The sequence below is a fragment of the Phragmites australis genome, chromosome 4, assembly GCF_958298935.1.
Source record: "Phragmites australis chromosome 4, lpPhrAust1.1, whole genome shotgun sequence".
NCBI lineage: Eukaryota > Viridiplantae > Streptophyta > Magnoliopsida > Poales > Poaceae > Phragmites > Phragmites australis.
The window spans coordinates 47887683-48006219 of record NC_084924.1 but is presented as its reverse complement, the minus strand read 5'-3'; the positions used below and the strand labels follow the sequence as shown (position 1 = coordinate 48006219).

Below are 118537 nucleotides of genomic sequence, written 5' to 3'. Positions count from 1 at the left end.
CTAAAAAATAGTCTTTATATGGCCTGTAATGCCCGACTTCTCTGTTGCAGTGATATACTGATGTCCAGGCACGGAACCGCTAGGTCATGTAGTATTTATAAGTTTATATTGAGTGTGTGATTGGTATAGTGTGGCAAGAATGAGTTCGTCGTCATCATCCTCCGACAGCGATGATGAATCTAAGAGAAAACGATGACTCATTTTGGCTAGAGAGGGAACTACAAGGGAGTAGATTTGGTGAACGGTAACTAACGGACTGGTCGGGTATATATAGAGTTAGAAAAAAAGTAGCCGTTGGATAAAAGAGTAGCTGTTGAGAAAAAAAGTAGCTGTTGGAAAAAATAACTGTTAGAAAAAATTATTAGAAATATAGCTATTATAATTAATTTGGTACTTATAATATAGTAGTAAAATATGGGTAAGTGAAATATAGGAGATTAAATTTAAGGGGCTAGTTGAAGTGCACAGAAAAATAGAAGATCAATTTAGATAAAAAGAACCCTATATAAAGATATAAGAGATTAAATATAAGAGATTGATTGGAGATACTCTTAGAATCATTATTCATCGTGATCAAAATAAGGTTCGGATGCATGCACATCTGCTGATCACCTCCAGGAAAGTCGGCTTCAAACAAGATTCATGCAGCTTACAGAATAGCAAAACCGATTTTTTTTTCTCTTCGAGAACCATAGGAGGTTCGCGTTTCGTTATAGTTATTACGAAGGGAAAAACAGATGAATTAACTGAACACAAAAAATTCATGCACTAGCTTGTGATGTGGTTCGGTACACGTCGTTATCCTCTAACAGAGGATAATATCTGCCCTCTCTGATGTGCTTAATTCTTTACCTGGGTTTTGTGCTAAAGGCGTGCTTTTTCCGGTGGATCGTAATCATTCGCGCGGCCAGCATGCATGCTTTAGGTACTGTCTTTTCACAAAAGGAACGTGCGCGCCTGAAACTCTGAGCTCTCGTCGTTTGCATTGCAATGGCGAGGGCAAATGACCTGCATCTCCAACTGGTGAAGTGTGCGAAGAACATGAAAGTTCCAGCAGACATGCGGACACCTGGTTTATTGGATCTTCCATTTGTGTTAAAATATGTATTAAAAGGGTTTATAAAAATATATAAAATACATGAAAAAAAATCAATAAATAAATAAGTATCAGATAAGATGGATAGAGAATTTAGATACTCATGCATGCATAAAGGCATGAGGAGTTACATTTTCCTACGTGCGAGTATGAATGTCTCTTCATGACGATCCATATGTTGAAAAAATAATACTTTTAAATTTAATTTAATTCAAATTTTAACATAACATGAATAAAAACAGATACAAATAACCAATATCAACTAGATTTCAACTAGCTCCGATGAGCCCCGACTAGATTTGGACTAGCTTTCAAGTAGGGTTCCAATAAGCCTTGACTAGATTAGACTAGATTTTGAAAAGGGTTCTGACGAGTCTCGACTAGATTCGACTAGCTTTCAAGTAAACTTTGACAAGCTCCGACGAGCCTTGATTAGATTCAACTAGCTTTCAAGTAGGGTTCGACAATCTACCTAATATAGATTTCAATGTACGTACCTGTTGACAGTATGTGGTGCGGAGGACCCTGTGATGTCCATGATGACAAAGATGCAGTGGACGAAGCAGATTGCGATGATGTAGAGCGAGCAGATCGTAAAGTCACGTCGAGCGTTTTCTAAAAATCTTATCCGTCCTCTCTCGATACAAGATCCTAAGAGCAATAGGTTTTGAAAACATGCTTTCTAGTTCATTGGTGCACGTAGGCGTAGTGTGGTGGAGTAGACTACGTTCAACAATACAACAGACAGAAAAATAGGCAAAACTCTAATTGCATGTATATTCTTTGTGTCGACGACTGGTAGATATATAGAGAAATGAGACGTTGTAGCGAAAATGATACTATTATGTTATAATTGTGATTTTGATAATTAATGATAACATAGTCATTGAGACTATTATTTTGATCAATAATATATGTTATTAGGTCTTGTGGATGTAATATATAAAGAAGCCACTACAGTTAGGACAAAGTTTAGTTGAATTAAAGAAGTTCTAGGAAAAATGACTACATCGGAAGGTCTAGCGCAAAGGACTTGTGAACCCTAGAGTATTTTCTTGTTGGGTGTTTTTACACGTCGGATGATCCGACAATATGGGGATATGAAAACCGGAGCATTTTTTTAGTTGAAGATCAAGGATGGTACACGCCGGAAGGTTCGACAATTGAAGTGTGCACGCCGAAGTATATGCTAGAGCATTTGTTGCAAAGAAGATGTCAAAGTCCGATTTGGTGTAATTTAACACACTAGATGATCCAGTGATGAAGCAAAGAAACACCGAAGTATTTGGCACGGAGGAAGGCGCGTGATGGCTCATTTGAACATGCAAGAAGGTCCGGCGATGGAGTTGGTAAACATACCGGAACATCCGGAGTTCACAAAAGCTTTGAGTGGAGTTCCAACGACTAATTTTGGAAGATGTACACGCCGAATGGTCCGATGAATATTATACTATTTACACCAGATCATCTGATGCATATAGTGAATTTGGGTCATTAGGATAACGACTAATCCGGGGTTAAGACTATAAATACTCATCCACTCAGTCATTTGAAGGTGCTGTCTTGAGAAGCCCTTACACACTTGAGAAGACATCCAAGCTATTAAAGTGCTAAACATGATCATCCAAGGTAATTAGCATATTATTAGAGAGTGATTAGTACTTATAGACCTAGAGATAAGTGTTGCTAGGTGCTGTAACCTAGTGATCCCGATTTTGGTTGGGCCATTGTCTATTCTTGTATTGAATGTATTTCTTTTTCCATTATTAAGCTTCAAATCACAATATTTGCTAAATCTTGCATTCAATTTGTAATCCGTTTGAACTATTGTATTCTTTGCAATTAAATCTATAAATCAAGACCTATGCTAACTATATTTTGATACTAAAACAAATTAGTTATATGTATGTCTCACATGACAGGCTAACAACTTTAAGAAAAGTTAGCATGTGTGCAATTCAAACACCCTTTTCTACACTTAATTTTAGCACTACTCTAACATTGGTTTAATCACGAACCAACTTTATTTTTTTACCTGATTTTATTACGACCTCAACTTTAACCATGACCAACATTTAATGTGGCTTCCTTGTATCACAAACCAAACATGCTCAAAAGCACCCAAGAGAGAAGCTTTAGAAAGGGCTGCATCTAGAAGCATTTCAAGCAAGCTCTGTGGGTCTTGGAAGCTTTGGAGGTTGCAGCCATCTACTCCAAGGGAGACGTCTTTTTTTGCCGTATTTCTGTTTGCCGTACATTTGCCGCTCGCCTGCTCTCGAATTAAGCTCCAACAGAGACGGCAAGTTTGCTTTTTGACGTCTACAGGGAAGCGGGCACCGGTGGGATTTCGGTAAATTTGCTGGAGAAAACAGGCTCCCGAATTATTGTTGCTTGAGTATGCATGTGGGTTCGAGCGAAGGAGGAGAGTAATAGAAGGTAGAAAATAGGGTAACTGTTGGAGATGAAAAAAAATTGAAAATACTCTAATAGTGTTATGGGATGTTTCTGTTGGATACGGCCTAAAGCCACGCCACACATATTTATTCGTTCAAGCCGGCGTCTGTTCAAGCGAAAGGATTGGAAGATGAAATTTGCTGAGAGATGTGAATCAGATCGTCCATTTCTTTTTTAGGAGAGTCGATCAGACCGTCCTAGAGAGTAGGTAGTGACGCATAGCACATAGATAGCTACACCGGTCATTCCTGGACGCACGGCCGGACGCACGCGCGCACGGCCGGCGGCTTACCGCGACAGCGAAAAACGGAACGGAGCCCCATACAAAACCACCTGTTCCTCTTTCTCGTCTCCCCTTACTCGCCTACCCGGCAGTCGGCAAGCAGCAAGGAACCCAACCCCACAAGACACGGGCGCGCGGGCGCGTAATCTTGTGGAGTCTGATGGGCTGCTTTGGCTCGTCGCTGCGGGCGGGGACGCACCCGGGGAAGAAGCCGCCCGGGAGGGCGGCGGGGGCGCCGCCGCACCGCCCCTCCTTATCGCTGAACCAGAATCAGGCGCCGGCGCCGGCGGCCTCCTCGGCGCGTACGGGCGCCGGCGGGTGGGAGGCGCCGGCGTTCGCGGAGTTCTCGCTGGCGGAGCTGCGCGCGGCCACGGGCGGGTTCGCGGTGGCGAACATCGTGTCCGAGAGCGGCGAGAAGGCACCGAATTTCGTGTACAGGGGCCGCCTCGAGACCAGCCGCCGCGCGATCGCCGTCAAGAAGTTCGCCAAGATGGCGTGGCCCGATCCCAAGCAGTTCGCGGTACGCCTGGGGGCGGGTCGGGAATAGGATTATCATGCGCGCCCTGATTCGGGATGGAATTCGCTGCAATAAAGCCCTTGCTTTGTTCGCAGGAGGAGGCGAAGGGGGTCGGGAAGCTGCGGCACCGGCGTCTGGCGAACCTGATCGGTTACTGCTGCGATGGGGATGAGCGGCTGCTCGTCGCCGAGTTCATGCCCAACGACACGCTCGCCAAGCATCTTTTCCACTGTGAGTTTGCTGCACCGTTCCTTTAGCCATTGGTCCATTCCTGATAAGTTACTTTCTGGATTTCTGGTTCGTTGGGAATATTTCGCTGGCCATTTTCGGTAAATACACGCTGCAAAGATTTAGTTTGGTGTGTTCTGGTCCGTGATTAGTGTGGAAGTTGACAAAAAAGAAGAAGACAAATTGGTATGCTTGAGCAACTGCTAGCGCATAGCAGCCCTTCTTGCATTTGGTGTACCGAACGAATGTTTGGGCTAGGTTTTGTGCTCTTCCTAATTTCCTATCCGGTTGTTGTTGGCATGGTTGTTGTGTGAATCCATTGGAACCGATTAAGGCACAGGCTGCATTAAACACGTGATGTAATTTTATTGCGTCACTGTTCTGTGTTCAGAAGTTCTTTTCATTGTTTTGGACGGGTGGATGTCTAGAATCGGTCCAAGGGATTTCAATGTGGACGTATGTTCCCCTAAAAAAAAATTGTGGACGTATCTTGTCACAGTGAAACTTTGGAATTATGGATGCAATTTATGTGTACTCCACTGTTGTCCTGACCAATCCTCTTTCTAAGTTTCTATATGTGCTCTGGAATGACTATTTGAAATTAATCAGTTGATGCATGAACATTAAGGCCTGCGATTACTTCCTTTATTGATCTTGATTGCATTCACCTTTTATACGAAGATGATTTTTGGACAAGTTAATTGTACATGATACCGCTTTTACTCTTTTTCAGGGGAGAACCAGACAATTGAATGGGCTATGCGTCTACGAGTTGCATACTACATCGCTGAAGCATTGGAGTATTGCAGCACCGAAGGAAGGCATTTATATCATGACCTAAATGCATATAGGGTTCTCTTTGATGAGGTAAGCAGCCAATTCTTTCTGTCTTTTTTTTTCCTACAGCCTTAGAATTATGTGGAGAACCACCAATAGTATCATGAAGCTGAGGAAATGAGGATAATATTGTTTTTATTACAAACATATGGCCCTTAGTGATTCCATTGAGATTTTACCCTCAGCATGGATGCTTCCTCAGTTGAGTTGGGTTGGACTTGTCTGTTGTCTGGTTATGCTTTTTGGCGTGGACGCTGTTCTGTTCGAGCTGAGGTCGTATTGTCATCTTGAGGTTGTCTGCTGGTTTTTTCAACCAACCAGTTGTTAAGGTTTTTGGGTCCAGTTTCCCTCATAAACGGGGCCATATCTCTTCTTCTTAAATAACATCGGCATTTTTGGTGCCATCCTTTCAAAAAAAAAAAAAAATGGAAGCGGAGGGGCCTGTTGCCACCTATAGTGGTTGGAAGGATGTATGTATCAAATTAGAAATGCCAGCTCTTTTTCATGAAGTGTTCTCTAAAAATGGTATATTCAACCCTTAAATACAGTCCTCTTAGGTGGTAAAGTCGTGTCAGTAAAGTTTACACATTCTTTGATTTGAAAAATGATTAGGAACCTTATCAGGAATGCTCTTTTGGATGATGTCAGGAGCATATTATAGCACTTTACATGGTTCTTTAACTGTACTTATCCTCTTGAGCTGAACAACTAATGCGATTTCATTTTGCAGAATGGTGATCCTCGTCTTTCATGCTTTGGTCTTATGAAAAACAGTAGGGACGGGAAAAGTTATAGCACAAACCTTGCATATACACCTCCAGAATATTTGAGAAATGGTAATATGATTTTATTTGTATTTATGACCAAATTTTCCTTCTTTCGTTTGCTTAGTTAAGGCATTTAGAAATGATATACATAATTGTACATGTAAACTACTGGTAACTGAATGGCTAAAACGTTCATACTGATGGGACTAACGGTACAAATAAGACAAAATAGTGCAAAAACTGAATTCAGACTTTGCCCCTCAAGATCAAATAGTCCATCTTGTTGACTCACTGAATGCTTTATGTGAGCACTTATAAGCTGATTATGAAGTTCATAGATATTCGACTGAAGACATGTTGGGTGATTGTGATTAAGGACTAAAGCTCACAAAATGTAGTCTTGAAATAGCAAATATGAAATGAAATAATCCAAAAGGTATATTTGTAACATTGTTTCGTGGTAACCTGCGCTTTTCCAGGAAGAGTAACATCGGAAAGTGTCATATTCAGCTTTGGCACTATTCTCCTGGACCTTCTAAGTGGAAAGCGTATACCTCCTTCCCGTGTAAGTTTTCCTTGCTAATAACTATTTTTTTCACCGAACTTGCTAATAACTATCGATTTCCTTGTTGCACTTTATCCTGGTTCCCATTTGATACAGAACCCCTTTCTGAAAATATCTCCGTATTTAATACTATTCCGTGCATATCTCCTTTGCACATCTTCCACAGTTCCACCAAGTGTGTGGCACTGAATATCTGTGAGAGAACATATTTTGCTTCTGAATGTAACTTGGTAGGAAAATTGTTTGGTGAAACTACTTCAATTATTGACAATTAGCTTTATTTCACTCAGGCTCTTGATATGATAAAAGGCAACAATATCCAAGTACTGATGGATTCACATTTGGAGGGAAACTACTCAACAGAAGAAGCGACCACACTGGTAGATCTTGCCTCTCAGTGTTTACAGTATGAACCTAGGGATCGCGCCAACACAAAAAAGCTGGTTTCCGTACTCGAGCCCTTGCAAATAAAATCAGAGGTACCATTATGTTTTCATCCTTCTCAAAACTGTTTTCTAAACCAAGCAGATTTTGTGCTCTAGCATTGGTTATTTGGATATCGTGATGTGATTCATGGCTTCCACACAGCCGTGATATCTTTTTTGTAACAAGCCAGTTTTCTGCTGTTCTTATGGCTGCTACATTTCCATGTATAAAATACAAACAGGTACCATCCTATGAGATGCTTGGCATTCCAAAGCATGAAGAAGAAGTGCCTCCACCTCCTCCACCTCCACCTCCTGCTCCACAACCACAACACCCTCTATCTCCCATGGGTGAAGCCTGTTCTAGGATGGACTTGACGGCGATCCATCAGATTTTAGTGAATATGCACTACAGAGATGATGAAGGGACTAACGAGGTAAACATCAGAGCGTTTTTGTTAATGTCTTTCCTTTCTGCTTGGTATCTAAGAAAATGCTACCTTTATTGCAGCTATCTTTTCAGGAATGGACACAACAGATGAGGGACATGTTGGACGCTAGGAAACGTGGAGACTTCGGTTTTCGTGATAAAGATTTCAAGGCAGCCATAGAATGCTATACACAGGTGGCACATTTTATACCAGGAACACCTTTTATGTTCTAGGAAATTGCTAGGATGTAGCTAATTATTCACTTCGTTACCTCTCTCCGTATTGCAGTTTGTTGATGTGGGGACGATGGTATCACCAACAGTGTATGCTAGACGGAGCTTGTGCCACCTCATGTGTGACCAGCCTGATGCTGCCCTCCGTGATGCGATGCAAGCGCAATGCGTGTACCCTGATTGGCCAACAGCATTCTACATGCAAGCTGTTGCGCTTTCAAAGCTAAATATGCAGAGTGATGCTATGGACATGTTGAATGAGGCTTCGCAGCTAGAAGAGAAGCGGCAGAAGAACACAAAAGTTCCTTGAAAGACCCATCAGTTCAGTCCCTTTTGCGGCTCGAAAGGTTTATGTTGAGGCGTGCTACTCATTCCTTGCTAAAAATTGTGGTTACTTCCTGGTCCTGGGGTTGGGAATTTAATGGGGGAAGATTTGCTTTAGAGTCCTGTGATTGTAACTATCTGGTTTGGCATTTCTGTGATGCATTTTTTTGGGCCCCTGTATATGTAACATTAAAAAAATTTGAAACAGTCCGAATGCAAGGGAATTTGTTTCTGGTTGTCAAAACTAGAGCTTGCTTGTTGTTCAGTAAGCTCCAGAGTTGGTCCCGTCCAGCTAACGGACTTTTTGTGTACTTGTGCTGCTTGTAAGGCATGGAAAAGTATCTTCGACAAGCAACCAAGTACAGATGTGACTAGACCTGTAGCAATTTTCAGTGATGGTAGATCTTTTGGAGAATATGTTTCATCTGAATGACTGCCGATACAACGCCCAGTGCTGTTGCCCATGTCTTTTTTTTCTTTCCAAATCGGACATTTTAAATCCGAATTGGATTTCGAAATCTACCGTATTGAATTCTAAGTTGTATTTCATGTATTTAAATTGTTTTTTTTTTGTCAAATTAGATATTCGAATTCGAGCTGGATTTCAACTCCGGTGTTCTTTCCAAGCAACAGCGGTTATTATAAGAGTTGAGGGTGGTTCCTGTACTGCTGTTTTGTTCTAAGGCAATCAATGCAACAGCTTAGGAGGGTCCGATCTTGTGGATCTCTCGGCTGCCTGTCGTTGACCACGGGTGGCCATCAGGCGTACGATTCCAAGCAGCATTGCCGGTCTGCCAGTTAAGCAGAAGATGACCAGATCATAACCATGTTAACAAGTACAGGCAAGGCAGGCAGGGCATTCGGCTTCCGGATGACGCCCAAGTTGCTGAAGCCGTCGTGTGCCACGCCGTGACGGCCGACCGGCGACTCTTCCCTCGGACCAACGACACCATCGACGGCATACGGCAGTGGCCTACTGAGCTAGATACCTGGAGCTGTGGCCCAAGTTTGTCCATCCAATTTAGATCCAAGGCTACCTGGCCAATCGGACATATGCAACGTGGTATTTCTTTCTGAGGCTCTCCTTGGCCCACCACAAATCTCTGACAGGCTCCAATGTTCAGAATTACTTCAGAATCCTCAGAAAGAAAGAAAGAAAAAAATTTGACGAGCCTTGAGAAGAAAATAAGACCTCGAGTCTTGTCGCTTTGGCAGTGTCCCCAAATGCTGGATTATTTTAGGGTAATTGTAAATTTGTCACTGTTTTGAACCGCTATTGCAAACTTACTATTAAAAAATTACAAAAATACCATTAAAACTGTCATTCAAATGATATTCTTGTAAAAAACAAAAAATCAGTGACAAATTTGCAAATGCCCAACTATTTTCCAGTGCCAGCTGGTACTGGGGAGCCGGCATCCTTATTGTCTCGGAGCCAGAGGAGGCGAGACAATGGCAGCAATGCTTGAAACACGGCATCCATTGCAGCAGCCAAAAGGGCAAAATATCTGCATCAATCAGGGCATATTTAGTTTGTACCTAATTTTATCATATCTAAGTTTAGTTACACTATAAACTTTTAGACAGCTATTTGTTTAACTGTCATAGTTACGACAAACCATACTTTATTAGTCTGCTAATCCACATATCTTACATTCAGTTTTTTCAACTAACTCTACTATACTTATAACTAAAAATTTATTCACTATGATTTTTATAATAAATCACACTTAATTAAGATTAGTCGTGACAAAATTAGAGACGAACCAAACCTACCCTTAATGTAACGAGCCCTAGCCGCGCGCTGATGGCCAAATGGACGACTTCACAACGTGTTGACCTCGAGTCAACGGAGCTCAGGCCCCATGCATACGTGCCGTGGCCTGACCGTAATCTTAATTACCAGGTTACCATCGCTAGTACGATTATACGTATGCATATGCTGCGTTGGAAACTACCGAGGGTGAGTGGTAATCAGATGGTGACCGGACCATCTAAGCCACGCAACCAGCCCACGCTCGCTCGATCGGCCTATAAAAGCCATACCCCAATGGAAGTGGCTCTCCGCCGTTCCGCATCATTGCGAGCAGAAGAACCATGAGGAAGGTTTTCGCACTGCTCGCCTTCGCCGGCGCCGCGCTGCTCGCCGCGGCCGGCGGCGTCAGCGGGCAGCAGGGCGTGTCGACCATCATCACGCAGTCGATGTTCGGGACCATGCTCAGGCACCGCAGCGAGGGCAACTGCGAGGGCGCGTTCTACACCTACGACGCGTTCATCAAGGCCGCGAACAACTACCCCGACTTCGGCACCACCGGCGACGACCAGACCCGCAGGCGGGAGCTCGCCGCCTTCTTTGGCCAAACCTCCCACGAAACCACCGGTACGGTACTGGGTACTCTTCAACTGATCTTTGCGTAGTTTAACACTTGGTTAATTACAGTGTCATGCTATCTGCGATCGACCGTGTGCATGCAGGTGGATGGGCAACTGCTCCGGGTGGACAGTATGCCTGGGGATACTGCCGGGTGAAAGAACAGACCCCAACGGACGCACCTTATTACGGACGAGGACCTATACAACTCACTCAGTAAGATCGACGCACATTTTATATACACTCTATAAAATACACAAATTATAACAAATCAAAACGAACTCCATCATTCGTCCGTGCAAGTTGATCACGGTCATCGTGCAAAATTATATTTGGTTTCTCCTTCCAAAAATAATTTCAATCTACCCACCCACAAATCAAGAGATTAACTGCACCGTTACTCATAGGATTAATTTCATTATTTGACTTCCATATCTTCACAGTCGTTTGTCTTGAATAAGAAATACGTGTGCAGTTGTAAGTATAGTCTCATGGACGAGTTGTATAACTAGTTGATTCTCTTCAGCAACAAATTTTGAAATCATTCCTCTGTTACCCTGGCATGTTCGCAGTAAATACAACTATCAGCTAGCTGGGCAGGCGTTGAAGCTAGACCTGGTGAACAACCCGGACCTGGTGTCGAGCGACCCCGTGGTCGCCTTCAAGACGGCCATCTGGTTCTGGATGACGCCGCAGTCTCCGAAGCCGTCGTGCCACGCCGTGATGACCAACGGCTGGACGCCCTCCGGCGACGACCGCAGCGCGGGGAGGCTCCCTGGGTACGGCATGACCACCAACATCATCAACGGCGGGGAGGAGTGCGGCCAAGGCCAGCCAACCGACCGCACCAGGGATCGAGAGGGGTACTACAACAGGTACTGCCAAATGCTCGGAGTGGCACAAGGGGACAACGTGTCCTGCAATAACCAGAAGCCTTACAGAGATCCGGGGGCTAATAATTAATGAACGGGAGTAATGAACCAGCAGCTGATCGTGGTTGCTACATGACTACGCGTGCTAGCGTACGTATATACTACTATATTTGCCTTTGACGATGTATGCGTGACGCAATAACTAGTAAGAATAAAGCTAGCAAACAGGGCAACCTTCGAGTGTATGAGATAATATTTGGCCACATCATCTCTGGATCTGGATACGCAATAACTAGTGTGTGTCTCGATCGGCCTATAAAAGCCATACCCCATTGGCAGTGGCTCTCCGCCATTCCGCATCCTTGCAAGCAGCAGAACCATGAAGAAGGTTTTCGCACTGCTCGCCGCGGCCGGCGGCGTCAGCGGGCAGCAGGGCGTGTCGACCATCATCACGCAGTCGATGTTCGAGACCATGTGCAGCCACCGCAGCGAGGGCAGCTGCGAGGGCGCGTTCTACACCTACGACGCGTTCATAAACGCCGCGAACAACTTCCCCGTCTTCGGCACCACCGGCGACGAGCAGACCCGCAGGCGGGAGCTCGCCGCTTTCTTTGGCCAAATCCGTATCGCAGTTTGTTGATGTGGGGACGATGGTATCACCGACAGTATATGCTAGACGGAGCTTGTGCCACCTCATGTGTGACCAGCCTGATGCTGCCCTCCGTGATGCGATGCAAGCGCAATGCGTGTACCCTGATTGGCCAACAGCATTCTACATGCAAGCTGTTGCACTTTCAAAGCTAAATATGCAGAGTGATGCTATGGACCTGTTGAATTAGGCTTCGCAGCTAGAACAGAAGCCGCAGAACTATATATATATATATATATATATATATATATATATATATATATATATATATATATATATATATATATAGCGCGGGTGTTGGCTGTGTCCGCGCCATTGTCCATGGCGCGGATGTTAAACGCACAATTTGAGCAGGCGGGTTGGATCGGGTCATTCGGGTCGGGTCGGATGCGTGAGTTGAGTCCGGCTATAGAATAGGATATTCTATAGCTAGTTATATATAAATACATATATATATATATATATGCACCTATGCGTATTGTAATTTCTTGTTGCGCCACTTCTAATTACCACATGTCAGTTATTACTAATATATATGATTGTAACTCGGTACCTTATCCGGTCGTAATTATGTATTTTTTATGTGATTGTAACTTGTTCATCTTGCGCATACCCCAGTTACGATTTCAAAAGCAGTATAGTTACGATCCACAAGATAGATCAGTTAATATAAATATATATGGTCGTAACTCAGTGCATTCTCTAATCTTAATTATGTACTTTTTATCATGTGATTATAACTTGTTGTCGTAACTGACTATTTTTTCTTAGTCGTAACTTGAGGGTGGCGTAAAGGTAATGCAATTGCGGCTAGGCATAAGTTGTAACTGCAGTATAGCTTAAATTGTAATTGGGATGTCTACAATGTTGTAACTGGATCAAAAAAGGGGAAAAAGGGCTCCCCGCTGCTCACATCAAGACATCAACCCAAATAACGCTACACAGAGCGCACATACGACCACGTACCGCTCACTCCCGTGTGTACGTCTTAGCTCCAGCTCCAAGACGAAGAGCAACAGATCAGCCAGCGACGCCTCCCTCGTCGTTCTGCTCATCACGGCGCTGGTGGCCACCCGCGACGTCTTCAGAGGGGCAGACCGCGTTGCCGCATGCAACTGCGTCAAGGCCGCCACCGGGGGCTTCCCGGCCATCGACTTCGCCCGCGTGGCTGCAGTATCGCAGTGAATAGACTTGTCGTGTGTGTGTGTATATATAATGTGCCTAGGCACAACTGCAGTTCACGTTGCGCGTAGCCACTCAACGAGCTAGTTGTTTTCTCCTTGTGTGCGCCAGGTCAAGCCAACCTCCCTCCCGCGCGCTCCCCGACCGAGCCTTCCTCCCTCCCGCGCGCCCTCTACCGAGCCTTCCTCTCTCTCGCGTGCTCTCGACCAATCCAGGAGTTACATCCATGTAAGTCACCTAGTTACGCTTTGTGCTATACTGTAGTTATGACCTGGGTTGTAGTGTGATTCAGAAACAACCGAGTTACAACATACTCAACAACATAGTTACAACATGATAGACACCCCCAGTTACGATTCTAAAAGTAGTATAGTTACGATCCACAAGATACGTCAGTTACTACAAGGAGTTACATCCATGTAAGTCACCAGTTGCGCTTTGTGCTATACTGCAGTTACTAGTAACTGGTACATTGTGTTTGTAGTAACTGGTATACTGTGTTGGTAGTAACTGATATACTGTGTTTGTAGTAACTGGTATAGTGTGTTGGTAGTAACTACACTGCCTTGCATATTGCAACTGCCTTGCCTTTCGATGTGTGCAACTGTCCTGCCTAAATGTGTTCAAAATCCCGAATGTTTTGATCGTAATCAGTGTACTATCTCAGTAGTAACTGGTCTCACTCTGCATAGTGCAGGATCGGTGGGGCGCGATCAGGGATGACGCGAGGGATCAGTGCGGCGCGAGGGGAGGCATGCGGATGGAAGCTGCGTCAGTCGGATGGAGGAGGCGCGCAGACCGAGCCTCGGTCAAGTGTCGGGGCGCAGCGGCAGTCTAATCTGCGCCTAGGAGCAGATTAGACTTGCCGTGTCATATATATATATATATATATATATAAGTGCTATTGTACACCTATGGTCTATGGTGTATCATAATATTCTACACCACCGAGCCTAACACAGCCTAGTCCAACTCGTAGGCCTCGAGCACCTGTGCGATCGCGCTCGCAGCGCGTGCCCACGTGCTGCCACCTGTCCTCGTGCCCCGCATGCGTCCACGTGCCGCCACGTGTCCCCACGGCCGCGCGCTAAGCCCACGCACTGCACCACGTGTCCCCACGCTCGAGCCTGCGCGCCAGCGCGCACCATGCATCCATGCGCCCCACCCATCCAATAGTTTAGTAGTCTAGTAGCATTAAGTAGTTTAGTAGCAGCCTTGTAGGGCTAAGGAGTGTTCAATAGTTTAGTAGTCCAGCAGTACTCGGTTGTTTAGTAGTCCAGTAGTTCTCATTAGTGAATTTTTACTATGATTTGTATGCTTCAGTAGTTGTTAGTAGTCTTGTTCAATAGTTATGTTAGTAACTGTTCAGTAGTGTCAATAGTTCAATACTTAGTAGTTCGAAGTCATACTAAAATTGTTCAGTAGTTTGTGTTAGTAGTTTTAGTAGTTGTCAGTACAATACTATCAGTTGTTTGTTTAGTGGTGTCAGTACTGTGGACTTGGAACTACTAAACACTAAATTACTAGGCGTACTGGAATGACTATTCTACTCCTAGGGGTGCAGAATAGCTTTCTAGTGTTCAATAGTGTTCAATAGTTTAGTAGTCCAGTAGTATCAGTAGTGCTCAGTAGTGTTTAATAGTTTATTCAGTAGTGTCAGTGGTACTAAAAACTACCGACACCTACTGGGTGGGCACGTGGCACGGGAGCAAGAGCGTCACGTGGCACGCACTGGTTGGCTATCGCAGGGGCGTGCGCGGGCGAGCGCAGCTGGCACGCCACATGGCACGCACGCGGGCGGGCGCAACTAGCGCGCCACGTGGTGCGCACAGCTATCGCGGGGGTGTACGAGCGGGCTGGCGCGGTGTGGCAGGTTAGACTAGCGGCCTCCTATGGCGGGGTGGGCTGGGCCGGCGTTGACGTTCTTGTTGCCACTTGTGTTGTGCCTCCTACCTTAGCCGTACTTCCTCCATCCTAATCTCGTACTCACGTTTTGTTTCAGCTTCTCTGATGTAGCCTTCACAGTATGGAGGCCTGACAAGGTCGATCTATTTCTTGAAACGACAAGGCTTATGATAACAAACTCAGAGTTAGAAGTGATGTACTGAATTTATAATTAGGTGGTGTGGAGAAAGGCAAAGAGAGAGATGCACCATGAAAAATCGTCGTCAAGATCTGAACACATAAAGAACCGTCTACCAAAAGTCTGGACCTTGAATGACGTCAACATTCGAGCTCGATCACCACACCTGCACATTGGACACTTGTGCCATTGTGGCAATCCCATAGGGTGGTTCCTCCAGGAGTCCTTGATGACATGTTTCAAGACAGCAAGAAAATACAATTATTATCACAGTCTAAAAAGGCTATGTCTGAAAATAGAGTACATATTTTATTATCATGGTTGCATGTGTGCGGGTAACACAAATATTACATCGCGGTAAAAGGATGTATGCTGCTTCAAGCATCTATAAAAGGCTCATGTCTCTAGAAATTGAAGCAACATCGATCAATGGAGAGTAGGGGCGAGAGGGGGCGAGGAAGAAGGGGGCGTGCGGGCCAGCGATGAGATGAGAGGGTTTGTTTGATCCAACTGAGTATGAGGAGTCTCTGTACAACTTCCCTTTGCAGGATATAAGTGATTTTTGTCCTCCAAGTCACATAAGAATTTACGAGCACCTGAATAAGCCATGGCCCAAGTGCTCCCTTAGCTACGATTGTGTCGCTCAAATATATGATAGGAGCTTTCATGGGGGCGTCAATTCTTCTGATGTCATCTTGGTAAGGTGAGAACTATATCACCATGATCGTCCGTGTTATTTTTTGAAAAACATTATACATATTTACCTTCACATTTCTGTAGGCCTCCATCGACGATCTCGACAACTGCCAGTAAACAAGATGGGTCGATCCTCCTATTCTGCAGCATATCTAATATTATGTGGACCATATGTGAGACCAAATCTTCGACTTGCAGAGGGAGGTTGATAATATGCCAAGTCCTTGAATGTACTAGATGTCGCTTAGAGGGGGGGGGGGGTGAATAGGCGATTTCTGAAAAATAAAACTCGCAGCGGATTAACAGAATCCGGATACTCCGGGTCAATCCGGAACTTCCGGGGTCCGAAGGTTCCAAGCTCAACCCGGATAGTCCGGTTGGAACTCGAAATTGAAATCTAAGTAACCCTAAGCAAGTCTAGTTGATTCTAAGGGTTGCCACAGGTTCCATAGGTTGTCTAAAGACTTCTCCACCAACTACCTACAGTCACAAACTCTCAAACACAAAGATTGGACAAATTTCCCTAAAGATCAACTAGAACAATAATAGAAGCAAGAACACAAATGAGACAAGGATTTATTTCCTGAAGTTCAGATCCAACGATCCTATGTTTTCGTTGAGGCGCTCACAAAAAGCCGGGTCTCTTTCAATTCTTATCCTCACCAAGCGACCACGAAGATCAAGCTTGAGCTTACTCAAAGCTTCCTCTTCCCTTTGCGGAGGCGATGATGACCTTCACAAACTTTCCGGAGCACTCCATAAGCTTGGGTTCTCTTCGGGTGACACCTAGCCATCTAGGAGCTCCAAGCTCCAAGAGTACGGAACGCGAATCGACGATTTGATGACAAAATCAAGTGCTCAAATGATGGAGTTAAGCTCACTAACACTCAATCTCACTTTCCCAACCCAACTCTCAAAAACTTTGCAAGATTTGACGCACTAGAGGAGTGGGAGGGGCTATTGAATGGCTATGAATGTTCTTGTCTCGTGTTGGTTCAGTAGCAGCAACCTATGAATGGATGAGATGAGGGGATATTTACACCTTTCTCAAAAAAAACTAGCCGTTACAGTATTTTTTTTACTGACTCGGAGTATCCGTGTTCAACCCAGAGACTCCGGGTTGGCACTTTAACACGTAACCGAGAACTCCTAGCCGGAACTCAACTCGGAGGGTCTGGATGAAATACCAGAACCCGGAACATCCAGGTCAACCCAGAACCTCTGGGTAAAATATTTAAACATTAACCGAGCACCCCTACTCGGAGCAAAGTCCGGAGACTCCAGCAACTTGGAACATCTGGGTCAACCTAGAGCATCCAGGTTGGCTTAAAAACCAAAACCGAGCACCCCTGCCAGAGCTGAACTCGGAGACTCCGGCAATCCGGAGTATCCAGGTCAGCCCGGAACATCCGGGTACAGACAAAGACTTAGAACTTCCCTGTGTTCGTGGCTGCTTGTGTCTCTCATCTTTGGTCTAAATGAGTACTTTGAGCACTAAGATATCTTCAAATTAATCTAAACACATCCCTCTTAATAGTACAGCACACCTAAACTCAAATTCAAAAATAAAAAGAATTTAAATCTATTGAGTAACTACATGCCGCTTCTCTTTTCGTGTTGAGGGACACCAATGCCTTTTAACATCTTCTATGAGACTAATACCTATTCATAATCTTATTAAACTCATTAGTCCCTTAATTGTTTGTCATCAATTATCTAAACTCATATAGGGGGCCTAGATGCACTTTCAGTTCTCTTGTAATACACCTGGAGGCCACTTTTGTATGCATCGATTCGTGGTGCACCTGCTCGTGCCACAATAGGGATGGTCCTCCTCCACCTTGTGCTCCTACTCCTCCTCCGTCGACGCAATATAGTACTAGAGATTATTGGGACTCATGTGCCTCCTCACATTTCATGCTAAGTCAGTACAACTAGAAGCATTGTTAGGACGCCGTTGTAATTTGTGCATCGTCCCATCAATGTTTGGGTTTCTTACATTCTGTAAGGCATGTTAGGTGAAACTTTGGTACACCATTAGGGTATCGTATATGCCATTGTACGTTCGGTCGACGTGTTTATTTTGGTTGTTACAGAATGATCGTGGTACGAGTGTATGGTCCGAATAGAATGACAAAACAAAAAATGGTACATTAAAGATATTATAACAGTAACAATAACATAGTAGCATGAATAAAATAGCATTACACTGGTACTATCATAGTACCATAACACCAATAATAACATAAGATCATGAAACTAACAATAACCTAGTAGCCTATAGATTACATCCTCTCTTGGGGATGACCCCCTGGTCGCATCATCCCTCAGGACCCTGCGCCTCTGCGCTCTCACCTGATCAGCTGAGTATGTCAGTGGGTCCCGGGGAACGATCGTTCACGTAGGCCGTGCAGCAGGCGATGGAGTGCCATAGCTGTCCTGGGAGGGTTTGTCCCCGTAAATGGCGTGCTAGGCAGCTACAACGCACCGAGCTTGTAATTGTCTCCGAAGGTGTACGAATACCCAGGGACCTGAGTACCCTCGCTAGTGAGCAACTCTATGTAGCTATCTTGTGCCTCTATGTCTCGTACATGAAGGAAAATGTTACTTAGGTAACAATTGATTATGCATGAAGGAAATATTGTACCCGAGCCGAGCACGCGAGAAGTCGAAGGATCCGGGTCCCCGTCGGAAGGCTGCGTGGACCCATTACCGGCGTAGAAGTGGTCACCGACACCAGTGAAGGCTAGCCTGGTAGGCGCTATGGTCCACAATGAGCTTGCCGATGGCGATGCGCTCGTAGGATCACATTTGAAGCAGCATGGGACACCCAGTGAGAATGACATTAGCGTCCATCTTCGTGACTGCATCGCACATGCCGCAGAAGCCGAGCTGTACCGCAGGACCTCCCACGGGTCGGCGTTCACCTCCTCTCTAGCGTACGGAATCATGCTCCTCGAGACCGTGTTGCCATGGGTCTTGGTGAACATGACCCACCCGAACAATCATAGGAGGTACGCCTCCAAGTGGCGGGATACATCCTCATCGCCTACTAGTGGGTGGATGTTGTCCGCCTATCAAAAAAGGAACAATTACAAATATCTTCATTCATTAGTAACATACAGGAGATGACAAAATAATACAAGACATACGTACCTGCCGCACAGGAGGTGAAATGTGTGCGTCTCGGGACGCCACCTGTCGACAAGGGCCACGACCAGGGCCCAGTCATAGCTGAACCGTGTGGTGACCTTCGAGCCCCCAACCAACATGTCCACTTCCACCAGGCGACACAGCAGAAGTAGCCCAGTAGCACACAACCTGCAAAAACATCAAAGTTAGCAACAAATATGGAAAATAAGTCATGTACAACGTTATATTGAAATTGTACAAACATTGGGATCCAACATGTGTAAAGCCTCATGAGCTCCTCCGACACACGGGGTCATAGTACCGGGAGCTCCTCAGCCTGCACCACGATATGGTATGAACGGTGCTTAAGGTCAAGTTGAGGGTCAAATAGCTCTAGCTGCGCCATACTTGCTTACTGGACAAGTTATTTACAGTTTTGTAAGGAACCAAAAATAGAGTAAGAAGTAAGCGTCTAAGATATAATATAACATAATTAATTGTTCAACGCGTACACAAATATGTTAACGAATACCAACTTAACATGTTACAACCTCAAACATACTAGAAATCTTAGTTCTACAACAATAAAGTACAATGTTGTGCACATGAATATCCATCACAACACAAATTATAACATATAACTCGACGAAGCCGATGATTGATGACCGTGAGGACGTCTCCCATATGCAGCTGAGTTGGAAGGACCTGCTTCTGCGGGGTTGACACTTGGGACACCAACACTGCATTTACTGTAAGTGTGCCCAGTTTCGTTGCATTTGCTGCACCATTTCACGCGACGCCTGGCTCTTGCTTTGTCCATGTCATTACGAAGCCTCGTAGTCCTGCGCCGTCCTTTCTTCTGCTTCATCTTGTCAGGATTAGGGATGAAAACACAATCGGGCCTAGGTGCCTTCATGAAAGATCCATGAATCTCGAAAACATAGACCTCGTAGTTCCAAGTATTGAATAGAGCTTCCTTCTTGAATTAGTTAGAGACGTACATCCGAGTTCTCATCCCCGTTACAAAACACGTGGCAATCACATATGAGCATGGCTGCACTAGCATTGGCTTGTACATCGAAGATGGTGCACTCTTGAATAACTCCCTCACGCTTTTCCCTCCACCTTCCTTTGTCCCTGCATAGAACTTCATATCTGTGCTGTGCAGTTCCTATGACCTTCACCGGTGTATATTTGCCTTCTCTGTCTTGTCTGCCATGTACTTAGTCATCTTCGTCCCATAAATCAGATGAGTGTCATTTAACGCCGAGTGCGCTATTGCATAGCAATCTCTGAAATACTTGCAAGTCCCTTGAAGTATGAACTCTACAATCCCCACCAGCGGCAACCCCTCATACATTTCATCACAAAGTTGTAAACCTCTACTAAATTTGTAGTCATAATTTTGTACCTAACCCCGTTTGTATCATAGAGAAGAGCTCACTTCTCCTTCGACTCATTCTCAATCCACTCGCTAAATGACTTGGTAGATGAACCATTCCTCAGCGTGATACCACCTTCATTGTCCGTTGGCACGGACTCAAGATGTATTGGTTCATTCTCCTGTCCCCTCACGAGCCTCCTTGATCACAAGGTTGTTAAAGTTGGGATTATTCCAGTCTGCGGAAACAGGAGCATCGTCGTCATCATCTGAGATGCCATACTAAGGAGATTCATCAGCTTCAAAATCATCCTGATCCAACTGTTCAATTAGAGAAGGGATTCGTTCCCGCTCGTTTACGGTTGGTTCAGTCGGATATTTTGATGAATGTGCACCATCCGGATTTACATCCTCATCACCCTCCTCCTCTGCGTACCCCCCACCCTACATCTCCCTAACTGTTTCTTTATTCTTCCAGTGCACAAGTAGCATAGGAGGCCAACCTCTGTGCACAACATCCTGCAGGTACCTCTTCCATACTTCATCTTCCCTAAGCAAGTAACCTCCCAGTACACACCATCTCTCAAACGGTTGCCCACAATGCTAATGGTCATCTCTTGAACCTCGAGGTCTATTTTGAAATCACGCATCAACCATGCGTACAAGCGTTCGACACTTTTGTGCATAAATCTGGAGATACCTTTGTACATTAACTGAAATAAGGACAGTGCTACCCATTCCAAACTATATAATATTTCATTGTCCCCATAAAAAAAATCATAAACTGCCACTGGTCAGACATACCTAGCAACCATTAACAAAAATCCTAACATTATTGCGACAGAACATAAAAATTTATGTAAAACAACATCTATAATAATGCAAAATCCATTACATACATGGCCAAATATGTAATCTATACTGCAACAAAATATTCTCGGTTCGCTACATCAAACATTTCTAAATTCTATAGCTACTACATCAGTTATTCCTACACTATGTCTAAATCCTACATCTAATACCTAATGTATGTCTAAATACTACATCTAATTGCTAAAATATGTGTACAAACATGATCTAGTTGCTAAACTATGTGTAACATTAATTCTAAATCTAGATCTACATTCTAACCTATGTCTAGTGGCTATCCTACCGAGTTTGTAAAAAAAAAATCATAGATTTAACATCTAACCTATGTCAAAATCTAGCATTAGTGGCTATCCTGCCGTGCTTATACATCTTTACTTCGGCAGGGATTCATCGCAAATTTTCTACTTCTCTCCCCTCCCCTCCCCCGCCCCTCCTCTCCTCTCCTCTCCTCCATCTCTCAGCTGAGTTCGAAGCAAATAGGGTGCTAATGTCGGCAGGCGGCACCGGTCGACCACTGTTCGAGCGAGACCTTTTGGTGGGCCCACGAACGTTGCAGCAATGAAGAACTCGCCCGTTCGGTAGGCGAGACCTCGGAGAAAAACATTTAATATGTTCTAACCGCCGAGTCCCATAAGGTCACTCGTTCAGCAGACGATAAACGTACGACGGTAGCCTATTTATGTTATTTTCTTGAAACAGGCGTGTAGTGTTGCATATATATATATATATATATATATATATATATATATATATATATATATATATATATATATATATATATATATATATATATATTCCTTGCCTCTCTTGTGTAGTAGCATCAGGTCTTGGTCCCTGACAAAAAAAAAACACATTGTTTTCAACCTGCATGGTCGAGATACTGTAAAGCCCGCGATTTTTATCAGGCTAACATAACCAATGCCACCGAGTATACTGTACCAATACTGTTCTCGTGTGACAAATACAAATACTCGGCGTATAGCAATGGTCCAACCATCCAAATTCTAAGTTACAAGAAGTTAGTATTATGTTTGCCCTAAGAGTCTAACAATTACCATATTAATCGCTATGCAAGTATAGCAACAAATTCCGCTACTTGGGCTGAATTTTCGTGGTTGATTTGGGAATTAAGTTTGAAAGGACTGTGGGACTATATACAGAGATGTTCGACAATTTGGGAATTACTATTTTGATTTCTGATGGATCGTGATTGCAGAACATACCAAACATAATTCCTACATATTTAAGTTACTTTATTGCGGCTTCGCGATCATGTCAGACATTACATACCGAAAGGCACCAAAAAAAAATTCAAAAAAAATATCGCATCTACCCGTACTACTCAGCATGTACAAGAGTCTAACACGGCTAGTTTGGACTGCCAACCTTCCTGCACTTCTGTCCCCTCAAAAGAGCGGATACGCGAGGGGGGACAAGAAAAGCTTGTCCTGCCATGGGCTGCGCATCTGGAACGGGTCCTGCATCCAGTCCAAGACTCCATGGTTCGTTGGGACCTGCAGTCTGGGCAGCTCCAGGTCTCCGTGGCTCACCACCGGGAGCTGCTTGCTGGGCATGTTCGCCGCCTGCGTCAGAAACGTCGACGCCACCGTGACCGTGGCCTCTAATTCCTTCTTGGCTTCCTTGGGCGCGTTGTCTCTGTCGCCCGATGGCGCCGACGACGAAGAGGAGGGGAGCAGGAAACTGTCGTGGACGTCGTCCGACGACAGATAGTCGTCTCCGGCGAAGGCGCCGGCCCGGACCAGGGATGCTCTGGATGTGTAGACTGTGTAGTCTACGTTGCTGCGTCTCTGCATCTCTTCCATTGCAGAGGCTCTCTGTTCCAGCTCTTTCAGTGGAGTGGCTTTCCGGTATATCTTGCACAGCACCATGTCCTCCTGCGGCAGAAACAAAAGGGTGAGATATTTGCCAGTTTCTCTTATGATCCTCAATTACTTCATCTTGATCATTTTGCTGTCAGTTCTAGGGTGCCAAAAGTCCTAAACAAATCATGTGCACTTATGCACAACAATCCCCAACTCTGCAAGCACCGATCGTTACCTTGGGTGGCGCCGGTGCAGCGCGGCTGGTGCCGTTCTCGGGGAGGCGGTACTCGTTCATGACCCAGTCCGTCTTGGTGCCGCGCGGGGCGCGGCCCTGGTAGAAGACGAGCGTCTTCTTGAGCCCAATCACCCGCTTCGTGTCGGCCGAGCTCCGGATGGCCCTGTCCGACCCCGTCGCCTTCCAGAACCCGCGCTCCGTCGTCCGGTTCGGCCGCCCGCCGCTGCCGGCCTTCCGGTCCCGCGGCACGAAGAAGTACCACTCCCTCTCCCCGATCTTCGCCATCCCTGCGAGGCACGTCAGACACAGACGTCTCATCAGTCATCACCCGACTCGAGAAACCGCGTCCGTTCTTGTTCGTGGGCGCGAGAACGTACCGGGAAGGTCCCAGGGGTCGTGGCGGTAGATGTTGAGCGTGCCGATGATATCGAAGTGGAGCTTCTTGCCGTGGACGACGTGGGAAAGGTAGAAGCCGAGGAGCTCTTCCTCGGTGGGGTGGAACCGGAAGCCCGGCAGATCCTGATCGACTTCCATGGACGCAACCATTGCCATCGGTGTTCAGCTAGCTCTCGTGCTATGATCGCCTCTGCGCTTCTCTGACTTCTCTGCTTGCCTTGCCTTGCCTTGTACTGGACTACGATGGATGGATGAGGGTGTGGTGTATGAAGGGGTCGATTAAATAGGGAGGTGGTGTCGGGTTCGGTGAAGTCACGCGGCTTCCTGGAGACCGGTCGTCGAGTTTCTTGACACCTCTGATAAGGACCAGTGCTTGCTCAGTGAGAATGAAATGGGCGGCTCAAAATTTAACCAGCTGTATTTTGCAGAACTTCTTTTTTCTTTGGAGGTGTATTTGGACTCTGGAGACTTGTTAAGTCACACAATTTGACCATTTTCCTCATCTAAGAAAATAAACTTCTGGTTGTTTTTTAATATTAGCAGTGACTCTCCAATTTGGAATACCTACCGGTAGAAGGTTCTGCTACTCGTGTAAGTGTTGTAGCACGATTTTAATTTGCACTTAACAGTTGAGAGCTTCTTTTGAAAAAAAATTAATATAGTTTATAGCTAAAAAACCAATATAGCGTGAAAGTGTTTTGAAATATGAATCTAGTTGCATAATTTTTATATACTAAATGTACTTATAATTTAACTAATTATTGATCAAAATTTATAAAGTTTGACTTTTTCAAAACAAAATACGTATTGGAGAGAGGAATAGTTAGGAGCTACTTTTTTAATAATAGAATAGTCATAACATAGCCTGTGCATCTAGAAAATTCCTTCCTCATCAAGCAGTCTTCTTGGCCCTCAAAATGACAAGACTTACATACAACAAAAATCGAGAAGTACCATCTACAAGCTCGTCTAAATGAGGATTAGAAGATGTGACAACTCACATAACAGCTATACCTACGAATTTTGCTAAAGATCGGTTGTTAGTGTGTATACTTTTGGTTCATTAGGAGATAAGTCAGGGATTATTTAGATAAACATTTCCTGAAATCTATATCGAGATTTTCATCCTATGTAACCCTAATATATGACTATTTATATAAAACTGGAGGCCGTCACAATTTGTGCGTTATGTTTCCCCTGAAATCTCTCTCTTTTTCTCATCCTGGATGGATTTTTTAAGTTATCCTAAAAATAGACGGACCCATAAAGATAACACCATATCAAATGCACTCATACGATCAACTTTTTTATTTAGGCATGAAATCAGCATGAAACCACACTTCAAAATTTTAACTACACTCGAAATGGGCTAGAATAATTAAGAAAGGGATAAGTTTGATGTTAGCACTGGATTGTAACACTCACCATTTTTTTTTCTTTTTTATCATCTGTCATGCTATATATGGATCAGGTTGGGTAAGGGTTCAAGGACCAGGATAAAGGCGGTAGATCGCACCCATCACGTGCCACTCTTAACACATAATGAATATGAATGTGAAATTATATACATAAAACTTAGCTAGAACGAATTGAGGTATACATTTTTCCATCAAAAAGAAAAAACGTAAAAAAATTCTAGATTCTCTGTTAATTTGCACAATAACTTCTAAACCCAAAGCAGTTGCACCATTGCAAAAGCGTTATTGTGTTTGATCTCTCTCCTGTAAACACACGCCTGTACACTTTTTATGGTTTGGTTAAGCAATGAATTCCACATTGTTCAGCATCTCGAAACATATGACTGGACTTTACAACATATCCGAAGTCCACATCAGCGGAATATTGGACTTGGTATAAGCTCGTTGGATCGAGATGGCGACTATTTTCAATACTAAGTTGTCAATGTCATATACATGGCACTTTGAATAAGAAAAGGTGTTATGTGCATGGATGCTTCTTATTTTTCTCTTTTTTAGCCAGCCGCACTGCCCATACTCCGTACTAGCATAGCAAGTCTATATGAAACATTCTCTTATATAGTTTTGGAAAGGCAGCTAGATATGCGGATTTTTTTTTGTGCTTCGTTTAATTTGCTTACTAAAAGGTGGGCATTGGATGAGTTTTTGGAATCTTGGCGATTCATTTCTTGAGAAAAACAGCTTGAATCGTCCTATTGTTTTAGATTCGAAAGTGATTTTGTGTGAATTGATCTCGGGTGGGCCTTAGTTTACCATGAGTAGGAGTTTGAATGGTGTAGTTACCACTAAATTACATTCACCATACATTCTGATTCTAGTACTGGTCTAACTATTTCTGGGTATCAGTCGCAGTCTATGTAAACATACGATTTTGACGTCTAGAATACTTTTCGTTGCAATGACCCGAAACGACCACTGTGATTATCTGCTGATCAGGCAACCCCAATTTGAATTGAACTAAGGAATTGTGAACAGTACGTCTGGTTCTTGGGTTTACCAACGACCGCATAGTCTTCCGACGTCCTCTGGTGCCTATTTAGAACGTGGGAATTTTGCGAAAAAAATCATAGGGACTATACTGTTTCCTTTAAACTTCTTGCATGATTATGTGAAATCACCGGTTCCTAACCTGTACTAGACAGGGCAAACACTCTCTTCATACTCCTGCTTTAGTGTTTTAATTGCACCTTTCTTACTCGGACAGTATGAAGTGAAGTCAGAAGAGCAAATGACTTCAGTCTGGATCAAAGAGAAGAGAGTTATTACCATTCATGCAGTCATTTACGGTCTACAAACTGCCGTAAACAGTAAAGTTCTGAAGCTTAATCAAAGCTCTCAACTCTCATAAGCTGGTTGCTTGAAAATCCATAGCTACTACTACCATCCAGTAGACATGCACAAAATTTCCAAAGTCCCAGTTCTTACTAGCTACCAGCCTACCAGTGTGGCTGCCTTCTGCCTTTTGGTCATCTTGACCGACTTTGGACGCGGACTGCCTTTCATCAACTTGAAAAGGACCGGTCTGACGAACCGAGCGAATTCTAGGATTTCCATCTTATCATCGTGCATCGATGGACCAAATCTCGCCCGGCCCGGCATAATGTGAACGCTAGCTTGGAGATGGACGACGTCCCATCAAGCGCACTGTCAAATTTTTGTGTGTTTATACACTGCAGCAGCAGCAGCAGCAACCTGTAAGCGAGTCACGCGTCCGAAGGAATACGATAGAGCTCTGCATGGCAGAAATTGCTCGTGCCTGTTTGAATTTTGCTGCAGTTCCGTGGCTGAACGTGCAGATTGTATGGTCACAAATTATTTATGAGACCAAATGCAAGCAAAATACTGCATGTTGATTTGTTCTGAAGTCATCGAGAAAGCGGCTTGCGTTTTCTGCAGTTTGGCGAAGAAAATTGTAAGACCTCAACCTGGAAATCTTCCATACCTCATGTAAAACGCTTTACGAAGTTTGGCCAAGAAAATTGTAAGACCTCAAACCCAAAATCTTCCATACCTTATGTATTAATCACTAGATTAAATAGTTGATACATATAGTATGACAGTTACAATATCATCGTCAAACTTCATACATAAGTATTAAGTTTCATAACACAGAAAATTACAAACTATATTATATATTACAAATTTGATGTAACGGCTAACAAAAGCATAACGGAAGACCATGACCCAAAGCCATAATCAGCTAGGTGCGAACACGACTTCTAAATCTACTCTTCATCCTCGCCTTCTCCTCCAGCGAAGTCGGCTTCAGTTTCCTCATCTGAATGACAGCAAAAGTGAGTAAAGAAGTTACTCAATAAACTATATACTACTTCAATTATTTGATAGATGCATAAAAGATAATTCAAGGATAAATTTTTACGGCTCAGTTTTAAACGCAAAATAGTTTATGCTAGATTTAATTGTATTATCTATTGTTAATTTTAAAATAGTTTAAAATAGTTTGAAACCAGGTAACAAATTATATATGGGGGTTTTTGATCCTCGGGGTGATACATCTCTCTTTGTAATTCCTATCATCACATTAGGTGTATCTTTAGTACCACATAAATCCTTACGGATTGAATAAGCAACCTCATCACATAGATATCTAGTCTATACACTCACTTATCAAGACACACGCAATAAGAGTCTAATCAAGCATGACCATGCATTCGCATGTTCATAACTGTGGATATGACTATTTAAATAGTTTTATATTCTACAAAGGTTGTACATTATACCCACATGATATGCTCAGTCTCTAATCATTACAAACGAAGAACTGAATCATACTGAGACACTTCAATCATCTTTACTGTAGGACTTCTCTACGAGATTTACCCTCAAGTACTAAAGGTCTTGTAATGAATGCCATATTATATTTTCAAGCACTTGTCAATCTCTACACATTCAAACAGAGGATCAGATAGTCACTTGACTGCTTATTGCTCTCAGCCTCCTAGTATGATGCCTAACTCAGTCCGGTGAAAGAAAAGACAAGTTCTGCCCATACAGGATATATGGTTACACGAGGGTGGCTCAATATGACGGCGCAAGATTTGGTGCTTAAAGAGCCAAGGTAGATATATTTTGGCAATAAATACAACAAAAATAACTTGAGCCCTCAAGAGCATCCTCGACCGGAGGACTACTCTACTTGCCTCTGCTAAAATAATTTTCACCAATTTTTACACATCTTCTGTCATATCCCACACAACATCAAGGATTTCACAACCATCACGGAATTCACAACTATAAAGGATCCATGGTATATGAGTTAATTTGATAAATAGTGAATCGATATCTCCGAAGAGATGCATTTTAAGGCGACATCTCCGAATAGATGTATCCAATCCTAAGCATGCTAGATATCAAGGTGTCACATTAATAGAGATAACGACAAGTAATTCCTAGTGTTATATATATTCTGGATTATAATATTTTATGCAATTGTTTGATAGGATTATCTACTGCAAGCGGTTTGGAAAAGCGCAATACATAGAACATGCGATAATAAGTCCGGTTTTTAATTGATCATATAGATTATTTGAAATCATAAGTTCAATATGACCTAGAAAATAGAACTTTCCTTCTCCAATTTTCTCTTCTAAACCTTGCTCGAAATCTGGATACTCCTTGCTCCTAATGCTTCCCACGCAGCACTCACAAAACTTTGCTAGTTCTGCAAACGCGACTATCATCAATAATGAACTATACTAGAGAAGAACAAATAACACCAAACATAAAGTCAAATGAGCACTACTGAATATCACACTATGATAGATAGATATATATCAATTTTAGATGAATTTTAACGAAAGAATCACCGAAATTGAAGTTAGAACGGAGAAGTTATGACTCGCAGAAGACTTAATCTAAAGTTAATTCAGAAAAATATAAAATAACACTATTCATAGGTGGAGCAGTGATGGTGAGATCGCCTGAATCGTGCTCCCGCCAAGGGTTCATGAAGCCAAAAGGTCATCGAGCTTCTGCACACGATGGCTTACTTGGTTGGGGGCTTATCGACGGCAGGCCGTGCACAGAGGGGCGTCAGACGACGGTCGAAGTGGAGCTGGGTGGCGGAGCACAGCTGGGGCAGTGGCTAAGCACTAATCGTGCACGATTAACACCCACGACATACATCTATGGCTGCTACATAGCAACACAGCATGGAGGCTGGCTAAGGAGGGGGATAGGAGGTCACCGGCGGCGAGCTCCACACGACGAAGGGAAAAACCTCACAGTTGCACAACACTAGGTGAAGAGAGGGCACTAGGACGACAACAAGCTAGCTAGGAGGATGCGCGATGGGACAAGGATGCTCATTGAGCTCGAAAACGGTGATGTGCAAGGCGGCTGCCAACGATACATCGATGTGGCGGCGGTGGAGTTACTCAGTCTCCGGCGTAGGCACGCTCCCATCGGGCTCTTGGGCAATGGGGAGTGGCATAGGGATGACAGCGACCTCCTTGTACTCCTTGGCAGTACGTCGATGACGACAAGGTCACGGTGGATAGCAATGGCACGGCGGTGGTGTTGCGATGGCGGCGAAGTAGGGAAACAGATAAGGGAGGCCGAGCTGCTCTATTTATATAGGGAGAGAAGGCATAGTGAGGCGGTGGGAGCATGACAACGAGAAGGTGTGGCGCAACTTCTCTGCGGCGGTGGCAGGGCTGCGCTGGCAATGCGCGTGCGCGAGTGCGAAAGTCAAGCGACATCAGACGGCTCGGATGGCGCACGTAAGAGAGAAGAGAGAGGAGAGAGAATGAGAGTGCGAGCAAGTTATCGGCACATTGAATTTGCCGATCGTCACGGTGGCGCGGGTGGATAGTGTGGCGACATCACGCTGGCGGAGGGAGACGGCGGCGAGAGGGTGAGAGCGAATGGGCGGATGGGCGGATGGCCGACACATGGATGGCTACGCGCGCATGAGTGCGCATGGGGGCGCATCGGTCGGGCCGCGCAGGCGTGTGGGGAGTGGGCTGAGCGGGGCGTCGCAGCTCAAGTGCACTGCCGGGGAGCGGAGGAGAGAAAAGGAAGCCGGGCCGACTGCGCGTGGGCCGGAACCGAGAGTGGGAGAGAGATTTGGCCCTAGGAGAAAAGAAAAGGTTTTAATTCAAATGGATGCATTTGAATTTGGTTTTGAAATTAGATTTGGGTTTGACAAACATTCAAATTGGAATATTTGAATTGTGCTTTGGATTTGAATCTTCATATTCGGAAGTGGATTTGAATTTAATACGATTTGAGTTGAAGGAAAACTAAGAGTAAAATTGAATTTGAGAGACATTCTAATTCAAATCTCCACACAAAGAACCATAACAACAATAAACCAATGTATATGAATCAATTCAATGCAAGGATTAATTTAGAAATAATTTTAGTGCACTTTAGAATACTTAGCCAAACTAATACATTTGAATATGTATATTTATTTTATTTTAATTGATTTAATTAATTATAAATTTTAATTTGGAGTTAATTTTTATAATTAATTAATATATTAAAACTCATTATGTTAAAAAATATGGTGCTTACTTTGGCGTCACATCACTTAGCCTTTTTCCTTTCCCGGTTGAATTTTTTTTAAGTAGTACAACCATCATTCAGTCCATCACAGTGATATACAGACAGCTCTGTTTCTTTTTGAAGACTTGTTCAACTGTACCGTACGCCTGTACAAACGAACAAAACAGAGTCTGAATTTCCATCCACGAAAACACAAAAACCAAATAGCTTTCATTCGGTGTGTACCAGCCGGGTATTCAGGCCTAATGTTCATATCACAAGTAATATTTGTCGGGAAGATCTCCATTGCCTTCCAGGTCCGCCTTACTTGCGCATCTCATCACTTTAAACGTTTACTCAACGGCTCCTTCAGTAGTTGTTCCAGGAAACAAGAATATCGATCCATCGTCATTGAAGCAGTACCCTTGAAGAGAGGCTGCCACAGCCTTACTGCCAGTACGATATGCCGCCATACTTGCCTTATATCTTTCGATTAGGATCTCTGAAAAATTAAACCGTTACCATGTTTCCAAATCACCCACATTACTACAACAGTCATACCATTCATAACCTCGTGCTTTTTCTCAGAAATCCAAAACCTGGCAATAGATTTCATAATTAGCGCCTAACTCACATCGATTGCACATTAATAATTGCCCTAGAGTCGGTAATCCCCATAGCTGTTTTTTCTCTACAGCCTCAACGCTAAAATACAAACTATAGTATATGAATGTACGACATACGCACACTCAAATATCTTAAAATGTACTAAACTTATAACATATATACGCACGTCTACTGAAGAGGTTCACAAAGCCTCATAATTCACAAGTGACGTACTTACACGTCACGCTTACATTATAATCACAAACGTTCGAGATTATTATTAGAAAATCAAATTAGTGAGGTAAGCCCCAGTTAAACACTAGCGTCCGGCCAATGCTCAAACACTTGTGGGTAAAGAATATCCACGTTGCTACCACTGGGCTATCAACCCATTCTCTCCCCATGGCTGTTCAGTTCTACAGCTGCTTGCATATGTACAGGGAACCTAGCTTCAGTTCTCCGGTTGCTTGCTGAAAACACCGTAGACCATACAATCTTATCCTCCAACCAAATACGCATCTACTGCACTTTTCTCTATTTTTTCCGCTCTTGGTAGATAAAGATCGGATGGTGACACGACGTCACCGGAGACCTCGGGGTGGACTAGGGAAACCGACAATGGCCATAGACTTCCGGTCAAGTCAATTGAAGACTCCCAAGTTGTCCACCAAGACCTCCTCCCTGATTGAAAGTCTTCCTGACCAAGTACGTGCAGCGTACTAAAATAGCGCCAAACTCGGTTGCAATGTGCAGCGAAACCAGAAAAGTTTCCTCCAACAGCTCGACAGCAGGTTCGGTAGGTGTCCGTTATCAAGCAGCGCATGGTCCATCGAAAATTCGAAATGACATTTGGGTACTACTGGTGCAGCGATGTCTCGCGCAGGTTCCTCGTAGTTACGCACGTACAACCAAACTATATTCGACGCTCGTCACCTTTTGAACTTTCTCCAGTTGCAAGGACGCGATAGTCTGTGTTGAATAATATACTTTGGAAATACTTCTACTCCAAGCCAGTGCTACTACCAGCGAATGAGCTGTTTTTATGGTGATAGTCTTTGTTGAATAATATACTTTGGAAATACTTCACTCCAAGCCAGTGCTACTACCAGCGAATGAGCTGTTTTTATGGTGGAACTTGCTCATTCAGGTTTGAGCACTAAATTTAATATGGGTGATTATATTTTTTTAGATCTTGAGAAAATTTATATATATATATATATATATATATATATATATATGTACAGTGATCAAAACATACATAGAGCGTATCCGACTTGTACTAAAAAAAGCCAGCGCTACTCTAGTAATGTAGTACTTCAGCAACACGAAGCCCTGCCCATGGAATCCAAACGATGCCGCGCGTCCTGCAGAGAGATGCATGTGGAGAGTAAATTCAGTGGAAACTTTCAAAAGCGTGCTCGATCCCGGTGCAGTGTCCTGGAAATTGCGCACGTCGTAGCGCATCCTGCTGCGTCGCTCGTACGATCCTCCGAAAGAGATGCCGCATCGCATATGGGCTTATCCGCGTGGGCTCAGTGCTGCACGTACCCAGTTCGATGGATCTGCTAGAAAGGGAATTTTTTATTTATATATTTTTATTTTTAATATTTACAAAAATATACAACTATTTCAAAATATTACATATCTAAGATCTTATAGGGCCTATATTCAAAAATTAAATATTCTAATTGACGTGGTACCTACATCAACACATCACCCAACTAACGAGTAACACCTCTACTGATCTACTGGAAAAGATAACATATTTTCATATAGGGCTACTATTTTAGTCCAAATGAATGCATGCATACACGGCCGCAATCATGCATTCAAAAGCGCGGGTGGCTAGCTTTTTTTAGCATACACAACCGCGTGCATGCAGCCACACGATAGCACCGTGAAAAGGTAACACCCGTCAAATAGGCGACACCTTTTTTCAGTTGGCTTAGCAAAGGTGTCACCAGTTGGTTGGGTGACACGTTGACAGAGACGTCGCGTTGATAAAAATATTTAATTTCTAATCCATTACGTCGTGGGCCCCACAAGGTTAGATGGGCGACCATGTCATCTTGCTGTTGCTCTTCCATCGGGCGGTGGCAGACTAGATATATAATATTTTAAAATAATAGCGTATTTTTGCAAATTATTAAAAAATAAAATACATAAATAAATAAACTCTTGAAATGGGAATTGGAGGTGCTCACGGCCCCGGCACAGATTAACCGGCGGAATTGGAGAGGTGCGGCAGGGCCGATGTGTCCACGCGCGGTGCCGCGACTCCGAGAGCATTTCACGCAGACACCTGCCGCTTGTATCGCCGGCGGGCAGCCGAGCAGGGGGTCGTGAAGTACTTGGTGATGCGTCCAGGTTCCATCAGATCTCCAACAGCTCATGCGAAAGTGCCCCGGGCGAGCCGGCTGTGGTCGGACCACGTACGCTCAAGTCGCAGTTCACTCGCTCGACCAGGTTCACCGCGGCGCTTGTTGCTGAAGTTCCTAAGGATCGGAGCACACGGTGTTGCTAACATCCTCATGCAGTGCCAGAGAGAAATAAGGTTTTTCTAGGTCGAGAGAAATAAGGTTGTGCTACTGATGGATGGTGTAGTGTGTTAAATAAAAATGCAGAAAGATGGGTTCGATCGCGGTGTCTAGATCAGAGTCACCACCGTCTTATTCGTTCGTTTTGATTCCCGGTTGAGAAGAGCAAATTATATTAAAAGCGCTGAATTTGGCATGAATGCACAAGGAATTCAGCTCCTACAACTAGAATGTGTGGATCACACGGAGCTGCACCAGCAGAGTACTTATACGATCGAAACCGGTTCAATCACGCAGCCCGGCCCGGTGGCGCGGCACACCACGACACGTCACATGCGACCCACTTCAGTATGCGTACATGGTTACAGAGAGAGCACTGGTTTTTTTTGGGTGGGTGGGGTAGAGAGCACTTGTTAGATGAACCTATATGTACGTAGGAGTGTCTATATATATAACATAAAACAAGACACGTGATATAAATATGTTTGGATCTTTGGTTGAAATAATATCTTACATCTTGTGTTAATGTTGTTGTATATTAGTATCTCAAGTATAAGCAATGTGACTAAATCTATTACAATCAAGCAAATTGGATCGAGACTAATTTAGAATTAGAGTCACCGAGTCTCTCAATTACTAGGGTCTTAGTGTCGTTTGCCTCAAGATGCGTTGGATTATGTTTTTTCTAATATAGGGATTTGAGTCCCCGCCTTATATAAGGTCGAGATGCTATTTTGATTTCAACCGTAGTTGATAGAGAGTCATTCAACTTATTGATCAAGGTAAAACAGATGATTTTGACTTAGATACTAGTCGTACTCGAGAAAGGCAACCGTTCGAGACTTTCCTAGTACATGCCTTCTAGATGTCCGAGTGTATCATGATCCACAAATTCGGTTCTGCAATATTTTGAGTAGCTGAATACGGGTATAGTGTACCATGTCATTACGATATACTCCTTATGTGTACATACCTTATAGGTACATATTCGACAATATATATATATATATATATATATATATATATATATATATATATATATATATATATATATATATATATATATATATATATATACACACACACGAACATGGCAAGCCTATTTTGCGTGACGCAGAACAGACTTACGTTGTGCCACTACCTAGTCTGTTGTCCATGCTCCGGTGGTCGTCGGACCTCGGCCTGCCCAGCTCGCTGCCCTACTCCTCTCGTCGTACGTGTCTTGCCTCTGCGGGTGGTGGCAGCAATAGCTGGGGGCTGCAGTGCGGCGGTGGCCCGAGCTCGTCCCGGACGTCCTGCTCCTCCTGGACGCCGCACTCTAGGGCGTCGTTACCGCCGTCGAGTCCATCACGCTCGTCTCCGTGATGCGCTGCTTCTTCCTCTTCTATAGATGCACCCTATGAAGTTGGCTGCTACACTAATACTGTCAGTATGTATGAACTTCGTGTGATTTGTTTGTGTCGGAGGGTGAACTCCTCAAGCGGGGATCCGGCGGGACCCCATTTGAGATTCGGCCGGGGGGATGATTCTGAATCCGTCTTGGATGAGTATACATGGGAACCGGTCGGGCCGATGGACATGGAAGAAGACTGACATTTATACAGGTTTGGGCCGCGCGGAGGCGTAATACCCTACTCCTGTGTGTATGATATTGTATTATGAGGGCTCTTAGAATGCCCTTTTTTGATCTCCAACTCTCTAGAGCTGGTATGTATTACAATGGTATTTCTATCTATCTATCTGGAGCTCGGGTCTTCAAGTGCCAGACTCCCTGAGCTTGGTGAGGTACTCCTTCTGCTTGTTTCCGGGAGAGAGTCTGAGCCTTCCTCGTCGGGGCCGGCCTTGCCTTCCAGACCTCGATCCATTCGAGAGCCCTAGCCTTTACTCTTCAGCCAAGACCCCGAGAGACCCCTTTTCTGAAAAGTGCTCCCCCTCTTATACAACGGGAGGAGGCTTGCATGCCTAGCCGGGGGCACAAGTTCCCGTAAACATAAATGGAGAGCAACTATCATGGCGCTATAGTTTGATGTTACAGGGGTTGACAACACGCCCCCTGAGCTGTCCCGTCGGCCTTCACGTCCCAGCTTTTAGCAGGCGCAGGGGAGGGGGTCCGCCGGGCAGCCTCTGAGCCGTCCCGCACGCCGCTGGGTCAGAGGGAGTCTGACACAGCAGGGGAGCAGGCGATAAGCCTCGTTGCATTGAATGCCCCCACGCCTCCCTGTCAGACGGTGGCAGGGTCTGACGATAAAGCGTGGGAGGAGTGGTCGGAAGTGACAGGCCATGCTCCTGTTGAAAGCGGCATCGGGCCTCCCACTAATTGACACCTCACCGCTGAGCCCTTGTGGGGTCCAGCGGTAAGGGGCTTTTAACGTCGTCGGGGAACTGTGGGTGCCCGGGGGTCACGCCCCGAGCACCCCCTCCCGGTACTGTTCATCTTGGGTCGTCAGGGGACTCGGGTGCTCGGGGGCCACTGATCCTGGCCCTGAGCACTCTCTCCCGATACTGTTGGCTTCGTGTCCTCGGGGAGCTCGGGTACCCGGTGGCCACGTGTCCGTAGCCCTAAGCACGCCGCCGCCCGGAACTGTCTTCGTCAGGCCCTTGAGGAACCGAGTGCTCGGGGGGCCACTGTTCCCAGCCCCAAGCACTCTCTCTCAGATATGCCTTTCCTTGGTCCTCGGGGAACCGAGTGCTCCGAGGCCACTGTTCACGGCTCCGAGCACTCTCTCCCGGTACTGTATGATTGGGTCCTCGGGGAGCCGAGTACTCGGGGGCCACTGCTCCTGGCCCCGAGCACTCTTTCCCGGTACTGTTCATGTCGGGTCTTCAAGGGACTCCGAGCGCTCGGGGGCCACTGATCCGGGCCCCGAGCACTTCTTCCCGGAACTTGACTTCTCTTGTCATCGGGGAACCTGGGTGCTCGGGGGCCACCCTCTCCCGAAGCTTGTCTTCCTTGGACCCTCGGGGACCTCCCGGAGAGGCGATCCCTAAGGCATGGCGCCACGTGGCACTGCTGCTGACGTGGCCTCAGAAGTCGGGGACCCCCCGATCCCATTTCACCGACAGTTTTGTTTCCCTGCATACTTGGTAAATTAGCTATGCTAGCTAAGTTGTTGTCTTAGTAGTGGTAACTATGGCGCTTTGTGATAATTCTTAATCACCGAGTCAATGGATGAATTATGTACCAGTATAAGAGTGAGTATTCTACAACTAGAGGTATTGTATTGTATGCTTGTTAGTTTGTAATTAGTGTCATAACTGATATATCTTATGGATCATAACATACTGTTTTTAGAATCGTAACTGAGAGTGTGCGCAGAGGTGAATAAGTTCGATCATGTCAAAAAATTATATAATTAGGATTAAAGAAGGTACCAAATTACAACCAGAAAATGTACAAGTTACGACCATATATATTTATAGTAACTGACTTATCTTGCGAATCATAACTATACTACTTTTAGGATCGTAATTGGGGGTGTGCGTAGAGGTGAACAAGTTACGATCACATTATAAAAGGTACATAATTACGACTAGAGAAGGTTACCGAGTTGCTACCATATATATTTACAATAATTGACATATATTATAGATCGCAACTATACTGCTTTTGAGATCGTAACTGGGGTATACGTAGAGGTAAACAAATTACGATCATATGAAAAAAATACATATAATTACGACTAGAGAAAGTTACCAAATTACGACAATATATATTTGATCGTCTAACATCTGACACACTAGTCTCGTATGATTGTAACTGGGGTGTGTAGAGCTGAACCAATTACGATCATATGATAAAAAACAATATAATTACAACCATATATATTTGCAGTAACTGACATATATTATGGATCATAACTATACTATTTTTAAGATCGTAACAGGGAACTACCGTTTAACTATATAATTATATATATATATATATCACACAAACATATATATAGATATATATATCGACGATCGAGTTCAAGCTAGCGTAGAGCCGATCCATATTTTCCCCCCCGGCTATATCCGCATTTCAGAACAGCCGCACTCGAGTACTCGACATCGTGACGTCCACCACAAGCCACGTCCCTCGACCTCCGAGGCACCGGCCTATCCCGGTGTCCCCATCGCGCTGCCACGCGGCCATCAAACCTTTGCTCCACGCGCGTCCCAGCCGCAACACGTGTACCCCCGCTGGAATAAACGAGATCTCACGCGACACTGCTCGCGGTCCCGATCATCGACCAGGGTCCAGGGACCTATTTAAGCAATCCCACTCGAAGCACTACCGATTCTGTAGCAGCTACTAGCACAAGGAGAAATGGAGAAGTCTGTGCCGAACACGAAGAAGGCAATGCAGGGCAAGGAGGAGAAGCCCGAGGTGCCGGCGAGCGACCCGGACCCGAGCGAGCTCGTGGCGGGGCAGCAGTCGCAGCTGCAGCGCGAGCACCAGCCGGCCAACATCTCGGAGATGAAGCCGCTCACGCGGGAGGCGTACGGCGGCGGGATGTACGCGAACGAGGGGCTGGGGCAGCGGAGGGACCCCACCAAGCCGCCGGCCAGCGCCACGCAGAGCGCCGACGGACCCGAGGAGCCCGCGGGGAGGCCCAGGCACCCTCCACCGCCGTCCACCGGCGACCGCGACCTCGACATCACCGGCCAGTCTTACATCCAGTAGCCTGCCTTGTGTCGTGCACGACTGTTGGTTGTGTACGCTAGCTGTGTTTTGCTTCTGTCCGAGACAAGCTGTACGTGCGTGATGCGTCGCGATACGATGTACGCTTCTCTAACTACTAGCGAACGAATACAACTTCTCGTAAAGCTTCCGTGCACTAATCAGGCCCATGAAATGGTATGGGCTTGGTCCTTGGCAAATACTACTTCTCGTTTCGTGATGGTTGTGCCCCGAGCTTCAAAAAAGCCCAAAAGGAACAATTGAAGCAATGAGTTCTGCTCTGCCGTCGTCAGAGCCGGCATATTATATAGGCCCAATATTAAGTCCTCGAACGTGGGAATTTGACAGGGAAAACGTTCCAACGATTCTTTCGTGTGAATCAAAATTATTTCTGAAAATTATTTGGCTAGTAGATGAATTTTGACATGGAAAAGTCTACATATTAAGGATAAAAATAACTGCAAATCACCATTTTAGGCGATTCTCGAGCCCAGGCGTTCAAAACGCCGAATAATTCGGATCCGATTCTCAACCGAGTCATCGACAGATCGGCGTGCTTAGTACAAATTCAGCGAATTTGGCTGAGAATCCGATCGGATTATCCCATCCAAACGCCCCCTTAATTTTCGCGGCATGGTAAAGTTTTCTCTGCATGCCCAAACATGGTCTCAGTACTCTACCCCTTTTCTCCTCTCTTTCCAGTACCCTGAAGTGACAAGACCAGAGCGAATGCCAAAAGCCAAAATGGAGCTGAACTCTGCCCGTGGTGGCAGGAACGAAAACGATGGCCAGACCGAGCAATCCATGGCATGCGCAAATCCAATCCATTTTCTCTCGGATGATTCCAGAGTTTTGCACGATAACAACAGATGCTCCCCGGACACACCACAGCCAAGCGCAGGTATGTCCGGAACATCTCGTCTGAACTCTGAAACATGTCACGACACAGTCAATACTTATCCACTGCCGAGCCTATGAGAAAGGGAAACATGCTGCACGGCCGCCGTGTCTCTTCTCCAGGTGCAGCTGGCTAGTATCCGTTGGCGGCAAAGGGCCAAAAGCCAGCGTGTCCCGGCTCTCGTCGAAGCTGAGCCACGAGTTACCTGAACACCTGGGCGCGTGTGTCTGCCACGTGTGAGGCGCGCCGTGTTCTGCTGGACGTGGAGCGCTGCTGGCCGCTAGAGGTGGCGCTTTCCCACGGAACTGTGCCTGGGCCTGATCCTGATCGGGTTTCCAGGGCAGCAGCCGCTCGGTTGGCCGCCACATCGGTCAAGTACGGTTTGTCCACATGTTCTGCCTCCGCGTGGAACCACGTCAGATGTGACACCGCACAATTGCGTACCAGAAAAATACAATGTACACTGGAAGAAATACATAGGACAAATGGGCCAAAATTTGATATTTGGTTGAGAAACAAGTATTGACTTGGATGATGAGGGGTGGAGGTGATTAGGGATCAAATTTTAGATTTATTTTTTTGTCTTATTAAAATGGATTTTTTAGATAGCCGACTTCTATCGACAACGAGTATATGATGATTTTAGTAAGCTTGAAACTTCACGTCCCTAATTTTTTATACGATGACATCAGTGTATACATATATCTATGAGTTATATTGTATCTGAAGGAAGGAAAAAAAAAGTTTGGTGTTCAGTTGGGGTTGGTAGATCGGAGCCGGAATCCATTTGCAACTTGCGAACGTGGTGTTCTCGAAAGAAAACTTCTTGTGTGCGTCGGTGCGTGAGACACAGGCACCGTAAGACAAGGGGCGAGGTTTTTCTAGCAGGCGTGCTAACTGTCATCAAGTTGATTTGCATGCCTTCCTCGGTTTCCTTTCTCGGCCACGTTACTCCTACGAAGATCCATTAACCCCTCCCGAGTAGCATATTTTCTCATTTGGTCCTACGTAACTCTTTCTTTCATTCACACCCTCACAAGTTTTTATGCCGTTTTGCTATTATTTATTTCAGTTTATTATTTTTGGACAAAGCACCGGTTCTTAAGTAGATAGAAAAAAATCATTATTTCCTTCGTACCACCGAGTACAAAAAATGCAGTATACCACCGGGCGTCTCAATAACCTATGAGATCAATCCATCTCAATAACATAGCCCAATAATATTTTGGACCAGGGCTGGCAACCCATAATGTAGTCAATTATAATTAGGTATTTTTCCCGTGTTAAATAAGAGGCAGTAAGGCCATGGATAACGCGTAGACATGTACTACCTTTATTTTGAAATAAATTTCATCTTATAATATGTGTAATCAAACTTAGATATTTTGATCAATAATATATACAAAACTATTAGAATTTGATACATAAAAATAATAGTAATAAATTTATTATGAAAAATATTTTAACATTATCTAATTTTATCAAAAGATAGTTATCAAAAATAATAATCAAACATATTTATATTAATAAAATAGAACAGAGATAGCAAGACGCTGGGAGACAATTTCATCGATTTTCTTGCCACTGTGGAGGTCAGCAGGAGCGCTTGCGTAGGAGTCACTGCATGACAAAGCGTCTGACGCCTGACGCTACCCACACTCACGGAAGGAGTCCTCGAGGAACCGTAATTAGCTTAATCAATTAACTAGCAAAACAAAATCTTTGGATCCTATTTAGGATGAGACTCTTGTGCGGATGCTTCGCAATTCTCTCTTTAAGCGTTTGTGTAAACATTCTTTCCTTGCGTTGTACTACCTTCGTTTTTATTTACTTATCACTAACTTTTTAGTGTAATAATTTTGACCTTACGTTTTTTTCTAAAAATTTTTATAAATAACTAAAACTTTCGTATTCCTAGATTTATCGTGAAATATACTTTATTAGTATTAGGTATTTTTAAGTATTTGTAAATTTTTTGGAAAAAAAGTGGAAGGTCAAAATTATTATAGTAAAAAATTGATGGCAAATAAACGAAAACAGAGGTAGTACTGCTACATGCTGTCAGTCATTTACCAGAGTGTCATCCCTGACACATCGCATCCTTACCAGAGTGTCAGCTCTCCTGACACCTGTCGATCTGAATCTCCCACCGACAAGTGGGACCGACCACTCTCCACCCTCCTTCTCCGGCTGGCGGCTGCTCTGCCCCCCGCCTCATTCCCGGCTCTGCTCTGCGTCTCCCTCCTTCCCAGCCCCATGCTTCCTCCTTCCCACTCTCCATCCAACCAATCTGCAAAGATCCAATAAAACCCTCACAAACTTGGCCCATTTCTCTCTCATCGTCGCCGCGAGCGCATCCGCATCAATCGCTCTCGCTGGTTCGGAGCAGAGATGCGCCCCGTCTGCCGTTGCCCCACCACCCCTTTAAAACCCTCCCCTCCGCCTCCCTGCTCCCGCCACTGCTAGACCAATCCCCGCCGCCCCCTCGGCCTCGCCCCGCCGTGGCATGAGAAGATGGCCGCGTGCTCCAGGGGCCTCGCGTGGCCGCCGTTCGATCTGATCGCGGCGAGGGGGGCGGAGCCCTGGCCGTGCCGCCCCTCGCGGGTCCTGCCGCGCCGCCGCGCCGCGATCCGGTGCTTCTGTGGGGCCCACCCGGAGCCGCGGAGGCGCCTCTCGAGGGCGGCCGCGGCCGCGCCGGAGCGTGCCGAGGACTGGCGCATCGACGGGAACAAGCCCTCCGCCGCTGCACCGGGCCGGCGGCGCGCCAGCCTCACTGCCATGCCCTCGCTCCCCTTCCCTTCACCTCGGTACGTGGGACGGCGGCTGACCACTGCGCATCTAGGGTTTTTTGTACTACGCACTTACAGAGTGTGGCCTGGCATTGGCAACTTACAATCATTAGTTATTTGCATCATTCCGTGTTCCCAACGTATTATTTTTGGCTTATTTTGATTGCGTAATGACATGTTAATGTGCCCAAAGCTTTAGACAGAAGCTTCATATGTTTGCAGTAGAACGCACATTGCTTACGAAATGGAATTTTGATACGCAATTTTTTGTTTACTAGTATAGTTCTAGAAGGCAGTCCAAGCAACAAGATTTCTATCCGCGGTGCACGCCGAGGGGGCCGGCTCCTCAATCCCGTGATACCCCGCCGAAGAGAGGTGGGTTTCTTGCTGACATTTCCAATTTTAAAGCAATGATTCCAGAGAAAAGTTGGTGTAGACCAAAATGAAATGCTCCTACTTGTAGTCCCAAGTTTAGTTCTCTGCTTTGCTAAGGAAATGCATGTGTTTCTTTGACACCTGCCTTATAGACACTGGTATTGCTAGTGAGAAGGAATGGGGAATCAACTTGTTGGATGAAGCAGTCAAGGAGTCTGGAACAAATGAAGATGGAAGCACTTGGTACAGGGAGAGCGGAGAAGATCTTGGTGAGAATGGGTACCGGTGTCGCTGGGCAAGAATGGGAGGACAGAGCCATGATGGTTCAACTGAATGGAAAGAGACTGTATGTTCTTGGCTCTTTACTTATTATGACATATCATATTCTGGACCTACGTTGAGTTACCTTTACAGCATGCTTGCAGCTTTAAATAATTGTTGCGGGCTTCTGTGTCCGACATTTAGCTCTTTCTTTTGTTTTACTTGATGTGCTTGAGTAGCAATCTAACTTTAAGCATAATGTACAAGTTCCTTTAATTAAGAGCTAGAAAATATTCCCTTTTTGTAACTATTGCTTGTCAAGTAGGGCCTTTTATAATGTATCTGCCATGATAGCCTGTATTGTTAATGAGCTACCTTCGATTTTCTTGCCACTAATTTGTAACGTTTGTGGCATTACTTGTTGGAATCAAAGATGATGCCCGATTCCATAGTCATGAAATTATTGCATTATCACGCAAAAACTCTAGCATGTACACTTGGATACACATAGGGTGTTATTGGTTGCTCTTATGTCCTGTTGCTCGCATGTACCGTATACGCAGGCTGAGTGGATGCAAGAGTGTTGGGTTGGTTGTATTTGTCTGGCCAGGCTGTGCTGAGTTTCTGTTTGGTTGATTGAATTTGAGGTTGCATGAGCGGATGCAAGAGCTGAGATTTTGATTGGTTGCTCGCGTGAAGATGATTTTTTGACACTAACAAGTGTGCCCGCTTGCATGAGCGGATGCAACAGGCTGCATCCACCCGGCCAGGCTGCGGAGGGAAGCTCGAATCGCTCCTGAGCCAGACTGCGGGCGTACATTTGCATCCGCTGGGCCAGACTGGAACAGTGCATGCAGGCAACCAAGCACATTTCTCTCTAAGATTATATGCATCCGCAAAGCCGGGATCCCTGGATGCGGGCAACCAATCACCCCCATACTCTCTGCCAGCTTCAACTTGGACTGTACTCAATCCAGCATTCAAAACGATAACCTCCTAAAGCTAGACACCCAACTGGCCAACTCTGCTGAAATGTTACTAAATGCTGGACAGCGGCCCATTCTTTATCATGAAATGACCTTTGGAAGTTTATGAGTTTAGTAATCTTGCTATTTAATTTACTGGAGATCTTAATATCTTTATTCTATGTGGCAGTGGTGGGAGAAAAGTGACTGGATTGGATATAAGGAGCTAGGTATGTAATTATTCTTTTACAATGGAGGCTCTGGTAGGATATATGTGCTTTGTTAATTTGAGATGATATCTAATTTTTTGTTTGATTATGTAAGGACTTAGTTAGTGTGATTATAGCGCATTAGCACACAAACTGCTTTCTGTAGCTATATGTTGGACGCCTTTGTTTTCGTTTTCTTTCCAATGTGATTGCATCTGTTACAGCTGACTTTTCAATAAAATACAACTACAAAACATTAGGTGCGGAGAAATCTGGGAAGAATGCTGAAGGTGACTCTTGGTGGGAAAAATGGAAAGAGGTTCTCTACCAAGATGAATGGAGGTAATTTAAATAACTTGTAAATTTAGATAAAATATTTTAGCTCTGCTCTTATGTGAGACAGAAGTTCTAGTGTCCATTGCAAACTTAGCTAACTGACTTTTTCATAACTTAGAGTTGCGTAGAAAGTTTCTGTTTGCCTTGTTTTCTGAAGGATGGCTAATTTTGAAAAGAATGTTGATTCCATAGCTGTAAGAACTTAAGATAATGTTTAAGTGCAAACAATTTGTTTCCACCTGTTTGTATTTTATAACACTGTACATGGCTGTACATCCATGTTATTTAGATAATTAGATGAGAAATTTAGTGCACTGTTCTTGCACGGACAGGATTAAACTATCACGTTTCCCAATACATTCTCCAAGCAAATGATCGGCCGCATCATTATTCATGATACCTATCTGGAGATCCAGCTCATCCATCGGTGTGTATGTTAGCATGTGTGATCTAGCCCTACCTTAGCTTAAAGCATACCTGCCTTATGTGTCTGTTTCTTCTTTGACGTCCATTCAAGGTTAGAAAATCACATTTGATACTTCAGCTCGTCGTTTTAGATTGGAATTGTTAATCATACTACCCTAAGTGATACTTGCTATTCTGATCCACTTGTTTCCTGTTCAGAAAGCCTTAAACTGATTGGTCCTTTGAGACTTGCTGTACACATGGTCGTAATGTTTGAGACCTTCTAAAACAGTTGATCCGTATGTTGGATAAAGAACTACGAACTATCACATTACCATCTAAATGAAGAAACAATTACTAACAATCCACTAAAAATCAATTTGCTTTCATAACACAGTTTATCTTGTCCAATACAGCAATCTTGCAAGAATAGAGAAAAGTGCTGAAAAACAAGCAAAATCAGGAGCAGAAAATGCTGGGTGGTATGAGAAATGGTGAGAATTACATCATGTTTTTGCTTGGTTTTTGTTCAAAGTGTTCTGTTAAGTTATTTTGAACTGGCAATGTTCTCTATCAGGTGGGAGAAATATGATGCCAAAGGTTGGACAGAAAAAGGTGCTCATAAATATGGAAGGTTAAATGAACAGTCCTGGTGGGAGAGGTGGGGTGAACATTATGATGGCCGTGGATTTGTATTGAAATGGTGAGCCTCTTCAAGTCTTCAGCATAAGCTATGTGGCTGTAGAAGAAACATTTTTCTGCCCGCATATCTATACAGCTGACGTTGTGCTTAATCCTGAATGTTTAGCGCCTGAATATCCATTTCCATATTTACCCTTTCTTGGTTACAACAGAGAATTTTGCTGCTTATTGTTATGGCATTTGCGTATCAATTGGTTAATTACATTAAGATGTACGTTCAATCACCGGGCCAATCACCAGGCCATATGTTGTAATGATAACGGGTTATTTGACTGAAGGACAAATTGATGCCTAGGTTTACATTCTCTGTCCGCAGCGCTGCACAATATGGAAAGTTGTGTTGTTTTTCGTATACTTTGTCTGCTTGACTGCCAGTGGTCATAAATATGGAAAATTTCTTACAGGACAGATAAGTGGGCAGAAACAGACTTAGGCACCAAATGGGGGGACAAGTGGGAAGAAAAATTCTTTGCAGGAATTGGTTCACGACAAGGGGAGACATGGCATGTATCTCCTGGCAGTGAACGTAAGATGCTTCACCACAAAATACTGTATATGCACAGCATGCATCTTGCCAATAGCATTTTTCTCATCTGCAGCTAGTAATTAACATATAATACCCCCTCCGATTGCAAGAACCCATCAAGCATTTTTAGGTATGATTATCATGACAGAAAAAAAGCATCTAGATTGGCCACATCATGTTTTTATTGCAATTTTCATGCTTTCAGCACGAAACAGACCTTTTCCAATTATGGGCCAGATTGGTATCCTGAAGATGTCAATGTCCAACCAACTTGTATTAAAATCAGAGCAAACATATTGACATGCATTTATACCGTGTATCTTCCACTTGTATATTTAGTGCAGTGTGAAATTTTACTTTTGAATCTACTTCACTTTCACCTCTTCTTTTTGTGAGCCTTTTATCGTTCCTTGTGATGTACGGGCTGGTGCTGGGCCTACTACTTTATGATGGAGATACAAAGAATCCTTCCCAAAAAAATCCTTTTCCATACTTTTAACAAATTTATTATCATTTGTCGGGAGTGATATGTTTTATTTTGTTAGGTGTTATTTGGTTCCCATCAATTTATTTCCCTAACATTGCATTTGTAGCCTGCTATTTACTATCGGATTTGAAACTTTCAGGCTGGTCAAGAACTTGGGGAGAAGAACACTTCGGTAATGGGTACGTGCCATAATGATGTTCTGGTCTAACATTGTAATATTTGACTGGAATTTGGTCTTAAGTTTCAGAATTTAGATTGCAGACTTTTCCTAACATCATCGCGAGATTTATATTATCTTGGATATGAATACTACGTTTAGTAACTTGTTTTGAATTGACTATTCTGTCACTATCAGTGGATCGCTATTAAACCATATCTGTCTTGGATTTCAGAAAAGTCCATAAGTATGGAAAGAGCACAACTGCTGAGAGCTGGGATTTAGTAGTCGACGAGGAGACATACTACGAGTAAGATATTCGTTTTGTTGTTGCTTTCTGACATCTCCGTGGTAATTTAACCATGGGTTAAATTTGAATTTCATCGTTTTGCAAATATTTTGTATCAGGGCCGAGCCTCATTATGGATGGGCTGATGTTGTTGGAGACTCAACACAGTTGTTGTCGATACAACCACTTGAAAGGCCACCTGGAGTATACCCAACTATTGACTTCAGCTCGTCACCCCCACTCAAAGATGATCCACCCGGCATGCCTCCTTCGCCTCTGGAATGAATTAGATTGCCAGTACAAAAGAATTTTTCGTTCTAGGCTCCAATTTTGCCTGTAAGGGAACATTGTTTGTAGGAAGTTGATCAACCCTATTCCTGCGTCAATTGGTTCATTCTTTTGTATGTTTTCCTTCCACGTTCCAGCGTTTTATTGATCGGAAATTTTGCTTGGCGAATCAAGTGAAATAATCAAGGCCTCGTGATTATATTGCCCTGGCTTTACTCATTTGTTCTTGCATAGTGCTTCCTACTACAATAGTATCATGTGCGTAGTAGTTTTCTCCATAAATATGCGTTTAGGCTTGGGGATCCGGATCCCCGGACTTCACCAGTTTAGGCGTGAAGTCAGTATTTACAGTAAACTGCGAGGCGTGTTATAGTAACCTGGCATTGACACTGGACCGTTTTACTGTATCACTTTTCTGGTCCATCTATTTTGATCCGACAGCTCGTAGCAGAGTGATTTATCACTACTTTAGCTGCTTGGCGAGTTACTGGGAATTCATGATTATTCTATTTTCTGATACTAGTAATGTATAACAGTTAAATATGATTATTTTCTTCATAAGATCTTTTACTTTTATTTATCATGTGGGAGTTAGAAATGATTTCCATTTACTTACTTTTATCCATATAGGGAAATAGACGTTTATATTGAGCTATCAAGTTTATTTTGTATACTGCATGTGGTTCTATTTTTTTTTCTTAACCGGAGTTTATGGACTTATATAGTTCAAACGAACCAATATTACTGTTAAGTCACAGGGGATCTCCGTCCCTTGCGCGTGATGAGGACGGCACTGGTGTCTGGCGTAGAGACGTCGGCCTCGCGGCGTTGCCAACTCGGCATTTTCCTCGAGTCGTAGGTCGTAGGTCGACGCACAAGTCTTCCCCTGATATGGTCTGTGGAACTCGGAACGAGGCTAGGCTGGCTGCCTGTAGTTCAAGCTTGGAAGTTGGCAGTCCACCTTGGCTGCTGCTTATTAGGTCATTTTCAATCCATTCTTTTTTGAGTCATGTTCTTTTTATAAGAGATTATTCTCTTCAATACTTTAACAATTTTTCTTCGTGGTTCCTATCACGAATGGATTCTTACCTTCATTCCCTTCGCTATATGATTGTCTCCTTTTTCTTCACGAATCCTCTAAAAGAGAAGCTATTGGATATGGGGTGAAAATAAAGGGAATAAAAATGAGAAAAAGAATTAGAAAATGAACAAAATGAAGAGATGTTCTTTGTGCGACTCCGGCTACCAGAAAGTCCTAGCATCTTCCCTGTTGGATCCCTTGTGGACATGGAAGTCAAAGCTCCATACTTTGATGTCATACACAGTTTCAAAAAGAACAAATCAGATGCATTCCACATGTATGCTAAGATCAAGTTTCATACATACGGTGATTTCATAAGTGATAGCATAACAGTGTCATTACAACGATAAGATTCATTACAAAAGGACATGTAGGTCTTAAAGAAAATACTAAGGTAATTTCCAGCGGTAGCGGCTCATCCATCCATCCACAGGCATTGTCCGGTGGAGCGCCAGCCTAGAATATGGTCTTCAAGTCAAGATCTTCCTTCGCTTAAAACTCTGCTGCATCGGTTGGGATGTCCTCAAAATCCACACCTTCTAAGCAGCATCGAGAGGTTGGAAGAAAGCAAGTATGAGTACATAGAGTACTCAGTAAGTGTGAAAAAACATAACATGAAGGTTTAAGACAGGAAAGACTTAACTCAGGTTTACTGCATCTATGTCATACTATTCTAGTGCTCAAAAAGGACTTAGCGATCCTATTTACTAGGTGTGACGACATCATCATTAAAGGAAAAGCTCATCGGATTTCATCCGGCTACCAGACTCACTAGATATCCCATATCCAGCTACCAACTCATCGGGGTACTACCACCGAACTACCCAAAACCCAACCATCCAAGATCTCCACTAATCATGAAGAAGTTTAAGTCCGCTCTTGACCGTGAGACCGGCTGATCGATCAATTTTATACTCTGCAGATGTTGCACACTTTGAACCATGAGTCGTGATTCTCGTTTTGCTTCACACTTTCAGGGTGTAGAGCCGGAGTCTCTCTACAATGCCTTTACAAAGCGTCTCCAAATCTATATGCACCAACTAAAGTTTTACCGCTAATAGGGATTCCATCCACTATAGAGGCTCCCTCTTGTGCTAGTCAACCATCCACTGGTGCGTACATAATAAGAAGGATATCTAATTAATTGGTTAGGCCGTACTCATATAAACCTCGTGGTTGTGCTGTTCAGCCGGGTTACATGCTCCACAAACTGGTCCTTAGGATCTAAAGCAGGCGCTTGCATATCACCCATTGCGCACACAACAGCCATACCAACCAAACCCATCTGCTTAGATCCCTATGGTCCATGTTGCTACAAAAGATTACCCAAATCGGTTTATGTTGCATAGACCGTTAATCAATTTAACATTTATTCCACCCGACTTGACAACACAACTAAGTATTTCTACCCTTGACACCCAACTACAACACATGTGACGAGAATAACCATGGAAAGTATTAATAAACCCTAAACATGGGATTCATATTGACAAAAGCATGCAATTATAAAGTAAAAGACACACTATTCAACAACAAGTTCAATGTGATCAAGGACACTTGCCTTCAGTAGCAGGCTGCTCAAACTCTTCAAATGTCCGGTCCTGTAGATTCACGAACAGCTCGTCTCCTATTGCAATCATGGACACTGAAAATAAACAAGTACAAATATCTAAGAACAATACACTAAACAGAAACAAAGTGCCATGAAAATCCTACTAACGGATAATACTCGTTGCTACGATCATGTGAGCATAAGAATCACCTAAAACGGAGCTCGTATGAAAAAGTTATGAGGGTTTTAAGCTACAGGTGATTTTTCTGAAAACGAACAAGGGCTAATTTGTAAAAATAGAAAGTTCCAGGGACTTATTTAGACATTTTAGGGACCTATTTGTAATTTTGTAAAAGTTTAGGGGCTAAAAGTAAAATAATAGTACTAATAGGTGCATTTTTGTGAAAACAGAAAAGTTCATGGACCTAAATGTAAGATTACCTAATTTTAGAGAATAAAAGAGTTTATTTTTGTATTGAAAACCTATTTATTTTGTAAGCATGATGTCATCGCTGGCTGGGCCTGCTGATCGGGCTCGGATGGGTGACATGGCTGACACGTCGGACAAGGCTATTGATGTGGCTACAACACGTGGCGCTCATGTGGCAAGGCTGATTGGGCTACCTCTATTTAAATCTAATCCGTTGATCTCAAAATCGACGGCTACGATTCAAAGGGGCGAAGGGGTATCTAAACCTCTAATCTTGACCGCACGCGAGGGATCTGACAGCTGACGACGGTTGGGGAAAGTTTAGCTGGTGGCGGCGATAGGAAAACAGCACCGCCGCCGCGAGCATGGCCGGAGCATCGCCGGTGACACTCGATCTAGCGCTACGAGCTATCAAACGTGACGAGAAATGGCGCATTCGAAAGAGACGACGGTGGGGATTCTCACCGAAGGCTTCATGACCACCGGAGAGGGCTTGACGGTGGTCGGCGACGGAGAGAAACGGACGGCAAGATTAGAGCTCGACGGGAAGGCGGGTTCGGCCGCGGAGAGGGAAATCCGGGGGTTGGGGAAGCTTGTTGGGGGTCCTGTGGTGCCGAAGAAAGGGTTAGCGGGCCTCAGAGCGCGATGGAGGGGGATTGCGAAGGTGAGACGGCGATGATGCTTACCAGAGCTCGGCGGGGAGGTCGTACAGCGGTGGATCGGCGTCGAGGGGTGGCGGAGAATACTCCTCGTGCTTCTGGGAAACCGACAGCAGGTTCGGAGTCACCAAGGAGAGCTCGGACGTGTCAGACGGCGCGTGGCGGAGCTTCGAAGCGGCAACGTTGGCGGTGCAATTTGGGTGGCTGGGCGGAGGGAGAACGGGAGGGCGGCAGGGTGATGCGGAGTCCATTTATAGCATAGAGAGGGAGCGGCTGGTTGCGAAGACGTGGGGTGCGAATTCAGTGGGGTGATTGCAGCGCGAGCACGGGTGCGGGTGCAGACGGGGGAGGAGCGGAGGGACAGGGATGACTGGCGGGTCCGACTTATCAGCGAGAGAGGGATATGGTCTGGGCCCCGCATAGAGAAACGGGCCAGGGCATCACATTTGACGGCCAATTGCCCCTCGAATAATACTTGCATTAGACTACAATTTTCGACGAATCTGGTCTCCAAAACATTTGAGTCCACAGAAAAATTGCAGCAAACTTCCAGATTTTACTTCAGGCAATCCAACTAAGAAAGGGGAGGGCCTACACAACAATCATGAAAAAAATCTATGGAGCAGTGTTACAAACATCTTCTCCTGCAGCACGGTATGAGATTCATCACTTTAAAATTCACTAAGGATAAATGGTGGTCATTCGGACGGTGTTGCAGCTGGAGAAGTCCGCAACACATTTTTTTTCCGCAACCATTTAAGCCGCTGCCGGACATCCTCCTCTTCCTCCTCCCGCGTCAACGCCCCAGTCAGACCTCCCTCACAAACCTTTCCCCTCGCCGCGGCTACTACCACAGTACCAGCACACCATGCCGTCGCTCGCCGCCCGCCTGGCCGTACCGTCCGCTGCGCTGCTGTTCCTCTTCGCGGCGTCCGCCTCGGCCGCCAACTTCACCTGCGCCGCGCGGGGCAGTACCTGCCAGTCTGCAATGGGCTACGCGGTCCCCAACGCCACCACCTACGCCGAGCTCGTCGCCCGCTTCAACACCACCACGACGCTCCCCGACCTCCTCGGCGCCAACGGCCTCCCGCCCAACACCTCCCCCTCCACGTCCATCCCGGCGAAGACCACCGTCCGCGTCCCCTTCCGCTGCCGATGCGGGAGCAACGGCGTCGGCCAGTCGGACCACGGCCCCTTCTACGTCGTGCAGCCGCTGGACGGGCTCGACGCCATCGCGCGCGGCGTGTTCGACGCCTTCGTCACGTACCAGGAGATCGCCACCGCCAACAACATCACCAACGTCAACCTGATATTCATCGGACAGAAGCTGTGGATCCCGCTACCCTGCAGCTGCGACCAGGTGGACGGCGCCGACGTGATGCACTTTGCCTACAGCGTCGCCAGCGGGGCCACCACGTCGGGGATCGCCGCCACGTATGGGGTGCCCGAGCCCACGCTGCTGAACCTCAATGGGATCACCGACCCCAAGAGCCTGCTCAAGGGCCAGATTCTTGATGTCCCCCTCCCTGGTGAGTGCGTTCCTCTTAATCTTACACTACACATGCTTCAGTTTATCATAGCACACACGCAAAACTGATAATGAATAAAAAGATGACTGCAACCTGCATGACTGGGAAGCGAGAGATGAGTTCTTTTGCTTTCTTAATTTTGTCCTAGGTAACATAGGTATGCTAAATCAAATGCAAGAATTCGAATATTATATTGTTTGGACTTAGTTTTGAAATGAACTTAAGCCATTGGTCCCCTTGGGTGATTTTTTTTTTAATATAATCATAATATTTGATGATGACTTGGTGAGCTGCAATTGTTCAGACTTCAGAGAGATTAGACCTCGTGTGAGCAGCATCGAAGCATCTAGAAAAGTCGCTTTTGGTCTAATCCTGCGCGCCAGGGAAGACAGCAATACAACTCCAATCATTGACTGTTCAAGAAACCACAAATTAAAAAAAATGAACAAATTCTTGCTCTTTGGATTTGTCTGATTAGTTGTTACCTGTTGCTATCACCGGACAGACTGTCCGACTCTGTAGTCTGAAACTCTGAATATACTGTTGGTACATAAAGTTAACTCTGACTGCTAACAAGTCAAATTGTTATAGATATTTGCACAGATCCTGTTGACTACTGTTCATTAGCTATGATGACGTATCCTATGTACCAAGATGCTGACGCAAAAGCTAAAACGTAACTTGTGATTTGATATGTGATGTTGTATGATGTTGAATGTTGGTTAATTAAAAGTGTCATATCCAATGATTAAATATAACATATATATATATATATATATATATATATATATATATATATTGTAATAGATTTATGACCGTACAAGAAAAGATCAGATCTGAAATAATGATATATGTGGTAGGGTATGTGTAGCGTCAATTAAAAAAACATATCTAATATCGGTTGAGATGGTTTGGACATATTCAACTGAGACCTTCAGTCACCCATACATACCGGGATATTAAGGCATGCTGATAATACGAAGAGAGGTAGGAGTCGACCAAATCTAATATGGAATGAGTCTGTAAATAAAGATTTGAAGAAATTAAATATCTATTAAAAAACTATGTACGAAAACGTATGAAAATTAACAATCCACGTGTCAGAAATATAACTTATACATTAGTCTACTTGTACTATTATTACTTTTTATTTTTTTACTATTATTAGTATCTCTATTTATTATTGTTTTATCATTATCTTTAGTTAGATCTTGTGTATTTTTTTTACTATTACTTAGTATCTTCATTTATTATTGTTTTATTATTATCTTTTAGTCTATTCTAATTTGTTTGGGATAAAGATTTTATTGTTGGTGGTGGTACTAATTGCTCTTTGAAATTTTGCTACACTCAGTATGCCATTCAGCAATCAGCAATACCTCAGCTGATTACAATCTGCTCGTCCCGAATGGCACTTACGCATTCACCGCTCAGGACTGCATCCAGTGCAGCTGCAGCAGTACGAACTACCAGTAAGCTCCCCTGCTCCCTCTCTGTTTAAGCTCCCCTGCTCCCTCTCTGTTTCGCTCCTATATCTCAAGCTGCATCCAAGAGAACTGACATTTCTGCTCCATGTGATTGCCAGGCTAAACTGCACTCAGGTGCAAGGCAAAGCTGGGTGCCCGGCAGTGCCGGCGTGCAACGGAGGACTGAAGCTTGGGCAGACGGACGGCACCGGCTGCGGATCTAGAATGTGCGCATACAGCGGTTATTCCAACAGCACGTCGCTCAGCATACATACCACCCTTGTAACTAACCAGACAGCGTGCCAGAGTAAGTATAGCCTGCAAGTCCGCAGCCATGAACATTTTCTGAGCATATTGGGTGCATGAATGTGATAGGTTTGTAATGGTTGATCTTGCAGAGGGAGGAGCTGCGAGGTCGGAGTTTGCTGGGTCCATCTGGAGAATGTCTGTTATCTTGTTCCACATGGTGTTGATGCTGATCTGCTTCCTTTGATGCTGAAGTTAGAACTATAGATAATGATATATGAGGTGCAATGTGATTGTTGTTGTAACTTTACATGTTTCTTAGCTCTGGTTCATCCAGATTTTGTTGGCACTTTGCAGCTGTTTGAATAAAGCAAAGATAAGTTTGCATCTGAAAGTGAATACTTGTTAGATTGGATAATTCAATAATGGATCCCACGAGTAGCCAACTCTGGGAATATCATTTCATTATAGAAGTTCACATCTCACACATGTACCATGTTGATTGGTCAAAGAGTATCTGAATGTCTGCCTGCCTTGATGGCAGTATGGAGCCTTCTTACATCGAAAGAATTGTGGCCTAGCTAAATTATCAGCAGACTCTCAGAAATGACCTTTTCGTTACCTTGGCACTACATCCTGCTTCCCATGGCGCTGGCCTTCTGCCAGAACAGATACTTCTGTGTCTTACCCATCGAAGTATTGGGCAGGTTGTCGAACACCACCGTCCTCGGCGCCATGTAATGCGGCAGGGGAGAAGTACTATAATCTTTTCTGAATGTCCTCTCTTGAAGGTCCAAATCTATTTGGACTCGAGGTTAAGTTTTAGTTATGGTTATGGTCGAAGTCGTGATCGAGTCGTATAACAGCATGTAAGTAAAACAGATATAACTCTCTCAAATGAAGTCCATTTTAAGCAATTTTTGATATTTTAGAAAACTTACGACGATCCCTTTCCAATGAACAAGAGCTCGATAAAATATTCCTTATAGTTTAGTTAGAGTCAAAGAAATAAGATGGTGTGTCACTGTTTTGGATCTAGTTGAGTATTGTAATCGTGTCAGGGTCGAAGTTCGGATTGTGTACGTCTCTTTTCATACCTGCACAACCCTAAGTCGATCTCCTCACATCCCCATATATATATAGTAGCCGTCATAGTTAAGGCTCTGGTTTTTCTTAGATTATTCTGTTTTATACAGTTTTACCGCTTGTTCGGTTTGTGGAACCCCAACTCGAGCACTTCACTGTTAATTAGTAATATTCAAATTGCATCTACATGTTCTTACTTGTGTTCTCGATTCGATTGCAGGAAAAAACTTCTTGACGAGGTAAACCGCGTCTTGGCACGGTTGATAGCCACAGAGTAGTGGTGTAGTGATTACGAAGGTTCTCAATCTGTTCTGTTCGAAGCCTTTGGATCATCAACATCGAAGCTCCATCAATCGACTTATCATATTACCTTTCAAAAGATCAGGCAAACGCGCATCATGTTGAGTGTGCAGAGGACACCGCGGGTCACCGGCAGGCTGAAATGAAGCTTGTACATCGCCAGTATGTTTGAGGCGATGACCACCACCTGATCCGCAGCACACGGAGTGTCTAAGGGCCTCAGGCTAACTTCGACGACGCAGGAAAAAAAAATCAACAACAAGAAGAAAAGGGCTCATCAAGCTCCGGTCAGTTACCACGTCTCGGTGGCCAACACCGAGGTTCGCGAGCGTGGACGCCCTGGCGAGGCACCGTCCCTGCGCCTCGCGCCATGAGTACCGTTTGTCGTTGCAGATGATGGTCGTGCGGTCACCCTACTCAAACACGGTGCACTCCAAGAAGTTGAGCGGTGTGAGCGGCACATAGTTCGCAGCGCACCACATCGATCCCTCCATGGCAGGGTGATGGAATCTCTTCCAGTTGGCCCTACGACACTATGCCCAAGTGCATTGATCGAGAAAGAAAGCGATTTTCTATTCACGAGCACGCCAAGATTGTTATGGGATGCAACTTGCAGTCGCCTATTGGCATATATAGTAACCACATACGTGTGACACATATGTGTAAAGCTAAAGTATGCATGTCATACCATCACCGATAAAGCGCATTGCCGCATGTGTGAGTTTGTGCCAGCCAGCATCTGCTCTGCTCCCATCTTCTCATACTCCCTCTGATCCACCACACGGGAGCCGATGTCGCTCAGCTCGTTCTCCATTGTGGCGCACGTCGGGTCCATTCAAGTTTGATTGGGTTGAACATGGAAAGGAGGATGAATATTTAGGAGCGAGTGAACTTAACACACCCCTTATCAGCGACCTCGGTGTCGGTATCGATGTTGAATTTCCACCGCTCGAGTACCTCGGAGGTGGCATTGCATGTTCACCAACAATGTATTCTGCAGGTTATTGAATTTCCACCGGCCGAGCACCTTGGAGGTGGCCTTGCTCATGAGTCATGATCCTCCGTAGATTCTTGACATGCAGCCACTTTGCAACAGAGATTCAGACACACAAAAGTAAAGAGGAAACCAGAAAACATTCACGAGCTAACCAAGAGGGAGAGAGATCTTAGATGGGAGGAGACCTAAGAGCTGAGAGGCGAGGTTGGCCCCTCATCCCGTGTGAGCAGCATGTTACTTCTTCACCTTGATGAAGCTCAATGATTGTAAAAAAAATGCATAACCAGATGGTCAATTGCTTAATGTAAACCACAATACCGTTGAGAACACTCACAATGCTTATACCCATTGATTGTTTTTTATCCTCAAAAGAATCCATCTGTGTCACACATGTAGAAAAGTGAAACACGTACTTAAAAAAAAAGAATGCACGTGCATTGCAATGGTATCCAAAGGAAGAAAGCAAATTGAGTATGAAGTTCAATTGAGCTACCCTAGGCCTAGCAACTGGGAAAAGAATCCCTTCTAAACCCCCAACAACCAAGGGCACATACTGAAAAGGAGGAAAGCAAATCAGCCTAGCCTTATGATAGAAAAGAAATAAATAAATTGACCTAACATTATGCAAAATTCCCCTCTAAAAAGAAAAGAGAAGCATTCCACAAAGATCCTAGTATGATGTTTGGCATGTGTGCCGATTGCCAAGAGTTTTTCCTACAATCTTCAGAGCAAGACTTCCCCTTCTACTTGCAACAACATTATGCATAGATTCATTCTTCTAAAAAGACATTATGCGTAGATTCATTCTTCTAACAAAACATTATGCATAGATCCTACAAGATGCCTGGCACTTGTGCTGATAGTTTTTCCTATAACTCCTTGATCTTTGAGCATAGCACCACCTTCTATTCCTTGTAACTCCGAAGCACAAAGTCCTTTCCTTCGATAACCTCCTTCAGTTCACCAACCTCTTTCTTGAGAATCTCTACCCTCTCTATATCTCCCTTCCTCTTCTCGATACCAAGACAATGCAACTCAAGATCATCAACACTGCCATTAGCATAGCCATTGATCTGACTGCCAATGTCTAGCTTGCAAAGGTTTCTCGTGAGAGAGTGCTTCCGCAACATAATGATCCTCAACGATCCACTCTCTAGGCATCAACACCTAGCAACTATTCTTTGTAGGTTTATTAGTACTAATCACTCGCTAATCTTGTGCTTAATTAACTTGGATGATCACTTTAAGCACTTCGGTGGCTTAGATGTCTTCTCAAGTGTATGAGGGCTTCCCTGAACTCAGGCACCTTCAAATGACCGAGTGGGTGGGTATTTATAGTTTCAAATCCGCCAACTAGTTGTTGCCCTAACGACTCATAGAAACTGTAAACACCGAATGATCCGGTGTCAATAGAGGTATATAAGCACATGACCATTCGATGTGTACATTCTTAGATACTAGCCGTTGGAACTCTACTCAAAACCATCTGTGAACACCGAATATTCCAATATGTTCTTCACTTCATCACCGGACCATCTGGCATGTTGTCTTGAGCTTCACTGAGCCATTGAAATCTTCTCTTTAATAATTGCTCCAGCGTGTTGAACTTCTAAGCGCCGAAACATCTGGTGTGTTGACTTTTAATCTTCAACACTTGGAACTTTCTCTGCAACAAATACTCCAGCGCATACCATCCAGTGAGCACAACTCGGTGTCGGACCTTCCGGTGAGTTCAACTCCTTCCACCCTGATGCAAAATGCTATGGTGTTGCTCAGTGCCGAGCACCGGACCATTTGGTGAGGTATTTCTCACACTTTGTCAGAAATACTACAGTGTGTACATCTTAGGTATCATCGGACCTTACGGTGAGTGTAATCTTCTCTTATCCCTTCTAATACAAATATTTCAGCGTGTACAAATTTCCCAACAATGAATCTTCCGATGTAGTCAATTTTTCTAGGACTCATCCAATTCATTTAATCTTTATTCTGACTATGGGTGCTTTTTCATATATTATATCTATAAGATCTATTAAAGCATATACTTGATAAATATATTAATCATATTGATTATATTATTATTAATCCTCAAAATCATATTACATATTTTGAGAAAGCCATATTCGCTACAGATGTTTGTTTAGTTTTTTTCTTTTCCTTATCCTAATTCTATCCGACGAGTTTTTCTCGTTTGTGATGTTTCTTCTTCTAATATAATTGTCCAATTCGTGGTTAAAAAAACTGGCGGCGGTTGTGACTTGTGTTGCGATCGAGAGAAACGGGGGAGAGTTTCCACGTGGGCAGCCGAGGGTTGTTTCCTTGTGGAAATGATAGGGAATGGGATGTGAATTCCCTTTCACATGGGCTACGGCTACCAAATGGTGCCGTCACGTAGCCCGGGGAAAAAAAATGCAACGTGGGTTTCCACCACAGGGAACTGGTGGTGATCGAAGTTTCCAAACGAGCCCTTCAGGAATTTTTGGTCTGTACCACAGTATATTGTGCTCAACCTCTAGGCATCTGTTGGGCCATCCTCTGTTATACCTGCTCATAGAGCTGTGGAACCGTGTTGTTGGGCGTCGTGTTTTGTGTGCCGACTTCGCATGCTGCAGCGCTGAATAAACGGGCATGTTGAAATCAAGAAAGCCCGTAAGGTTTGCCTCCGTAGCAAAGCTCCACCACTCCGGCAACTCTAGTATGAGGACCTGTTTATTTTTATCGTGATTCTACCTATTCACATTATGACCATCTCTTTCAATGCCAGCGACCTCATCATGCTCTTTTTCAACTCTTTTACCGATTTCACTCACTAGATTGCTACACCACCACATCATAATGTATCTCGGCTTTCTCGGGCTCTTCACTCTTCCGCTCCCCGTCTTCTCCTCGCTCCTCTTCCTGTGGTGGACGGCGGATCTGAAGGCGATCGCATCGCCGAGAGGCTCTTCACTGCGCACCGCCGCAATGTCGTGATTGTGCCGCCATCGTTGGCCAGCGTTGCTACCTCGGCTACACCGGCCACGCCCACTTCCATCGCCACCGAGCCTGTCATCGCTCGCCTCTGCTCCCCACCGGTGCCACCCCAAAATCCAAAATCCCCCCGTCGACACTTCTCTGACTCTGGCTGAATCCGCTACCTCCCTACCCTGGTGAGCCCAAGTACAACTTGGGTCGGTGGGGGCTCAAGCACGGGAGCTCGGATCGGCATCAAGAGGGAGAGAGCAGGGAGAAAAAAGCGAAACGTTATATTTGTAATAACAATAGTGGATAAATATGTGTCACAATTTATAATTCACAATCCAAAAATAGCATTTCTCTATATCATAGATTATGGCATAATTTGCTTTAAAATTATGAAAACTAGAGTGTAGAATCGGCCTATTTATTTTCGATTCTGATTTTAAAATCAGAATTCTAGAATCAAAATAAAAAATAAACAGAACCTGAGTTTGATACTACATGTGACAAAAAGATCCCGAGTTTGATACTACATCGGACTATTGGATGGGTTCGACGTCTCGTTCGCAGTAGCTGGTCAAGCTAAATACGGTACTCTCTCAATTCAATAATACAATGTGTATTTTATTTTGAAAAATCAAATTTTATATATTTTGATTAACAATTAGTCAAATCATAAGTATGTTTAATATAAAAAAACTATACAATTATATTCATATTTTAAAATACTTTTATATTATATTGGTTTTGTAGCTACAAACTATATATTTTATGAGAAAATAATGATCAAATCTAACTTTTAATAAAATACACTTTATATCTTTGAACGGAGGAAGTAGGATTTTGCATAAGCCATGTTTGGAGGGTAAATCCGAAGCGCCTTTTATTCTGAAAAAAAAAAAATCCAAAAACCTGCATCTACTTTCCAATGCGTCCCTTCTCAATTTCTCTTCTTCTTTTACTTCCTTCTGCTATTCAGCGTTTAGTTTTGAAGGAGTACAACGAAAACATATTTATTGGTAGGCATGACAAAGAGGCTCCGTGTCATCGCCTTTCTGAAATGAAAACTAAGCTTTCTGAGGCTAGAGAGCGACGCGTAAAACGTGCCAGTTTAGACATGACAAGCTACATGACACACTTCACACAATCTTTGATAGCTTTTTGTGATTTGTACACCATGTGGAAGGAAACTTATACGTACTCCATCCGGTGATACATAGGCAAGTTAAAACTCTGAACCAAGTACCGACCTGAGCCGGCGCACAATTCTTGTCAGCTGCTTGCTTATTCACAGTTTACTAACGGAAAGCTTAGGGTAACGGCTACACACTCCCACAATGGAGTCACGGTGCGACAAAGCTATCCGCGACTAACTTCACATGTTGCGCCTTGGGCGCACGCGGACCTCGAGCGGCACTGCCATTTCGCACGACAGGCGGAGCACCTCCGACAGGTCGACGGCGCCCGTGTCGGACGCCGGCAGCCACTCGAACTCGTGCAGCAGCGTGGCCATCCAGGCGGTCACGGTTGTCATGGCCAGGGACTTGCCCGGGCAGCTCCTCCTGCCGGACCCGAACGGCACGAGCCGGCCGTCGGCGCCGAGCACGGACACGTCCTGGCCCTTCCCGCCCGGGAGGAACCGCTCGGGCTGGAACTCGAGTGGTGCGTCCCAGACGTCCGGGTCGCGGCTGATGGCCCACTGGTTGACCATGGCGGTGGTGCCCGCCGGGACGAGGTGGCCGTCGACGTACGTGTCCGATATGGCCCTGTGACGCCACGAGAGGAGCGGACCAGGCGGGTGCATCCGGAGAGTCTCCTTGAGCAGCGCTTGCAGGTAAGGCAGTGATGGCACAGCGGACTCGGTGACCGGGTTGTTCCGGCCGACGACCTCGTCGAGCTCACCGTGAGCATTGACATGGACGTCGCAGTGGAGGACGAGGCGGGCTAGGGTCCACTCCATGAGCACGGCCATGGCGTCTGTTCCTCTGAAGATCATCTCCTGATAAATTAAGGGCGGTTACTTGATTTGTGTACTTGTGTTGGCAGTTGGCACTCGATAAGCGCATGGGTTCTTACCCAAAGCACAGCGGCGATGTCTCCGTCGGCGAGCCCCTCGCTCTCCTGCAGGGCAAGCAAGACGTCAACGAAGTCACGCGCCTCTCCTCCGGCGATCGCCTTGGCGCGGTGCTCCTGGATGATGCCGTGCACGAAACGGTTCACCCGCGGCATGAGCTCCGCGCACCGTGCACCCACGCCTTGCGGGTCGAGAGCGGCGAGCCCCGGGAAGTAGTCGCACCAGTTCTCCTTCCCAAGGAGCTCGTACCCTTCGTGCACCATCTCGAGAAGCTCCTCCACCTCCTTTCCGAACGCCGGCACCTCGCGCGACACGTCGTACTCCTTGCCGAACACGAACCGCATGATGTAGTAGAGCGACGCGCGCCGAAGGAGGCCGCGCACCTGGACAGCGGCTGAACCGGCACCGCGCAGCGCCGTGACGATCCCCTCCCCGACGCGCGCGCGGTACGGCGCAAAGGCCTCGACCTGCCTCGGGCCGAACAGGTGCCCCGCGGCGATGCGCCGGAGCACGCGCCAGTACGGGCCGTGTTCGGCGAAGCCGATGGAGCGGTGGAACATGAGGCCGTACGCCGCGTGGTTAAGCGGACGGTCAGCGAACGCCGGGTTGTCGAGGATCTCCTTGGCCACGTCCGGGTGGGACGTAACGACCGCACGGACCGGGCCGAGCGACAGCGCCATGAGCCTCTTGGCCCCTGGCCGACGCGCCGCCTCGTCGGCCAGTGAGCAGTGCGCCAGCCCGGACATGAGGCCGAGGCTGCCCACGACCGGGAGCCCTTTCGGCCCCGGGATCGGACACGGCCTCGGGCTCTGCCCCCTTGCCCTCCAGTACTTGCCCCATGCAGGGCCACCTGGGTGCACCCAGTACAGCAGGGACGCGCCTGCCCATGCAAGGCATGCAAACATGGTGAGGTAAGCCATGGCAAGAAATGTGGTAGTGTTCTCGTGTTGCTCGCCGGAGACGGCCGGGATCAAGGCCAGGGGCATCACCCACCAGCTCTCAACTGAGCTCTCCATATTGTGACTGTCGTGGCTGCGGTGCGTTGTGCTGTGATGAGTGATCTCTGCTGCACGGGGCGATATTTATAGGAGTTTCTGGGTGAGAAGATTCCAGCTGCAGTCCATGTAAAGATGACTCAATCATTGGCAACGAAGGATTTGAAAAATGCACTGCTGGGACATGTTTTGGTTTTTTTTCCTTAAGCGATTTTTCTTTCTTTTTAGCAAATTAGAAGGGGGGTGGGGGGGACGGCATAAGTTACAGCGAACAACATGTCCTAGGTTAATTTATGAATCTATAATATTTATACAAGATCCCTACTAACTACAATTATTTCTTCTAAAGTTCAACTCTCAGGCCTCCACATCACTTCAAATTTCCAGCCCTCGGAGATAGCTCTACAGGAGACCGTTTGCAAATAGCCTAGCAAAAATTGGACCGAGCAAAATAACCAACTAAAACAATAATGCAGATGCATAGTAAAATAGACCATATGCAAACAGTGGCATACAACAGACAGTGAAGGAAGAGAGACGTCTTCAATCACATGAGACAAAGCACGCAGCTAAGCTGGAGCCGTCAAGAACATATTGCATACGTTCTATTGTAGTATGCATGGATATTGTGTCAATGTAATGCAGTTGACTTTTATCCAGAATAGTTTGTCATATGTGTGGAAAGAGAAATATCAAGTAAATGCAGACGCCTTGGTCTTATACCCGTTTGCATTATGTTTGGCCAGAGCGATCTAATTATGCGGGAGCCAGTTAGGGTTTTCTCACATTTCACTCACTCCAATCACTTTGCCATGGCATCCTCCTTCTCACTGTCGGCATGCTCACTGGAGGTGTCGCCTTTGTCGCCGTTCAACTGGCCTTTGCCTACGGTTTCCTCCAACCGCTATGAGGAAGCCAACAACAACCGGGAGACAGCTCTCTTCGCCAAGCTAGGATACGATGGTGATGGTTGCTGATATGCCGGTCGGGGACGAGGAAGAGGCACAATACCCTGAGGACCTCATGGAGGTGGGACGATGAGCTCGAAGAAGAGAAGGAGGTGGCCATAGATGAGGAAAAGAAGGACCCTGAGCTCGTGGAGGTGGACGGTGACGAGATTGAGGAGGTGACCAAGACCAACGATGAGCACAAAGAAGAGGAGGAGGAGGTGGTGGCCAAGACCGACTATGAGAATTCGAAGGAGGTGGTCGAGATCGACGACGAGGACCCATAGGAGGAGCTCGAGGATGACGACGACGACGATGAGGAACCTGATGAGGAGGAAGCAAAGTCTAACGAGGACGATAATGTTAGGTTGTCAGCCACCTGAGAGGAGTGGCCAAGACCAACAACGAGCACAAAGAGGAGGAGGTGGTGGTGGTGGCCGAGACTGACTACGAGAATCCTAAGGAGGTGACCGAGATCGACGACAAGGACCCGGAGGAGCCCGAGGACGATGACGAGGAGGAGGAAGTGGCTAATGAGGACGACAATGTCAACGACGAGGACAATGAAGATGATGAAGGCAGTGATGGGGAGGAGCATCTGGAGGTAGAGTATGGTGGCAGCAGCAGCGATGGCGAGACCGATCCCAACTACACAGGTTATTCATACTCGTCTAATGATGATGACGCTGATGACCTGCTGCCATCAAAGCGTCTAAAGATTGAGTAGATAGCTAGTGTAAGAATGTAGTTATCGAAGGAATAGATCTAGAGAGACTGATGGAGATGTTCTAACTTTTGTTTCATTCATTTTTGGAATGTTTAATTAAGAACCTATATATACTATATTTGGAATGTCTGAATCTGCATGCATACACTTTACTCATCTGAAATACACAAGAATTAATCATAGTCTTCAATTATAAGCTTCCCTAAAAAAAACTAAACAGAGTTCATTGATTGTAGGTGTTTCACAGGGATCGGCGGCGGGAATATACTTGGTTGCATGCGGTTTTATGATGATGCGCATTTGTTTGATCTTTCGAAAGATAATATGATAAGTCGATTAGTGGAGTTTCGACATTGATGATCCAAATGCTCCGAACAGAACAGATCGAGAACTCTCGCAACCACTACACTACTACTCCGTGGTTATCAACCGTGCCAAGACGCGGTTGACCTCGCCAAGAAAGCTTTTCCTGCAAGTGAATCGAGAACACAAGTAAGAACAGGTAGATGCAATTTGAATTTTGCTAATTACCAATGAAGTACTTGAGTTGTGGTTCAACAAACCGATAAACAGTGAAACTGTCTAAAATAGAATAAACTAAGCTAAACTCTAGTCTAAACTACGACGGCTACTGTGTATATATAGAATGGATATGAGGAGGTTGACCTAGGGTTGTGCAGCCATAGAAAGAGACGTACACAACCTGGACTCTGACTCCGACTTGATTACAAGACCCAACTAGGTCCAAGACGATGGCATATCACCTTATTTCTTTGACTCTAACTAAACTATAAGGAATATTTGGTCGAACTCATATCCATTGGAAAGGGCTCGTAGTAATCTTTTCAGAATATCCAATATTGCCTAAAATGGACTTCGTATGAGAGAGTTATGCCTGTTTTACTGACGTGCTATCTTACGACTCAACCACGACCACGACTAGAGCTCAGCCTCGAGTCCTAGTAAACTTGACCTTCGAGGGGTGACGTTCGGGTAAGATTGTGGTGCTTCTCCCACGTTCCTAAGCAATAAAATATCACAAGAATTCAGTAGGAATCCATCCAAGGAAGCATGAACAAGAAACGAGTTCACCTGGTGGTCTAATTATCATGCACGTGCTTTTATAATTGGAACTTGTATGATTTGAGGATTATTGACGATATTTATCGTATCCGAATAAACCATGGGCTCATCATACGATATAAGCACTAGAATATGAACCAACAACAATTTTTTTTCATGCGTGAAATGTCGCTTCCACTTCATCTTTCTAGTCTTTATTGCAATAATGTATGCACATAACTAGGTAGGCATGGAGACGATTTTATGATATACGTGTATGGAATATGAACAGATGACCGTTTATTTTTCACGTAGAAAATATCGCTTCTGATTCGTCGTCTGTGCCTTTATATTCTTGTTTTCTATCCATCCTCTTCTTGTCCCCCATATTCAACTCTCCATACTTTCTTCTCTCATGCTAATGGCTTCGTCTTCCCACATGCCACCCTCCCCAAACGAGCGGGCACTGCATTTGGTGGCCAACCTGGAGGACAACATTGATTTGGATGCTCTTGAGAAGGAGGCCGACGAAAAGGACATAAGCTAGCATGACAGAGATGAGGGGGTGGAGAAGGAGGTTGTGGGCGTCGACGACACCAGCAACAACAAGGTCATCACACTTGCACTTCATGAGGAACTTGTGGCCACGGGCGATGCTACCGAAGTTGTCACCAATGACCAAACTATCTTGCATGCCCTGCATGAGAAGGTCGTGGCCATGCCCTCGCATACAACGAGGAGGAGGAGGTGGAGGAGGTGGCCAATGTAACACCGCATCCAAAATCCACTTCTAGCCTAGCCCACTTGTGGAGTGGCTCCACATACTCGTAGCATCTCTCTTACACTTTCGTCATCGCTTCGTGTAAAAGGGTTAACCCGACGATACTATGGTTGGACTGCTTAGGCTTATAAGCTGGAGACAATCTAACTAGACAACCAAGATGATATTAATCTTACCACACCAAATCACTTGGATCACACAGGCCAAAACCAGAACACATTAATGGACTGGGGTATTACTCTACCCCTTTAGAGTTGAGGCTCTCAACACCTTACTGTAATCACAACAAGCAAATACCTCATATCTCCGTTCGATGCTACAGCCGTGCCATATCCCCTCCACAAGTCAACACTCACGTGCTCGTACAACGTGTGAGATAAAACTCTAATACCACATCTAGCACTCCGCGCCTAAAAACCGTTTCAGTCTAGCCTACCTGTAGAGCGAGCCTATATATACATAGCACATTCGAATTAATATTATTACACGAAACTGGACCTGCTTCATAGGTGAACTAGGCTAGAAAGAGATTTTGAAAGCGGATGTTAGCATGGAGTGTATAGTCCTTTTTCCGTAAGTTGTATAACTCGATCACGTCTCTAGACGTAGAAGATGGTCAGTCAGCGTGTTGGGGAGTAGTTATGTTGAAACTGGTGTACAATCTTCGTATAGACCAAATGATTGCACTGGATAGTCGCTTAGGTAGTTGTCATGAGCGAAGGTACTTGTGCTAAAAGATAGAGATCAGATGTACCCAATCCAATAGGAGTAGGACCGACTGATATTCAAAAGACATTGCTTTCAGCGGTTAGTTTCACCACCGATTTCCTAATGCCAACATCCCTTTCCAGGGACAAAAGTCACGCCGAAACACCTGTGCAATGCGTGGACGGGTGCGCAGGAAATTCACAGAAACACAAAAGATATCACGAAGAAATTAAGAGGCGTATCCCCTGTCGGGGAGGGAGATCGTCGACCCTGAAGGCGGCCGTTTATCGCCTTTTAGTGCAGACATCATCCGACAGCTGAAAGAAACGACATGGACTGGTCTACCACTGTCGCCTAACTCCTTCGGACGCACGCGGGGACAGGCAGGCCCGACGTGTGGCCTCGCCGGACGCGCAGTTCATCTACTGCAGTCGCCGGAATTCTGGCTCGAAATGCAGTCTCCGACCACAGCACAACTGTCGATAGTCAATCCAGCCTCCAGTTCATCTACTGCAATTTGCACGCAGTTCTTTTGTGCAGACAGATGAGCCCATCCGGTCGCTGGAGTGCCATGGACGAGCTGCGATTAACCGGCTGCAGTTGAGAGGCCGTCGTGGCGTCGTCTCCACCAAATCTCGCCACGATTGACACAGGAAATGCCTTTCAGTTTGGGAAATTGATCGGGAAGATCACGTACTATACGGCTTTTTGCACGCGCGCGGATGAGCAATGATTTCCTCCCAACCTAACCGGAATTCTTAATAGGATGCGCTCGTACGTAGTTTGGCATCTGCAAATGATATTGTACATTGTGAGCGTGCTACATACGTCCCGTATGTCACAATGAACCCTGTGCGCACGAATAATTGTGCCCTAGAAAAAGGGAAATAAAGAAAACGAATGCCCCATAGTTGTTAGTAGTTGTTACAGATTTGATTCACATGCTGCATGCATTGGCGCGTAATAGCATCTTTGATCTTTCTGCAGGCTGCAGATGGTGAGCTAAGCTCCCGGAGGTGTTTGGCAAGCCTCCGCATTCAAAATCCACAATGAATTTGAACTAAGCTCTGTCAAATAGGATGACTCTATGATTTTTTGAAATAGCCGATTTATGTATCTCCTTACTTCTCTACGCAATTATATGGAGCAATTATAACGTTATTTCAAATATGAATATGTCTCCGTAGAAACCAATCAGTGCACTTAGTAAACGAAATATTACTCATTTTTATCATCAGTTTATATATGTAGCTGCTCAACCGTGGATTTGTAGAGCAAAACTTAGAATCCTGCCAAACAGCCCATAAATAGTATGTTCCAGCACTTTGTTGGTCTCTCGCTTTGCTGTCAAAATTCGGATCGAATTGGTTCGATCAAAGATTTAAGCCAAGGAGAAAAGTAAATCTGGCCGAGCAAGGGCACGGCCTTTGCGAGGTGATATTTATGCTTAAATTTTGTCCCTGCTCAGGTGTCAGGACCGGATGCTCACGCAATAACTGATGATTTTATCCTTAGCAAGCTCAGGAATCAGGACCGGATGCTCACGCAACAAGATATCCATTTTGTCAGTGGAGGACGGACCCTAACTGCCAAAAAGCTGAAAGGAAAAAAAGGGACGGGCATATGGTTCCGGTATACGCGACTTTTTATATGATAAATCCAAAGCGAATTCTTTTGCAGGAGCAAAATGCGTATATAAATTACGCTGTGATTCGATCTCGCAATCTTTTGTGGCTGAATCGAACTTTCCTGTTTCTGCACACTGGCAGAGCTAACAAATTCATAGCTAGCCCACTTCGTATACAATTTTTTTAAATAAGAACCAAATTATTTAATCTACTACTTTGTACACAATACAAATGGAATCATTTTCCTAACTTTATTAACTATGGCGAGCCAATGTGTAGGTGACTACTGCTCCACTCCCCTGAAAATAAGGGCGCTCCTGCGTTTAAAAAGAGAGGGGGGGGGGGGGGCGCTCTTACACATAATATCACTTACTTATTTTTAGCCATTTTTTGTAAAAAAGTTGTCTTCTTACATATCTTTCGAGGTAATGATCACGGACAATATGGCTTTTCATCGAGGCAAATATAATTGGTACCTAGCCTAATATTCAGCTATGCTTCATATGATATGCCAACCCATTCACTTGAAAATAGAGTTCATCATGGTCTTGTCATCGGCTCATAGGCTCACAGCATATATGATATTCATAGAGGCAATAATGCTTGATTCAGACTACTGAGCTTCAAGATATTGTGAAAGATTCCTTTTTTGTTGTTTATCATCTCCCTTGCTCTATACAGTAGTAAACTAATAACTTGACAGTATGATATGTCCAGCTCATGCATGTCTTCATGGAAGTGCTATGGATATCCATGCCCAAACTACTCTGTTGTTATCACTGCAGTGCTATTTTGACTGTAGTTATCGAGGGGAATTGTTACAAGGACATCGTGATCAGAGGTTTGGCAATAGGTAACCTGTACTGTTTTTTTTTTCTTTTGTGTGTACTGAAGTACTCAACAAAAGAGGAAATTCAGAGGCGGTACCTGCGATGCGAACACGAGCGACTTCTGAACCTGTTAATCTATTGAAGCTTTCAAGTAAGTACAAGCAAACTAACCTGGTTAGTTGCTTAGGCCATGTCCAATTTTTCCATGTGCATAGGGCTACGCACGTCCGCATTGCTGAAATTCCCAGACTACTACTGAGCAGTGTCATCGCGGTCAGGTTCAAGTCTATTACCACCGGGCACTCTGCACAATCCTTGGCGCAAGAGGCATCTCTGGAGTGCAGGAATTGCAACGAAGGGTCGGTCGCGTCCACAGCCACGACTGTCCGGCGGTGGACTCGTGCAACGAGCAGCATCGATCACTCGAGGCGGTGGTGCCAAGAATGCTCGCATGGGACTGGTTGCTTTCACCTTTCGGTTCGGTGGCCAATTTCCTTGTCCTCCTCTTTGGTCTGCCCGGCCGCGGTCAAACGAAGTCTCGTTCGTGCGGTCCAGCCGAACTCTTGTTTGGTCGCTTCTCGCTTGACTTGACTTCACCCTTTCTTTTCGCCTTGAGGAGAAGACTCGACCTGACTTACGTTTAACATGGCACGATCACAGTCGCGTCGCCCAACATGCAAGCCCAGCCACGAGGGACCAGACAAACGGGTCACAACGAATTTGCCTGGCAACAATAGCAGAGGTAGGCCACGGCGGTCGCCCACGGAGGATGCACCAGGCTGGACCACGCTGGACCTAGAAATTCTTTAAGAACTTTCACAGAAAGATTCGAAAAAGACTCTCTCGGGTAACATTCTTTTTCAATCCAACAGCCTAACGTAACATAGATGAGAGAAAAATAAAATACATGTCATACATAGAAACTTTTTTATAAGATTAGATCTCATAGAATTTTCTTCCCAATATAAACGTCTAGAAAAAGCTCTGGGTTCTCGCATGCCCCAGCCTGGCCTGTACCAGTCGTGCCGCTTGGGGCCACGCATGGACGATCGAACGTTAGCTTTGGGGTCATGCTCGGGTGATCAAACGCTCAGCCAGGGGAGGGGAATTACTGAACCTGAATTTTGTTTGTTCCATTACTGAATCTGATTGGATAACATCGAGATTACATCATAACATTCTAAGAGCGGTTATGTACTCATACGAGTTTAAATGCATCAATACGGGAACCGCCTCTTAACATGCCGGTGGATGCATGAGGGTACGATTTACATATACAATTCATATTATGGTACCCATGATTTACATACACACGAGTGCTTTTAGCGATTTATTTGTAGTCGTGTGACAAAGGACACACTCGTGGTTATGTGAGTGTGGTGTGTGTATGGGACAGTGTATGTGCCATCTTGTAATCGAAAAATACACCAATGCAGAGCATAGGTGTTCAAGTAGGGTCCAAACTTAAGCTCGACATCTATCATGATTCGTGAAAAAAGTACTACATATAAATATAATATATAAGAAAATATTCGGTGCACAAGAGTATATTAAGCTCAACATCTATCATGATTCATGAAAAAAATACTACATATAAGTATAATATATAAGAAAAATATTCAGTACACAAGAGTATATTAGTGACCATATACACAAACTTAATCTCATCCCTTAGATCTAATTTGAGTAGCCCAAATAGAAGGTGAGAAGGTGGATAAGTGAGTTAGAGAATTCTCAACTCCCACTGGACACTCAAATTAAATCTAATGATCGAGATTGAGTTTATATATATGTTCATAAATACACTCTTGCACACTTAATATTTCCTAGAGTAGAATACTGCCAAACTCAGCATCAGATATGCCTTAACTTGTGAGATTATGCCAAAGTCTTTTTATATTTCTTTATTGAGAGGAATGCCAAAGCCCACATGAAATTGTTGTTAGGCCGACAGCCTAGAGCCAGCCCAATCTGAGCATTCGATCAGAGCCCATGAAAGACAAGGCCGACTAACATACCCTCTCATTCCTGCTCCGCTCCGCTGCTCTCGTGTCCCCAAACCCCGCCTTGAAGCGGATCAAACCAGACCGAAACACGGGAATGGCAAAAACCTGGGATTAAAGTTGACTATCACTTGCAACCGTTAAAACAGACATGAATTTAGAGATAAATACAAATTAAATTTCTAGGAGGTTAAAATTTCCCCTTGGTAACTATTAGAGTATATTTACGAAACATAAACATTGTGAGAATGATTTCCTTGTTTTGGTAGGCATCACTTGTTCGTGCAACCAACCAAAGAAAGGTCTATATATGGAGAACCAGCCTGGTCCGAACCAACCATCCAAACAAGCTGAAATGCATCTTGAGAGCCCGGCAAAAAAATGCAGCAAGCAAACAACCTTGCCCTAAACCTTTGCATATCACGAGCATGGCTCGATGGCACAAAAAGAGTATGTGAAGATCACCATTCAAATGTGTATCAGTGCCATTGTATAATTTATTAAGTACTATAGCATGCCATTTCTAATCAGCGTTTCTTAGCTTTCTAATAAGCCTCACAAGTTTGTGCTATCCAAGGGGGCTCCAGCCTCCTCTATTACTTCACAGTTAATGGAAGCTCCCGTGAGCACCATTCCCCTAATATATATTTTTTGCCATGAATGATGAAGAAAATAAGAAAAGAGAGAGGGAGAAGGAGAGGAAGATGATGAAGATGAATAAGAAGAGGACGAGAGAAGTGGATGAGCCTCCCTCTATCAGGCTCCTCTGTATTTGCCACTGGTGCTATCCCCTCTAATCAATACTACTTGACATCAGATTGGGTTGCACATACGAGGTAGTGTGGAGTTGGCACAAGCACCGCACATGCCTAGAAGGTCGGGGTGGCGTTTCATATATAGCCAGACATGAGCTGAAGATAGAAAGTTATAGGATCCTCAATATGAGGAGTAAATCAAGGAGATTACAACTATACGCGCCTATACAAATATCTCTAATACCCACCCGTAGTCATAGCGGAGGGAGAACAGACGCAAAGACTGGACCGAAATTTCGAAAATAACTATACATGCAGGCACTTAGTCATGATGTCTGCGAATTGATGTGAGGAGGGCATATGTAGAACTCGAGCCTGTCCAAGGCTCATCTTCTCGTGGACGAAGTGAATGTCAATCTCTATGTGCTTCGTAGATGATGTTGGACAGGGTTGGATGACATGTAGATAGTGCTAACATTGTCGCAGTAGGCAACAGTCGCGGGGCATGAAGATCTTGAAGAAGCTGGCGCAACCAACAACACTCAGCGACGATGTGAGCAATTGTGCGATACTCGACCTTGGCACTGGAACTGGAGAAGATGGACTGTCGCTTGTAGGACCAAGAGACAAGATTGTCTCCCAAGAATACACGGTATTCGGAAGTGGAGCGCCTAGAGTCAGGACAACCGGCCCGGTCAGCATCTGAGTAAGCCATGATGGAGGTGACATGAGAGGTGCCGATGTGGAGGCCGACATAGAGGGTTCCCTTGACATATCTCAGGATCCGCTTGATCAGCGCGAGATGAGGTTCCTGCTGATCATGCATGAAGAGACAAACTTGCTAAACCGCATAAGCCAAGTTAGGACGTGTCAGCGTCAAATATTGGAGTGCACCTACAAGAGTACGGTATTGTGATGGGTCAGCAACAGGAGCACCGGCCGTGGCGGAGAGCATGGCGTGGGTGTCAACTGGCATCATCATGGAATGACACTCGACCATTCCATCATGCTAGAGGAGATCCACCGCATATTGGCGTTGTGAGAGGAAGAGCCCATCAACAGAGCGCGTGACGGAGATGCTGAGGAAGAAGTGCAGGTCGTTGAGATCTGTCATGGAAAATTTTGAGTGCAGATACTTGGTGATACGTTGAAGGAGAGCATCGTAGGAGGTGGTGATGATGATGTCATCGATGTAGAGTAGCAGGTACGCGACATTATCTCCATCTTTGAGAACAAAGAGAGACGTGTTGAATGTAGAAGCGATGAAGTCGAGGCGGCGAATGTATGTGGCGAACCTCTAGTACCAAGCGCATGGTGCCTGCTTAAGACCATAAAGTGATTTACGGAGAAGACATACATGGTCTGGTGCAAACGGATCAACAAAACCCAAGGGTTGTTGCCAGTAGACCGTTTCATCAACATGACCATGGAGGAACACGTTCTTGACGTTGAGTTGATGAATGGGCCAAGACCAAGAGGCAGCAATGCTGAGGACAACATGAATAGTCGACGGCTTGACCACATGGTTGAAGGTCTCATCGTAGTCAACACCTTGTTGCTGGGAGTAGCCCCGAACAACCCAGCGAGCTTTATGACATGCGAGTGAGCCATCGGAGTGGAACTTATGCTTGAATATCCACTTGCCCATCATGACATTCGCGCCAGGAGGAGGATGAACAAGCTACTAGGTGTTGTTGTCGAGCAGTGCCTTGTACTCGTCAGCCATAGCAGCATGCCAGTTCGTGTCGGCTAGGGCACTGTGGTAGTTTGCTGGTAATGGCGAAATAGACGAGTGCACGATGGACAAGTTAAGGCGGTCAATGGGCTTGACGATGCTAGATCGGTCACGCATCACCATAGAGTGCGGCTCGGGTATTGGACGTGGGGCCAGAGCAGGAGGTGCACCAGCGACCGATACAAGCGTGGCCAAGGGCGATGCGGGTGTGGCTGGAGGAGGCGCAGGCACTGCTAGAGGCACCAGGGGTGCAGGAGTCTAGTGCTGCGCGTGGCTTGACAGTGGCGTCTAGTGCCGCTCCTTCGGTGGCATAGGAGCGTTGGGAACCGGATGGTTCGGTGCCACAGAAGTGTAGGGTGTCAGATTGTCCGGTGCACAAGGGGTGTTGGGCACCAGAGGGTCCGGTGCAACCATGCTGAGTGTAGCACCGACAGGTGACATGGCCGCACCCGCAATCAGGGGTGTGCCCTCGGGTGTGGTCATGGTCCGGACGTGGGTGTGGCCAAAGGCAACATGGGTGTGAAAGAAGGCGAGGAGGGTGTGGTTGTGGAAATCCTGCTTGTGCCTCGAGCCGTGGTGCTGGAGGAGGGATGTGGTCGCTCGATGTCGCAAAGCGACAGAGCTGCCACGCGTGACGAGTGCGACTGCTCAACATCAGAGGCATTGGCGTTACCTAGTCATCGAGGAAAAAGTCGAGTGAGGAAGGTCCTAGAGAGGAGCTGCAAGCTGCAAATGGAAAATAGGTCTCGTCGAAGACAACATGATGAGAGATAAAGACATGTTTGGTGGCGATGTCAAGGCTACAATAACCTTTATGAGAGCTAGGATAACTAAGGAAGACGCGGGCAACGGAGCGTGCTGCAAGCTTGTGTGGTGTCGTAGCTGAGAGGTTAAGGTAACAAAGGCACCCAAATACAAAGAGATGATCGTATGTGCGGGAGGTGCCAAAGAGGACCTCGAAGGGAATAGAGTGGGCAATGCTGAAGGATGAACTCCAGTTCAAGAGATAAGTGTCAGTAGCGAGGGCTTCAGCCCAATAATGAGGCGACATGTGAGCGTGGAGCAAAAGGGTGCGGATGACATTGTTTAGGGTGCAAATGACATGCTTGGCTTTGCCATTTTGTGGGGAAGTGTAAGGGAATGAGAAAGGCATGTTGATGCCACGAGAGGAGAGAAAGGTAGCCTGGGCGTTGTTAACAAATTCGATGCCATTGTCTACTTGCAACTTTTGAAGAGGCAAGTGAAGCTATGTGCAAATGAAATTAACAAACATAGTGACATGATGGAAGACTTCGGATTTCTTTTGGAGAGGAAACATCCAACAGTAATATGAAAAATCATATAGTAGAACAAGATAATAGAGAAAATCCAAAGTGCATAGAACTACGTGAAGAAGAACTAGAAAAGGGTAAGTGTACATGTTTGTCGAGCTGGCAGGAATGACAAAGTGTACGATCAATCTTATTACAGGAAATGAGTGTGGATTTATTTAGTTTGTCGAGGATGTTGGGACCAGGATGACCAAGGCAGGCATGCCAAAGTGTGAATGGAGTGGCAATGTGAGCTTGGGCGGCGATGGTGCAGGTAGCTGGCTATAGGGTGTAAAGGTCGCCAACACTATTGCAGCGAAGCGCCTCACGCCGAGTTTGAAGGTCCTTGATAGAAAAACCGAAAGGGTCAAAATCGATTGAACAAATATTGTCTCATGTGAATTATCGAACTGAAACAATGTTACGAACTAGAGACTAGACAATTAAAACATTATTCAAGGTGAAATTACAGGAAGAGGTAGGAAGAAGACAATGACTACAGGCGATGGCAGAAAGATGGGAACCGTTGCCGATGGTGAGAATAGAGTGGGAAGCGGGAAGACGTGAGATAATAATACCTTCCTGAGATGCCATGTGAGAGGTGGCGCCGGTGCCCATGACCCAAGAGCCCAATCTAAATGAGTAAACAACAAGCTGGTTCATTGCGGCGATGACGGTCGCCTGGTCCCAGTGTGACAGAAGGGGAGGCAACAAGACCTGCGTCTTGGAAAGCTGGGGCCAGTGGATCAGGGTTGCTATTGCTATTGTGCACCTTGGAAAGCCCAAGGGTTAACATAGATCCATGGGCCGACAGGAGGCTGCGGCCTGGAGCCCTATGGCGCACGATTGGAGGAGAATGGGGTGCCCCGCCGATCTGCTTGCCACTGCGGTTGCGATGCGATTCGCGAGAGCCCTGATCGATGCCTGTACCTTGGTGTTGGACGAGGCCGAGGAGGAGAAGGCACGGTAGCCACCTGGGCCGCAAGATGGAGTGCCAGCGATGAGAGCAGTGTCATTGGCGATCTTCACTTTGTTTGCAAGATGAAGCTCCTTGAGGACAAGCATTGAACACACCTTGGTGAAGGATGGCATTGGTGTCATGTTGGCGATGTTGTCAGCCGTGTTGGAGAAGCGAGGGTTGTGGCCACGCAGCAAGTTGAGAACGAGATGTGAATCAAAGACCCTATGGTCGACGTCGCGAAGGGAGTCAACAACTATCTTCATGCGCCGGCAATACTCCGAGATGGAAAGATCGCCCTGCACCATCAAGTGAAATTGGTTGCTGAGGAAGATTGCGCGGGACTCCTTGTTCTCGATGGCGATGAAGAGAGCACGAGCGTCCTGATGTGGTTCCATGGCGAGATCAAGCACATCGTCGACGACAGAACCAAGGAGCCAGCTGCGGACTGAGCAATCGCCTGCATCCAAAGGTCGTCGTTCGACCTTGGTGGGGTGGAACCATCGATGTGCGACATCAAGCCGAACTTTCCACCCATGGAGAGGAAGAAGGAAGACCACTTGTTGAAATTAGAGTTCCACATCCCTAGAGTGACGGGAACATGAGACTTGATGACGACTGTGCAATAGGGGTTGAGTTAGCTGGTGCACCATGGTGACGACGGCGCTGACGGAGGCAACAGAGGTGTCGGGGCCCGAGCCATGCTGTGACATGAGGACGGCTTGAGGATCCGGTGAACATGCGCGTAGGGACGAGGGCGTGCACAGGGAGCAGCGGCGCTAGGGTTTGTAGGTGGGTGACGTGCGTCAGATGAGAGGCACGCGCGAGCAGCAGAGAAAAAAAACATATCAGAGATTGGCTCTATACCATGTGGAATTGGCGCAAGCACCGCACAGGCCTAGAAGGCCAGGGTGGCGTTTCATATTTAGCTGGACAAGGGCCAAAGATGGGAAGTTACAGGATACTCCATATGAGAAGTAAATCAAGGAGATTACAACTGTACGCCTATACAAATATCTCTAATAGGTAGGAAGGGTTTTTATGTTTTACCCCTAAAAGTAGCTAGCTGCTCCTCTTCACCTCTGGAAAGACCAGAGAGGCAGCAAGGTCTCAACCTGCACGCCGCAACTGGGGATGAGAATGGCGACCGGCGATGGCGTCGCTGGAGAGGGGGAAAAGATTGCTAAAACTAGATTTTATGGCGCTCCCATTTCCACACTATGTATGCTACTTTATTACTATCTGTATATAGCACAACTTTTCTTATTATCACCTATCCATGGATAGATCATCCCTTCCACCCGGCCACGTTCTCATCGTTGTTCTAGCAGAAACACAAATAAAACTACACAAAAACTCACAAGCTGTCTCCAATCTCACGCGCTACCCCCCTAACAAAACTATAAACCAGACTACCGACTTCACACCCTTATAGGTGCGCACATCACTTCGTTTGATCGTTTCTCTCCACTTTTATACCACCTCGCCGGCCAGGCGGCCATCGCCACAAGTCGTAGAAGAATACAGCTCTACCACAACGACACGTACCAGCCATGGCGAGAGCAAGGGGCTTGTGCTGCCTCGTGTCACCGATCCGCGGCAAGCCATCCGACGTGAACACCCGCCGCAGCAGCGCCGCGTGCATATGCTGCATCGGCCCTCACCACAAGCCATCCGAGGCCGGCGGCAGCCTCGGTCCCAGCGCTGACCACCTGAGCGTGAGATCACCTCTCATCAGCTGCTGCGGCAGCGGAGGAGACGTCCGAGGCCGAAGCAACGCGCGTACGCCGCGCACACCCAGAACGCCTTGCACGCCCACTGCCAGGCGCCTCTGCGGCGTCCGCTCCCGCACCCCGCGCCGCGGCCAGGTCTGCTGCTTCCCTGCGCCGCCTGCTGCGGCTGCGGCTGCTTCGGTGGGAGCGGCCGCTGCTGCAAGAACGCCGCGAAACCCTACCACACCTCTCGGGCGGACGCAGCGCGTGTGCTGCGTCCGCGTCCCCGCGGAAGGCAACGCGAAGCTGGGCAGGCGGCGCCGTTGGTTCCGCTCCGCCCAACAGTCGGTGGCGCAGACACCGCGCTTTCCGGGCGCCGGCCGCGACAGCGCCCGCGGTGGCAACAACGGCGTCAAGGTCTACGACGCGCGTCTCGCGGAGGTGGAGGAGGCGGCGGCGGCGACAGAGGAGGAGACGTGCTCCAACGACGAGTACGCGCTGCTCTGCAGGGAGGGCTTCTCCCGGGAGGACGTGGCCGCGGTCACCATCCAGGCCTACTTCAGAGGCCACCTGGTGCGTACTGACCTGTGTATATGACTCGCTTCGACGCGTTGTATACTGAAAGCGTCTTTTGTTTGCAGGCGCGGCGGGCGTTCAAGGCGCTGAAGAGCATGGTGAGGCTTCAGGCGGTGGCACGGGGCGCGTACGTGCGGCGGCAGGCGGAGGTGGCGACCCACTGCATGCAGGCGATGGTGCGGCTGCAAGTGCGCGTGCGCGCCAGGCAGACGCTCACCACCAAGCCCAAGGACTTGCGGAGCTGATCAAAGTCACGTGCAAAAACACGTCACCTGGCTTTTTCGGAAGGAAAAAACATCACCGGAAAGGTGGAAATAATTCTGGAAATGCGAGTCTGAATCAGGTATAAGATGTTTGGAATGGCTGTTTGTGTGAGACATTTGCCCTGTTTTTGTTGTTGCGATAGAAATAGAACTTAACCCGGGTCTTGGGGAGATGCAAAACTGCATGAGCTTATGCATCGCCTTTAGTTTCCCCTTAATATGTAACTGTTGCATCTTGTAACAAGCCCTCTGAGTCATTGTGGTTGTGCATTCTTCGTCTGCACGTTCTAAATCACATCCAGATTTGTATAGCCAAAAGGAAAGGTACTGAAAATTCTTCCACGTGACCACATGAAAAATTTCACACGACACGGAAACTTCACTCAAGAAGGACGGGGCTTACATTTTATTACACGATGAACACGACACGCTGTGGTAATTCAGCAGAAGGCGAATGGACTTGTAGACCCCTGCACTAACGAAACTTCAAACACAAACAGACTGCAACGAACTCGAATACGCCATGACGACGCATATGAAAAGGACACAGTTAACAGCAGAAAACAGATTAAGCGACTTGTTGCGATCGAATTCACTCGTAATCTGCGCGGCGCACGGCTAGTGCTGGTACTGGTTCTGTTTCTTCCTGCCGTTCTCCTCAGCGGACGGCAGGCGCGGCTGCTGGTCGCTCTTGGCATTGACGTTGGTGTTGGCGGACGGCGGGTGCTGCAGGCTCTTCACGTATTGCCACGTCTTACGGTTGGAGATGTCGCACCACCACCTGCTGACATTCTTGCGCGACTCGAACATGCGGCGGGAACGGGGGTCGGAGACGAGGCGGTCGGCGTTGGGCAGGTGCGACAGGTCGGCGATGGTGAAGTTATCGCCGGCCAGGAACTGGGCCTCCTCCAGGCGCTGCTCGTAGATGTCCAGGAGCTTCTCCAGGTCCTTCTTCCTCTGCTCGAACAGCTTCAGCATCTCCTCCTCCTTGTGCGCGCTCACCTGGTACGCCCCCTCCGGCCCGGCCACCACGCGCTTGGTTGACGCGTTGGCCACGGTGACGTCCTCGCCGTTGCCGTTGCCGTTGCCGTTGTCGTTCTGCTTGGGCAGGGAGGGCGGCAGGAAGGCCAGGCTGTAGACCATCTCGGTGCTGGGCACGTCGAAGCTCTGCGCCTCCGTCTGCAGCCACTGCTCGATGGATGCGCGCTCCAGCGCGCCCGTGCCGATCAGGTACGGGTCGCCCTGCTTCGCGTACTTGTGCGAGATATGGCGAAGGATCCCCCGCGACTCTGCGTTAAGATTCAAGATCCACAGCGCATTGCAGTGCTTACCTGGTCATTGGCTCATCGCTACTATATACTCGTATTACTCTGCAAATCAAAGTTCGTGCTTACCGGAGAGGGTAAGGTTGTCATCCTCAAAGGTGAGCGCCTCGCCGTGCGGCTGCATCGTTTTTCAGACTCGTCAGAGAAGTGAACAGCATCGACGTGCATCAGTGCATGTGCCACTAGTATACCTGGAGCTTGAGGTACTGGGGCATGCGCTTGGGGCCGCGGTACGCGTCGACGCGGATGAGCTGGAACTCGACCTCCTTCTCGAAGAGGCACATGAGCACGCGTGCGACCTCCGCCGAGGTGGGTGACCCGAAAACCTTCACGCTCGCCATTTTCAGTGGGGGCGAGAACTCAGAACCTAGTAAGTGAACTAGAAGGAGGCAAGTGTGTGTGTGTGCGCTGCTTGGACTGCTTGGGTGGTCTTTATATATATCAGCCAAACTGGGGAGTGCAAAATGCCTTGCTTCGCAAGGGGTAAATCTAAAGGTAGAAAAAGAAACAAAAGGGGAAAAAGAGGTAAAGAGCAAAGTGTTGGATGCTGCTTAAAGGGAAAGAGAATGCAGCTTATATCTGCTCCAAGATTGTCTTGTGTAGCAAAAGCATGATGGCGTCCACTGGACACCAGGTGAGGGTGTTCGCCAAAGAACAGCACAAAAAAAGAGTGGAAATAGATCAAGATCTGAAGATTTAACTATTCAAGGCAGGAAAGAAAAAGGAAAGTACAGAAAAGAGATAATAGGCTGTTAGGTACTAAACATGAGTTATTCATCAGTTGTATACTAGGGCAAAGTAGTAGTGTCATTTTTGTTCTGCGTATCAATTTATCAAGTGCAAACTGCAAAAGTACCACACTTTCAGTAATCTTACCATATATGGTAATTTTTTTAACATGCTTAAATATGTTAAGATCTAGAGCAGATGAAAACTGTCACCATGTCGGGTGGGAACAAAATTCATGACAAGGGATGCAAACGAATCTCAGTTAAGTAGGCTGAAAGCAAAAGGAAATCAGCCCAGCATCGTACACAGAGCATCCTTATTAGTGTGTCTGATATCAAGTGGCGTCATTAAGTATTTATAAAGGATTTCCTTTATTCTCTTGACACTTTCATTTTGTTGAAAGACAAAACAAGAGATCCGTAGTTCCATACCACCTTGCTGTCGATTTTTTCATCTGATGTTCACATGTTACCGAAATAACAGAGTCTATAACTGTTCAAAGATAATGACACCTGCACTGCACTGCAGTTATATTTTCCTAGTGTTGCAGTAATTCATTCTGAACTATGTGGTAATACAGTTTACTGTTTACTGTTTCAAATGCATTGAATGACTTGATAGTAATAACTTCTTTTCTTTAAAAAAAACCTTGATCGTTGATAACTTTTTTTTTTTTGAAAATTCCTTGATAGTAGATAATAGAATCAGCAAAAGATGAATACGCCTTGCCCTGCAAAATTTTCCTATATATATAAAAAAAACTCGGCCAGAAGGAATTAACTGGAATTATAAATAAAAATAAATTTGCACCTAAATTTGAGTTGAAAAAGACTCAAACCTGGATAGTAAGGATGTACACCTCCCACCTCCCATTAACTGAGCTAGCTCTTATAGCCTAGCCTACCTGTGGGGTGGGTCCACATACATATATCATCTTTTTACATTTTCGTTATCGCTCCGTGTAAAATGGTTAATCTGAAAGTGCTATATTTAAAACGCAAAAGCTTATAAACTGAGCCCGATATATCTAAACTATCAAAATGGTATTAAACCAACAACACCAGAACATTTGGGTTATACAAGCCGAAACCAAAAATACTAATGGACCATGATATTACATACCGTGCCTCTATCTTACAAGATTAAGTTGCATAGTACAAAAGCATGTAGACATTATGTTTTTTCCAGTTTAACCTTCAGATCTTCAGAAGCCAAATGTACTGCAAACGAGCAAAAAGTCTCGGACACATTTGCTTATTGAATTAAAAGTAACGGATGAATACAACTCCCGGGAAGACATTGCATTCCAAAAGGATGACATGACTCATGAGACACCGCAGGCAGGCTTCATATTATTTTATCCGACAGGACGGACAACGTATACGAGGAACTCGACAACAACACCAGAGTATGAAGCCTGAAGAAGCCGGCCGCCGACGAAGAAGTCACCGCGCGGCAGAAACCAAGCTGCCGGACCGACCGATCACTCGAACGTGCCAGGGTGCTCCCTCTGCATCTTTATCACCTGCTTCCACGAGTCGCGGCTCGAGATGGCCTCGAACCACTTGGCCACATGCTTCTTGGAGGTGAACAGCTTCCTGCCCCTGTCGGAGGAGCTGACGATGTAGTGCGAGTTGGGCAGGTGGGAGAGGTCGGCCAGGGTGAACTCGTCGCCGGCCAGGAAATTGTTCTTGGACAGGATCTCGTCGTAGACGCCGAGCATGTTCTGGAGCTTCTTCTCGTTCTCCTCGATGCGGCGCTCATCGGGGTGGACGTCCTTCAGGTGGGGCGCGAACGCGAGCTGGAAGACGAGCTCGGAGCTAGGAGCGTCGAAGCTCTGGGCTTCGGCCTGGAGCCACTGTTCTATCGACGCCCGCTCCAGGGAGCCCGTGCCGTAGAGCGTCTTGTTGCCGTCGTCTGGGAAATGGGTGCACAGGTAACGGCATATCGCCCTTGAATCTGCCATGAGACAAGAATCACACTTGCCTATTAATCACAAGCAATTAAGCAACCATCATGATCAGGTGCTTAATTACAATGTTGACAGTTTCTTACCGACAATGGTTTTGTCACCATGCTTGAAAGTTACCTGCCCGGTAGGATCCTGCAGAACAAAACCAGCTTAAAATTTCTACCTGATTTCCGACAACCCAAAGAAACTGAACGGATCGAAACTTACACGTAGTTTGATGAACTCAGGGAGCTTGTACGACTTCTTGAACGTGTCGATGCGGACGAGCTCAAACTCAAGGTTCTTCTCGAAGAGGCAGGTCAGGACCCTCGCGACGTCGGTGGACGCCGGCTGTCCGAACACCTGCAGCCCTGCCGCCATTGCTCAAAAATTGTTCTCGGTATCTTCCTTCCTCGGCGGCCGGGCGAGCAATGTGTTCGATGATCTGCAGGTGAGTGAGGCACTGATGAAGATGGGGATTCATCGACAGGTATTTATGGGGATGGATTATATGCTTGCCTTGCCGCCGAGGATTACAGGACGGCAGGGAAAAGAGAAAGCTCAAAGGTAAAGAACGCCATGATTCTCGCTTGGAGCAACCATGCTGTCTCCCGGAAGCACAAGACTGGGTAAAAACGATAAGCCCATGTGTTCATGATGTGATCCTTTAACAATGGGGTGAGCAATACGAAAGATGCTGTCCTTCAAAAAATACGAAAGATTCTAGAGAAACAGAATTGAATATTGCAAAGACGGGATTGTGATCCTTGTATGGAACTGGCGCTAAAGATGAGCGTGGTGACTTATGTCGGGGTACAAGGATGACTGGGTAGGGCTTTATTTGATCAAAGCTAGGTTCTGAATAAAATGTTCAGTGAGATATGGGACTACGAATTCGATCTGATTTCGCCAAGAAACGTTTTTTGAACTACCTGGGTACCTTTGCGTGCTAACAGGTAAAGTAATCGGCAGCACAAAGATAAAGATAGATCTGAGCAAGTAGCAATTACGATATGTCTCAAGAGCTTGAGCTCCCTGTGTGGTGTGATGTCAGTAGTGGCCGATCGGTCACTGCGTGCGAGGTGCTAGGCGCGCGACAAGGGTGCGTCTCCGGTTACCAGAATTTTGTGGATGCTTGGCCTTTCATCAGTCGTCAGCTCCAGAAACTCGTTCACTGTACAAGTATACAGTAATTTTTCAGATTCGTTGACATTTATTTTTGAAACATTCAGATTCGTTAACTGAGGAGACTTTTACGGTACATCTAAATGAGTGCATGCCGTCCATTTTCTTCATCCGGTGGTTTAGATTAGCCCAATGATACTCTATCACCCACCAGTATCATAGGTATCATTAAAGAGTATCATGGGTATCATAAGGGTAGGATTGGAAAAAAAATATAATAAACTTGTAAATTACTCCCTCCGGTTTTAAATATATGACGCTTTGACCAAAATCTAGTCAAACTTTTGAAACTTTAACCGTCAATAGCTTTTAAAATATTTACTTTGGAACTATAAAAATTACACGTGTAGATTTTTCTTGAAAAATAATTTTATAATATTATATTTTGAGATTTCCAAAATAAATATTTTAGAAGCTATTGATGGTCAAAGTTTTAAAAGTTTGACCGGATTTTAGTCAAAATGTCATATATTTAAAACCGGAGGGAGTATATGTTTAATTAGGGAAGATCAAAATGTTAGTTTATTCTTCGGATAAGCTTTCACTTATTCTGTTCATTTCATTTATTAGGGTTTTCACCCTCCGTCGGCCGGTCAATGATGGGTGGCGAAGGTCCGAAGTCCGATCAGTCAATGACGTAATTACCCCTAAGGGTACCAAGATAATTACAATAATACCTACTAAAATGAACGGTTGGATCACAACAATGATACTCTCCACCATCTAGTATCATGGTATACTGTAAAGGTTCTCTTAACTGAAGCTTCTCCGTGAACACAAAAAATCTCAGAAACAAAAAAAGAAAAGTATGGCTCCTTTTCAAGAACTTGGCTAGGTTGTCAGCAAGGTTAATTCAAGAAAATGAGCTGAAGATCTGCAACGACGCAGCAAGTTTCCATGGTTTGGACGCTTCAGTGTTCCAGAAACATCAGCAAAGTTGACTGATAGCTTTTAAGCAAGCAGACGCTCACCTTTCTGTACTTTGATATCTTGCAGGTACATTTGAGTTCAAAATTATTCTTGTACTTTGAATCATCAAAAGCCCTCAAATCTTGAGGTTGCGGTGTCCTATCAAATCAAAGGCCCCTAATATTGAGGGCGTTAAACTAGGCATTTGATTTGCAAAAACAAAATGACTCCCAAATGATGGGAGTTGCAGTGCACTTGCTACTACATTTCTCGTAATCATCAGTAACGCACTAAGTATGCAACACAACTAGATAAAAATAGTTCAGGGTTACACTGATGACGAACTGGCACATGGAAAAAATAGGTAATAATTCACCAAAATGTAACACAGATGCATAATTTTATTCATCAGACAATACATGGAACCAAAAGATAGAGCATACATCACGATAAGGCTTCGTATTATTTTGGTTGACACGACAATACTGATGGGGGGTTGTAGCAACAATAGATGACTAAAGAACATTGTACTTTAGAAGAGAAACCGACACAAACAATGAAGCCATTCAAGATAAACTCGTTGGTCTCCAGATTAAACCATTACTCGAATGCACCGGGATGCTCGGCCTGCATCTTGACTACCTGCTCCCATGTCTTGCGCCTCGAGATTTTGTCGTACCACTTTGCCACATTCTTCTTGTTAGTGAAGAGCTTCCTTCCTCTCTCAGTATTCACGATATAATGTGAGTTTGGAAGGTGAGAAAGGTCAGCCAGGGTGAACTCATCGCCAGCCAGGAATTCATTCTTTGAGAGTATTTCATCATAAACATCAAGGACCTGCTTAAGTTTATCCTCATTTTCAGAAATAACAGCATCGTCTTGACGAATGCTCAGATGACTGAGATGAGGAACAAATGCCAGTTGAAAGACAAGTGCAGAGCTGGGAGGGCCGAAGTTTTGAGCTTCTGCTTGAAGCCATTGTTCTATTGATGCCCGCTCTAGAGCCCCAGCTCCATAAAGGTTCTTGTTTCCATCATTTGGAAACTGGTTACAGAGGTACCGGCATATATCCCTTGATTCTGCACAAAAAGGTCCACCTTTCAATACTCAATAGGAAATAAAACCAAGAATGTTATGTCATCAATGTGTATATGTATAATTCAATGTGTATTCGTTTATCCTTTACCAACGAGAGTTTTGTCACCATGCTTGAAGGTAACTTGCCCGTTTGGATCCTGTGAAGAACAAATGGAATATGTGCAACTTTGAACTTATTTGAGAATTCAAAACTAAACAAGAAAAAAATTGGTGGAAGTGCCATACCCGCAGCCTAATGAACTCAGGAAGCTTGTGATGTGTCTTAAATGTGTCGATGCGGACGAGCTCAAATTCCAAATTCTTCTCAAAGAGGCATGTCAGAACCCTGGCAACATCAGTAGATGCCGGCTGGCCAAACACTTGCAGGCCTGCTGCCATCCTTCCCTTTTATCTGCTTGATCTCTTGCTCAAGCTGTGAAATGACAATGAGGGATGATGCCAACAAGTCTCACTGGCAGGTATTTATAGAAACAAAAAGACGAAATACTTGCCTTGCTACCTTACACAACAGAAATAGAAAAGGGAAAGTGTAAAGAGAAAGGGAAGTTCTGGATTCTTGCTTGCAACAATCATATTGTCTCTACCAGCAAACAATACAAGCAAAACAGTCTTACTTATTTGCACTCCAGTCTTTAGTGAAACATACAATAGAACAGGAGCTTGGGAGACTGCACAATGCATAGAAGGTTTTTGACCATTGGTTATGAGAACTGACTTCAGATAAGAAAGAAGATTGGAATCCAGTAGCATGAGTAAAGAGGATCTTGTTACTTCTGTCAGGGTATAAGAATAAGGTTTTGGACAAAAGCAGTGTCCCTGGTATGGAGTCAGATAGAACCCAAGTGTTAAATGGATGAAAGAAAAGAACAAAGGACATGTCTGCATGTGCTTAGGCTTTAAGATAGAACAAAGAACATGATTACATGTGCTTCGGCTTTAAACCAGGTATTTCAGTAGTTACACGAACACAATTGATTTGTCAGGACTAATGCATGTAAAAACATAGAATGTCTTCCTTCGCTGATTTTTCTTGAAAATGATATTACTCATAATTGTATATGTGGGAGTGGGGTAGTAAATGAAGTGGGAAAATCAATTGAACCAACAAAAAAGAGAATTTGTATTTCATTCCATGCCACGTGAATAATCACTATCTGTCTTCTGCTTCATCCCGCAGCGATAGCAACTTAAAGTATCGGTAAATTCTTTGAAAATTTCTTATGCATTACTCCTGAGTCAATGTCTACCATACCTTCAATATGCCGTGAGTCCATAGCTATATATTCCTTCAATAACTCCTACAGTTGCTGTCATCATCATAATTTTACGGTTTTGTCACTTGTCCAGTTTCCTTGAGCATATCCGGGAGAACCATGCTGAAAGCCAGGAATCAAAATCGTTGTTATCTTTATATTACCTCTTATCTCAAACACTGTCAGTTATAGAATCCTTGGATTAGAAAACAAGCCAAAAGAGTTCCACTCTTGCATCACCTTGCATATGTGGCACTTAACTCTAACATCAGCTGAAAGTCTGAATCTATATGTAAACCGGTAACTAGAATAACCCACTCGAAGTAACAGACTAGAGCACCATATTTTTGCTACTGCGTATATATAGAACATGTTGATTCACTAGTAGCATGTTAGGGAAATGAGGGAGGACAGATTCATCAGTCTTCTGAATCAAGCTCCTGAATTACTGAATTTGCAACGGAATCAGACTTTATTATCTGAATGGCTAAACCACATGGATACACTCGAGGACCAGAGGAACAGATTCAACCATACATAGAATCAACAATACCACAAAGATGGGTAGCTGAACAGTATTAAATGGTACAAACATGGCTGATTTGATGACAAAACAAGACAAATGCAAATAGTTGCCATTACAAGCCGCTCAGGAAAAAAATAGGGAGACTCAAGAGGGCATTGGTTTGTTCTGTAACTCAACAACCTCCTTCCATGCAGGACGTGCCGAGACATCATTCCACCACCTAGCCAGATTCTTTCTCTCAGTGATCAACCCTGCCTTGTTGGTTCTGTTCACAAGAAAATGTGCATTGGGCAAGTGCACAAGGTCGGCCAGGGAGAACTCATCACCAGCAAAGTACTGGCTCTCTCCCAGTCGTTGCTCATACACGTCAAGCACCTTAGCGAGCTTCGCTTCATTCTGCTCAACCACTGCCATGTCAGTAGTCCTGCCCATCATTGGTGCAAATGCAAGCTGAAATATAATTGCCAAGCTCGGTGGGTTAAAACTCTGGCCTTCAGACTCTATCCATTGTTCAATGGCAGCACGGCCAACCACGCCATCTTCTTTCTTGCCAAGGAGGGTCTGGTTACCGTGGCCTGCATACTGATCGCATATGTAACGGCAAATAGCCCTTGACTCTGCCAAAGATGAACGATAAAACGTGTAAAGAAGAGGACCATCTAGATCTCTTTCTTTTCTATTGCCAGTTAGGTATACCAGGTGAAGGCCAAAATTTATCCTGATTTCACAACATGTGCACTTCTGATTCAGCAAGGAACGGATGCAATGCATGCAAATCTGTAAATTTTACATCTTTATTGATGAAAGGAACTTGCAGTAGTGAAAAACTTGAAGAAATGGGGACATGTTACTAATGGCATGAATCAGTACAGTACATAAACCCCAAGAAAAGTGGTATCAGAAGTAGAAGAAGAAATGGGAGATGGAGATACCAAAGACGGTGGTGAGGTGGTCTTTGAAGGCGGGGACCTGGCCGAAGGGCTGGAGCTTGAGGAAGGACGGCGACTTGTGCTCGCCCTTGGACATGTCCACCGGCTCCAGCTGGAACGGCACGTCCTTCTCCAGTAGGCAGGCCGCCACACGCGCCACCGCCGGTGAGATCACCGGACCGTACACCGTCACAGGAGCCGCCATCGCCTCGCCGCCGTCGGAGACCTAAGCTGAGGGGCGGGTGGATGGGATAGGATAGGGTAACTAGCACACTCACTGTCGGTTGGGGACTCGGAGAACAGTCAGATGCCGCCGCCGGGCGTAGTCGGTCACTCGATCTCGTATTCTCGTTCAGTCAGTGCAGCCTGCATGTTTAACGAAAAAGTAAGTATGAAATATTAATTATCTTTATTTTTAAATAGATGTTACTTTAGAAATTTAATTTAATTTTTAAATAAATGTCGTTTTAGATTTTTAAATAGTGTTTTTATTTAAGTTTCTATATTAAAGATATTGGACAGTGAAATTTCATTTTAATGAGTGTAGTGGATTGTTGACTTACATGTTATTATTAAATGTGGGAGAAATTGAAAGGGGTAAATATGTCATGTATAAAAAAATTATTGTAATCTTATTCTATATGCCAAAGGCTAAAATAACATTAAAAAAGAATAAAAATAGTATATAGGTTTCGTTTGGAAGTGAGGTTTCGTGGAGGAATTTTGAAGACATCCCTAAGGAATAGAATACTGTTCATATATTTGGAGTGGAGCAATGTATCTGCCAATTTCTGAGGAAAGGTTTTGTTTCCTCCACAAAACACAGGATTCTAAAAGTCCACTCCAAGCTCATGGTTTCGCAGAAGCCCGTGGCGAGCAGCGACAGAGAGAGGATTAGAGAGGCGAGCTCATAGCCTAATATTATTTAAGAGGACTCAATTAGTCTGATGAGATGAGATTACAACTCAAGACTAACTTTCCTGTACTATTTCTTTTCATGTGTTGTACCTAACCTACAGAATTTCTATATTTTTTTTCCTCTGTTTTGCTATCACATTCCTTTCATGTTCTAAACACCTAAACCCTTATTCCTCCGTTTTGCATTCCTTTGTTCCAAACGGGCCTATAGTGTTGTTCTGACAATTTGATGTGAGCTTAGGAGTGGATCCAGAGAGGCTTGCTTCTATGGATGATGAAGGGGAAGAAGAAAAGTGGGAGGAAGAAAGAGGGAAAGGTGGATGGACTTCTATATGGCTCCTATATATCTTTTAGAGCTTGTATGTTTTTTATTTAATTTTTGAGTTTGTCAATCATTAAACAAGAAGCAGGAGAATGAATTTTTGCCCGCCTAATGGTTTCCATGATTGTTTCCATTCATTTTTGCCAATCCACCTTTCTCTTCGGGGTCCAAATTCCTTTTACGACGGGATTTTTGTTCCCTTCAGCGCTTCAACAGTTTCCCTTCACGGTTCCCGTCACGAAGGGATTCCTAAGGTCATTCACTCCAGGACGGTATTCTCTCTTCTTTCTCTTCGCGATTCCCCTTGAAGGGAAGCTGTTGGAGATAAAAGAAAATAAAGTGAATGGAAACGGGGAAGGGAATGAAATGAAGTGAATATGGTTGGAGATGGTCTAATAGATGCTATGCAGTATGCATGCCAATAGAAAATTGATCTATTAGTATGGCTGGCCCTGGGCAAGGGCAATAGTGCCTCCAAAAGTTAGGGGCTCAACCCAGATATGCATGTAGTACGTAATATTGTATATGTATAGGTTAAAAGGCAACTCCACAAAGAGAGATTATAGCTTAAACTAAGTCTCCAACAGAAGTAGTCGATGCTCTTGCTTGTGCTCTTCGCCTGTCACGTCGTTGTAACCAACGAACGAGACGAAGAGTAGCCCATGCGGGTGTGTCTAATCCCCTCTGAATTTCTCTTTTCTCTTTCCCAAAATCAAATGCCGCAACAATCACCTCGCATTCTCCATCTTATGTACCACAATTAACAGAGGAGATGCTTTTGATTTCATGGATTCCCAACCTACCTTGCTTTAATTACTTCACTACAATTAATAGAGGAGAATTAGATTGTTATCCTAGTACTTCTATTGCATATCGAATTCTATTTATTATGCTAGGTGTAGCAACAGTTGAAAGAAACTTTTTAAAACTGAAATTATTTGAGGTCAACAATGTCACAAGAAAAGTTAAATTGCTTGTCTACATTATGCATTTAGAAGAATCTGCTGAATGAGATTGATATTGATACCGTTATTAATGTCTTTGCATCTAAAAAAGATTGATACAATTTGTTTTAAATGATCATCTTGCACTCAAACTCATAAATAGTTTCTTTGTTTTGTAGGTAACAAATTAGTTGATGACAAGCTCCTTTTATGCTTTAGTTGTTGCGATATTCTATAAAAAGTGTTATCATTAGTAGTCAAATGCTATAATATTTACTTCTTAATGTATTACTATTGTCATCAAATAACGTTATCTTTATGGTAAACTTTTAAATGTATCACATATTTGATTTTCATTTAAAATATAAATATTATCTTATTTATAGAGGCCTCCAATTTTTTTTTCACCTTAGTGCCACCGAGATGTCAGAGTAGATCCTGTCTATCATTCACTTCTTTTGTTTAGAAGCAACACAACTAGCCACCTAGATGAACATAGTGCTGATCACAGGACCTTATCTGTACGTGCAAGAATTAAAAGCTCTACTGCTTGCTAAGGGCAAAAAACGAAAAGTAGATAACCATACTAGATCCAATTTATCGAAGCAGATAATATGTTACTGAATTTATAAATTTAGCACTATATTCGGTATCTTATTTATCGAAAATGATGAACAGTTACACCTGAGTGCCGAATACAGCACGCCCTTCGTCAACTTCTGTTGCCATGAACACTAGCCATATTGATTAAATTTTAAAACTTCTAACAATTTTAAAACGGTGTTCTTCTGTTACTCCAAAAAATTTAAAACTTTTTGTACGTATTCCATAATCCATATGCAATCCATTTTAATTGGATCCACCCAAAAATCTATTGTATATTTTAAACTAAAATTCTCTAAAAAAAAGCTACTTTTATAACTTCTAACAATTGTTAGTGCCTCAAATAAATTATTTTCATCCCTAGGTTATATGATGAAAAATTGAGTTCTTTTGCAATGCTCCATTTATATGCATTTTTATCATTTCATGTGATATTCTTCTTTTAATTCAATTTGAATTTAAACAAAATTCAAATATATAATTATTTTTATCGTGTTGACATGCTAACCTTTTAACTACATTTCTGAAGAACGGTGGGCGAGCTGGCACGTCTCTTGAACGGTGTAAGCAGTAGTTGCTTAAAGTATGATTATATTATACTCTAAACAGAAACATGGTTTTCCAAATACAATTTAACTACTATTTTTAGTATACTATATTTATAAAAATATAATCATATCAGTTAAGAAAGTAAATTTAATGGCGAATCTATGCATAAGTTATTATGTTTCTATCTGAATATTTATGAATATAACAATATATAGTAAGTTTTAAATGTTTGATTACATACACATACGTCTAAAATGACACTGAAAGTAGTCAAAACAAACAGCTCTTCCTCCTTACATAGTCTATAGAAATACCGCGACTGTATTGCTTAGCCACTTAGGCAAACATTAGGTGAGTAGTGACCATGACCATGAGCATCACCTCTTCAGCAATGTCCATGGACACGCTCCAAGTTCATAACCTCTTTGCACACCTCCTCCTCATACTTGTTACCTTTCTCCTCTTCAAGCAACAACTGCTTGCACCGTTCAAGAGACATACCAGCTCACCCACCATTCTTCAGAAATGTATTTAAAAGGTTAGCATATCAACAGGATAAAAATAATGAGATAGTTGAATTTTGTTTGAATTCAATTTGAATTATAAGAAGAATATCACATGGAATGATAAAAATGCATATAAATAGAGCATTACAAAGGAACTCATTTTTTATCATATAACTTAGGACTGGAAATAATTTTAGAAATTAATCCATCACATAAGAAGAATATTAGTGATTTTTTCCAAATTTTTGAGAATTTATTTGAGGCATTAACAATTGTTAGAAGTTATAAAGTAGTCCTTTTGGAATATTTTAGTTTAAAATATACGAAGTATTTTTCAGTGAATCTAATTAAAATGGGTTGCATATGGATTATGGAACACGTACAATTTTTTAAAAAAAATTTAGAGTAATAGAAGACCACCGTTTTGAAGGAGAGTGAAAACGAAATTTAATCAACAGAGGGCTAGCTGTATTTGGCACCTGAGGTGTCGAATATGACAATGTTCATAATTTTCGGTAAATGAGGTACCAAATACGGATGCTAAATTTATAAATATAACAATATATTATCTATTTCGATAAATACGATCAAATATGTTGTCTAATTTTGGATTTTTCCCGCTTGCCAAGAGATAAGCTTATAGCCAATCTATTGTAGTACTTGTCTCTAGGTTGATCTCCAAATGATATGGCTTGGCTTGTAGACAAATTTATTGAACTTGCTCTTACTCAATGTTTACTCCATCTTTTTATTTGTTGTTTAGAAGCATTTGTCAGAAAGACCATAGAGATAAGCTAAAATCAAGATAACGCCAATGACCGACAGGGAACGTAGATGAAAAGAAAAGAGGAACAGAGTAACCTCATCAACCATCCTGGCTTAAGCTGAGAGAGAGAAACATTACAATCACTGACATAAGCTAGCAATGCAATGATGCAAACGGGTAGGCTCTTGTGAGAAGTAGATGCATAGGTGTGCCACGTGGCATCTTACTAGGCCGATCAGCCCTAGTGACATGGAGTTTGAGCTGATTTTGCACCTGCAAAACAAGATTAATGACCAATTTGATATTCCAAGATGTTTGACTAACTCGCTCCCACCTTGCAAGCTGTACTACGTATTTACTGGCTATATTAGCACTAGATGGTTTGCCTTCAATCTTTAGCAGCAGTGTGGCATCACATCGAAAGGCGTTCTCCTTGGCAGCCACAAAGAATGGAGGTAACAAGTATGATGGATTCATCTCGAAGAAAGAAAAAAAACCACGCATGACCATTAGGGCAGCACATATACACCATAAGAATATCAACTTGAAAGATAACCGATAGAAGAAGTAGCTTCATGTCTAGAACGACCAACACGTCTCTCATAGCCTCATACGATGCAAGGTCACGATATAATTGGACCAGGACAAAATCTGCACCGCAGAGTCCTGGCAGCTGAAATATGGATGTGCAGTATGCAGAAACCACGTCAAGAAGTGACACGGCAAATATACAACGTCCAGAATAGCAGAGTCCGAATCGAACATACACAGTCCGGTTGCCGTACGCACACGGAACGGACACCGGAAGAAAGGTTCTCAAATGCTGGTACAACAACAGATGAACAGAAAGCAGATTAGAGCTCGGTTACCATTTTTGGGTAAGCAACCATAGCCACATGACAACAGTTTACCCAACTGTTTCCTTATTCTTCCATGATGGCGTCATCATCTGATAATGGTTCGCCGTCCAAAAGCCACTGCTCAAGCTCGTCAAGATCGTCATCATTGTGCCGATACCAGTCAGAGGACGTGTCCCAGAGCATAGCGCCTAATTCTTCACCACGACACGCCATGTGTAAGAAAGGGCGGCTTCGAGCCAGGGCATCCATCATAACCCTATTCAAGCTACCTGATATTCCCAGCCACCGCAATCTCGGGAAGTACGGTTTCTTAAACCACCGGGTTGCAAGCGGTGTAATCCCACCACAGTCGTAAAGATCCAGTAGCTGCAAGCTGCTGCTATAAGTTCCACCGTCAACTTGCATGGATACAAGGGACATCACAGCGGCATCCCCAATTTTTGGATTTTCTCGCATTCGGAGCTCAATAAGAGGAGTTCGGCTCCTTGCTAACAACATGATACCATCATCTGTAACACTTGGAATTCTTGAGAGATCCAACACTTGTAAGCTCTGTTTAACAGAACCAGCAAATAACAAGGGGATACAATCATTTGTTAGCTTCCGGCATCCCCTCAGAGACAATGAAGTTAGAGGGCATGGTCCAAGGCCCAGATACTTCAATGCTTGATCACTAATATCGGTACCATCCAATGACAATATCTGCAACTTGGGAAGGCAGCTCAGCGCTCTTACAGCTTCATCACCCAAACTGCGGCAGTCCCTAAGATCCAGTACATTAAGGTCCTTGTTGAATGATAATCTCTCGATCCCAACATCGGTTAGCAGTTTACACCACCTCAGACTCACATGTGTTAGGCAAAGAGAAGTGGCTATAATGTCATGGAAAACAAGATCAGTTAGGTGGCTTCCATGAGACACCCTAAGCTTATGAAGACCAGGACAAGAGTGAATGATAGCCCTGAAGCCGGTGTCTGTAACACGGGAGAAACCACCAAGACATACACTCTCAAGATTTGAGCACTTGTCAGCCATTAGCAGGATTCCCAGATCATTTACTCGCCGAAAGGATGTTACTAAGAACTCCTGACTTCGCATCAGAGAAATATGCTTCAGCTTGCCATGTGGATTGATTTGCTGAAGACCAGCATTGGTGAGATCTGATGACGATGTAGGCTCTACAATTGGTGCATCCTGCAGGTCCAGATGTGTCAATGATGGAAGAGCAGCTGATATGGAGCCAATCAAATGATCGGTTATGAAATCCACGGTGAGGCATAACTTTTGGAGGCTAGGGAAGAAAATTGGTGCTTTGACATAATCCATGCACTGCAGTGATTCCAAAACTGCTGTCAGAAGCTTAAGTAACATTGTCATTGGAATATAACCTATCTCAAGAGATGATAGCCTTTCGGAAGTAGATGCCCACACATGACCGAAATTGGGGTCATCAAAAGTTGAGAAATCAACTGCCAATCTGAGAGACTGAAAAGGCAACAAAAAAATGTCAGACTGACTCTAGATCAGTTAAGGTATTCAAACTTTTGAAGAACAATCTGCATCACAGTTGCTCATCAGTAATTCACGTAAACATTACGAGGATGGGCAAGGGCTCCAGCAAAAGCTAACATATGGTATGTAACCCAGAGACTTTGTATATACACCGATCTAAGTCAAAATTTGACAACTAAACACTAGCAATTGACCTGATTGTTTCCTCAATTCATGTAAAGAAATCAAAGAATGATCGCACCAAACTTGCCACACCAGTGACTGAAATTGAACCAGTTCTGGCTTACCTCCAACCGAGAACATCCATTGAGTAGTTCCTGTAGATCAGAGAAATTTACCACCAGACCCCTACGCTCACCAAGAGAGTTGAGAGAAAGCGCCCTACATTCGTAAGAAAATGTGCATTCAGTATCATAATATCATACGGTACAACTGAAGTACTGAACAGAACGGATGCAATACAAGCAAACAGTAAAGCTAGTGCGTTACATTTCACATAAGCAAGCCTCGCATGGCACGGATTTATATATGCCGTAGTTTGCCACACCATTTGGCTTCGATTACGCGTGCAAGTGTTCAACCGCAAGCAACATCGCCATGACAATCCCAACAGAGCTACGGTACCTGAGATCTCTGCAGGTGGTGCCAAGCTCGCAGAGCAGGCGGCCGCTTATGTTCTCGCAGTTAAGGAGGAGGAGCTCGTGCAGGCCGGGGCGCGCGAGGCAGCCGATGGCTGCGTCCTCGAGGCGCGCGCAGTCCAGGCGTAGGCTCCGCAAGCTCGGGTTCGGCGGCAGCAGCGGGCGCAGCAGGTCGTGCGTCAGGGCCACCTCCTAGAATCACCAAGACAAACGAAACGGGACGCGTGTTAGTTACGCTAGGCCGCGGCTGTGACGGCGGGAAGCGAAAGCAAGGGCGCTCGGGAGGGAACGGACGAGGAGGTGGAAGGAGGGGAGGAAGGCGAGCGCGTGGGAGGCGCATGTGCGGAGGCCGCGGCAGGTGGCGGCGGCAAGGAGGAGGGAGCGGACGTCGAGGCGGGAGAGGATGGTGGCTACGACGGCGGCCGGGAGCGCGGATTCCATAGCCGGCTGGGACGGCTCCATCGGATCTGGCGAGGACATGGTGGGATTGCTGTGTTGCGTTGGCGGGTTGGGTGGTGGGGTGGGAGAGAGATGGCGGCTTTTGAGGAGGCAGAGCCGTCGCTGCTTCGCGGAAGCTTCCTTTCGGATCGGATCACGGGGCCCACGCCCGCCGCATGGGTGATTGTTGCACTAGGGGGCGGGCCGAGCTTGATGGTGACGTGACGTCGCAGCTAGCGCATGAAGTGTCTCATTGTTTGTCCGCATAGAACTTGGTTTCACTAATAGGTGTAATCTTATAAAAATATATTTGATTATTCATATATAATGTTTTAGTTTGTTTTGTTTATGTATCCGTTTATATAAATGGTTTCATTTATCAGTGTTATAAAATCATCTTTATACGAGCAATCAATCACAGTATGAACTCTTGCAACTGTTTATGTGACTTCATATTCGATCGTACAAATAGGAACTCAGCTTAGTTTTTTTAGACAGATACAACTACATAAACATAACTCCTCTCAGTCTGCTTTCTCTCAATCAGTATATATGGTACATACAGACAAAACCTATTCAACTAATCGCACCCATGATTTTTTATGCGGACCAATTCGCCTCGATCGGTAAACTTAATGGAGTTGCCATCATAATTTACTAATTTATCCCTCGCGTTTGCTTGGTGGTTACTCTTGTTCATATAGTAGGCAAGCTTATTTACCTTAAAATGAGCTACGAACGACTCCAGAGAGTTCTCTCGTTCAATAGACAAGCGACTCCAAAGGTGATTTTAGTTGCCCGACATCTATCTCGCGGATCCCTTGTCTCTAGGTGCCTCTCCAATGTCGGAGGAGTTGGGGTTTCAACAGATCGACATCGGACGTGGCTTGTGGGGTCTGTAGCAGCTGCTTTAGGCATAGATTTGGAAGGTTAGGTAGTTCCCGGTGGGCTTTTACTTCTGCGCTCTCTCTCCGGTGATGATGCCTTCTCCGGTGATGTGCCCGGGGAGAGCTACATATGCATGCGTCTGTGTATGTGTTAGAGTAGTTTCCCCTTGTGTGGGTTTGTGCTTCGGGCTATCAGGTCTCTTGCCAGCAGCTATGGATGTGGGTCTCTGGGTCGCGATTTTTGGTGTGGCTAAAGATGATGGAGCCAAGTGTGTTGCCTTACTAAATCTAGGATGGAGGTGTCCAATGTTCTTTCAAACAATCTTGCGCATGCTGGAGCTTGTCGGCAATGTCATTGTGCTCGTCTGCACGCATCCCTTGCGGCGTTCCAAGGCGTGGAACCTCTTCCTAGTCGGGGTATGGATTCTGGGCTCCAGTTCCAGTATTCTTTTCTATCTTGCTGCAATGCAACGGTTGGAGGTGCGATGATTTCCACCGGAGACAAAGGTGTTTGTGGAAGGAGGATGGATGAGTGTGGGATATGTGGTGGCACGATGAGTGGTCCTGATCTCCTTTTCCACTGTCTTCGAACGGCGGTTTCAGGGCCATGGCCAAGAGGTCTGCACGGGGTGTGTCCCTGACCGATGGACATCCACATGCTTTAGGTTCTCGTCATCTACGGCAGGATACTATTGGCTCACTAGAAAGCCTTAGCGTGATGGTGCTTCTCCTGGTCTTGGGTTGCTGCCTAGCATTTACGACGACGGAGTCTCACGGTGCCAGACGGTTTGGCATGCACTAAGGTCCTCATAGGTCTGGTTGTATTTTCTGTTTTTGTTAGGGCCATTTGTTCAAGGTTGGTGGACAAGTAGTCTTCTCTCTTTCAAGTAGTGAGTCTATACTTCTATGTGTCTATGTACGTCTTCTTACATATTAATACAGACACTTTATCAAAAAAAATGTGCAGACCTTAAAACCGTGGAATACAAGTAAACCTCTTAGAGTTTTCGGTATGTCACATGTGCTTGGCGACAGCTCCTATGCAGATAAGTTTGTCTATGCTTATACCAACCAGGACCAGCAGTCAATAGGACTGCTATGAACTTTTAATGTAGCTTTTAGTGCAAGTTGGTAACGCAACAGAGACACCTTATATGTTCAAGCTCCAGATCTCCGATATTTAATAGACGTTATATAAGTACGTACATATGATGGTGTGATTGTGTGCGTGTTGGGTTAAAATAAAGGCAAAGACTTCATTCTGGGCGGGTTTGCTCACATGCCTGCATGCCCATGCCAGTCACCCGATCCAACTCCTCTGCACATGTATCCATCTGATCTATCCCCTCCCCATCACATAGACTCATCCCCGGAGCGGCCCCAATATCAAAAATGTCTTATAGGATGCCGCCAAACGAATTGGCGAAACTGAAGAAGCAGTTGAAGGAGTTACTAGAGAAGGGATTCATTCGCCCAAGTTCCTCACCTTGGGGATGCTCGGCACTCTTTGTGAAGAAGAAGGATGACACTCTGAAGATATGTGTTGATTACCGTCCGTTGAATGAGGTCACTATCAAGAACAAATATCCTCTCCCTAAGATTGATATTCTATTTGATCAACTGACCGGAGCCCAAGTCTTCTCAAAGATTAACTTGAGATTGGGCTATCATCAAATCAAGGTTCGACCGGAGGATATTCCAAAGACGGCTTTCTCGACCCGCTACGGGCTATATGAATTCACCGTCATGTCCTTCGGATTGACGAATGCGCCGGCATTCTTCATGTATTTGATGAACATGGTGTTCATAGAGGAATTGGATAAGTTTGTTATGATTTTCATCAACGACATTCTCATATACTCCAAGACTGATACAGAGCATGTAGAGCACCTCCGTATTGTTCTTGGCCGACTCAGAGATCATCAGCTTTATGCTAAGTTCAACAAGTGTGAGTTCTGGCTCAGGGAGGTAGCTTTTCTGGGTCATATTCTGTCAGAAAATGGTGTTACAGTTGACCCAAGCAAGGTGTAAGATGTGATTAAATGGGTACAACCCAAGAATGTCACGAACATTCGGAGTTTTCTCGGACTTACGGGCTATTACCGTCGATTCATCAAGAATTTCTCCAAGGTTGCCAAGCCAATGACCGAGTTACTGAAGCAAGGCAACAAGTTCGAGTGGTCAAGTGAGTGTGAGTCCGCTTTCCAGACTTTGAAGAAGTTGCTCACGACCGCTCTAGTTCTCGCTCAGCCAGATATGAGCAAGGGTTTCATTGTCTATTGTAACGCTTCTTGTATGGGCCTCGGATGTGTCCTTATGCAAGAAGAAAGGGTTGTCGCTTATGCCTCATGACAATTGAAGCACCACGAGGAGAACTACCCAACACATGACTTAGAGCTTGCTGCAGTGGTGCACGCTCTGAAGATCTGGCGCCATTACCTAATGGGTAACTTGTGCCGTATCTACACGGATCATAAAAGTCTCAAATATATCTTCTCTCAGGTGGATTTGAATATGAGACAGCGAAGGTGGCTCGAGTTGATCAAAGACTATGAGCTGGAAGTTCATTATCACCCCGGTAAGACGAATGTGGTCGCTGATGCTTTGAGCCGAATGGCCCATTGTCATTGTCTTATAGTCGAGCCTGGGAATGCCACACTTTGTGATGATTTTCTCCGGCTTGGACTTGAAATGTTTTCGGATGGTTTTCTCGCCAATCTAGAGATCAAATCCACTCTCCTGGATGATATCAAAGCAGCTCAAAAGGATAATAAGGGCATGGCAAGAATCTGAGAGAAGAGGAAGATCGGCAAGGCCATATGCTTTTTTGAAGATGATCAGGGCGTTCTGTGGTTTGGGAACCGACTAGTGGTTCCAAGGGTCGAAGCACTAAGAAAGAAGATTCTTGATGAGGCTCATAACTCTTTGCTATCCATTCATTCATGGAGTACAAAAATGTATCAAGACCTCAAGTCATGGTTTTGGTGGACTCGCATAAAGTGAGAGATCGCTCGATATGTAGCTGAGTGTGATGTCTGCCGAAGAGTGAAGGCCAAGCACCTCAAGCCAGCCGGTACACTTCAACCCTTGCCCATTCCTTCCTGGAAGTGGGAGAAAATTGGAATGGATTTCATTACTGGCTTGTTGAAGACCTTGAATGGGTACGACTCCATATCGTTCATCGTGGACTGACTCACGAAGTCAGCACATTTTCTTCCCGTGAAGACCCAATACAATGCAAAGCAGTATGCAGAGTTGTATCTCACCCGGATTGTGTGCCTACATGGGGTTCCAAAGAAGATCATTTCTGATCGAGGCACACAATTCACTTCTCACTTCTGGAGGAGTTTTCAAGAGGCTATGCAAATTGAGCTCTTTAATAGCACGGTATACCATCCTCAGACCGACGGCCAAACCAAGACGGTAAATCAGATTTTGGAAGATATGCTTAGAGCTTGTGTTCTCACTTATGGGAAGAGGTGGGACATATGCTTAGAGCTTGTGTTCTCACTTATGGGAAGATGTGGGACATATGTTTTACTTCCAAGCGAGTATTGAGATGTCGCCATTTGAAACTCTATATGGCCGAAGGTGCCGAACGCCGCTGAATTGGTCCAAATCCGACAAACGGGCTTTCCTAGGTCCGGATTTGGTCAAGGAGGCAAACGACCATGTTCTAAATATCCGCAAGAGTCTTCTCACGGCTCAATCCCGACAAAAGAGTTATGCGGATCGTCGCCGCCGAGACCTCGAGTTTGCAATTGGAGATCATGTGTACCTGAAGGTTTCGCCGCTCGAGGGTGTTCGCCGATTCCAAGTCCGAGGCAAGTTAGCGCCTCGATACGTGGGACCATTCCAGATTGTTGCTCGACGTGGAGAGGTGGCATATCAACTGGACTTGCCTCCGTCTCTCTCCACCATGCATAACATCTTCCACGTGTCGCAACTAAAGAAATGCCGCCGAGTTCCAACCGAGGTCATTGATGTTACACCGCAGGAGTTGCAGCCATATCTTACATATTGTGAGCGACCTATCCGGATATTGGATGTAGCGGAACGCAAAACGCAGCGAAGTTCCATCAAATTCATCAAAGTCCAATGGAGCAACCACTCGGAAGATGAAGCAACTTGGGAGCGTGAGGATAAGATCCGCTCCGAGTATCCCGAGCTCTTTGCAGGCTTGTAAAGTCGTTGTAAATTTTACACAGTTGGAACATTTCGCATGTATGTGTTCATCGCCATGTGGAATAAAAAAAAGGTGTGCATTGGATTCCATCTCTCACAGCATGATGTCTACTCACAGCATGCTCATCGATCTCTTCCCCCGACTCGTACTGAATCTCGGGACGAGATTCTTCTTAGGGGGGGGGGAGGTTTGTCACGTCCCAAATTCTTAATCACGCAATTAAGTATAATCATGTTTTTTAAGTATTATGTTTAATTTTGTGTAATTGTAATTCAGAATTCTAATGCACTTCGTTAAAAGTCAATTGGATGAGAGAAACTAATCCGAGAGAGAAAAGAATAGAAATCGCATTGAAAATACCTCTTTTCTCTAACACATGGGGCCCACATGTGGAGTTCCTCTGGGTAGGTCGATAAAGGAAATCGGACACCGTAGACCGTTTTACGCCGGTTAAGCACCGATCATCGGAGTTATTGGCTTTAGCACTTACCTTACTCACCACATGCCGATCTAATGGTAAGGCGAGCCGAATAGCTTCGCAGATGTGGCTTTTTGGGCTTGGACATCGACGATGCGAGCGGACAGGCTTGTAGCGGTACTAGTTTGCTCTGGAAGTAGTTCTAGTACCGCCGCGTCGAGCGATGCATGATCCAAACGGTTGGGGCTGGTTGGGAAAGGTTATCACGAGTACCCCCCTTGTGTGCACTTTGGCCGGTGGCACAAACCGAATGGTCCTCGTGTCGTGTGGGTCCAGGAGTATCCCTTACTGGATGTATAAACAGTTTGAACTGTCGCGCTCTCAGTCATTAGCATGCTTCTATCCATCTGTATCGGTCATAGAGTTTATGGTTTGTGGTTCGGTATGTGGGAGATGGTGATGTGGGTACTTGGTACTTATTGATATACATGTTGTTTACAGTTACACTTATTTAGTTGTTAGTTGCATGGTAGTTTTCACATGTTTTGGTTAAATTTTAGTCGCTCACACATATGTCTAGGATGCTTAGTGCATATGTGTTTACTTAACCTGTGGTTCATCCTTGCTAATGATCAATGCATAATCCTTGGAGTCGAGCTATATATATGTGCTCTATATGGTTTAAGTCTTGCGAGTAACTTCGTACTCATATTTGCGCTTTCAGGTACTCCTGTTGCTGGTGAGTAGGCTATTTTTGGCTACTTCGTGCCTGCCGATCAGGGTGGCGAGCAAGAGTAGTGCATCCTACTCTGAAAGTGGCGTTTTTGAGACAGTGCCTGTCGGAGGATTAACTCCTATCGCAGGGATCCCGAGAGACTCATTTTTAGAGATTCGGCCGGGGGGATGATCCTGAATAAGTTCGTCGGAGAAATAAATGGAAATGAATGCAACGGCCGGTGGTGGGGGAGTCGACCTGGTGGAAGAAGAAGTAAATGCACCAGAATTTAGACAGGTTCGGGCCGCACGGGGGCGTAATACCCTACTCCTGTATGGATGCAATAACTGTCCTGAGGAAGTCCCTCAAGGATGTTGCTAGTTACAAGAACGTTGGCCTAACTAAGAGCTTGAGGCTCCTTGTTTTTCGGCTGGAACTGTGCTCAACCTAGCTCACAGTGTCTCTCGTTCTTCTTTGTTGACGTTGTGCCTTGTGCGTTGTGTTGTTTTGCGTATCCTCAGGATCCCCCTTCTTCTGTGCCGCCGGCTCTTTTAAGTACTCACCGGCCGCGACATGCCCCGAACGGGAAGGAGGGGGCACAAGTTCCAAGACACCATGACTGGGAAAGGCATCATTTTTTCTGGGTGAAGTGACCGGGGGTGGAAAATGCGTCGCACGCCCGGTCACCTGTCACCATAAACGCCCTGGCAACAGGCGCCGTGGAGAGAGCCCACCGGGCAGCCGCAGAGCAACCCGGCGTGCCCACCCTGTCTTGTTCTTCTGCCACAGCAGGGCGGCAGACGGAACGCCTTGATCCTCGCGATGTTATCCCATGACAAGCCGGATGACGCGGGACGGGACCCGTGCAATTAATAACCCCACGCCTATCTGCCAAAACATGGCGGGAACTGACGCTGCGGCGGGAGCAGTTGGAGGTGTCAGGCCACGCACGCTCATTAAATGCGGCCTCGGACCTCTGACCGGTAGACACCTCATCGGTGGGCCCCTCGGGGGCCTTTCTGGGTCGTCGGGGCACCGAGTGCTCTGGGGTACTGTTCACCTCCCCGAGCGCTTTCCTCCCGAGCACTCTTGCGCGAACCCTCGGGGAACCGAGTGCTCGGGGGCCGCCACGTGCAGCCCCGAGCACTATCTCCTGAGCACTCTTTGTACGGATCCTCGAGGAACCGAGTGCTCGGGGGCCGCCGCTCGCAGCCCCGAGCACTCTCTCCCGGAACTCAACTCTTCTGATCATCGGGGGACTAGGGTGCTGGGGGGGGGGGGGCGCACACCTCCCCGAGCATTTTCTTCCCGGTACTTAAACTCCGTGGATCATCGGGCAACTGGGGTGCCCGGGGACCACTGACTGTGGCCCCGAGCACCTTCTCCCGGGACTTGAGCTTTTCTTATCCTTCAGTAGAGACCTCGCGGGATGGTGCCATGTGGCGGATGGCTGGCTCGGCCTCGGGATTTGGGGACCCCCGGTTCCTGATACACCGACAGTGCCTAAGGGCATGCGGTGCCGTTCTCTTTTGTTGTTTATAAGTTTAACTTTCTGCTGCATAGTTCTTTGTGGTTAGGAGTTGAGGGGTTTTGTCTCCTCCTAACTCGCTTTTGTTGTAAATTGTTGAAACCAGTTGCATACTTAATATTTGTAATATAAATATTTATTACTCGCTCTTTATTAAACTATGTTGTGATGTACATGTTGGAAGGCATGTGTTCCGATCCTTGGGCACAAAACACATGTTGGGATTACCGGGATGATATTCTGGTTAATCATCGAGATTGTGATTATGAATAATGATCCTCCTGGTGATTAATTAAAATATTATTTGGACAGTTCCCCACACTATGGATCTACTTAAAATCATCATTTAGAACACACAACTTAATTTGGTTTGAGCTAGAACTTATTAGATGTACTTTAATTTTAGTTTTGAGCTTTTTCTCTGTCTGAACTCGAAAATTCCAGATTAAACTCGGAGCTTTCGGTGAACAGTAATTCCGAAACTTCCAAATTGAACCTAGAACTTCTGGTGGACAGTATTTTCAATTAGAGTTTTTTTGCATATCTTTTGCTAGATTTGAATAATCTTTATCACCCAAGGATTGTAACTTTCACACCTATTTAGGATGATTGTACACTAGTTAAACCTAGCATATTTAGGATTTTCACTTGTGAAAAATACGTTAGTTTATTTTCTACAGCAAGTTTAGGCCAATAACAAAAGAGGATGAATTTTTATAAAAATGTCTATTCACCCTTCTCTAGATGATATCATTATCCTTTTAGCAAGCATGAGAGAGTTATCCATGAGTGCACCATCTTCGATAATAGGTGTGTTCGCACCTACTACAAGTCGATGCTGCTGCAGAAGCCATGCTCCTATGTGATTACCGCGTGTGTTGTGACGGGTATGAGGATTCGGAGGTATGCCTCCTAGTATTTTAAGAAGGGAGCTCTTTTTGACACCTAGAACCATGAGGTGTTTTAGGATGTATAGTTCTTTCATGAAAGAACCTAGGTCCGATTGTGTATTTATCCCTGATCCCGATAAGACAAAGCAGAAGAAGGGATGACCCATGACTGTGAGTCTCCGTAATGATGAGGCTTACGAACGCTAGAAGTACGAGCAACAACATGAGGAACTACGACTCAAGTTTCAGGAGAAGGAGCGCATGATGAAGGTAGCTAAAGAACGTGTCGCGGTTGAGGCACGTGAAGCAGAGAGGGAAAGGAAGCGGAAGAGGACTCGTCACGCTAAGGTGGATGGCCCTGATGCCCTGCGAAAGGGCAAATATCTTAGGTGTACTCTGTAGAGAGCATCTATTGTAACCCGGCCTACTTTCATTCTCTAAGGTATTTTAGGTTTAGCAGTAACACACTATTATCTTAGTCTTTACGCGTACCATACATGACAACATTTGTTTTCGTCATCTTTTTATGGTAGGGCCCATTCGCGCAGCAATAATAAACCACACGTTTCATGTAATATTTATCAGCATATGTAATCCCCGTGCCAGGTTATATGATAATTGTGCTTCACAACTTTATTGTTCGTCAATTTAGATTTTATATCCTCATAATGTTACTTCTCTAAAAAAAATTAACTCACACTCTTTTACATCAATTAAATAAAGAAATATCGATAAAATGACATCGAACCAAATTTAAGAATGGAATGAACTACTAAGTGATGCCATTTGAACAACTATTTGCACAATTAGCATTTTTTGCCGAATAAATATGCAATATTTTTCAAATTACCGTATACTGAAGTTATATTGGAAAAAAAACAATTATACATATATATTCTGATGTATATTAAGGCGAGATGTTCCTCTCTCCAATTATTAAATATACTGAGCATCGAGCCTACAATTTCTTGCTTGTTCAACGGGCGACGGTAGCCTACACATGAAATTTTTTCAAATGGACATGTATTCTTAAAAATATTAAACAAAAAATATAATAAAAAATCAGCTCTCAGCATCGGGTTGGGCCTCATGTTATAGTTTAGACGTATAGCCCGTGGACCATCTGGTGAGGCAAGCCCATAAGCGAATCCGCGGTTGTTGGATGGACTGCCGGCTGTGGACGGCATGTGCGTCGATCGAAGCGCCCGGCTGCCACAGTACCGGGGAACTGCGGTTTCTATCGCAGATGAAAGGGTGGGGGAAGTGTAGGATCACAAACATCATACTACTGTCACACGCGTGGCTGACCTCAGTTTGTTTCAGCTTGGTCGTCGCCTTTCCTTTCCCATGCAAGCTGCACGCCATTGGCCATTACAAATGGGTGCCGATCAATCAACCTCCCTGGCCGGCAGACACAACCGGCGTACGACGGCATGGGATGATGGCGCGTCCGTCCGTCCGTCCGGCAACGCCGCATTTACGCCGCGGACGGGCCCAAAGCAGCAGCCGGTGTGGCGGGACAAGATTCCCGGGCCTCGCATTCAAGCTCCCGTCCCGCCTGAAACCGCAACCGCAAGGACCCTCTCTCTCTCTCTCTCTCTCTCTCTCTCTCTCTCTCTCTCTCTCTCTCTCTCTCTCTCTCTCTCTCTCTCTCGTGCATGTGTCAGTATGCCTGTGCAAGTTGATGTGTCTGGCCGTGCAACCACCGTCAAGCTGCGATGAAGCGCTCCGGTCTGGTCCGGCCTGCCCTGCCATGCCATGCCCTCCAACCAACACCTCGCCTTGTCATTTTGTCTCGCCGTTCGGGCCTCGTTCATGTGCCACTACTCCCCACGGCCGCCAATTCAACGCAACTCCCCATTCAAATCGCACTGAGCGCTACATCGGCTCGCACACGCCGACGGCCGACCCCGCCGTACCCGTGAAGCGCAACGGCGACCTGCCCAGCTAATACCACCGCCTCCACACGCCACAACCTATTCCATGTCTCCTTTGCCTGCCGGGCGGCTAATACCACCGCTTCCACAGACCTGCTAATAATTCGTGAGAAATTATACCGCTGGAACACTTCTTGAGTTCTTGAGCAGTTCGGTTTATAATTTTTTCTACTTGACCATGTGTGTAGTTGTAGGACACTATATAAGGACGTGGGAGCAGCTGGAGTGAATTGAGAAGAAAGAAAACGTTGCTAGCAGTAGCAAGCATTGTCATTTAGCAGTAGCAAACAGTACTGAGAATGCTACTACCGGTGGGTCAGCTGCTATTGTCTTTTAAATTTCAAGCATACAGACATGATCTTATGGCACATGTTAAAATTTTATGATTAGCTGCATCACAGGAAGTTCAGACTTGCATGCGTTGTCTTAAACAGAGTAGGAGTATTTCTTTTAGATACACATTTTTTTTTTCATTTTGTCTGAACATAGTACCTGATGAGTATTTCTTTTAGATATATAACTTTTTTCTTTTAGATATATAACTTTTTTCACTTTGTTTGCATTATTCTTAGGAAATATTGCTTAGGTTTAGTACATAAGCTATATCATTGACACCTTCATAAGGGGTATTGGACTATTGGTGCTATTTAGAGTATGTACGTATTGGGATATATACGTATGATGTATGCAAATTTGTGTATGTGGGATGAAAATAGATCATTTTCCTTGGTAAGAGAGACCTGTGTCTATTCCAGTAGTATAAGGTGATATTTTTTTAACTGATATAGTAAATGGGGAGAACGTTTGGGTGCTGCTTCTGCCATTGACTCTATTAGAAAATGTTGTGCTGCTCCGGTAATTTTGTTTTTGTGGTTATCTATAGATAACTACTTTTGCTATTTTATTATTTTTATGCATGTCATTTGCAGGACGCATAAGAAGGTAGAAGTCCACAATTTGCATGTCATCAGCTGTTGGTTGATGTGGTTGCCGATTATCTTGCATGCATGGTGGACAACTCATCTCACGGAAGGCTGACCACTGCAACTAGCATGTGTCCACTAGCAACAAGGTGAGGACATTGGCTACTCATCTTGGAGTTATGTGGCGGTGTCGGTAGTTAACAATAGGAACCATGTTATCTGATTGCCTAGGACTCATAAGGGATTGACAAATACTTGTGTAATCTTTATGCTAATGAACATTTTTGTCCTTTGAGTTTGAGATGGCATTTGGTCTCTCTCTTTTTCACGTTCAGTTGAAGGATAATTTTTTACAGAAATTTAGGTACCAGTTACTACTTGATATACTTCTCTGCATCTATGCAGTTTGAGCATTAAGTACTTAACTGATCAAGCTTAGTGGAACAGCATTTTCATTAGTTTTGACAAAAAAAAAGCCACTTCTATAGTTAAAATAGATATGGCAATTTTGCGTTGTGGATTTTGGCAAAAGCTATTGTTTGTTTTTTCAAGCCTGACAATTTTTCTAGTATACTTTAGTCTACATGGCTGGGTTGCAAGTGCTTCACACCTAAATAGATTATGGGACTTGATAATTCTTACAGTCATAAATCTTAGATAGTATATAAGGAACACGCCTATGATCCTAAGAAGGGAAGATTAATGCATCACACATCTATTTTTTTCATTGTAAAATACACCATTTTTGTTGATGCTCCCAGGAGCTCTGTTATTGTTGTTGTGGTGATATGCTAGCTTATACTAAGTAGATTTTTCAAATAAGTTTGCAACAATATAATCATACAAGTAAAAATGCATACTTCTTTTTCAGTGTAGTTGGAGCTGATGATCTTAGCATATCTTGGTTGTTGTGAAAGCATGCTACAGCTTATATGCTAGACTTCCATATCTAGAAAAAGTGCAGCAGCATAATCAAGAGGTTGAAGAAAAGAATGAACTTATCGAGTGGAATTCTCAATCTTGTTGAGAAATCAAATGGATAAGTATCTTGATTGATATGTGTGACGAGTCGTTGATAATGCTTGAGTTGAATTGAACTTAGTTAGCATGTGTTTGTTAATGCTTATTCTTGTTCATGACTAACTTGAGTTGAAGGATAATCGAATTGAATGGTTTTCTCTGAGTCCATGTGATTTGTTCTCATCGGATTATCTGATATCTGGAAAATTAGCTTCATCGGATGATCTAATGTGGTGTTGATGCTAACGTCGGGGGTTTTTAGTTTGGCGGCAAAATTTGAAATGGGCATCGGATGGTATGGTGTTGGCTGCTTGTAAGCACCAGACTATTTCGGCAGAAAAGGATACAAACTGGGTTCTGGTGAGTTGTACCCACTGGACAGTCCGGTGATTGGCTGTGTGAGCACCGGAGAGTACACCAGAGCTTTTCTTACAGAGATGGTGAAATTGTGAAGTCTAGTGCATTGGTACTCACCGAAAGGTCCAGTGTGTGCAGGGTTAAACACCGGACTAATAATCAGGCCATTTTTTGCAGAGGGATTGGAACAATATGTTCTGGTAGAGATGAAGGCATCAGATGTTCTAGGGACTAGACACTGAACACCGGAGTAATGCACCAGACCTTTTCTTGCAGAGGCGAAATTCCAAAGGACTTGGACTCATCGGATGGTCCGATGTTTAGAGACAGAACACATCTGTCGGTGTATCAGGAACCAGGGGTCCCCAAATCCTGAGGCCAGGCCAGCAATCCGCCACATGGCGCCATCCCGCGGAGTATCTCCCGCAAGGTGAAAAAGATCGAGTCCCGGGAGAGTGCGCTCGGGGCCACAGTCGGTGGCCCCCGAAGTACCCCAGTTCCCCGATGATCCACAAAATCTAAGTACCGGGAAGAAAGTGCTCGGGAAGGTATACGGTGACCTCCGAGCACCCTAGTCCCCCGACGACCAGGAGAGCTGAGTACCGGGAGAAACGTGCCCGAGGCCGCTAGCGGTGGCCTCTGGGCACCCAAGTATCCCGAGGACCCACCGAAGGAAGTTCCGGGAGAGAGTGCTCGGGGCTGCGTGCAGCAGCCCCTGAGCACTCGGTTCCCCAAGGATCCGTACAAGTGTGCCCGAGAGATAGTGCTCGGGGAGGTGAATAGTACCCCCGAGCACTTGGTTCCCCGAGGACAAGAAAGGGCATTCTCGGGAGAGAGTGCTCGAGGAGGTGAACAGTACCCTCGAGCACTCGGTACCCCAACGACCCAGGGAGCCCCCTGGCAGTGGCCCCCGAGGGGCCCACCGATGAGGTGTCAGCCAGTCAAAGGCCCAAGGCCGCATTTAAAGAGCGTGCATGGCCTGTCACCTCCAACTGCTCCCGCCGCGCTCAACGTCAGTTCCTGCCATGTTCTGGCAAAGAGGTGTGGGGTTATTAATTGCACGGGTCCCATCCCGTGCTATCCAGCCCGTCTTGGGATAACGTCGTAAGGGCCGAGGCGTTCCGTCTGACGCGCTGCTGTGGCAGGGGAACAAGATAGAGCGGGCATGCCAGGCCGCTCTGCGGCTGCCCGGTGGGCCCTCTCCATGGCGCCCGTTGCCAGTGCATTTATGGTGACGGATGACCGGGCGTGCGACGTATTTTCCATCCTCGGTCACTTCGCCCAAAGGAAATGATGACGCCCTTTCCATTTATGGTGTCTCAAAACTCGTGCCCCCCTCCCGTTCGGGGTACATTGCTGCCGGCGGGTATTTAAAGCAGCCGGTAACACAGAATAAACAGAGAAAGAAGAGGAGGAGAGGCAAAAAGAGGACACACAAACACAGACAAGAACACAGCACAAAAGAAACAACGGCTGAGAAGTGAACAACACGAGACAGGCCGAAGAACAAAGAGCCCCAGGCTTTGAGATAGACCAACATTTTTGTAACCAGCAACATCTTTGAGGAACGTCCTCAGGGCATTTATAGTATCCATACAGGAGTAGGGTGTTACGCCCCCGTGCGGCCCGAACCTGTCTAAACTCCAGTGCATTTACTCCTTTCCGCATTAGATCACCACGCACCGCCGGCCATCGCATTCATACCCATTTATTTCTTAGGCGAACATATTCAGGATCATCCCCCTGGCCGAATCTCTAAAAAGGGGTCCACCAGGATCCCTGCGACAGGAGTTCACCCTCCGACAACATCGGAACATCTGGTGTTCACGATTTCTACATGATGTGCTTTTATTTGAAATTTTTTGTTTTGAGCTAACCTGTAGATGGTTTGGAGTGAGAGAAACATGTTTGCTTGTTTCATGGTATGCAAGTGATGGATGTGACTTGACGATCGATGGCGAGATTATCGGGGCCAAGCAGGAGACTTGGTGCCGAACGATCAAGGAGATCGGGCAGAGTCAAGGAAGATCCTAGTGGTACACATGGAAGTCAAGCAAAGTATGGATGGAGAAGGATGAAGACAACGTATTGACAAAGTTGAGCGAAGGGGATGTCGGTGCAAGTGATAAGGCGGTCCGAGGGATCAGGAGTGGGAGAGACTTACCGACGGTCAAGATCGTAAGACGAAGCGCATGTGTCGACATTGAAGCGCTCGCTTAAAGCAAAGCAAGTGACAGCTAATCACGCTTTGAGAAGTATGCTAGGGTTTGGCCGCAAAACTATGAGAAGGCTGGAGGGTCACGTGGCATCATGGCGAAGCTTGCGTCAATGTGAAGCTAAGCTGTGAAGAAGTTGTGGCAGTTTGATGGAAGGAGCGAAATCTGGACTAAAATGCCCCGATGGTAGGTAGCAGTGTACTACCGGTAAAGGGTATTTTGGAAATAAGTAAGGGGCCAAGGAAGTTCTCATGGACTATAAATAGAGGAGTAGAGCTACGAGAGAGTTTTGAGTTAGTCATTTGAGAGGCTCGTGATAGGTTTTGGAGGAGAGGAGAGGATATGCTTAGTCTTTATAATAAGCTAAAGTTTTTGTGAGAAAAATAACTTTATAATCTACCAAAAATATTGACATATGTGCTTAATGAAGATTATTTTCTTGCATGAGATTGTGTTCATCTCCTTCTAGTCTTCTTTTAGTTCCCTTGCATTCGGTGCAAGTTTTTCGATTTTCTTGTTGATTTTCGTTTTTGTCTTTGAATTGTAATTTTTTTAACTTTGGAAAGTTGTTCCTCTTGTTTCTAAAGACATAAATATTCATATACTCATGTATTTGAGAGAGTCTCGAATCCCCTTGCCTATAGATTATCAACTTGAAAAGTTACTTTTTTCAATGTTTGTCTTTTTGCTTTGTTCTTTGTTCAAGTTTTTTTTACTTAAAGATATATAAAATGGTTCTTAATAGAGCCTATGATTCATATTTTATTTGTGGAGTCATGTTGTTTTGGATTTTTCTTTCTTGTTTTCTCTCTAAAGTTTATGCTCCCATTTATGTATTTTTGAGAAACGTTGTATGAATAAGAAGTAGATTATCTATTTAAAAAATATATAAGGCATCTATTCACCCCTCTAATTGTCTACATTGGTCCTACACTGATCAAAACTAAAGAGAAAGTGTGTCGAGTATGCTTGCTATCATGCTCCTATTCAGGTCAATCCTGTCATTTAGAACTCAAGTTTCGTACAAAATTAGGTTTGAAGGAAAAAATGTAGAGTTTTTTTTAACAACATAAGATCATTCCCAACCATTTTCACTTCATTTCTTTTCCTTCTTGATTTCCTTCCCCATTCTTATTCCTTTTATTTCTCTTATTTTCAACAGCTTCACTTCAAATAGATTCATAAAGTGAAAGCAGAGAGAACCATCCTAAAGGTAATAACATTAGAAATCTCTTCGTGAATGAAACTGTGAAGGAAAACCATTTGAGCGCAAAAGAAAATAAAGATCCTTTCATGAAGGAATTCTAGGTCGCGAAGGGAATCCGTTAGGCATGATGTAAGAGCGGTGACACAAATATTGCTTTGTGCAATTCTTGGGGTCGATTGGAGTACCCGTACGTGTTACTTAATTAAGAAGTTTGATCTGAATATTATTTTGTTTCAGACTATGCAGGGCATTTTTTTATTTATTATGTATTATCCTCTACATCTTGTTTTAAATGCATCAACCTTGCTCCATGTGTCCACACAATCTTGCGGGAAATTCAATACTAGCATAAAAACAATGAGCAGGAATTTTGGATCCACAAGACTACCACTACTTACTCCATCCGGTCCAAAATACGAGTAGTCACTTTTATTATCCATACCGGTAACAAAAATTTAGTCTTAATCATCGGTATAAAAAAATATGCAGACTAACAATGTAAGATTGATGTTATAATATTCATAAAAAATATCTTAATAATATGTAATTATATTTATTTGATATTTTTATAGAAATTGCAAGTCAATGTGTCCCTTTCAAGACCATGTCAATGTCATAAACAACTTATTTTTTAATCAAAGTACTATGTTTTGCAATACTACCTCCGGTTGGAATTGACAATAGAGATAGGGATGAGACCAAAATATTGCTTTATTTTGAGACCAAATCGAGATTGCAGGAGAGGCACCATCGTGCAACAAATTAAGAAGACGGCAAATTCGATAAATATTTAATGACACTAGACCACACATATCCTCTTAAAAAGTCACATTGTACGTCCCACCAATTTTTGGGGAAATGGACTTACCCCTATATTGTGGAACCGTGTTTCTCAATAAAATGGACTTACACACAAATATGGGTTCATGATTCAATTAACTACCTACGTCGCTATTGCATGTCTCTCTCCCGAAGGAGTCATTTTCACGTCCAAGTTCAAAGTCCACATAATATAACCCCAAACATGAGCACGCATAAGACCATCCATCCATCCATTAAATGGCTTGCCCATCGCGATATTCCAGTTAGGCGTTCAAGTTGTTCAACCCCAGTTATCTTCACCCTAAAAAAATGAAGTACTCGTTTTTGTTAAAGTAAATTGTAGAGAGTATATATATATACATAATGAATAGATGTCGTTAGGAAACACTCCCTCTCCAACAGTTTTCTCCGTTTCTAGTCTCCTCCAGTCTCCCTTGCTCTCTTCTTCTCCCGGCGCCCCTCGCCTTCTGTGGAAGTTGTTCAAACTGAAGTAATTACCCATGGTGCATGCACCTTCGTAAATGCTGTAACCATCCATCCATCCACATCTCACCCGGCAGACTCATCAAAGCTCGGAATCGTCCTCATCCGTCGCGCTCCTCCAACGACTCAGAAACCGATGGAAAATGGTGAAAATTAAACGCGAGCACGTCCCGATCGCATCGCATCCGATCCGTGACACATTTACTCCCCCGGCCGGCCCTAAAACATGGCAGAGTAGCATGCACGTTCCCCTTCTCCAACCTCTCTATTTCCCTCCCTCTTCCTCTTCCTCTTCTCTCCGGACCCCGGTCCATCACCATCAGTAATGGCTGCCTGCTGCATCCGTCCGGTGGTAAAAGAAACCGGCCATGCATTCCAAAGCCACCGTCGCCGGCTACTTAGCTAGCTGGAGCAGCTAGGGCTTTCTCATCTCCTCGCTCACAGCCTCTCTCTCTCTCACACACACACACAAACACACAAACATACACATGCACAGGCACACAGGCAGACAAAGTTCCAGTTGCTGAGCATCCTTGCATAGAAACACACATGCATGCAGGCAGCTAGCTAGCTCTAAGAGTCAGGGAAAGCCGGCCCGGGGAATCTCATTTATGTCATTACACCTACATATGCGTCTATGTACTCCTCCATACGTTGGAGATGGAGAGAGACAGGGCCTGGTTTCTATTAATGCCGCAGCCTGTCTTACTCATTTGGTAGCCGGGGGGCTTGAATGCCCACCCACACAAGAGGTGCATAAGTTGGAGGCCTCCCTCCGTTCTCCAGCCCCATCCCCGGTCCATTCTTCTTTTCTCGCAACACCTCTCTATTCTCTACTTGGCCAGAGAGCTAGCTAGCTCCACGCATGGTCATGGCCATCTACATGGTCTTCTTCCTTCCATCACCATATCGTGCCTGCAGAAAGGAGGAGAGGAATGAAATGGTAACTATGATGTTGGCTCGGCTCACTCAGACGACATTCGGGCGATGCTGCTAGATCGCCGGGGTTTTTCTCTGATTGAGCCGTGCCAATATCTTAGTACTCTTTCATATATACGCGGTCGCACCGTCTCTACGGTCTGAGTTCGTTCATGTTCATCACTTGCATTTTAAGGTACGAGCGCTTATGTTATATACGGATCGGACTATATCAACATGCATGCGTCTAGGAGTGTCATGCAAGTACATGCATGGCTTCGTTCTGGTGCACCTTTTAAGTAGCTGGTTCTTGCAAAAATCGACCGTGTGTAACGTACATACCGACATGCGTATATGTGTCCATGCAGCTTTGAGACATGCATGGTAGATACTTCGCCGTCATCCTATGCTTAGAATTAGTACTAAGATCATGCTTGAGTTTCTGGGTACTGGAAATGGGCATACGTTTTCGTTGAAAAGCATCATATGTCCTACTTGGGTGTTGCGCAAGAACTGGAACTACAACATTGCATGGAAAGGGGAATGTGTGAATATTGTTACTCAACTGCATGCATGGTTGGTACCTCCTCCAACTGGTTTATTGTGCATGCATGCTGTAAAATATTAATCGCCATTCAAGTACTATATCTTGCGCAATTACATGTCACATGTTGTAGTCGCCCAAAGTAGGATGAACTTGATAATTTTATCTCGAACATATGGTCTCCGGAGAAGGATTGAACTCGCACGCTCGAGATTGTCTATTCAGATCTTCACGGTTTCTGCTCTGTCGACCGCTGGACTACTGAACTCATGAAACGGGAGTGCTTCCTGCAACATGCTATGGTACTGCGAAGTCTCCGGGCACTTGTGCTGATAATTCTTGGTCGTTTTGTTTGAGGCCTGCCACACGAATGCATGCATATGCAGCAGTTACTTGACACTTGTAATTTGCATTTCAGTTTAATTATCTCGATAGTCTCACTGATATTGTAAAGGGAACTGTTTCCTTTGTTGAAGCTCTCGGATTTAAGGGAAATGTTTTTCAAGTGATTTGAACCATCCGATCCTGGTTATATATGACTTGTACATGAGTTAAAATTAAGCGAAACAATTTACTCGTCATAGGGGCCTCCCATCTCTCGGTGTATTTTTAAAATGGACAATTTCTTATATGTCACAGGTAAAATTCTTAAATCCCTAATATGTCATCTTGTGTCTATGACATTTGTGATCACCTTAGTCACTGACTTGTGGGATCTAATGACGTATCAATAATTTAAGTTTTAGTCAATGACATATGAGAAATTATACATTTTTTAAAAAATACTCCCTTCGGATTCAAACTATAATGCTCGTTTAGCCACTTAACTTTTATTCTAACATAAGTACACAAAGAATGGCAATTAGACCCGTGGGTCTGGGTACCTATAGGTTCTACATTGGACGAGTCCGCATTCAAAATTCTGACAGGTCGGGTACTCGAAATGGACCAGGTTGGGTTCACGCTTTCAATTTCACTCGCATGTGCCCACAGATCGCCCGCAATCCCAGCACAACTCACCTATCAGCCAATCCCAACTCACACCACCAACCCCATCAATCCAGCCCAACTCACCGTCTCATTTCTCACCCAATAGTATTTAGCCTGGCCTCCTGTTTCCCCTCGCGGCCTCTCTCCACCGCCACCCCCTGTCCCTGCCATCATCCTCGTTGCCGCCCCACCCAACCTCCACACTGCCCCGCCCTAGCTTACTACCTAGCTGCGCCGCCCAACCTCCTCGACGCCTAGCCCGGTAGCCTCACTACCACCTCGCCTCCTTGCTCTGCCTCCCCACCGCCCTGCCTGGCCTCCCCGACGCCGCCCCACCCTGCTCGGACCTCCCCGATGCCCTGCCTGGTCGCCCCGCCATCACCTCGCCTCCCCGCCCCACCTCCCTAACGTCTCGCCCAATCGCCCCGCCTGACCTCCTCGCCCGCTTCTCTGCTCAGCGAGCTTCGAAACCCAACGGGTACCCGACGAGTGCGGGTTCGGGTCTCAGTTTTCACCTGTTCATCACTTTGGGTTCAAGTTAGGTTTAGACTATCAAGTTTCGGTTCAAGTGTGGTTTTGCTCCATCCGGCCTCCATCCGACCCGTTGTAACCCCTAATACACACACCACATTCCATCCTCCTGGAGTACTCATACCTCTCTGTATTAAGTGTGTGTTTGGTTGGTGTAGCATCTAGTCTCCTAGGTAAATAGTAAGTGTTTTGGTGATTAATGCCAATCGTATTATTGTGACTAGCAAGTTTATTTTGAATTATATCAAAAATTTAGTTCACAATAATGATTGAGTACTCTTGGTCCATAAAATTGATTTTATAGACGAGCAAAGGATATGAGCATCAAAATTAATGATCTTCTAGTTTTAAGTATTACAAAGAGATGAAAGGACACTTAGAGTCCAATGTTAGCACCGAGTGCACACCAGAGTATTCTACAAAACTTGTGTAAATTATCAGAAAATAGAGTTGAATACAACGGATGATCTGGTGATCACTACGTATGCATCACCAAAGCATTTTTCAGAAGTTTTGCTTTTGGCTCAGTGGAGATGTTACTTACTGGATGGTCTGATGTGTGAACAGAAAATGCCGGAGTATTTTTCAATAGTAACGACTAATGACAGCTGGCAGTGACCAGCCATTGAAAAAAAATACACACCGGATGGTCTGATATGTGTGAAAAGGAGTACACTGGATCATCCGGTATTCATAGAAATCGTGGGTGGTTGAGCAACCACTAGATTTGGACCTCTAGCCTCTATAAATATCCCCTCACTTTGTCTTAGTTCTATCTCTTGTCATCTCAGACGAGCAGAAATATTGTGTGTAATCAAGAAGCAAAAGAGTGCACTTGAGTGATTTGCAAAGTTCTTAATTGAAGATTAAAGATTTTATTAGTGCATAGGGAGTAGCAAGTGTGCATCTAATTATAGTCTAGGCTTGATCTTGATCAAGTGAAGCTATTGACTTGTTATTCTTGGTAGTTGGCAACACCTAACTAGTCTTGGTGATTGAAGGTATTTTGATGAGCTCTTTGGAGATCCTGTGGGAGGGAGTCTCAAGAGAAGCTTTATGCTTGGTTTAATACCCATTAATCTGAAGATAGAGAAGTGATAATTATAAGGAAGCATTTGAGTCTTGGTGGTTCAAGATTGAGCGATATCCTTAGTGGATGCTCCAATGAGAACTGGATGAAGTATCAACTCCTCGATATCTCGAAAAAAAAATTAGTGTCTTCTTGTCCATCTCTTTACTTTCCCGTATTTACTTACATTCTTGCAACATTTCAATTCTACAATTTACTTTGTGTTATAACTTGCTTG

General features: G+C 44.9%; 13 protein-coding genes and 1 pseudogene across 13 annotated transcripts; 7 read left to right on the top strand and 7 right to left on the bottom strand.

The window, feature by feature from the left end:
- Positions 1-3664: 3664 nt before the first annotated feature.
- Positions 3665-8534, top strand: LOC133916975 (serine/threonine-protein kinase BSK1-2-like). The gene is made up of 9 exons (XM_062360884.1): positions 3665-4353; positions 4446-4581; positions 5312-5445; positions 6146-6251; positions 6662-6747; positions 7038-7226; positions 7415-7609; positions 7684-7797; positions 7892-8534. The coding sequence occupies exons 1-9, from the start codon at positions 3994-3996 to the stop codon at positions 8144-8146; spliced, it is 1575 nt and encodes a 524-aa protein (XP_062216868.1). The 5' UTR covers positions 3665-3993; the 3' UTR covers positions 8147-8534.
- Positions 8535-10213: 1679 nt separating this feature from the next.
- On the top strand, positions 10214-11648 carry LOC133916973 (chitinase 11-like). Its single transcript, XM_062360882.1, has 3 exons — positions 10214-10540; positions 10636-10747; positions 11104-11648. Exons 1-3 carry the CDS (start codon positions 10258-10260, stop codon positions 11492-11494), a joined length of 786 nt encoding a protein of 261 aa, XP_062216866.1. The 5' UTR covers positions 10214-10257; the 3' UTR covers positions 11495-11648.
- Positions 11649-11782: 134 nt separating this feature from the next.
- LOC133916974 (chitinase 11-like) lies at positions 11783-12238 on the top strand. The gene has a single exon (XM_062360883.1). It carries the CDS (start codon positions 11783-11785, stop codon positions 12041-12043), a length of 261 nt encoding a protein of 86 aa, XP_062216867.1. The 3' UTR covers positions 12044-12238.
- A 10387-nt stretch (positions 12239-22625) lies between these two features.
- Positions 22626-24119, bottom strand: LOC133916972 (NAC domain-containing protein 22-like). Its single transcript, XM_062360881.1, has 3 exons — positions 23832-24119; positions 23455-23741; positions 22626-23291 (listed from the first exon to the last, which is right to left on the bottom strand). The coding sequence occupies exons 1-3, from the start codon at positions 24004-24006 to the stop codon at positions 22803-22805; spliced, it is 951 nt and encodes a 316-aa protein (XP_062216865.1). The 5' UTR covers positions 24007-24119; the 3' UTR covers positions 22626-22802.
- A 14130-nt stretch (positions 24120-38249) lies between these two features.
- Positions 38250-38882, top strand: LOC133914524 (uncharacterized). The gene has a single exon (XM_062357624.1). It carries the CDS (start codon positions 38289-38291, stop codon positions 38643-38645), a length of 357 nt encoding a protein of 118 aa, XP_062213608.1. The 5' UTR covers positions 38250-38288; the 3' UTR covers positions 38646-38882.
- Positions 38883-41719: 2837 nt separating this feature from the next.
- Positions 41720-54710, top strand: LOC133914894 (protein EARLY STARVATION 1, chloroplastic-like; annotated as a pseudogene).
- A 6077-nt stretch (positions 54711-60787) lies between these two features.
- On the bottom strand, positions 60788-62746 carry LOC133914523 (cytochrome P450 78A9-like). The gene is made up of 2 exons (XM_062357623.1): positions 61710-62746; positions 60788-61632 (listed from the first exon to the last, which is right to left on the bottom strand). The coding sequence occupies exons 1-2, from the start codon at positions 62721-62723 to the stop codon at positions 61009-61011; spliced, it is 1638 nt and encodes a 545-aa protein (XP_062213607.1). The 5' UTR covers positions 62724-62746; the 3' UTR covers positions 60788-61008.
- Positions 62747-63514: 768 nt separating this feature from the next.
- On the top strand, positions 63515-64376 carry LOC133914893 (uncharacterized). The gene is made up of 3 exons (XM_062357867.1): positions 63515-63665; positions 63752-63906; positions 64017-64376. Exons 1-3 carry the CDS (start codon positions 63515-63517, stop codon positions 64374-64376), a joined length of 666 nt encoding a protein of 221 aa, XP_062213851.1.
- A 13323-nt stretch (positions 64377-77699) lies between these two features.
- LOC133914892 (uncharacterized) lies at positions 77700-78679 on the top strand. The gene is made up of 2 exons (XM_062357866.1): positions 77700-78431; positions 78500-78679. Exons 1-2 carry the CDS (start codon positions 77700-77702, stop codon positions 78677-78679), a joined length of 912 nt encoding a protein of 303 aa, XP_062213850.1.
- A 373-nt stretch (positions 78680-79052) lies between these two features.
- Positions 79053-81624, bottom strand: LOC133914891 (glutathione S-transferase F11-like). Its single transcript, XM_062357865.1, has 4 exons — positions 81590-81624; positions 80214-80511; positions 80092-80140; positions 79053-79986 (listed from the first exon to the last, which is right to left on the bottom strand). The coding sequence occupies exons 1-4, from the start codon at positions 81622-81624 to the stop codon at positions 79316-79318; spliced, it is 1053 nt and encodes a 350-aa protein (XP_062213849.1). The 3' UTR covers positions 79053-79315.
- A 345-nt stretch (positions 81625-81969) lies between these two features.
- Positions 81970-83160, bottom strand: LOC133916971 (glutathione S-transferase F8, chloroplastic-like). The gene is made up of 3 exons (XM_062360880.1): positions 82931-83160; positions 82807-82855; positions 81970-82710 (listed from the first exon to the last, which is right to left on the bottom strand). The coding sequence occupies exons 1-3, from the start codon at positions 83081-83083 to the stop codon at positions 82235-82237; spliced, it is 678 nt and encodes a 225-aa protein (XP_062216864.1). The 5' UTR covers positions 83084-83160; the 3' UTR covers positions 81970-82234.
- A 2019-nt stretch (positions 83161-85179) lies between these two features.
- LOC133916968 (glutathione S-transferase F10-like) lies at positions 85180-86346 on the bottom strand. Its single transcript, XM_062360877.1, has 3 exons — positions 86120-86346; positions 85983-86031; positions 85180-85875 (listed from the first exon to the last, which is right to left on the bottom strand). Exons 1-3 carry the CDS (start codon positions 86270-86272, stop codon positions 85397-85399), a joined length of 681 nt encoding a protein of 226 aa, XP_062216861.1. The 5' UTR covers positions 86273-86346; the 3' UTR covers positions 85180-85396.
- A 1312-nt stretch (positions 86347-87658) lies between these two features.
- Positions 87659-88935, bottom strand: LOC133916969 (glutathione S-transferase F11-like). Its single transcript, XM_062360878.1, has 2 exons — positions 88606-88935; positions 87659-88290 (listed from the first exon to the last, which is right to left on the bottom strand). The coding sequence occupies exons 1-2, from the start codon at positions 88805-88807 to the stop codon at positions 87818-87820; spliced, it is 675 nt and encodes a 224-aa protein (XP_062216862.1). The 5' UTR covers positions 88808-88935; the 3' UTR covers positions 87659-87817.
- A 4810-nt stretch (positions 88936-93745) lies between these two features.
- LOC133916967 (F-box/LRR-repeat protein 10-like) lies at positions 93746-96761 on the bottom strand. Its single transcript, XM_062360876.1, has 4 exons — positions 96515-96761; positions 96207-96412; positions 95870-95963; positions 93746-95555 (listed from the first exon to the last, which is right to left on the bottom strand). The coding sequence occupies exons 1-4, from the start codon at positions 96698-96700 to the stop codon at positions 94134-94136; spliced, it is 1908 nt and encodes a 635-aa protein (XP_062216860.1). The 5' UTR covers positions 96701-96761; the 3' UTR covers positions 93746-94133.
- Positions 96762-118537: the final 21776 nt, after the last annotated feature.

What these genes read in the sequence shown, in the direction of transcription:
- LOC133914891 (XM_062357865.1), bottom strand. Translation starts at nt 81,624, where the DNA reads ATGGGAGGTGGGAGGTGTACATCCTTACTATCCAG. An exon ending in TGTACATCCTTACTATCCAG is followed by an intron (nt 80,512 to 81,589) that starts GTTTGAGTCTTT and finishes TTCTACCTTTAG; the next exon opens with ATTTACCCCTTGCGAAGCAA. An exon ending in CCCAGTACCTCAAGCTCCAG is followed by an intron (nt 80,141 to 80,213) that starts GTATACTAGTGG and finishes AAAACGATGCAG; the next exon opens with CCGCACGGCGAGGCGCTCAC.
- LOC133914893 (XM_062357867.1), top strand. Translation starts at nt 63,515, where the DNA reads ATGGCATCCTCCTTCTCACTGTCGGCATGCTCACTGGAGGTGTCGCCT. An exon ending in CGCCAAGCTAGGATACGATG is followed by an intron (nt 63,666 to 63,751) that starts GTGATGGTTGCT and finishes ATGAGCTCGAAG; the next exon opens with AAGAGAAGGAGGTGGCCATA. An exon ending in ACTATGAGAATTCGAAGGAG is followed by an intron (nt 63,907 to 64,016) that starts GTGGTCGAGATC and finishes CGATAATGTTAG; the next exon opens with GTTGTCAGCCACCTGAGAGG.
- LOC133916967 (XM_062360876.1), bottom strand. Translation starts at nt 96,700, where the DNA reads ATGTCCTCGCCAGATCCGATGGAGCCGTCCCAGCCGGCTATGGAATCC. An exon ending in ACCACCTGCAGAGATCTCAG is followed by an intron (nt 95,964 to 96,206) that starts GTACCGTAGCTC and finishes TTACGAATGTAG; the next exon opens with GGCGCTTTCTCTCAACTCTC. An exon ending in ATGGATGTTCTCGGTTGGAG is followed by an intron (nt 95,556 to 95,869) that starts GTAAGCCAGAAC and finishes TTGCCTTTTCAG; the next exon opens with TCTCTCAGATTGGCAGTTGA.
- LOC133914524 (XM_062357624.1), top strand. Translation starts at nt 38,289, where the DNA reads ATGGAGAAGTCTGTGCCGAACACGAAGAAGGCAATGCAGGGCAAGGAG.
- LOC133914523 (XM_062357623.1), bottom strand. Translation starts at nt 62,723, where the DNA reads ATGGAGAGCTCAGTTGAGAGCTGGTGGGTGATGCCCCTGGCCTTGATC. An exon ending in ACATCGCCGCTGTGCTTTGG is followed by an intron (nt 61,633 to 61,709) that starts GTAAGAACCCAT and finishes TTAATTTATCAG; the next exon opens with GAGATGATCTTCAGAGGAAC.
- LOC133916968 (XM_062360877.1), bottom strand. Translation starts at nt 86,272, where the DNA reads ATGGCAGCAGGCCTGCAAGTGTTTGGCCAGCCGGCATCTACTGATGTT. An exon ending in CTGAGTTCATTAGGCTGCGG is followed by an intron (nt 86,032 to 86,119) that starts GTATGGCACTTC and finishes TGTTCTTCACAG; the next exon opens with GATCCAAACGGGCAAGTTAC. An exon ending in TGGTGACAAAACTCTCGTTG is followed by an intron (nt 85,876 to 85,982) that starts GTAAAGGATAAA and finishes CTTTTTGTGCAG; the next exon opens with AATCAAGGGATATATGCCGG.
- LOC133916972 (XM_062360881.1), bottom strand. Translation starts at nt 24,006, where the DNA reads ATGGCAATGGTTGCGTCCATGGAAGTCGATCAGGATCTGCCGGGCTTC. An exon ending in CGACCCCTGGGACCTTCCCG is followed by an intron (nt 23,742 to 23,831) that starts GTACGTTCTCGC and finishes CGTGCCTCGCAG; the next exon opens with GGATGGCGAAGATCGGGGAG. An exon ending in CTGCACCGGCGCCACCCAAG is followed by an intron (nt 23,292 to 23,454) that starts GTAACGATCGGT and finishes TTTCTGCCGCAG; the next exon opens with GAGGACATGGTGCTGTGCAA.
- LOC133914892 (XM_062357866.1), top strand. Translation starts at nt 77,700, where the DNA reads ATGGCGAGAGCAAGGGGCTTGTGCTGCCTCGTGTCACCGATCCGCGGC. An exon ending in CCTACTTCAGAGGCCACCTG is followed by an intron (nt 78,432 to 78,499) that starts GTGCGTACTGAC and finishes TTTTGTTTGCAG; the next exon opens with GCGCGGCGGGCGTTCAAGGC.
- LOC133916975 (XM_062360884.1), top strand. Translation starts at nt 3,994, where the DNA reads ATGGGCTGCTTTGGCTCGTCGCTGCGGGCGGGGACGCACCCGGGGAAG. An exon ending in CCGATCCCAAGCAGTTCGCG is followed by an intron (nt 4,354 to 4,445) that starts GTACGCCTGGGG and finishes CTTTGTTCGCAG; the next exon opens with GAGGAGGCGAAGGGGGTCGG. An exon ending in CGCCAAGCATCTTTTCCACT is followed by an intron (nt 4,582 to 5,311) that starts GTGAGTTTGCTG and finishes ACTCTTTTTCAG; the next exon opens with GGGAGAACCAGACAATTGAA.
- LOC133916969 (XM_062360878.1), bottom strand. Translation starts at nt 88,807, where the DNA reads ATGGCGGCTCCTGTGACGGTGTACGGTCCGGTGATCTCACCGGCGGTG. An exon ending in CCACCTCACCACCGTCTTTG is followed by an intron (nt 88,291 to 88,605) that starts GTATCTCCATCT and finishes CATCTTTGGCAG; the next exon opens with AGTCAAGGGCTATTTGCCGT.
- LOC133916971 (XM_062360880.1), bottom strand. Translation starts at nt 83,083, where the DNA reads ATGGCGGCAGGGCTGCAGGTGTTCGGACAGCCGGCGTCCACCGACGTC. An exon ending in CTGAGTTCATCAAACTACGT is followed by an intron (nt 82,856 to 82,930) that starts GTAAGTTTCGAT and finishes TTTGTTCTGCAG; the next exon opens with GATCCTACCGGGCAGGTAAC. An exon ending in TGGTGACAAAACCATTGTCG is followed by an intron (nt 82,711 to 82,806) that starts GTAAGAAACTGT and finishes GTCTCATGGCAG; the next exon opens with ATTCAAGGGCGATATGCCGT.
- LOC133916973 (XM_062360882.1), top strand. Translation starts at nt 10,258, where the DNA reads ATGAGGAAGGTTTTCGCACTGCTCGCCTTCGCCGGCGCCGCGCTGCTC. An exon ending in AACCTCCCACGAAACCACCG is followed by an intron (nt 10,541 to 10,635) that starts GTACGGTACTGG and finishes GTGTGCATGCAG; the next exon opens with GTGGATGGGCAACTGCTCCG. An exon ending in GGACCTATACAACTCACTCA is followed by an intron (nt 10,748 to 11,103) that starts GTAAGATCGACG and finishes GCATGTTCGCAG; the next exon opens with TAAATACAACTATCAGCTAG.
- LOC133916974 (XM_062360883.1), top strand. Translation starts at nt 11,783, where the DNA reads ATGAAGAAGGTTTTCGCACTGCTCGCCGCGGCCGGCGGCGTCAGCGGG.